General features: G+C 39.9%; 1 protein-coding gene across 6 annotated transcripts; it reads left to right on the forward strand.

The window, feature by feature from the left end:
* The first annotated feature begins 56901 nt into the window (after window positions 1-56901).
* On the forward strand, window positions 56902-116784 carry PKIA (cAMP-dependent protein kinase inhibitor alpha). Of its 6 annotated transcripts, XM_087825454.1 has the most exons (5): window positions 57469-57558; window positions 93249-93375; window positions 105260-105397; window positions 111516-111693; window positions 113317-116784. In XM_087825454.1, exons 4-5 carry the CDS (start codon window positions 111543-111545, stop codon window positions 113394-113396), a joined length of 231 nt encoding a protein of 76 aa, XP_087681580.1. In that variant the 5' UTR covers window positions 57469-57558; window positions 93249-93375; window positions 105260-105397; window positions 111516-111542; the 3' UTR covers window positions 113397-116784. The 6 variants fall into 6 exon arrangements, with proteins under 6 accessions (XP_087681583.1, XP_087681580.1, XP_087681579.1 ...); XM_087825457.1 differs by lacking the exons at window positions 57469-57558; window positions 105260-105397 and adding an exon at window positions 56902-56922; XM_087825453.1 differs by lacking the exon at window positions 105260-105397.
* Window positions 116785-144179: the final 27395 nt, after the last annotated feature.

Genomic DNA, 144179 nt, shown 5'->3' on the forward strand with positions numbered 1-144179 from the left:
CCGGCAAAGCTCTTTGGTCCTGGACTTTTGTTTGTTGGAAGATTGTTGAGCGCTGATTCAATCTCCTCACTAGTAATGTCCATTCAGATTTTCTTTTCATCATGATTCATGTTTCTAGGAATCTCTCCATTTCTTCTAGGTTGTCCAATTTGTTGGTGTATAATGGCTGATAGTTGTCTCTTATGATTCTTTGTATTTGTCATATCAGTTGTAACATCTCCTCTTTCATTTCTGATTTTTTTTTTAGTCTTTTCTCTTTTCTCCTTCTCGAGTCCAGCTAAAGGTTTGTCGGTTTTGTTTAACTTTCATAAGAGCCAGATCTTAGTTTCATTGACCTTTTCTGTTGTCTTTTTAGACTTGCCTTTATTTTGTTCACATTTACATCTTCTTCCGTCTACTAATTTGGGTTTCATTTGTTCTTTTTCTAGTTACTTGCGGTATAAAGGTAGGTTATTTATTTGAGACTTTTCTTGTTTCTTGAGGTAGGCATTTATCATTATGAACTTCCCTCTCAGGACTAATTTTGCTCATCCTGTAAATTTTGGTATGTTACATTCCCATTATCATTTGTCCCAAGGTATTTTCTCTTTTTATTTCTTTTTTGATCCATTGGTTGTTCATTAGTATGTTGTTTAGTCTCCACAGATTTGTGGAGTTTCCAGTTTTCTTCATGTAATTAATTTCATACCACTGTGTTTGGAAAAGATGCTTGATAGAATCTCAATCCTCTTAAATTTATTGAGATTCGCTTTGTGGACTAACATATCATCTACCTTGGAAAATTTTCCATGTGCACCTGAGAAGAATGTGAATTCTGTTGCTTTTGGAATGAATATTCTGTAAATATATACATCTGACCTTATGTGTCATTTAAGTCCAATGTTTCCTTGTTGATTTTCTCTCTGTATAATCTATTCATTGATGTAAATGGGTATTAAAGTTTCCTGCTGGTTATTCTAATTCTTGTCTATTTCTACTTTTGGGTTTGTTAATATTTGCTCTATATATTTAAGTGCTTCAATTTTGGGTGCATAAATATCTATAAACATGTTGGATTGACCCTTTTATCATTATGTAATGCCCTTCTTTGTCTCTGATTACAGTCTGTTTTACAGTCTATTTCGTCTGATGTAAGTACAAGATACTCCAGCTTTCTTTTGGTTTTCATTTGCATGAGGTAAATTTTTCCATCCCTTCACTTTGTCTTTGATTCTTTACAGGTGAAATTAGTCTGTCATAGGCAGAACATAGATGGGTCTTGTTTTTGTAACACAACCAGCCATTCGATGTCTTCTGATTGGGGAATTTAGTCCATTTACATTTAGAGGAATTATTGATAAGTATAGTAGCCTTATTGCCATTTTGTTCATTGTTTTCTGGCTGTTTTTGTAGTTCCTTTCTGTTTCTTCTTCTCTTGCTCTCTTCTTTTGTGGTTTGACGACTTTCTTTAGTGACATGCTTCAACTCCTTTCTCTTTATCTTTTTATGTATTTACTATAAGCTTTTGCTTTGTGATTGCCATGAAACTTACATAATTCATGAGGATTACATAATAATCAGTTAATTTTGAAAGTACATTTATTGCAAGTAGCTATGAATCATAAAAATCTTGGCACGATAGATAAATACATAGTTTAACATTATCTAAATGCCCCCTATCTTGTTAGTGCAAGTGTAGCTATTGGAACGGATATGATGCATGGAACACATTCTATAAATATTTAGGCTCTGAGAGACAAACTGTGTAACTTAGAAGAGCAGAGCCCAATCCAGATGAAGAATTCTGGCTCTAAATACACTGAAGAAGATGTAGAAGTAAGCATGGCTTTTATTGCATTATACATTTACTATTAGACACTATGTATCTACAAGGCCACAGGTGTTCACCTCCCACTATCCTGTTGCTAGAGGGTTTATCTTTTGGGGGTTTTCAGTTTCTACAATAATATTATTTAAAAGATGAACCAATTTCACTTTTAGTAATTTGAAAGAATTTTAATGTGGACAATCTGAATAATTTTTTCTGAAATTATATATTTTATGACAAATCTATTTTTGCAGTTTTAGAGTCTGATAAATGACAATCTAAACAGTTATTACTCATTGCAAAATGGTCAAAGACAAGGTCTAGTTTTATCAAGATGAACCCTTCCTTATTTTTAATAATTCTCCCATTAAAAACACAAACATAATCATGTCAATTCCAGAGGCAGAACATATACACAGAGAAATCCATTTAAAACAGTGTTCCTGCTGAAAAAACACAGGAAGACAAGAAAAAAGTCTCTACTGGAAGGAAAAGACAAATAGCAAAAATAATGAGCTTTAAAGTTAGAGACACACAGCTATTTACTGAAAGATAACTACTTATATACAGCATTGATGGAATATAATTCAGAATAAAACACTGATGAAAAGCCGTAACTATGGTAATTGTTGGTTTTAGTAATGATAAAAAAGTTTTATTTTTTAAGTTACAAAAAAATGGGATATCTATTTACTGATATAAATGGCATGTGCTTCAATGGCTTTTTTGTTGTTATAAGTGTAATTAAATTAATGTGGTCATAAAATCAGACCAAATGCAAACTGAAATGCACTAGGTTAAATGTGAGGTATGTTGGCAAGCCACTTGCATTGAGTGACAGTGGCTTTTTCATGTCATCGTATCCATGGCCTAGGTTGATTCTGCCTTTTCTCTCTCAGCTCCATACTTACACACTTTAATACATTCCAGGACGCATGAGGTCATGGGTCATGTGTATAACATCACCACCATCATCAATATTACTTTTCTTCTGCCGCTTCTAAACAAATGTGAGTATAAACCCCCTGAGGGCAGAAATGGGGACTATTCTATGTATGTCCACTGTTCCATGTCCACTGCCTAATACAGTGCCTGGTACAAGGAAGGTGAGGAATAAAGGTCTGTTGGGTGAACACAAAAATATGTGAATACTCTTGAAGTTGGTAATGTCTATTCCTTTCCAGTACTTATAATACTGTTTCAATAAAGTAATAAAAACAGAGACTCGAAAGGTCCTTAATAAATATTTATTCTAATCTTCCACTCAAATGAAAATTTCCATGACAACAGCAACAGCGACCCAGTTGTCAGGACCATGCTGAGTGCTATGCATACAGTGGAACTTTTAACACCAATACTGAAGTCTATAGGATTTCTTTCTTTTTACAAATGGAAAATGAGGCTTATAAATTCCAAGACACATGTGAATGGCCCACAGCAAGCAAGTGGTAAAGCCAAGATTCTGACTTGAAAAAGTTCATTTCTCAAGTCAAATTACATTTGGCTAAGAGTAACAGAAACCTTCCTAACGATAGTGGCTTGAACCCCAGGCTGGCATGGCAGGTGTGCTCTACAAAGTTTTTAGGAACCCAGGCTCCATCCAGGTCACTGCTTGAACATACCTGGGCTGTGGCTTTCATCCTCCCTGCTCTTCCAGGGAGCATGAAGGAAGAATAATCTAAGAAGACTAGCAAGAAATCCATGAAAATCATATCTTAAGAAAGGTCTGTGAGCTGACAGATTTGCTGACTTCTCATTGACCAGAAGGTGCAACCGAGTGAAATGCTTAGTCTATCTTAATTCTAGCCTGTGTTTTTCCCATGGCCTTCACGCTAATGGCTCCTGCTTCAGATATACTAGTAAACTAGAGGAATTCTGCTCAAGGCTTGAGCAGTCCCTTGTCAGAGGGCACCTTTCCCAAGAAGGTGGGGAAATATGCACAAAGTAATGAATGTTTCTCAAAGACTTATAGGAGTCTCCAGAACCAGACTCAGATCAGCATGGTCAACAGACTCACCAGGAAAAAAGGGATTTAGAAATTTTAAACTCTGCCTTGCATCTCTTTTGATGCCTAGCTGTCTAGCTAGCTACTCCCACACCCACCTCTTGCCTCTTGCCCCATCCCTTCCCTTGACAATAACAGATGCCTGAATTCTGTCTCTTAAGATAGATTTGCAGGCCTCATAAGGTACCCCGTCTTCCTCTTGAACTTGGTCTTCTCGATCAGGAAGCCTTCCCTTACTCCAAATTCTGACGTATTTAATAGAATGGGAACCTTGAACCTGTAAAAGACATCGTCACTTTTCATGGGCCAAATTGTGTCCCTCAAAATTCCTGTGTTGAAGTTCTAATCCTCCGCACCTCGGAATATAACTTTATTTAGAAACAGGGCCCTTGAAGATGTAATTAGTTAAGATGATGACACACTGGAGTAGCCTGGGTCCCCAATTCAATACGGCTGAGGTCCTTACGAATGTCGCGCCAAGAGATGGGGGCAGACACTGGGAGAAGAGGGCCAGGTGAAGGTTGGAATTAAGAAGCCACAAGTCGCCCAGCCAGCATGGCTCAGTGGCTGAGCAATGACCTAGGATCCAGGTGATCCCGGTTTGATTCCGGTGGGGGCACATGCCCGGGTTGCGGGCTCGATCCCCAGTGGGGGGCGTGCAGAAGGCAGCCGATCAATGACTCTCTCTCATCATTGATGTTTCTATTTCTCTTTCTCTCTCCCTTCCTCTCTCTGAAATCAATAAAGATATATTTAAAAAAGAAGCCATAAGCCAAGGAACTCCCAGATGCTAGCAAAGAGGCCTGGAACAGATGTTTTTTCTGGCACTTTCAGGGAAGCATGGCCCACCTGATACTTTCATCTTGGACCTTTAGCCACTACAACTGTGAGACAATAAAGTTCTGTTGTTCAAGTCACTCAGTTTGTAGTATTTCCTTCCTTAAGGCAACTCCAGCAAACCAGTACAGGAAGGTGGTCTGGCAAGTTAGCTTTTTGGCTCTATGTCTAGCCAAAATTTTGAAAAAGAGGGAAAATGATTATTGCAGGACCCAGGCAGTGTCTGCCAAAGTATGCTACCCTCTGAGAGGTGGTCTCAGTACTCAGTATTTTGTTGAATTTGTCACTATTAATTGTGGAAGGTATATGAGCACTGAGAGGGACAAAAGTTTTGTCACCATAAAATATGGTTTTTGGTCTATTGATTTTAAGCTGGTTATTAAGAAACAGAAGACCTTCTCCCCCATTACCTGCCTAGAGGAATTCAGGTAGAAAAACCTGCTTAAAGGAAGGATCACCTCGCATCACAACATGAACTGAATGGCAGATGGGGAGAAATCCAGCAGAGCCTGTTGGTTGAACTTCCTTCTGAGTCCCACTGTTTCTGGGTGGCTCAGCCAAAATTTGTTTATCACATGGTCATCCTTTCTTGCCTACCTGTAAGTTACCTGCTTCCTTTTGAAATCCCAGACCCCTGCGCCCTTCCTTTGTCCAAAATGGCATATAAGCCTTAACTTCCCAATGCACACATCTTTGGGCTTCATATTCTTGTGGCACCCCGGTATCTACAGCTGTAATAAAATTTGGACTTTTTCTCCTGTTAACCCATCTCATGCAAATTTAATTATTAGCTCAACTAGAAGAATTTAGAAGGCTGGGGGAAAGTTATTTTGACCCTCACAGTACATTATATTTTGAACCACCTACAAAGAAACAAATGCAATTATGATATGTCACCTACTATAATGTGCATTATTATTTCAGAGATGTTAAATGTAAAAAAGAGAAATGGGCATCTTAGAGTCAATGATATAGAGCAAATGGTCTATAGACTGGAATTATAACAGTAAGCACAGAAAACAAATAGTTGACATGGGCTATAACAATATTTTATACTCTAGCTTATGTAAACAAAATGTCTTTCTACATGATTCAAAAAAGTATACATGTCATAATCAGATACAGGGATATAAAAATGTCAATATGGAGACATATATACACACACATATATAAAAAGAAGCCTCTTCTTCAATTAACTTTGTTCAAGATGCTTTTATCATATTAGTGGAATATAGTATGAGTGGCATCATATATTCCCTTTAAATCAAAGCAATATCTGATATCAGTTATGCTATTCTAGAAAAGAAGGATAATTTGGGGGGTGGTTTCATGAAAGAAATTTAATGCCCCTTTCCCTACCAAATAAAGTAATAATAATGGATTCTTTAATTGGGAATAATAAGAAGATGATCTAATAAATGAGATTATAAAAGCTGTGAAATCATCAAGTGCAGGAACAACTAATTTCCTTGTTAAAGTTTTTTTTGTTTTCATTTTCTTTTTCTCTCTGAAGCTCAGTCCCATTTACCTGAATTACCCTTCTCGTTATGTATTGGCTAAACTTCTTTAGAAGCACCTGGGATTTTTCTCTTTAGTCCCAAAGGAAAGTGTTAATTGCATGTTGCCATGACAAGTGGAATTATTAAGACACATATTACTAAGTAATTCTACAACCTTCTAATTTTGGAGGGTCTTATCAAGAAAGTCACTTTCTTTAGACATACCTGAGATCTAAAAAAATGCAAAGCACTCATTTCGCAATTAGAAAAAAACAGCATGAGGACCAGTCACCTTACTCATCCTGGGCCAGAGAAAAGAAGTCAAGATCTCCCACTGTGCAAGCTTTGATCATTTCACATTTATGAACCCATAACAGAGCTTAAGTCACAAGTGACCTGGGAAGCAGCAGCAGTTATTAATATTAATAATTATTATAGTATTTAGAGTGTTTCCCCATAGTATTCCAGAACCTAATAAAAACAATTTGAAATTCAATTACCTCAATAAGTAGCTAGAACATTAGTAAAGACACGAGCTAATAAAAAGAAGAAATTGTTTAGAGTCCAAAGAGTGCATTTATGAGGCAAAGAGCAAGGACACTGGCTTTAAGCAAAGCAGCCTCTGCAAGGCCTTGCGAGGGTGGTAGAGTCACGTAGTGACAGTGATTTCAGTAAGGGGAGTGGGGGGGGAACCGTCAAAATGCACTTAGCGACAGAAGTGATAAGTAGCTCATTCTGATCATTTAAATGTTTGTAAAGCAAGGAAGAAGACAGCACCAAAACTAGAACACTGGAAGCACCCGGCAATTTAAGTGCTCTAGGCAGCAAGAGATTCATTTTCAGCAGAAATTCATTTTATGAGAAGAAATTTTAAATCATGAAATTATTATCAACATTTTCATCCACAGACATTAGGGAATCAAGGAAAGTAAAAAAGGTATTCTCTCCTCCAATTTTTAATAAGTAAATTCAATTTTAAAAATACGTAACAAGGAGAGGGGAGGGAAGGGGTCGGGATGAGAAGGGAGGGCCGAAGGGGAGAGAAAGGTCTCAGAGCAGAACACCCCCACCCATCAATATCCTAAAAGCCAGTAAATTGACAGAAGTGAGAATCGGTGGCTAAAGAAACAAGACGAACAGAGAAGAGCACAGTCCTGGAAGCAAAAGTGGGCGAGGAGTCTGAAGGACAGAGTGTAGCCATTTCAAATACAGCGACAGTGACTTTTACTGTACAAACTGAAGTGCGCCCAGGCCTGCACTGGATAGAGAGGCCACTGGTGGCTCGGTAAGGACGGCTGGGGACATGCAAGAGGAAGGGGTGAGAAGAGAGAAAGCAGGGCAAGCAGTGTGGTCTTTCTTTTCTTTCGAGGAATTTGATTTTGAAGGAACGTATAAAGGCAGGCAGGACCTTGGGAAGGGAGTCTGGTCATAAGGGTTGCTGCAGAGGAGACTCTGGGTTGGACATGCGTTTATTTTAAGGGCCTTCATTCATTCCTCACACAGCTGTTTCAATACCTTACCCTCTCCTTATGCTCTTATCCCTTCCCCCTCAGAGGCAGCAAGAAGCTCATCCACATCATGCAGCAGGTAGGAACCACAGGCAAGAACTTTCTCAGCTTCTCATTGTAACCTCCCTCCCCCATCTCACCTGCACAGATGCCTTACCTCCTGCCTTGCTATCACAGTGGAAGGGGTAAACCTTCCCCCCCCAGAAACAAAAAATAAACAAGGGAGACTACATCAAACTAAAAAGCTTCTGCACAACAAGAGAAACTGTCAACAAAGTGAACAGACAACCTATGGACTGGGGAAAAAATATAAACCATATATATATCTGATAAAGGGTTAACATCCAACATATATAAAGAACTCATACAACTGGATAGCAAATAAAATAAAGTAACGCAATTAAAAATGGGCAAAGGACCTGACATTTCTCCGAAGAAGATATACAAAAGGATAAAAGTACATGAAAAGATGCTCAACATCACTAGTCATCAGGGAAATATAAATTAAACAACAATGAAATATCATCTCATTCCTGTAAGAAAGACCATCAACAAAAATATGAGAACAAATGATGGTGAGAATGCGGAGAAAAGGGAACCCTTGTGAACTCTTGGTAAGACTGTAAATTAATGCAGCCACTATGAAAAAAAGTATGAAGGATTCTCAAAAAATTAAAAATAGAACTATATATGATCCAACAATTCCACTTCTGGGGCTATAGCCAAAGGAAACAAAAACACTAACTTGAAAAGTTACCTACACTCCCACGTTCATAGCAGCATTATCTATAATAGCCAAGACATGAAAACAACTTAAGTATCCATCAGTAGATGAATGGTTAAAGAAGTTGGGTAATGGAATATTATCCAGCCATAAAAAAGCAAGAAAATTCTATCATTTGTGGCAACATGGATGGACCGTAGAAACATTATGCTAAGTAAAATAAGTCAGACAGAAAAGTACAAGTATTATATGACCTCACATATATGTGGAATTTAAAAAACAAAAACTCAAACTCATAGAAAAAGAGACCAGAACTGTTTTTACCAGAGGTGCAGGGCCTGTGTGGTTGGCCAGAGTTGGGGGGAAGAACAATAAAGGAAGGTCAAAGACATAAACTTCCAGTTATAGGAAAAATAAGTGACAGGGATGCAATGCACAATAGGATGACCAGAGCTAACACTGCTGTGTAATAAGTTGTCAAGAGAGTAGCATCTCTGTGCTGCATTTACTTAATTTATCTTATTATTAATTTATACGTAGTAATATGTGATCATTAATTTATAATCTATCTTTCAGTTTATGACTTATCTTTTCTGATAAATCTAATTTTTAACCTATCAAATAAGGTTCTTGATTTAAATGATTCCATTTTTCTGTTCTAGGAATGCAGAGAAGAAAAGTATCCTGTGCTCCTATACATTTTCAGGCCACATGGTGTGAGTCACTTCCAAGAATCTCAGATGGGCTTGTCTGCTACCTTTCAGCTGTCCCTTAGCATTAGCCCAGAAGGGGACCTTATGTGGAGATAGCAGAGCATGGCATTCAATCAGCCAGGATGTCTGCGTCGCTGCACTGAAGGCAGTTACCAGGTCAGCTGGTTCGTGGCTGACTTTAAGGGAGTAAAAGGAACAATTGTTGTCAGGGTTGCACTTGCTACAGCACAGCCCAGTCTAACACAAATTATTAGTCTCCCTACGAATACGAGTTTCCAATTTATTCTTTTTCAACTGTTTGATTTTTTTATTTCTTATTCTTTGGTTACTTTTGTGAATATGCATTTGACCCTTTGTTGCTCTATATTCTATAAGCAATAATTTCAATACCTGGTGTCCTTGGGGTTTAAATGTGTTTGGTGTTGTTTTCTACCTACTGTATCTGCATTTTTTTTAGTTGTTTATATTTGATTGAATTTAGTCTATGGAAGAGTATGAGGGACCTGGGTTAAGGATGATGCTTTCCAGAGAGGAGTTTTATAGCTACTGCTGCAGACAAGCCATCTCAACAAGATGAGACCACTGTGATTTAACCTCTCAGCTTCCAGAGTCCCTGCCCACCCAGGTGATACAAAGGAGAAGCCAAGGCTGAGGGTGCCAATGGCACACATCCAAGGATCCACTTCATTACCCCATCTGTCGCTGTGGCTGAAACAAACAGAGTTTCGCATCTGTTTCCATACCTGGCCAGCAGATTTTTCCATCCTGCGCTTTCACTGAGTGTATATCTTTTTGGAGAAGCAAGATTTTATAAAAATTCTCCTGATTTCCCCCACTTCCATAGGCCCAAGGCCTAATATCCTGATAGCCATTATTCCCCCAAATTCCAGGTTGGGGCATCATCAGGTCTTCTCTCCTTGAACCTCAAGAAATGCTCCAAATTTCATATTGACTTGCAACTGTGACTTCACTTTCAAAACTTCTGTGTTGTTAGGAAAAGAGGCAGAATTTGAAGATGTCCTTTACTCTCTTGAGAACTCAGCTCTGAATTTAAAAATATGTTTATTTTGGCTTGATTGACACCTACGTGTTCTTCAGAGGAAAATCTTGAAGGAAACAAATCTATCAATGTTTTTACTCGTAGCTGTATTCCCACCATTCAGTACTGTGTGAACACAAGGACATTTACTTAATAAATGTTACAGGACTGTTCATATTTTAAAAAACCAGCAACACGAAAATAAGACAGAATAAATATTTTTAAACTTCTAAATACTTTAAACATAAGGAGAATAATATAAAAGAAAGTTAAAAATAAACATCGCCTAGCCAGAGTGGCTCAGCAGTTGAGCACTGACCTAGGATCCAGGAGATTGCGGTTCGATTCCCGGTCAGGGCACATGCCCAGGTTTCGGGCTCGATCCCCAGTAAGGGTCGTGCATGAGGCAGCCGATCAACGACTCAGCATTGATGTTTCTATCTCTCTCTTCCTCTCCCTTACTCTCTGAAATCAATAAAAATAAATTTTAAATAAATAAATAATAAATATCAAGTTCTGACCACCCAGTTATTATAAATCTAGACATTCCTCTAAATGTGTTTCAACCTTCTTCCAGAGTTATACAAAGTTATCAAAATAAGTAACTTCGAACAGTAGAGAATTTATCTATGCATTCTTTCAATTATCATACATTGATTCAAAATTAAATATTATAAACAACACTTAGCACTGGAGATTTAAATCACTTATGTTTTAAGTCAATACTGGAACTATGCCTTTCAAAATAAAATTTACTATGACTGTGTTATTGATAATTTAATCTTGTTTCAAAAACATCTATTGAGCACCTAGGGAAGATCTAGCAGTGAAAATAAAGAGGAAGAAAATGCTCTAATCATGAGAAATCATCCTTCTTACTTACTAAAACTGTATATCTTAAAAAAATGGACTCACTGGCGTATGTTATCCCTTGCCTTTCACCTCTATTTATATTATTAATCCTTGACAAAAAGATCAATATATTGTGAATTCATTTCTATACACTCAATATCAGTAAGATAAAATATAATTATGAAAGTACTATTACATAAAGAAGTACCAGATAGAACTATTATAGATACTTAGAGATGAGCTATGCGTCTCTCATTTCCTGTACTTTGCTGCACAAGTAGATATAATACTATTTCTTCCATTATGAACTGAAATATTCTTAAATTTGTTGAAGAATTTCAATAAAGCCAATGAATAGAATTATTAATCCCCTTGGATAGTAGTGGGAAATGCACTGTAATTGGTAGGCTTCGTATCAGAGTTCTTGGCATTTCTCCAACTGCATTAGCAATTGGTCATCTTAATTACATGGTCCATTAGCTGAAATCTGCATCCCAAAGCCACCATGCACAATTCTTGCCAACTCTGATCCATTCATTGTAAGGTCAAAGTTTCCTTGCTCATTGCAAAATGAAACTAGATATATTAAGTTAAAGTATTTCGAGCTCATTAAATATGCAACCTCAAATTAGTCACCATATCACATACAGAAGATAACTGCAATTCTAGAGACAATGCCTTTAATACTCTCAGCTTTTCGCGATGTAAGGTAGTTCTGCAAAAGATCTGCACACTCAAAATATTTTTAGGAGAGCATAACAATCACTGAACTTCTATTTTCTGTGCCTTATAGATATAATTACCTACAGTGTTGACAAAGATGCCACAGTCTAACTGAATATAATCATTACTGTGTTTCAAAATAAAAGGTAGATTTGGAGCCATCCTTATCACTGCCAGCAAGTACTTAATCCAGAAGTATCCAAGGACCCTTAATGGAAGCTACTTTGCAAGGTTTCTTTCAGCACAGCCCCTGTTCTAATATGCTCAGATAACTGAGTAATAATGAATGGATCTATTCCACATTTATTCCTTCACTCAGTCAGATATTAACATTTTTGGAGCATATACTGTGCACTCCATGATGGTGTATCAAGGTAAATAAAAGATACTCCCTGTCCGGAAGATACTTGTTACTCAGCCCACTCTATGTAAATTTCTCAAAAGCGTACAAATTTATCATGTCATTTTCTATCACAGAGGCCTCATTTCTCCATTTTTTCAAAAGATATAATGAAAATCTTATTCAGGTTCCTTGTTAACATCCAAAGACTATGCTGTATGTTTCTTTAATCTCATCTATCTAATTTACCAAAATATTGAGGCTAACCTAGAATACAGTATGTGATGAATTCAGACAAGCATTGTTCTAAATCTTAATACCCTTGCAAATGACCTATATAATAAGCCACCCCAGGATTTTGCCCAGCACTGAAGCCATGCTTATTGATATATACGTCGCAGCCTCCAGCTTCCCCTCAATGAAAATGGGGACAGCAGGTGCCTGTCTCTTCTCTTCCTATATTTATTTTTAGTTCCTCAGAGATCACCGAGAAAATTTCAAGTGCGTATGCAAGTCCTTATTGTAGGTGAGCTTCAATTGTTTAGTCTCTTATCAGAAGAGCTGCTAAGTAGTCTCTTAATAGTTTCATATTTCTTATTCTAAACTTCCTCACCTAAAGGCTATCCCCTTTGGCATGAAAAACAAATGGAAATGTTTGAGTATATCTACTTTCTTCAACTCCACACTGCGTCTCTGGTTTCACTGCATAGCCATGCCTTGAACAAAATAACAAAAACAAAATAAAAAGCCTTTTGGTGTCTACACATTTGTTGTTCTACACATTTTTTGTTGTCTATACATTTTTCTTATTGCAGTTCTCACGGTGCATCTTACATTGTTCTGTAAGTTACATCCCAATGCCACTCTAATGTGCATCCTCAGGTCAATGTCATCCAGTCCATCTTTCTACCAATCTTTTTAAAACTATGTCTTAGTAAATTGCTCTCTGTGCAGCTATATCTATCTCTATATATTATCTTCTCCATTTTCGTTTTCATTTGGATCACTTGCAATTGTAGAGTCTGAAATTCTTTTTGGGAGGCTCCCAGCCTTCTTAACTCACCGTCCCTTTTAGTGGGTCAAACAGTGGGATCAAATCTGTTAGGGTAGAAGCTTAGAAATGACATGTCTTAAGTCAAATCATCTTATGCGACTCTGGCTGTCTGGAAACAAGAATGAAGCACTTTCCTGGAAGGAACTGTGTAGACAAGATGAGCTTCTGTGGTGTTCAGTCTAGTTTCTAATCCTATTAGTCCCAGGGGAGAGAGATAAAAGGACCATTAAAGTGATACAGACACGTCCTGGCCTTGCGATTGCACCCCGATCTCTGACAATGGCCACCTCCTTGTGGTCAGCAAAGAGGCTGCTAGTGCTAGATAATTTCAGCAAAGGTGATGCTTGGTGGTGGCAAAGATGAAAGAAACAAAACTGTACTTGGAGCATTTATTAAACTGAAGCCACCGTATCACACAGTGTAATTAAAATAATCTAGGCAGAATTGGAACAACCGTCTACCATCCCAGAAGCCAAGAGACAAGTCAGAGTTGGGAGAGGTGATCATTTTAAAGACATTGCCAAAGAGCAATGGGGTGATGATGGTGATGGTGGTGGTGGTGGTGGTGGTGGTGGTGGTGGTGGTGGTGGTGGTAGTGGTGTGGTGATGGTAGTGGTGGTGGTGTGATGGTGATGATGATCTAGTACCATGATCATATCACCAGGCTTGTTGTCTGGGAACTCGCTTTGAAGAACTTGAACCTTCCTTTTATAATACTTCAAGCACATGTCTGATTATAACCAGCATTTCCATTCACTAACAACTGGGAAATTTAAGATGATACAAGCCTTCTTATAAGGCTTCCAATATTCTCATATTAAAAATAATTTCCCCTGTTTTAAAAAGTCAGATTGACACTAGGTCCCATCACTGTCCTTACTTTCTCACTGTTTAGACATGAATAGAAATTTCAGCAACTATCTGAAGAGATGAAGTTTCAGGAAAAGAAAAAACATTATTTGATGTTCATTTGAACTCTGCTATGTTCTAAGCACCCATGTTTTGTGTTTTTGTATATGTTAACATATTTAATCTTTTAATATCTCAAATTTTACATTTTGAGTACACTGCCTCTCCCGGAGTCTGAATGGTGAACCAGAGCCCTGGGCTTCCTCCACTGCACCGCCGGGCCTTGTCCCTGGCTCTGGCCTGTTAGGCGACAATGGTTTCTCCTCTTCATCTGGCTACACTAGTGTTTTGCCCCAGTGACAAAACCCCTACTTTCTCCCCTGTTATTTTCACCTATATTCCTTTCTAGCATTCCTTTCTAACGCTAAGGCAGCTGCACCCTACAGAAGTTTCTGTTCTTGCCGCTACAACCAGGACTCAGCCCTTCCCCTCAGTCCCCACCACTCCAAGTCTCTACTAGATTCCTCTGAGGAATGAGTATTTTATTAAGTATTCATTAAAAAATTACTAGAAGGGCTTTCCATAACTCAGGGCATAAAAATTTACTTCAAAATCCTTCCAAGTTAGGCCCACAGCATCCAGCTCCCCTCTCTTTCAGTTCCCCCCTGAATCTTATCTCTCCTTCCCCCCCATGCTGTACTCTCACATTGGCCCATTTGTGTCTTTCTCTCTTTCAAACGTGGATTAATTTATCTCTCCTAGTATATCATATCCCACAATCAATATTTATACTGTCTTCAAGTTGACGAAAAGGTAGCAAATAGAAGATCCTCCCTTTGTTATGTGACTACACCCTCCTAACAAAGTGAGTATGAAATGATTATATCACACTTTTTCTACTGTATATTTAACAGTTTTGAAATGCCTTCTATGTGCATGACTCCAAGTGAAGTTTATCAAGACAGAAAGAATCACTATCCTAAGAATTGCTCTCTACCCATAAAAGGAACTTACAGGTAAATATATAATCGGGTGAACAGGATGTAGGAAGATATACTATATTCAGGTGATACAAAAGGGTAATTAGGAGTTAAAAGATGGGAGATGAGAGAAGTCAAGTAAGACGCCAACCAACTACAGAGCTGAATGTTTGGTCAGTTATCTTGCCCCATTTCTAGGTCGGAATCATCCTTGAAGTCTTAAGGTCAGAGAACAAGCCGAATGGAAGGAGACAATGCTGAGTTTTCTTACATTATCAACCCAATGCTGATTCCTATACAGTGCTCCTTGTGTTCACCAGAGTGCTCAACACAATCTACGCTTTGCTACCCTCTCCCCAGGCCCCATTTGTAACTATGTCATCCTTTCTACTTTCTCCATTTCAATCCTGTTATCATGCCATTCTCAATGTTTTCCATAAGAATATTTTTTAAAAATCTCCCCTCTGGACATTGAAGTTTTATGTTGAAGAGGTCTTAATAAAATGAATAATCTCTTGATAGATATATAAGATGAAATTAGTTCATCCTCAGGAAAAGATCCCATCTTGCAACATTTTAAGCCATGGCCCCAAAAAACTAATTCTGTTCCTCAACACAGTATTTGCAGCGAGTCATCTTTCCCCATACTCTCCCTTCTTTTCTTAAACCCATGTGTTACGTAAAAGAACAGATAAGAATGCCTCCTATATTTCCAATTTTTTAATTTTTTTCTTTAGGTAGCAGATATGACATAGATGTTACTCTCTATTATCTGCTGATCCCCATTCAACAAACGTCTGGAGATACTGAATGTAAAAGAGAACCTCGACGAGGCTGAGTCAAGTGAAAAAGACCATACGGGGAATGGTGCCTGCAGGCTGCTGTAAAACCTCCGAGAACAGGCGTCTACTCCGTCTACTCCTCAGCTTCCTGGGGAGAGGAGCAGGCACCGGGAGGCCCTTTGCGAGCACATGACACTCAAGATGCCAATATTCCTTCGTATACAAGAACTCGGCCACTCTAACTTATCCCCCCAAATATTCCTTCAACAAGTTCTGTTTGATGCTGCCTCTTGCCTCCTTAATATCACTTAAAAATGTCTAAGTTTTCCTGTCCCTCTGCCACTATATTAGTTCCACTCCTGCCTTTCTCTGGAATACTCAACTAGCCACCTCAATGTCCTTCCTGGTTGCACAATCATTCCCCTCAAATCTTGTATTTACTCTTTTTACCTTGTTAAAATTCAAGACTTACCTAAAACTCATCCACGGTTGCCAAATGTTCTCTAGGTCAAGTATAAACCCTTCAACATGCCGTGACTTGTTCCTTTGAAGCCACACAGTACAGTAGTTAAGAAAACATATCCCGGAGCCTAGGTTTGAATTCTGTCATCTAATAGCTGAGGGCTTGAGGCAAGTACTTAATTTTTCTAAGCCACGGGCTTCTCATTTTTAAAATGGGGACATCTCTTCATATGATTATGATAAAGACTAAATGAGATAAGTTCTCCAATGTTCCTAGAATACTATCCAGCATATAGTAGTACATAAATATCAGCTGTAACTATTATCTCTCTAACTTCATCTTTCCTGGTATTTCCCACTCAACGCATGTGAATGGCAAACCTCTCTGCTCTTCCTCTAAGTCACCACATTGTCCTATCTTTGTATCTTTCACAGGCTTCTTCCTCTGCTCACATCTCCTTCCCATGCTTTCTCCAAACTTCCTAACACCAACTTATCTTTCAGGTCGAACTGTGGATGTCGTTTTCTGCCTCAGATTTCCCAGGGCTACAGTGGGTGGCTTTCTTATTGGTTTCCATCTGTCCCTTGCACAATTTATCCTCAAAGGAATCACTCTATTCTCCTTCATTGGATTAAAAATTCCTTAAGGGCTTATTCCTCATTGTCTCCCCAATACCCACCACCGCGACTGGCTTACATACGCATAGCATTAGCTTTTAGGAACAAATAATCTAATTTTCAATTGCATATACAATTTGATTTGATCTGACCAGGAGCTATATCGTTATTATGAGCTCTAGGAAAGCCAGACTTTATGAGCTGTGCCCTTCTGAAATATGTATTTCTTTATGTTCAGGTCTGTAGCTCATTCCCTTTTACCTTCACTGCTCATAACTAGCAACTAGAGGAGTGTCTTCTATAGAATAAATATTCAAATATGTGCTAGTTAATGTAAAGGAAATGAAATTTCTTTTAATTACACAGTTCTAAGATTCTTTCAGTGTGAATGAAGCCTAGAAAAGTAAGTTTGAGGCCCAATTTATTTTTCTATAAATAAATGCCACTAGGTTTTTTTGTCTCTAATCCTGATGGTTTATATTATTTTTAGAGTGAACATTTTTAAAAAACTAGTAGACACAGCATTATTCAGAGAGAGATTTTGAAAGAAAGGAAATCTTGAGGATTAATGTCCTTAATATTCATTTCTGACAGCCCATGTTCAAGTTTAGGTTGTCTGGTCAACATTTGGGCCCGACTCGTAGTTTCCAAACCACGGTGTGTCGTGTTCTAAATCAATTCCCCAGGAGAGAGTTAGGGATGGCTTTTCCACAGGTTTTCTCAATTAAAGATGCATCAAGTTTTGCCCACATCACCCACATCTGCTCATAAAAAATGAGTAATGGGACGCACATGTGCGGACTGGCGATTCATTTCAGCCTCTTGCAGGTGCAAATACAAGTTTTAAGGTGCAAAGTGGAGCCACAAACGTTGTGGGCTTGTCCAGCTGAAATTCTAGCCTTTAATCACATCTAAATAACTCCTCAGGTGATGCAATCACAGGACTCTGCTCACAAAACGGGTGTAATAAATATTGTCCATTGAACTGGTGCATATTAACAGATGAGGCTGCGTTATTTAGGGAAAATGAAATCCAGCTCATTTTCACCAGTCTGGTACTTGCTAAAGCATCCCTTTCATATATTAACCCCCAATTCACCTTGAGCATGTTTCAAAGCAATTTTGACCACATAAAACAGGAAATAAAATACTTTTGTTTGTATACATAACTGATTCAGGGGTTTACGTTGACAGATAACCCAAATCTGTCGTAATTACTACATATCCTTGCAGCTGGGGTAGGCTTCTAGCAGACACACTGAGTCAACACTCGGTTACAAGAAGTAATAGAGGAGCTCACTGGTGCAGATAATCCTCAACAGCAGAAAATCCCCAAATCGTTTCTTTTCAGCTTGGATGTGCATTTAGGAGATTTTTTTTCCCCCCAGCAGACATCCATTCCTAATTTCATTATCCTTAGGTTAAGATTCTGTGAATTATACACCTTACTAATGATTAAATTGTCACATACCTTTCATTAGCCAATATATACATGAGTGTGTGTCTTGCCAGTTAAGGTCATATGGGTAACACAGCTGTTTGAGGCTGGAGAGTAGAGCTCTGTTTTCTGAGGGGACAAATGTCCCAGAGTCATCCCTTGAGGCCAGATTTTGTTGAAGTTTATGAAACACGGTAGGCTCTGCATCTTCAGATGCTCAGCTGTATCCTGATTGTGATTCTCTTGAGTCGGGGCAATACAGTTTTCCCTACTCTGACTTAAAAAAGGACCCGTTTCCTTTTTCCTTCATGAATTAGGGAAACCCAGGTTATGGAGAACAGCACATACACACACACACTTGCTTTCATTTTGACATTGTAAATACTGAATAGTATCATAATTATAAAAATATATTACTTTGTAAGCAACAGATATGGATATGAATATATCACTATCCAAGGGAGCGTAATAGAAAGGGGAATTTCCAGGGGACCTCGTTTTGACATAGGGAGGGGGGACTGGATGAAGAAGGTGAGGGGTTAGCTAAAGAGCATGCATGCATACCCCATGGACACGGACAGCTGCGTGGTGAGGGCCGAGGGAGGGGGAGGCGGGCACAGTGGAGGAAAAGGGGGCGCCTTCAATAATGTCAACACTAAAAATCTTTAACTAGAGAGAAAGAAAGATTTCCCTTTCGGAGTCAGGCTGAAGTGTATTTATCCCCTTACCAACCCCAAGGGAGAGAAAGAGGAATACTCAGTTCTGCCTCTGCATGCCCCTCCTGTTCGCACACCCCCCCTGCTCATCGAACCCTCCCCGCGTGTCCGCGCGCAGCGCAGGCCCTGCCTCTGGCGCACGCTCCCCGGCCGCCTCATCTGGCAGCAATCTTTCCTTCTGGGAACTTCCACAGACCTGTTTTCCATTCCGCTCACTTAGCGCTGATCACTTACTGACTGGGAGACAGGGAATGTTCTCGGAAATGCGGCAGCCATGGCGGAGACGTTTTATCCTTTTGTACAGAAAATACGTGGACGCTTTTAAAAGCAAAACAGGCCTGTGTGTTTTCACTGTTCTTTGTGGATCTGAGATCTAGTTTGTGAGATTGCAGACTACGTCATCATTGCCAAAAGGAAGCATGTATGCAATGCTTACAATATGCCAGATATTGTTTTGAGAGCCTTAGAAATATTAAAAGTTCTACATATACATATCAGGTTGCTAACAATGGAGATTTTACATGTGTATTTTTGTGTGTACCTTATATATGTATATGTATGTGTACATATATGTCTACATGTATCTATACGTAAACATATATACTTGGTTTGCTCCGAACTGAAGTAAAGCAATATTTATTCCAGCACTTATAAATACAGCAATAAGTTGTTAATAAGTATACATTTATTTATTATTAAATTTATGCTATTTTCTCATTTCTGTAACAGATAGAGTTGCTAGCTGCTAAACAATAAAACACACAGGCTATCTTAGTATTTTCCATCTTTGAGGAAGAAAGAGATTTTCGAAGAAAAAAATCCATATGCTTAGATTAAAACAAAATTAGAATTTCTGTCTCTGCACTTAGGGCCCTCCTTCTTTCCATCCAGCAGATGAAACATGTTGGTTTTATTTTTCTGCAGGAAAAACATGTGAACAAAAACCAAAAAATATTCAACAGTTATCTAAAAGTCCTAGATCCTAGTCTTGCTACAAGTAATGAATCTTTCTGTTCCTCAATTTCTTTACCTGAAGATGAGGGGCACCGATTTAATGATTAGTATCATTTCAGTTTCAAATTTCAGAATCCATGTATGCTGTTGTCCATCTAGAAGACAGCCTATTCAAATGAATTTTAAGAACCATGTCTATCACTTTCTCCAATCATGTAAGTTAATTTTAATGTAATCCAGGCAAAAACTTTCCATTTTCAGGAGCTGATAAAGATGAAAGTGATTAAAATAAAATTGTAGGAATCTTATATCTACACTACCCTTGTATAGGTTTAAATATTTTCTGAATTGGCATTATAAGCAGGCTGGAGATGATGGAAAGCTTTTAAAGCAGACAAGTAGACAAGGTCACTCAAGGTCCTTGCCCCTGGGCTGGGTGTATCCTTGAAAAACATTCCAGGATTATTCTGCTCTCATCTCACACTGAGTGTATTGTGTCTATGCAATCAGCCAAATACAATCACACTTGTATCTGTTATCTCATGCTTGTAGATTTCAAGGGCTTTGAATTTGAAAGATATTTGTTACGAACATGTTATGAAACAAATATTTGGCAAGAATATATCTCCATGCTTATATCAAAAGTCAGCCCACTACAAAGAAGTCTTCAAACTTCTTTTTTACATTTCTTATTAAAATAAGAGTGACCTATAAAAAAGAAACTTTTTTTTAATGTGCAAAGTTGTTCTATGAATAATCTGAAACTATAGATTATTTCCAAAAAAACAGAACACCCAGAGTAAGGGTCTAAGATAGATGAACACACTAAGACTAATGTATAAGAAAATATATATATACATGTGTATATATATATATATATATATATATATATATATATATATATATATATATGGTCGTCTGGCAAGCTGATCCCACTAAGGATTTATTTTAAAGAGAATGCTAACAATCCTCATAAATATGGTGATTTAGACGCTAAGAGCTAACCCACAAAACCTCCAAAACAAAAGTATCCAGACTACTGAGGGGCAAAGTCCATCCATTAGCTATCCAGGCACACGCCCAACAGAGAAGGAACTGTCTTTAAAAGGAAAAGCTGGTTAAGAGACCAAATCCATCCAAGACAGTGACTCAAGCCATGCTTCTCAGACTGCCCAACCTCAAAGACCTCAGGGATATTAGGAAGAGAGAAAATGGAACTTTCAAACACAAGATTTGATAGGAAAGAGGGACCAGAGAACTATTTCATCTTACACAATGTCAGCAATGCATGTTTTGTTTCCTGCGGTGAGTTTGGAAGGAGCAATACTCATTACATAAAAGCAGAGGATACTATCTGAGCAAGCAGGCTGGGGGGGGGGGGGTGTTGTTGGGGAAGCAGGAAAGTACTTCTCACCAAACTTGGTTGTAGGGAAAAGAGAGATGCTGTGATGGGAGATAGAAGATACCAGCAATCTCTGTACACAACATGGTGTGAGGGCCCCAAATCCCAAAGAGACTAGAAAGAAAAGATTGGGTGCCCTACTATAAACTATTTTCATAAAGCTTTGTACCACAGCAAAAGATTATGACAATTGAGGAAACAGAAAATATGTAAAAATCTTTATATTCCCTGGATTGAGGAAGTCAATTGCAGGTTATAAAGGCTGTGTAACCAAACATAATTTACTCATATTAAAATGTGTTTTGGGAAAAAAAAAAAAAGTGTTTTGGTTTTACATTTGGGGGGAAATCCAATATATAGCATTTTAAGTTTTTTCTTATCAAAAGCCATTTTGTCCTATTTTTATTTCCTACTATTCAAGGCCTTCCAACTGTTATCAACCGTTATTATTCGTTATTTCTAGATATACTTGCGGTTTCCCACTGGAGCTGGGCTACAAGGCTCTCTGCGGGGGAGAGGAGCATGTCGTACATTTATTTCATTCCCTCTCAACACAGAACGGACACCTAGAGCTCGGGGCTGATATACAGAGGAGCACAGCGCACACAGTAACGGCGTCTCCACCAATGAGAGAGAGACGACAAGAGCCACCATTCATCTCAAGTAAGATTTATTACAGTGTCAAATTAGATTCTAAATTTTGACTCTGTAAGAAATTAGAAAATGAGTGAGATATCACCCCACAGGACATTTTGTTATATTTTATGATGCATATTTCTTTTCACGTTAGTCTCCTTATTGGCCAACTGCTCATCCTGTGCCTTTCAAAGTTATTCAGACACGAGTTTATAGTTATGATTAGACCTGGAAAATCTTTTCTTTTCTTGTCATCAGCACCTTTTCCTTGTTGCAACAGAGAAGACGAATTGGGAGAAGGGATCATGGAAAACAATTTCAGAAAAGGTAGAAAGTGTGTAGGAGGGACCAGTAAGCACCTATACCAAAGGGGACAGACCCCAAACTGTGCCAACCCCTCCAACCTCCTTTATAGGAAAAGCCTGGCAAACTTGGCTGTCCTTTGTTCATTGTATTTATTTTTTACTGCAATTCAGTACGCAAAGGGAACTCAAAAAATAATTCCCTGCCCTTTGGTGCCATCATGAGGCCAGAATAGCAAAGTGCCATGAAAAGCAGGTCTCCAGGGTAACCCAGGGGTTTGATATTTTCTTTTCATTCAAATGTAATTATTCAGAGAATGAAAGTTTGTTTCAGAATAAAATACAATTACCTTTACTATAATTGAAACCCTCCAACCAACAAATCATAGCTCACTATCTACATAAGTAGTTTAATGAGTGGAATAACATGTACCTTAAACCTTTAAGCAACTGTGAAATTACAGTTCAGTGAATTTGGAGTCAATAAAATATCCAAGTTTTGAAGTTACGGAGCCATGACCTAAAGCTTTTAGAGTATTTTAAATTAATCCTAGCAACATATTGGCTTTATTTACTTTTTTACTCTATGGTGTCATAGGGTAGCAAGTAAGATACTATGACAAAGTCCCTCACAGGTCTAAACACATGATGTTATGATATCTCAAGAAGAGAATATGCTATTTTAGGAATGGGACGAGCGACACTAGAGAGTATGTGGCAAAGCAATGCGCTGGAAGGAACAGCTAATGAATATGTAAGGCCTTCACACCCAGATGAAATCAAAGTACACATCAGTCTCTGGTGCTTCAGTACCTGAAATCATCATCACAAAGTACATCTAAAAAAAAATTACAAAAAGGCATCTTATTAAAAGTCTCAACCAAATTTACTTTCTTCTTCTATTTGTGTTATATTTGCAATATTACCCCGAGGCTCATATTAGGTCCATTTCTAACCTTTGTTTTATAAATATACCAATGAAGGTACAAAAATGTTCATTATTCATCAATTTTCTCAGTCCATTTAATTTTTAATCTCATGGGAAGAAAATACGGCCCCTCAATGATGCCTTATGACGCCTAATTCTCATTTCTTCCCATTGGTTCTCAAAATGCTGTCTACTTCTCTGGCACTTTCTCATGGTGTAAACCAAAGAGCCCCCCAATTTCACCTGTGAAGTATGGGATGGGAAGTGCCTATGCATTGGTCCCGCCTCCGTCAGCTTTTCTTATTGACTGGAAGAGCCACGAGCAGGGGAAGACGACACTGCTGAACGGTTTCTAACTGCCCTTGTGCTCAGAGAGCTCTCTTCCCGACCTGTCCACGCGGAGCACCTGAGTGTAGCGTTTCACAGCTTCGCAACCATCACAACCAGAAACGCCGTCATCAGCTTCTGTTCTAATAAAGGTGCCTGAATGCTTTCTTGGCTTTCTTGGCTTTGAGACAGATTTTCTGAAACACTGAATTCCCATTACCAATAAAATTCTATTCAGTTATCTATTTTGTTATGGCTTGAGATCAAGAAGAAAACTGTGAATGAGGTTTTTTTTTATTGAGGTATACTTGAAACACATTATTTTAGTTTCAGGTGCACAACGACGATTAGATAATTGTACATATTGCAAAATGAGTGTCAAAATAAGTCTAGTTCCTATCTGTCCCCATATAGTTACTAAGGTTTTTTTGTGATGAAAACTTTTAAGATTTATTCTCTTTCCCTGGCCAGTGTGCTCCATGGTTAGAGCATCGGCCTGCACACCAGAGCGTCTCAGGTTCGATTCCTGGTCAAGGGCACATACTTGGGTTACAGGTTCAAGTCCCCACCCTGGTCGGGGAGAGTATGGGAGGCGACCAATCAATGTGTCTCTCTCACATCAATGTTTCTCTCTCTCTCCCTCCCCCTCCCTCTCTCCCTCCCTTCCACTCTCTCTAAAAATCAATGGAAAAATATTCTCAGGTGAGAATTAACAACAACAAAAAATATTTACTCTCTTAACAATATTCAAATATGCGATATACTACTGTTACTATAGTCCCTGTGCTGTACATGACACCCCGGGATTTATTTATTTATAACTGGAAGTTTGTGCCTTTTGACCCCCCCTTCACTCGTGTCATGCACCCTCCACCCCCACCCTCCACCTCTGGCAACCACCAATTGGTTCTCTGTATCTATGAAACCAAGCTCCATAGATTGAGGCAAATCTTATCTGTGGGAACAGTAATAATTTGTACTTTTTTTTTTTTTTTAAATATATCTTTATTGATTTCAGAGAGAGGAGAGGAGAGGGAGAGAGAGAGATAGAAACATCAATGATGACAGAGTCATTGATTGAGCCCACAACCTGGGCATGTGCCCTGACTGGGAATCGAACCCCAATCGCCTGGATCCTAGGTCGACGCTCAACCGCTGAGCCACGCCCTGCAGGGCGATAATTTGTTCTTGTTTAAAGTCAGCAGCGTGTCCCTTGGGGACCTGGCCTCCAGCAATCTTTCGGTAGAATCACAGTGCTAATCCCAATTTGGTTTTAGGCATAAACTGCCCTAATGTGGCCCCTGCAGAGATGTTCAAGATAGATGGCTATTGTCAACATTATCCCTGGGATGAAGAGTCCTTAAACCTTCCCCATTGTAATAGCATCAAAGGCCCCTTTTACTGGGGACAGTTACTGTCCTGATAACATTCTCTACAGCCCCAGTCTGAGGGAGGAAGCTTGAGAGCCATCGTCACTGGAGATGAAAAGGAAGGAGCAGTGGGACCACCTACAACCCCCTTCAGGCAGTACAAGACCATTTCTATGTCAGATGCTGTGTTAAATACCACCTCATCATAATTCTGTTCTCCTCACATGCTGAGATGGTTCCTTTCCATTCCAACATTATTATTCTCTCTTGATTTCATTTCATTATGTAGTTTTGTGGAAGAGAAAGAAATGTAGGTGAGAACAGAGTGTGCGAGCACCCGATTCACCTGGGATCAAAAAGTCCAGTGATGTACACACAAAGTATTTAATGCGTAAGATTCGTCACACAGGTCGTGGAAGGGAACGGGCAAGAAGCGCAGAGATGGGCAATAGCAGGGAGCCCGCAGGAGTCCCTCAATGGGGGGCGAGTGAGTGAGAGTCACCGGGCGGAGGGTGGGGCCACGTCATTCCTGCCCCGGAGGCGCTGAGCCAAGAAGGCCAGACGCAGGAGCGGACCCGAGGCTTCCCCTCCCTTCAACAGCAGGACAGTGGATGGGGGGCTAGATCTGAGTCAGGGTGACCGGGACGGCGCCGAGCCCTGAGTAAGCAGGGAAAAGGTGTTGTTGAGTATTTGTTGGAAGGAAAAGAGCAAAATATAAGAGGCTATAAATGCCCAGGATACACCTGCTTTAGGAAATACATGCATCTCCCTTTTGGTTTGACATTACTGTTTTAAAACAATCCATGGTGGGTCTTTCCAAATCAAAAGAACTTTTTTATTATTATTAAAAACGATACATAAATATTTGTATTTCTTTGACATGCTGCAAGTAAGACTTGTGTATAATTTAACATTAATTTCTCTTTTTAAAAGGTAAACTATTCTTTCCCTCTGCTTAAAATGGAGCTATTGTAAAAATAATTTTCAACTGAATTAGCTTTCATTTTATTCCCTGCTGCTGGAAATGAAAACACATCTCTCAGACGTGATGGAAGAATAATTCTGACAGCCCACAGCAAAGAGAGTCCATTGTCTGATAAAGCGGGGATGGTCAAGAGCAAATTCACAACTCCGAGGTATTTCATGTCATCCAAATGCCTCTTCGAGCAACATTATTCAAGAACGTTTTGTGCCACTAATAATCAGACTATAATTTTTAGGATTTTTTTAATTATCAAACTCAGCAAATTTTTACCTCAGATATATATTTCTACAGTATTATTTCTATAATCTATTAACTGTTATATTTCATTTCTATTGTCAAAATAATCACTGACTTTATTATCTTTTGATGGATTAATACTGCACAAAATGCATTATAAAATGTATATACAGACATACAAAATATAACCTAAATATAGCCAGTTCCAATTTCCTATTCTGATTTTTTTCAGGACTGTTTGCATAATACTTATAAAGTTTAAACTTAATCTAAAGATTCTGCAAATTTGGTAGTAATCTGTCAGAATATATAAATTGAAAAATAGTCAGCTGACCATCTATCTATAAATTCCTTAAATAGAAACCACAACCAAAGTGCTTGCTATTTTCACAGTAATGAGTGGAGCACTTGTTTTCTTTTCCCGTAAAAAATCCATAATCTGGATGCTCTATAATATTCATTCGCCAGTATATTGCTCTGTAAGTCATGTGTTCCCTTTCTATGCCTCAGTTGTCTCTAACCCAACCTGAGGATAATTAAGGAAGTGTGCCATGGTCTACTGTGACACCAGCCAGGGTAGTTAATAGTTAACATTTTACATTGTAAACAGGCACAGTATAATCTCTGACTTCAATATGTGGCAGCCAGGGATCTGCCTTCCTCCCGTCTTTAAGGTGCCATCCATTCCCTGTCCTGACCAGCATCCATACCCTTCCACAGAGCTTCCTCACTGTTCCCTACCTCCCCAATCTCCTTGATCTTGATCTTTATAACCTGGGTAGCAATGTAATCTTCAATAATCCGTTGGCTCCAAAAAGTGTTAGCAAATGAAGTTTAATCTTGTTAATATGGTACACAAAGCTCTTCCAAGTACAGCCCCATCAGCTTTGCCTCCCACTGCTCCCCTTTCACGTTTCTCCTGCAACATTTTCTAATTGCACACAGCCCGCAAACATGTCATATTAATTACTCTGAACATGTTTTTACTACCTGGACTACCCTTATCTGTCCTAGTTCTTTGGGATAATTTATTCTTCCACACCCGTTCAAATCACTGTTTCCCCTGGGAAGTCTTCCCTACAAAGTCCATTCATCCCCCCTTGGACCACTCGAGAGCATGATGATGACTCATTGCCATGGAAAACTTTCCAGGGAGCGGTGCAAAGGCACAGCCCATGTGTTTATCAGGTGCCTGCAAGTGACAGGTGCTCAACATGCCAATGAAGCACTATGAGATTTTACTGTAAGCTCCTAAAATGCTGTACACTTTAATTTAGAAAGATCTGACTCCTATTAAATATATTTTATAATTTTGACATATCTGATTTTTTAAATTTATAAAAATACGAAAATTATTTCATCAGAAATCTAGAAAGGAAATGGTATTTCAAATTTTCAGCCAGTTAGCACTAAATACCTAAAACAAACATAAGCAGTCACCTTTGATCCTATGGATTTTTATGCTATTTTCCTAGATAAAACTTGAAGCATGTGCCATTTTTAGAAGACTGCTAAATAGGTGAGGAAACCCTAACCAGCTTTCATGTGAGACCTGGAATTATTGGGCAGGGACATATCTAAGATGCATAATTCCCTCTAAATCAAGGCATCTTCATTACTGTGACAGATCTTCGTGGGCCCTCATGGCACCTCTCCTGTAGCAGCCAGCTTGTTCCTTCACTGGTCAGCTCTAGTTATGAAAGACATTTCTTCCTTACACACAGCCAAATTCTTCCCCGCTAGAGTCCCACAGCTGCTTTGTCACACAGTAGCCTTGTCACACAGGTCAGTAACATTCATCTGATTCCTCACAGTTCTGACGTTAGCTGCGTGCATTCGTGTTTCCAGAAGAGGATCCTTACCCCCCAATTTGGTTTCCAGGCTCCTTTTGCAGCTGATCCTTTCCTAGACTGGGGCAGTTCACACATCAGCACCGTTGTTTGTAAATAATCAGATCATAGCTTTTGAACACTTAATAGTTTGAGCCCTGGCAGCACTGCCTCCCACACCCAGAATCTCACTGAAATAAGCCACAAGGTATATAGTGAACAAATGATCATCCTCAAAACACATGATGTTAGAGCGCCATCAACATGCAAGAGACTGAGGAAATTCTGCTGGATAAAATGCCCAAGGGGCTCAAACTGAGCATCAATTTGCGATCCACTTTGCTTTGTATGTTTTTAATGAATTACAACACATCCACCACCTGGACTTCATGTAAACCTGATAAGGTTGTCACTCACAGGACCTCACTCTCCAATGACAGAGCAATACATATGACCTAAGTTAGGCCAGCCAGTGAGACTGACCCTCCCAAGAATATAAACTATAGTGAACATGTGGTCTTATATAGTGGTGACTAATAACAAGACCTGAAGAAGAAAACTATGGTAACAACCTAAATCTGATAAATGAATAAACAAAATGTGGTATATCCATAAGTGGAATAGTATTCAGCCATAAAAAGGTGTGCAATAGTGGTCTATGCTAAAACATGGATGAGCCTTTAAAACATTATCTTAAAGGAAACAAGCCAGACACAAAAGGCCACATATTGTATGATTCCATGTGCAGTAAATATACAGAAAAGGCCAATTGATGAAGAGAGAAAACAGGTTAGGGGCTGGCAGAAGCTGGTGAGGAAAGGAGGAGATATGGGGAGTAGTGCTTAAGGGTAGGGGCTCCCTTCTGGGACGCTGTTCTGAAACTAGGTAATGGTGATGGCTGCAAAACAGTGCAAATGCCACTGGGTGTATATTCTAAAATGGCTAAAATGACAAAGTTATGTTACATGTCTTTTACCACAATAGAACAATTATCAAGGAAAAACAAATAACCATTAATCCCTGGTTCTGACATGCAAAACCCCAGTTTCTGTCCTTCCTAAGACTTGGTTATTTGGCTTTCCCTTCTATTTTATGAGCTGCTTAGTAATCTTCTAATAAATACATTTCTGCCTGTGTTTTCTATAATCATATTTTTAGTTTCTAACAAAAAACTAATTCTTACATCTGTTATTAAGAGTATAGGAGATCAGTTTGGTAATATATAGTAAAATATATAGCATCCAATATAGGTATAGCTGAATATCTATTAGCAGGAGTAGGAACAAAGCAATAGGGATATAGTTATATAAGACTATATTATACTAAAGTTCAAATGAAAGAACTAGAGCTACATATATTAATCTGGATTAATCTTAAAAACCACATTGGGGAATATATAAATTTATCATTTACAAAGTTTTCTACTATCATAATCAATTAAAATCACATAGAAATATGTCAATAAATATTTCTACTCAAGGTCAAAAATGTCAAAAATTAAGAAATAAATGAGCTTCATAATTTTTTCTTCAGAGTTTACAGATAAAACAAATGTGATCAACCTGAAACAACCCCCCACCTTCTACATATCTATATACCTGTCACCTCTCCTCTTCCTTATTTTGCTATCCACTTTAAAATTCTACCTGTGCTTTTACATCTGTATTCTTTCATACAGATTTTGCTTCATCAATAACTAATTCTTAATTCTTTATATCAAAATCATTGTCTAAAAATTTCACTCCTTCTGTTCTCCCACTGTCACTAATGTGCATATTAAACTCTCTATTTTCCTTTAAAATAATTATCTTTGTGTCCATCTGCAGCTACCATCCCCCTACTCCTCTTTTCATTGAAATATTTTGATAGTACTGCATAAATCCTATATGCACCTCACTTCCCATTCATTGTGTGTGTCTCTGAAAATTTTGTTTACAGGCAAGAGCAGTGGTGAGAGCAGTCTCCTTGGCCAAATCCTGAGTTAACCTCTTAGTTACTACATGACCTTAAAAAAAGTATTTTAGCTTTGTATGCTTCAGAGTCTTTATCTATAAAATTGGGTGACATTATTATTTCTATTATCATACTGCTATTATCACAATAATTGCCAGATGTCAATGACAGTTACTGACATTCATAACTGACTTTGAACTGTTGTTTCTTAAAACCCGACTCCCACACTGTCTACCTACCTCTAAGTTATTCCTTCACTCTTCACCTCTGTAACTTTATCCATACCCTATGACAAGTATGTGCTAGATGCTGACAGAACAGCAGGGACTATTAAAAGCACATTGTCCCTGCTTCATGAAGATTGTAAGATGCTTGAGGAGACATTAATTCATTAATCATGCAAAAATGTAAAGTTAAAACTGTTTTCTCTAAATTTAGAGCATCAGTCCAGACTGTCCTTTGGAGTAACTGTCTATGAAACCCTAGATGACCTGGCTCCTGATTAATTCTCTGAGATTCTTTCCTGCTCTCAAGCATGAGGCACTCTCCTCTCTGAGCACATATACCATAGAGAACCACTAGAGGACAGTAAGACACTTGGACTAACTGTGACCTGTCTTCTCTTTCCCTTTCTCCGTAAAAATTGAGGATGAAAGAAGTCTGGTATGTTTAAGTTACATAGCTAGACTGCCAGGCCTTTATTTACATATTCTATGAAAAAGAAGTTCTCCACCAGTCTCCTCAATGTTGGCTTCCTCTAACCCTTTCCTGCTATACTGTAGTCCTGTTCTTTGTCACCCTCTTAATGAAGCCCGCAGTTATGACCACACACACACACAAAACCACTACCTATTTTCAGTATTTTTTAGATGAATATTTAGTATATAATATGTAGATGATTATATAAAACATTTATTGTTTATATTTAAGACAAGATTAACGTTGATCTACCGATTTTAGGAAAATAAATCCAGCAAGAGTGAAAATGGAGAAGCTGAAAAATAACAATATTTAATATTTACTTAGGATTTACCATGTCCTGGAAACTTTTCCACCAAGAGGAAAACCTCTGTCCTATGTCCTTTCTCTCACTGGTCAGGGTTGGCCCCATGACTCAGTACCTGTCCTGCAGCCCCTTCCCATGGCCCATGGGAAAAGCAGATCCCACTCCCTGTGCATCTCATCACAGCCAGGAAGTGGGGAGAGGGGCAAAATGTATGTCCCACAATTTTTCAGAGTATAGCCAAACATATTTCCTGTATTTTATTTTACTTTACCATTTTATTTTTTGAAGGATTTAAGAATTTTATAAAATGAAACAAAAAGGCATTGTTTAGTAAATCATGAACCTGAATGTCTCCTTTCTAGAAAGAGAGTGTCAGTGATGGGCTCCTGTGACTTCCCCCTGTACACACACACAGACACGCCAGTGAATCCTGAGAGGAGAAGCCAACCCTCTGCTGCCACTTGCAAGTTTTTATCTAGATTTGGAAGAAAAACGACCTCTTCTTTGTTTCAGCTCTCACTGTCCAGTTTTCCAGGCGGCCTTCAAAATGCCTATGGGACCTTGTGGAGAGAGGTGTCTGCAGATCTATCCCAAGCTTTGTGTATTTGTGTTGGGGGTGTGAGAAGTAGAGAGCCAAGTGGCAGCGCAGCCCCCTCAGCTACACCACATCTGTCCTGAATTCCTATTTCCAAGGAGCTTTTGCTTGTCCCTTCCCCTGCTTTTCCCCGGCCACCTGCCAAAAGAAATCCTATCATCTCCCACCTGGCTCCATGCATCTCTCTCTCCACCCCGACTGGAGCTCTGCGCGCCCACTTTCCTGCTGACAATTTGTGCAGAACTGCTACTCTCTACATTAAAAGAAATCCCGATTCCTTAGCTTAGTTTCAAACACCTGTCATCATTGTCCCCATCTTAGCTCCTACTCTCCATTTCAAAAATCCTCCACGCCAGTCAGTAAACCAGTGGACAGTTTGTTCACTGTTTTCTCTAAAACACTGGTGATTAATCCATTCATAGCATGATTCTAGAGCTCCAAGTAAGCCATCTGCACTTGCAGAATTGTAGTTAAGAAATCAGACTTTTAAAGAGTTAGGAGTAAATGGGAAAATCTGAAGAGAGCTAGGGTTCTGAGAGAAAAACCGGGCCATAAATACCTGGAGCGGAGTCATTGGTTGGTGAGTCCTGCTGGGACCATCTCTGTAGGCATCGTACTCAGTGGTTGTTTGTAAACCTGGAGAGAGCAGTCATCCTCTTCAATCTGCTCATTCTAACTGGAAAAAAAAAAAATGTTTCCTTTGAAAGTGACAAATAAAATACTAACTTGGGCCATCTGGTATCTGGACAGAATCAATTTCAAATACTAATCAAGCTCAGTTCAGCCTGGACCATTAATACAGATGGGCTTATTGCCAAAAGTTATAGTTTCAGGAATCACATAAAAATGGGACTCTCCCAGTATTACAAGTGGACCGAGTTTTGAAAATATGCTACTAAGAGTTATTCAAATAAAATACTTTAATGGTAAGCATATGGCTTCATTTTCTATTACTCTTTCATCCCTAAATAATTATATTCAATATTCATTTTGAAATTGGTATGAAGCCATGACAAAGGGGCCTAAGTATTTGGAAGCACAAAGCTGCACAATTTATCAATATTCGGTAAAACAGAAACAGCATTTATGAAGACCAGATGGTCTCCGCATATGAGATTTTAAGTAATGGATATCATTTACACATGAGGTATAAGGTGAAAATAGAGGTATAAAGGGTTCTTTAGCAGGAGAGTGATTTTCTATTCAGTCCCCTGTTCCTTACTCACAAGGTCATAAATAATCCTCAGTTGCTTTTATATAAGAATCCAACAAGAATAGATCATGAAAATTACTACAGAAGTAGAGGTGATAGAGCTGCAAGGAGTGTTAGAGATTATCTGGTCTCCCAGTTTTACAGATTATGAAATTGAGGTTGAGGAAATTTAAATGATTGAACTGCCCAATTGTGAGTATGTGGACTGGAGAGGGAGGTTTTTCATGAGCCTTGCTGCATCACGATTCCTCTTCTAATACAAAGGTACCGATTAGCATATTGTTAATATTCACTAAATAGAGTGAATTGATTAGGTAGGAGACCAAAGACATATACACGGAAAAACATATACACAGTCAACTTGGTACACAGAGTAAATAGGAACAAAAAAAAGTGAGATAGAAGAGACACAGCCATTTAACACTTAACAAGAGAGCAATCTGAGCAGCAGGAACAGGTCATGTTGTTCCTTATTGCTTAAGTCAGCAGCACTCAGGCAAAATCCTCCGAAAGCCAGACAAAGCTTTGAGAAACAAATACAATAATCTGTTTATAATTGACAGGATGGAGCTTCATATTGGCAATGATCTAAAATTTTCACACACAAACATGCTTAAATTATGTGTTTTACTCATTAGAATACCAATAATTACAAAAATCTGGAAGTTACGATATAATTCTGTTTAGGATTTGAAACATCAGAGCCAACTTGACTCTCTGAAGAATAAATTTGAGCATAATTCATCAAAAGAGTATTCACAGTCTGATTCCTAATGTAACTAACAAAGCCAAGTTACAACTAATAGGACAGCTTTGCTTTGAATTCCTAGGGAAGAAATTTAAACTTGACTGAATATGTTTAAAACCATGTATCAATTAAAGAAAATAAACTCTCATTTAAGTCATTGATATCAATATGTCATATAGATGCCAATTCACTTCCAAATCCAAAATCTAATCAAGGTAAAGCAAATTTCATTCAGAAGCTGAAGCGTTCTACCTATTGTTATGAAAGGAAAATCATAGGTGAGTAATGTGAAACAAGCAATAAATCCAAATTCAAGGACAATACACTCCCCCCTACTTCAAATAACTACATATAATATATATCATACATCTGTTTTGATTTGTAAAGTGATTATTGAAATCTTGAGAATTTACACAGTAGTGTTTAAATAAAGATCTTTATTTTAATTTATGCCAATTAAAAACACTAAAAGTAAAAAATACACAAGATACTCCTTTTTAACATATCTTTATTGATTTCAGAGAGAGGAAGGGAGAGAGAGAGAGAGACAGAAACATCAATGATGAGAGTCACTGATCGGCTGCCTCCTGCAGGCCCCCCACTGGGGATCGAGCCCACAACCCGGGCATGTGCCCTGACTGGGAATTGAACCTCGATCTCCTGGATCCTAGGTCGATGCTCAACCGCTGAGCCATGCCTGGCTGGGTGATACTCCTTTTTTAATAAAACTAAAAGACAGTGTTAACCCTCCAGCATAATCTATGAATAACTGCTGCCAAATACAGTGCAACTAATTCCAAATTGAAAAAGGATGCCAAGGACATAGGCCAACCTCTGCAGACTTCGCTCAAAGGGCAGACCTGCCTGAAATTGGAAGCCACAGGCCTGGAAGGCACTGCCTTTAATTACTTTACCTACCCCGTGAGCAGAAAGCCTGCCGAAGAGATGGGGCTCACTCACTGCTTAAGGCTGCTGTGCCGAGCTGAAAACCTCTGCGTATTACTTGTAACTCAGACATAACTTCCACAGCCCTTGGATAGACTTGAAATAGTAAGCTCTAGTCGTGTGGGCAGGCCATGAGGGGATTCCTGAAACACTTTTCCCACGACAGAGCACTTGAAAGGGGAGTGAGGGTGGGTGGTTTAAAGCGGGAAGAAGCAGGAGGAAGAGGGGGAGGGAGAGGAAGGAGGGAGGTAAGAAACTTTAAGACATACCAGCATTATGAGAAGAATGAGAAGTAGAAATCTAGAAGGATATTTTAGGGACTCAGCTTAGCAGGAGTTAATTGTCTACTGAATAAAAATAAATTCTAAATCATCCCACAAAAATTGAAAAGGACTCTTCCTGCTCACCTCCGCTGAAAAGTGAGCATGTTTCACTCAGCATGATGCTCTCAAGACCCATCCATGGTGATGCAAACGGCAGTGTCCATCTCTTCTCACGGCTGAGTAGTGTCCCATCGCATATATGTACCATGGAAATACGTGGGACGGAAAAAGGCAAGAACCAGATGACCTCATGGGATATAAAGCTGAAAACAACAAATGAACGAACAAACAAACACTCATGGACACAGAGAGCAGTGTGGTGGCTGCCAGAGGGAAAGGGGGGCCAAATGGGCAGTGACCGGAGGAGACTGGATTTTGGGTGATAAACACACAACGCAGTATACAAATGATGTGTCATAGAACTGTACACTTGAAACGTACTTTTATTAACTGATGTCACCCCAGTAAATATAATTTAAAAAAGTGAATGTGAAACTAAAAGCAGAGACGTGCCCTCTCAGGCAAAAGACAAAGACTGTGTATCTCAGTTGCCTCGGCCATAGCCAAACAGTATCACTTCTCCCCAACACCAACTTCTCTCCCCCAGAATGAGTTAAATGTAACAACAGCAAAAATGACAGGATGACTGTGGTAAAAGCAAAGTAAACAGACTCTCATAAATTTGGTTTCTTAGAACTCTGAGATATGCATGCAGTAGATTATTGGGGAGATCACCCTGAAACACTAATAACGGGACAAAATGACATAATGTGTCCTCCAAAATCCTTTTTGTTCCTTATTTTTTATTGCCTATGACTGCACTGGAAAAAGACATCAGGTCGCCTATGTAGAATTATTGACAAATATGTATAACCCAAACCCAGTAACGAGGGAAATGTTAGGCAAACATATATTGAAGGGCATTCTGCAAAACTGACCTGTACTCTATAAAAATATACGTGTCCTAACAATTAACTATGACAACAACAGCAACAAATGTTGGAAAACTATTCTAGAATGTAGAAGACTAAGCTAATATAATATCTAAATGCAAAACTCCTTGGTTAGATTTTTCAGTAGAAGAAATCATAAAAGGACACTAAGCGGAAAAACAAAAACAAACAATATATTAAATAGAAGACGGCATCAGTTTTCAGCTGCCAGAGTGCGATGTAGAAGAATATTCTTATTCCAAGAATATACATACTGAAGTATTTCGTGATAAAGGCTCATATCTTAACGTGCATTAATTTCTGGAAATGACTTTCATATGTTTCAGCAAAATAATAATTGAAAATATATATATTTTTTATAGAGAAAAAAATAGAGGTAAAACAAATGTGGCAAAATGTTAAGAATGACTGGATCTAGATGAAAAGCATGCAGTTGTCCCTTGTATTGTTCTGACAAATGCTGGATTGCTCAAAACGTTTTCAAATAAAAAATTAACGAAAGAATACTTACAACAATAAAGATAAATTTTTAAAAAGGAGAAAAACATATTGCGAAAAACAATTTTTTATTTAAAAAAAAATTCAATTGGATTTTAGAAAGGGACAAAAAACTTAAATAATAAATCTTTACTTTCTTAAAAAATTGCTTATTTTTTATAGTTAGCATTAATTTTAAGACGATTTAGAGGAAAAGCAGCAGCAGTTTTTTTTAATCACCTATATTTCTAGCACCAGAAGACAGCAGCTACCAATATTTTTATCAGCTCTGCAAAGTGTAATTAACATAATATAATCTGCACTCCTTTAAGGTAAAATATGACAAGTTTTGACCTATGGATACGGCTGTGAAATGACGACCACAGTCCAGATAAGGACCATCCATCAGCCGTAACGGTTTCCTCATGGCCCTTTGGAACATCTCCTTCCCTCCCTTTGTTGTCTCTAGAGGAGGATTTCCAGGCAAACAGCGATTTCTTTTTGTCATTATCAACTAGACTGCATCTTTTGGCATTTTCCTAGACTTTTTTGTCTCCATTCTTCCATTCACCATAATTATTTTGTGATATATCCACGTGACTTTTGTATCCATAGTTCCTTTTCATTGCCATCGGTGGTATTTCATTTTATGGGCATACCACAATGTGTGTATCCTTTCACCTGCTGATGAAGATGTGGGCTCCTTCTCAGTTTTGAGCTATTACAAGTGAAGATACATTGACAGCCATGGACATTTCAGTGGCCATATGCTTTCTTTTCTCTTGGGTAAATACCTGTGTGTGGAGTGGATGCAGCAGGTATTTAACTTGTAAGAAACTGACAAACTGTTTTCAAGGTGGCTGCACCATCTCACATTTCCCAGCGGTATATGAGCTTCAGGTGCTCCACCTTTCTGCCAACACTTCGGATGGCCACATATTTTCATTTTAGATGCTCAAAAAGTGTGTCATGGTATTTCATTGTAGTTTTAATTTGCATTTCCCAATGAATAATGATACTCAGCATCTTTCATAAGCATCTTGCCATCCATGTATCTTCTTTGGTGAAGTGTCTCCTCAATCTTTGACTATTTTCTTAATCAGGTTGTTTTTCATACTATTGAGTTTTGAGGATGGATGGATGGATGGATGGATGGATGGATGGATGGATGGATGGATGATAGATAGATAGATGATAGATAGATAGATAGATAGATAGATAGATAGATAGATAGATAGATAGATAGATAGATAGATAGAGACAGACAGAATTGAATCTCATTATTTGCAGATTCCATATTTGTAAATTCACCTACTCACTTAAATTGATTTGTAACCCCAAATTAACACTCTACATCCTTTCTCAGGCAGTTGTGGGTATGTGCAGAGGGGTTAAATATTTGAATTCCCTAGTATGCGTGTCTCCAGCTAAGGCCAAACAAGGGTTAGCTCTCATACTGGAAACAATTATCATTTTCATGGTCTGTTGAGTGTTGTGTTTTTCACATTTTGGGGCTTTTCCTTGGTAACTTGCTAATTTGAAATGACCCCTAAGGATAGTGATTTTTTGTGCGAGAAGGCTGTGATATGCCTTACAGAGCATTAGATAAGCTCCATATGGCCAAGAGTTCAATATTAATAAACAATATATACTAAATAAGGTGTCTTTAATAGAAACACACCCAAAACAAGGTTTGTATTTATCAGTCGATGAATACATGTGACTAGAGGCTCACAGGAACCTAACCCTGTATTTGTCCTAGGGGCAATGGCTCAGAATTCAATAATCCAGTGTTTACAACAATATAACATTACAAACTTTAACTACCATGAATAACAAGGCCATATAGATGATAAAGTTCCTTTTTTATAATATATAGAATTTTAAATATTTTCTTCCAGGCTGTGGCTATCTTTCTATGTTCTTAACAGTATATTTCAAAGAACAACGTGTCTTAATTTTGATGAAGTCTAATTTACATATTTTTATGGATTATGTTTTTGGTATCTTATCTAAGAAATCTTTGCCTGAGATGACTTTCTCCTGTATTTAGTTCTAGAAATTTTACAAGTTTTAGTTTTACACTTGGGTCTATGGTCCATTTGGAGTTAATTTTTGCATACAGTTCAAGGTATTCATCAAAGTTCAGTGCATATGGATATACATTTGCTGAAGCATTTTTTGGAAAAGGAGACCTTTTCTCTATAGCATTGCCTTTGAAACTTCGTCACACATCACTTGACCACATATATTCAGGTCTAGTTTTAGACCCTCTATTCTGTTCCACTAGTCTATTTGTCTGACTTGATGTTAATACTATTGTGTCTTGTTTGCTGTAACTTAATAAGTCTTAAAGTCAGGCGATATCAGCACTCCAACTTAGTTCTTTTACAAAGTTCCTTTTGCGGTTCTAGATCTTCTGCATTTCAATATGCATTTTACAATTTTATCAATTTCTAGGGATAAAAAATGCCTGCTGGGACTTCAATTGGGATTGAGTTGAATCTATAGATAAATTTGGCCAGAACTGACATTAACTATATTGTGTGGCCCAACCACTAGCATGGTACATCTCTCCATTTATTTGCTATCCTTCATTTACCTCAGCAACATTTTACAGTTTTCAGCATAAAATTCTTGAATATATTTTGTTAAACAAATCCCTAAGAATGTGCTATTTATCATGCTATTTCAAATGATGCTGCATTTTTAAACATCCAGTTACACATTGCTTATATATTGACCTATATTCTGGAACTGTGCTAAAATCACTTTTCCATTTTCAATGTAAGTCATGTCAAAGAAGGAACTGTGAACAATAGTAATATGCAGAAACACAGAATGATTACAATGCGTGCATTGTAGCACATGGCTGTGGTGTCTTGACAATACACACATTGTCAGAGAACCAGAAATGAACAGTGAGTTTCCAAAACCTTTTGTTAACAAAACATAAACAGAATGTACTTTCATATGACTGCTGAACCACTGATGGACCAAATCATGTGAAGACTGAGTGCCACAGCTTTGTTTCCAACTTGTGACAGTTCATTAATAGTTAATGAACTTAATCCACTCAATGTGTACATTCATTAGGTATTATTAAGACCTCATACCCAAATCATAATCCGTAAGGGAAGAGACCACTGAAATAACATCCACCCTCAAAAACTGATTTACTTACAGGATAAGCTGCCTTTGTCAAAGTCCAACTCTTGCAAACTTAGAAAGAGAGGAAGCTCAGGCAAGGGATAGTAAAACCTCAGAAGGTTTTAAGTAGTGCTACCGAGAAACACAAAATCAAGCAGAAAGAAGGGGTTGAAGGGGGACAGAAAGACAAAGAGACCAAAAGACACAGAGAGAATTCTATACTGACTAACTGATTTGAGGAGCCTGGAGGTAAGGGCAGGCTCAAGGTCCCAATATATTTAGCCTGATGTATTACTGGTCCCTGAGTGATAAATAAAATATTTTCCTAATTATTTCTTATCACATATTTTTCACAAGATTATCATCTGTAAGGCATGAAGGATCTATTTTCCAATCACTTCTGAGAAAGGAAAATACATAATCGCCCTAATACTCCATCCTTAATTGTGCTTTACCAGATGGAATAGCATTTGGCATGGTCTCAGCTTGGGCACTTGACAGTACAGACAATATGAGGATAAAGTTCTAGAATTTTCCTTGCAACCTGGATACAAATCAACCAACAAGTCACTTTTGTTTGTTTTTGTTAATCCTCACTGGAAGATATTTTTTCCATTGATTTTTAGAGAGAATGGAAGGGACAAAGAGAGAGAGGAGAGAGAGAGAGAAACATCAGTGTGAGGGCTGGAGATCAAATCTGCAACCCAGGGCCGTGCCCACGACCAGGAATTGAACCCAGGACCCTTTAGTGCATGGCCAATGCTCTAACCACTGGCCAGGGCAACAAATCACTTTTTAAGTTAATTAAAAATAGAAAAACCACAAGATGACAAACATCACGTGAAACTGACCAGGCCTACAGAACAATAAAATAAGATTAAATGAATAATTTCCTATATTTTAGAAACATCACTATCTCTTCATAAGTTGATATATTTCATTAGTTTCCCTTTTAAAAATATCAAGGTGTTGTGTTTTAGGTGTACTTTTAAATGGTTTACATACTTACATATTTTTTTGGAATAGAACTTTGATTCTATTCAAACTCTGAAAATTGAGGAAACAAAAAATAACAAAATAGTCAATATGGTTTTCTAGCCCTAATTCACATACTTTTTCCAAATTATAAATAGCACAAGGCTTCACTGGGTTACTTAGTAACCAGCCCAAGGAATGAAATGGAGAGGCAGTCTACAGTATTGGAATAAGCAAGACTCGGGTTAGCCAGGCCAGGCTTCAAATCTCCATTCTACTATTTCTGAGATATGTGATTACAGATGATTCACACTCATAAACTAAGTTATCTGTGAAAAAGGGGTGTCAAGACTAACTCCCCACCATCCTAATCATCATCATGACTTTTAGAGTTTTAAGGATTTACACTGATAATTCTTCCAATGCCTTTACACGTATAATCTGATTTAATTCTCAGGATAACCCTGTGATATGGATGCTATTATTATCCTAATCTTATATGTTGGGAACATGAAGTGCAAAGAGCATAAATTATTTCATAGATTTCACATAAGTATTAAACAAATATGTAAAATACCCAGTATATGCAGTAAAATCTCTAGTTCCATCCCCCTTATACACACAATAGATTGTCAAGGGAATCAAAACAAAGAGCATCTGTATAACCAAGGAAAGCACTGTCATACTTTGCTAAATCAAAATACTATCCCCAGAAATACCAATTTGTCTTTGCTTAGGTTTCATAAATGAACGTATTGCATCATACTGTTAGTTTTGAGCAAACTGATAAAACAGCAGTAAGAGAGATGTGAGTTTTTCTCCCATTTCCCACTTTAAAGTCAATCCAGCAGTTCAAGGGTGCTGTCTGCTCTAGTTCTTCCTAATGGTAACTGCCTTGAGGAACAACTGATAGCAACATGAGAATATCTCTGCTTCGTTTGAAGGCTTAAATGCTTCCATACTGATTTAAAAGCAAAACACCCTTATGATTGCCAATATTAAAAGAAGAGGTAGAAAGAGGCATTTTTATTAAATTTATTGGGGCGACACTAGTTAATAGGGTCATATAGGTTTCAAGTGTGCAATTCTATGATACATGATCTGTGTATTGCATTGTGTGCCCACCACCCAAAGTGAAATCATCTTCCGTCACCATATATTTGGCCCCCTTTACCCTTTATTACTCTCCACCCCCTTCCCTCTGATATCCACCATGCTGTTGTATGTCTATGAGTTTCAGTTTTATAACCCACATGAGTGAAATCACATGGTTCTTAGCTTTTTCTGACTGACATGTTTCGCTTAGCATAATATTCTCAAGGTGCGTCCATGTTGTCACAAATGGCAGTATTTCATTCTTTCTTATGGCTGAATAGTATTCCATTGTGTACATGTACCACACCTTCTTTACCCAGTCCTCTATCAAAGGAGACTTTGGTTGTCTCCATGTCTTGGCCACCATGAATATGCTACATTTCCTTAATATAAGAAATGGTTTTTTTCAAAACATTCTTAAATTCAAGGCAATCATTTTATGTCTAAGTGGTTGTCCACCTCAACTTCTTTCCTTCACATTCAGGATGAGTCTTGTATATTCAGATGAGCGTCTTCTTCAGTATGGTAGGTAAAATATAAGTTTCATAAACTAAATTAAAACATCTTGATCCTGGTTGCAATCAGAATCTGTAAGTCTGGGCCTTTCAAAAAATGCTCAAGTCTGGGCCTCACTCTTGCTCAATTAATTTAAAATATCTGGGGCGAAACTGTACTAAGTGCTAAAAAATTAAAATATTAAATATCTGGGAAGAGAGTCAAATGTATTTTGTAAAAACTTTGTAGTTGACTTTTATGTGTCATAATGACTTTTATATGACTATTATGATTAATGTAAAGGTTCCAGGTCAGCAGCACACACCAGCACTGACATCATGACAAAGTACTTGTTGGCTTATGCATATCCCTAAATTCTGGCTTAAATAACAGGTGAGTGATGCACATATATACTGCAAAATTATCAGCACAAGATTAGTTAACACCTTTATCCCTCACATTACTATTGTGTGTGTGGCAATAACATTTAAGATCTACTCTCTCAACACCTTTCAAGTATATAATACAGTACTGATAATGATAGTCACCATGCTATAATTAATCCCCAGAACTTATTTATCTAATAGCTGAAAGTGTGTACCCTTTGACCACCATCTCCCCATCTCCCCCACACACCTGCAGCCCCTGGCAACCACTATTATACTCTCTATTCATTTCTGATTTTAGCTTTTTTAGATTCTGCAAATAAGTGAGATCAGACAGTATTTGTCTTTCTGTCTGACTTCACATAATACTCTAAAGGTCATCCATGTTGTTGCTAAAGGCAGGATTTCCTTCTTTTTATAGCTGAAAATATCCCATTGTATATCACATTTTCTTTATCTGTTCATAGTTGGTGGATACGTAGGTAGTTTCCATGTCTTGGCGATTGTGCATAGTGCTGCAGTGAACAGCGGGCTGCAAATGTCTCTTTGAGACTGTGTTTTCATTTCCTTCAGATAAATTCCCAGAAGTGGGATTCAGGGATCACAGGGTGTGAGGCAGCCGGGTGCTAGAAAGGCCAGCTCTGGGGTCCCCGGAGAAATTGACACTCACGTCACTCTCCTCCCAAAGAGACAGCGTTTCTCTCCTCCTGGGCTTCTGGGGCTCGTGGGAGGGGTAATTGGTGTATAGTGTGAATGGACCCCTCCTCCTCAATGCGTCCCTTCTCATTTCTGTGCTTCACCCACGTGCTGTAATCCCCACATGCAACTATGGCACCTGTGAAAGTACAGTTGCGGGGCAGGGGCAACCCACAGAAATTCCAATGCCTCCAGTTGTCAGCCCACGTTTCTAATATTCCTCATCCTGGAAGCTGAGAACGAAGGTGGCGGCCAGGACCCAAGCTGCTTCCCACAGCCTAACAGGACTCGAGCACTTCCTTCTCCTGAAGTGCAAATGGTCCCCACAATCGTCAGCGTGTTTGCATCTTCTCTCCACAGCATCATTCAGCTTTCCCTGCACATTTCCTTGTTTTCCTACTGACCCATTAGAGCAACCACCAAATCTCATTTCTCCCACTTTCTGTTGGTTCCTCACTGTTTCCCCTGTTCCTTTAAATACATTCCAGACACACATTTTCTGTGTTCTCAGGATATGCAGCAACGGCTTGAATTCCAGACACCAAGACAACAGCAAACCTTCGATGGACAAAGGGAAAATCCCCAGGGTTGTGTCTTGTTTACTGAGCCCCCGCTTTGAGTTGACTCTGCAGGAGATTGTCTCTATAAATCTATCGTGCAGAATATTGAGTTTTAAGGTCACTACACACTGTGATTGACCGTGGATAAACTGAACCAGACGTGAACTTTGTTTTTCTTGCGTTTTCAATCTACTCTCTTCTATCTGCATTATATTTTTCAGAACCAGTGCCAGCTAAGCATTGCCCTCCATCCCATGTCTCATTATTTCAGAGAGACCTCACCACAGCACCACTGAGCCTTTACCCAGGGCTGTGCTACGAGACTGGGCAATATGCACGTGACTTATAAAAAATTACTGGTTGTGCCTCTGAATAAAACAAGTTAAATAAATTAGACCAATTAAATCAAGCTCACCTACAGGTTATTAGGTTATTCCCAGATTAAGGGGTTTTTTTTAATGTGTTTTTTTAATTTATCTTTATTGTTGAAAGTATTACAGATGCCCCCTTTTTCCCCCCCATTGATCCCCTCCACCCCGCACCCACCCATCCCCAGGCCTACTGCACTACTGTCTGTGTCCATGGGTTATGCATATAAGTTCCTTAGTTAAGTTTTCATTTTAAGAGTAGGTCCTTAAAAAATAGCCCAGTCACATATCTAGAAATTTAAAGGGCCCTACTGTGGTCACGAAGGATTACATCAGGTGGGGAAGGGAGGATGGTCTCTGGTACTAGGATCTGGAAACGCAGGCTAGAAACTTGCCTTATTCTTACTGATTGTAAAATTACATAAAACTACCACTATGCTGTAGATGTGAGAGGGGAACCGGGCAGTAAAACTTACACAAATCACGTCGCATGATGGTGTGGGTGAGAAACTAATTACACACAGACTCAATAGGTAAGTCTGGGGAGGACATTCCACTTCAGGACATGAAAAGCTGTGCTGGGGCCTGCTGGGCATGCCTTCATTTTTTGAACAGTGAATAATGTAAAGCATGTTCATGGAGGTGAATTGATCTTCAGTGTAGATGCACTGGCGAAGACATCAGTTGCAGTTTAGAGGACAGTGATTTTAAGGGAACAAAATTGACGTTTCTAGGGTCCTGAGCGTATTCTGTGAAACTCTGCTCCGCTGCACTTTACCACCTGTGTGCAGAGGTATGCACGCGCGTGTGTGTTTATACACATACATATTTACTCAATTTCAAAAGGTTTTAATGTGACTAGACTTTTGACATGAGCACTTGCTTTTTGCTGTTTTAAAATCAAGCTTGCCTCTTTTCCATTAAGGTTCGGCTTCTTCATTCTAACGCCTTGTTCCTTTTGGCCTCTTTCCCACCCGTCCTGTCTTTTTTTAGTTCACCCGATTCTGAGGGGGCAACAGCGTGGGTCAGCGGGTGTACGGGGCTGAAAACCCAACAAATACATGGTAATAAATGTCCCGCGCGGACGAGGCCATCGCCCCGGCCTCCGCCTCGTGGGCAGCCTCCGCCCCGTGGGCAGCCTCGGGGGCCGTGGGCAGCCTCGGGGGGCCGTGGGCAGCCTCCGCCCCGTGGGCAGCCTCGGGGGGCCATGGGCAGCCTCCGCCCCGTGGGCAGCCTCGGGGACCGTGGGCAGCCTCCGCCCCGTGGGCAGCCTCGGGGGGCCGTGGGCAGCCTCGGGGGCCGTGGGCAGCCTCGGGGACCGTGGGCAGCCTCCGCCCCGTGGGCAGCCTCGGGGGGCCGTGGGCAGCCTCCGCCCCGTGGGCAGCCTCGGGGGGCCGTGGGCAGCCTCGGGGGCCGTGGGCAGCCTCGGGGGGCCGTGGGCAGCCTCGGGGGGCCGTGGGCAGCCTCGGGGGGCCGTGGGCAGCCTCGGGGGCCGTGGGCAGCCTCGGGGGGCCGTGGACAGCCTCGGGGGCCGTGGGCAGCCTCCGCCCCGTGGGCAGCCTCGGGGGGCCGTGGGCAGCCTCGGGGGCCGTGGGCAGCCTCGGGGACCGTGGGCAGCCTCCGCCCCGTGGGCAGCCTCGGGGGGCCGTGGGCAGCCTCCGCCCCGTGGGCAGCCTCGGGGGGCCGTGGGCAGCCTCGGGGGCCGTGGGCAGCCTCGGGGGGCCGTGGGCAGCCTCGGGGGGCCGTGGGCAGCCTCGGGGGGCCGTGGGCAGCCTCGGGGGGCCGTGGACAGCCTCGGGGGCCGTGGGCAGCCTCCGCCCCGTGGGCAGCCTCGGGGGGCCGTGGGCAGCCTCGGGGGCCGTGGGCAGCCTCGGGGGGCCGTGGGCAGCCTCCGCCCCGTGGGCAGCCTCGGGGGGCCGTGGGCAGCCTCGGGGGGCCGTGGACAGCCTCGGGGGCCGTGGGCAGCCTCGGGGGGCCGTGGGCAGCCTCGGGGGCCGTGGGCAGCCTCGGGGGGCTGTGGGCAGCCTCGGGGGCCGTGGGCAGCCTCGGGGGCCGTGGCGAGAGCCGCTGCCCTGGAAGCGTCACCCCTCCCCCGGCCCCGGAGCCCAGGGTCGCTGGGCCGCAGCCAGGCCGCCCGGAGCTGAGCAGACACGCGGCCGTCACTCACCCGCCTTCCGCCCGCAAGCGGGCCCGGGAACTCAGCGGCTCGGTTCCGCTAAGGAACTGGCGACGGCCACGGCCTCGGGCCCCGTTCACGGCGTCCCGGCCAGCACGTCCTGCTCCCCCCGCTTCCTCTCCGCGAAACCCGCAATCAGTGTGGGGGGGGGGCGTGCGTGCGCGAGCGTGCGTGTGCGTGCGTGCTCATGTGTGGGTGCATGCATGTGTGTCTGCATGGGCGTACGTATGTGCGTGTGTTCGTGCATGTGCGTGCGTATGTGCGTGCATGCATGTGTGTGTGTGCACGTGTGTGCACGCGTGTGTGTTTCGTGGCCCGCGGCTCCATCTTTCGTGCATTCCCGACAGATCCGCTTCCGTAATAAAACGCTTCACCTCCGGTGTAACTGTCTCACGTGTCATCCGCAGGTGACTCCTCCGGAGCCGCTTCAGAGCCCCTTCCGCCACTGGAACGTGCACACCCCCGGCGACGAAACACTGGCTTTACTCATTTACTCGATTCACTGAGAGCCTCTTGCGTGCTCCCTGCTACAGCTGGCGCCTGGTATTCGGACATGAGCAGAGCAGCTGTATTTGCCCTGTTGCTGTGGGGCAGGTGAGGAAGTCGGGTTCTAAAATAATCTTAATAAAAATAAGGACAGGTAATAAAGAGTCTGACTCCATTTCTGATGTCTGATTGCTGACAGCCCTCAGAAGACTTAGCACTTCCTCTTTCCTTTATGCCCCACTTCTGGGCAAGCAGGGAAGAAAGCCGTGTGTGTGTGTGTGTGTGATTATAACATATGGATAAAATTATATATCCATATAAACATATATGAAAATGTCAACAAGAAAAATGGATTTCATTATTTTTTAAATGTCTTTATTGATTTCAGAGAGAGGAAGGAAGAGGGAGAGATAGAAACATCAATGATGAGAGAGTCATTGATCGGCTGCCTCCTGCACCCCCCCTACCTGGGATCGAGCCCAAAACCCGGGCATGTGCCCTGACCGGGGATTGAACAGCGATCTCCTGGATCCTAGGTTCATGCTCAACCACTGAGCCACACGGGCCAGGATGGATTTCACTTTTAGCAATCACTCAATTATTCCAGGATATCTGAGTACCTTCTATGTGCTGGCAACAAAATAGACGCAGCACAGAGGCGGCCCCTAGCCTTACATCCGTTCGCACACGTACTCCACAGGCTTCTGCTTGTGTAAATTAGAAAACTCAAGCAGTTCTTTTGGAGTGTAGCTCACTTCTTCATGAGTCATACTTTGTGCCTCACCTTTAGGGTCCTGTGGGACTTGAGTCTAGTAAAGGCCTAGAAGCAAAGAGGGCTGGGGGGGGAGGGCTCTGAGGAGCATCCCCATTGTTTTCATAGCAACTGTCTCAGGAGAGGCCATGACCGTTCCCTCTGGCAACGCAGAATGAATCCCTCTGACAGAAATGGAGAGACTCTTACTCCTCGGGTGACGGGTGACGAGCCCTCTTCCCTGACAAAGAAGACTCATCATAACTTAGGCCTCAATGGCCCAGCTTCGCAGGGTCCCCACACACATCCCCAGGGCTGCCTAAAGAATCCCTTTTTTTCCTCCATCAGTGCCCTCATTTTAGCATAGACACCCTAGGGGGCTGGGAGCTCAGCCTGACTTGTAACTCAGCCAGTCACAGGATGACATCCTGCTCTGGGTTTTCCTCGGTGTCCGTCCTGTGGTTCCAGGAGAAGGGGGCCTTGCTCAGAGCGCACAGGAAAGCTCCTAGCTCAAGCTGGGAATTCAAATGCCTGAGCTCATCCTGTTATTTTACCACTTTGTCCAGCGGCCTTAGTTATTTCTTAGTTTTCCAAAACATTCTTAGTATGAGCAAACCGTCCCAACCAGTAAAGTGCAGACGTTCAGAGCACAGAATTGAAAGTCCACACACTCAGATATTAGCAGATTATTTAATCTCTCTGAGCCTTCATTTTTGTATGTATAAAATGAGAAGAATTACAATATTGAACTCATAAGGTATATGGTAGAAAACATTTATTTTACTACTCGGCAATAAGAATTTTTTCTTTAGTTGTTAAGATGATGAAGATGATGAAGTTATCAGCTGGTGTCCTCCAAGCATGGGTGCATGAGTCACAAGATCATGTCTGTGCACATGAGCTTGCCAAGGCTAGACTGTTTGCTCCCACTTCTCTTCTGTTTAAGACAACTCAGGTCTTTCTTCTATGAAGCTTTTCTGAACTACTCCTCTGAAATGAACTTAAAATATGTTGCTTGCATGTGAATCATGTGAATCCATGCACAAACTCAGTGAAATTTATAACACTTTATTGCAATTTTTGTCTCTATATCAGATTGCAACTCTTTTGAGGATGGAACCGCGGTCTTATTCCTGCAACTAAAAACAGTGCCACGCATTGCATGTGCTCAATAGTTGTTTAAATGAAGTCATGAGTAAAAGAAGGAATGACTGTTATAAGATCCTCTTTGCTCCCTAGGAGCCAAGTCATAAATGCTTATTTAAAAGCATTAAAGTTATTTTTTTCTAGTATGTTACAGAAAATTCTTAAAGAAAGGTCAGCCTCCCTAGTGTGTACACAGTCTTAAGACTGGACTTTCTCATAACTTGTATAATTCCACAGGTAGCAGGTGAAGATTAATAAAATGGCCAGCTTTCCCTTATTTATATTTATGTAAATATTAAACTAATTTAAGAAAATCCACCTCTCCCTTCTCAGTTAACTTACAAACATTAAGTTCTCACTATTTAAACAAGGGTGAGACTACCTTTGTTTCATAAAAAAATGTCAAATTTTTAACTTCTTTGACTATCATCTTTCAGATTTAAAGTGTGACCGCTACCATAATACCAAGTTTTGTGACTAATAGAAGAGGGGTAACTATCTAGTAGCTTCAACCTCTTTTGGTCAGTCTCAACATTTCTTTAAAAATAATGCCCATTGACCACAATACCTTTGTTCTTGGGTCCTTTTTTCCTACTTAAAATGAAAAAAATTCATGCTGACAGTTCCAGAGTCACCCACGAGGGGGCAACCATGCCTCACATACATAATGAACGGCCGCTGAAGTAATAAACTAGTTACAGGGCAGGATAAAAATGGGAAGTGGAGTCAACGATGCGATTTGGCCTGTATTAGGAAGAAAGCCAGTGCTGCATAGCTCTTTAAAGACATTGTGTTTAATTTTGCTTTTTTTCCTGTTTCCAATGCAGAGGAAGTACATCTGAAAGATAGGTGCAGCAGTCAGGCAAACGTCTCTTTAGAGATAAAGCAAAGAACTTGACAACATGCTGCAAGCCCTGTTATTATTCTAATGATTTTAAAATTAAAAAGTAGTTGTGTAAAATGCATTTCTGAAAGACTTTATAAAAAATCTCTACCTCACCTCAGATGATGTCATTGACTTAAGAGTCAAGACTTGAAGGTAGGAGTTCAGGTGAAAGAAACGCAGAATTCCTGTGTAACCGGGTCAGATATAAGGGTTCCAGTGTGCTTGCTCTGAAAATACCATTGTGAGTCAGAATTTTCTCATAAATGGGGTCCAACATACTGTTAAAACCAAGTGTAGTGCTCAAGGTCTAATGCCTCAGTTCCCTGCTCACCCTGATTAAAATCCATGGTCCGTCATTAGATTCTGTGTAGGTCCCTTAACTTCTCTTTCTTACATCTCCAGCACCTCTTCCTCTCTCTAAATTCTCAGCTGCTTCTTATTTCACCGAGAACACAAGTGTAATCAGGATGGAATCTCCATGAGCTCCAAACGTCAAGTCTACCGACCTACCTGGGTGTATTTGAACCCGCCTGCTCTGCCTTTCCTCCCCCTCTGGTGGGAGAAACGTCCATCCTCTGATCTAAGGGCAAACCCTCTACTCTGCGTGGGCCTCACTGTTCTTGCCTAATCAAGCATTTCTCTTCCTTGTGTCTCTGCTTTCCTGCACTGTCAATTATTTGCTCTCTGCTAGATGCTCCTATCAGCACGCAAAGATCTTATATCTCCCATCTTAAAGGGGAAAAGTCCTTTCTTTGCTCCCATACCCCATACTAATTACTATCCCGTTGCTCTGTTCCAATTTCCTTGAGTGAAACTACTCAAAAAAGGTAGCTCTACCGAATATTTTCACTTTCTCTTCTCCCATTTCCCTATTCTGGTGCTCTCCACGGCACAGAAACTGTTTTTTCAAGGTTGTTAGTTATCTCTATGGTGCAGAATCCTTCACTGTTATCAGTTTCCATCTTAATCTACTGGAAGCACAGGGCTAATAAACACTCCCCCTTCCTTCTAACACATTTCCACTTGGCTTCTGACACAATTCTTATCTCCTTGCTCACTTCCTTTTTTTAAAAATATGTTTTTATTGATTTCAGAGAGAGGCAGGGAGAGGGAGAAAGAGACAGAAACATCAATGATGAGAGTCACTGATCAGCTGCCTCCTGCAGATCAAGCCTGCAACCCAGGCATGTGCCCTGACTGGGCATCGAACCGTAACCTTCTAGTTCATAGGTCGATACCTAACCACCGAGCCCTGCAAGCAGGGCCCTACTCACTTCTTCATATTCCCCTCGGCCAGATCCTTTGGACAATGGAGTTCCCCATGGCTCAGTCCTCCAACATCATCTATTCTCTGACTACACTTACTTCCAAAGTGACTTCATCTTGTCTAAAGACCATAAATACCATGATGATTCACAAATTTCATCTACAGCCATGACAAATCTCTCCTGAATTTCAGACTGATACATCAGTTGTCTGTGTCACATCTCCACTAAGACCTGACAGGCATTACAAGCTTAGCATGTCCAAACACAAACCCTTAATCACCTAAAGGTCTCTCTTGACCAATGCCTAAAAGGCCTTAAGCGATTTTTTCACACACCTACCTTTCTAATCTCAACTTCTAACAATTCCCCCTTTTATCATTTCACTCTGGACAAACTGTCCAGTCTCTGGAACACATAAAGTATAAGCCCACCTACCTGAATATCACTAATAAACTGGTAACTTCTTTCCCAGTGTATTCATACAATTTTCTCCCACATGCCTTTCACATTTCTGTTCAGATGTCCTTTGACCATGCTATATAAATGCCCCCTCCCTGCACTGTGACACTGCGTCTTCACAGCCTTTCCACCAGCCACCATGCTATCTTTATGGACATAGCCATCTCCTTCCACTGGAACACACGAGTCATGAGGAAGAGATTTTTTCGTTCACCCCAGTATCTCCAGTGCCAAGACTAATCAGTATCTGCTGAATGAATGATACCAACCAAACTGTTTTATTAGCCTAGATTAGATTTGAGGATTTGAGATTCCTTTTTCATTAAAAAATGAAGAATTATAAGGACGTAATTCTTTATAAAAACTATTTAATAATCTATTCATTACTACAGAAAAGTTTTCATCAAAGGGTACTTTTCTGCAGAAAAGATGTATTGGTTTTGTCAGATTCTTTAGAAGACTGAGGTTAGAAAAATATAAAGAGCATTGCCTAAGTAGGTTGTTTCACTTCATGACTTCATAATGATGATTGAAAAGTTTATCTGAGAATCACTTCCACCACACTATTGACTGTATTGTATGCCTAAACATTTCACTCAAGTGCATATACATTTCACAATGAAATGTGGAATTCCAGTTACAGAACAGTGCCTGTGGTATAGGGACCTAGTAGAATACCTCAGCTCCTTACCAAAGCAAGGCGAATGCCCAGCGAGGCCGACAGAAACATTTCCGCTCTGTAGTCACTTCCCCTTCTTTCATTGTCCGATTTCTGTATCTGCTGATACTGTTCAATACCTAATACCAATCTTTATATGAGCTCATGTTTTCTTGTATCAGTGCTTTCATATTAATGCAGAAAAGTCTTAGCCCATCTATAATTACATGAATGCAATTCTATTTCTATGACCACAGCCATGCCGTCCCTGAATTACATTTATATATGTTTTTCATGACATACTTTCTGACCTCAGTGAAAGAGTAGATGTTTGTCATAAAACTGTAAGATTTCTGTTGAGCATAATGAATGGACACAAGCTGACTAGCCACCACACACACACACACACACACACACACACACACACCACTATTATTATAGAAATTCTCCTCCGACCCTTTCTCTTAAATCAAAATTACATAAAACGATATTGACTGTCCTGTACTAAGTGCCCAACTCTTTCCTAGGGAAACAAGTTCCCGGCTTTAGGCAGACCCCTCTGGAGTGATGAGAACAGGAGACCTGGCAGTCACTGGTGACAGATGCTCAGGAAAAATCACCCTGACAACTCCTCTCCCTGATAAATCCGAGAAGCTAATCTCTGCTAAATTGTTAATGGCTGCTAATGAGATACTCAATACTTGGTTACCCCTCCAGATAGTGTATTTGCATGTCAATGAGCCTCTTCTGGAAGGACTCCCTAACCCAAAGAGTGGTTCTAATGCTGGCTGACAGCTCCAGGCACACGGGGCCTCAGGCTCTGGTTTCACGTGGTCCGTAGCTGAGACTCATGATCTCATCAGGCCATTTGATCCCTAATTCCAGGTTATCAGAAAGGAAGCACTACAGACCTCAGAGTAGGGTCCAAAGATGAGTTTTTCAAAAGGATTGTTAAAATGAAAAGTCATAGAGTAACAAATTGATCTCTTTCACCTCACGTTGGCCTCTACTGATTAAATTATCTGGCACACTGGTATGTATGGAGTTTCAAGCAGATTCAAACCCTATGTGTTGACATAAGACATTCTCATTTCTCTGTCTTTTCCTTGCTAGCTCCCCTGTGCCTTTTGTCACAAAGTGGTATCTGAAGCAGGCACTGTATCTGCTCAGAGATGCAAAGATATTAATTCCTGACATTTAACATCTTTCATTTTTGTTTTTTTCTCAGCACCATCAACACAAATTCTCTTCCATGAGTAAAAAGTCCCTCGCAAGAGTAGTTTGATGGATGAAGGAGACTAAATTATCCTGAGAAACTGACTATACCTCCAGCAAGTCTGGAAACTGTACCAGGAGGGACACTAAGGTATGTCTGGGACTGTCCCAAGCTACCACACAGAATCCTCACTGCCTCCGACTAATTGAAGAAAAAGCTAAAACATCTACTTTCACTCTTAAGGACAAACTTTTGTAATAGCCACTGTTGTTCTTATTTCGAAGATGAGACAAAGTCATTCTGGGAATGGAAGGACCCAAGCCCAGTCTGTTCAGCTACAAGAGCCCTGAGCTCAGTTACCTTTCTTCTGGTTCCCTTCACCTTCTTTCCTTCCCTCCCTTAACTTCACAGAACCTGTACCTCCAGCACCTGGTACCTAGCGAACCCTCCAACTAAGTTATAAATCACTAACCATATGGTTTAGCAAGTTCTCTCTTCCAAGGTTTTTAGAACTTTAAAAGGAGGCAGAAGCCTGCCCAGTAGGCGAGGATAACACTTCTCAAGCGTGAGCTCCCCCTACTTCAGCACCCGGCAATTTCACCTCATCTCATTATAACCTCACAAGGGCTGGGATCTAACCTTTTTACTTACCACGGATCCCTTTGGCAATCTGGGGTAGCCTCTGTAACTCTTCTTAACATAACACTTTTAAATTGATAAACTGTAACATAGAGAATTTCAAAGGAAACTAATAACCAATTTAAAAGTGCAGTTTTACAATATTTTAAGAACCAAACTTGTAATATACAAATGTATGGAATAAAATAAAATATTAAAACTCATTAAATAACAAGATGTAACACTGGCTCTATTAACTACTATACTTAAAAATAGTGATGTTGGGGGAATGGGCTAACAATTTTGATACTGCTATACACGTGCGCTTAAGTAAATGAACAGTGGATGGTGGGAGCAACATTGCTCATGTTGGAGAAGGAATTTACAGATAAGTAAGGGGAGGAAACTGAAATGACCCGTGTGTTATGGATTAGAGTTGGATAAATCAGAATGCACTTATTTAGCTCAATATAAATACAAATAGCTATATATCAAAGTATTTATAGTGTGTACACACAGGGGTATGTACATACAGGGGTTAGTATACTTAATATTTCTTTGCTCTCTCAGCTAAGAAAGCCTAAACAAATGATGTTCCATTAAAAATCAGCACACCTAGAGCCCAGATCTTGGTTTCTATTACCATTTTTCAATAAAAGGAACCAGGGAACTTTGGAGAAATGGCTGATTTTAGGACTGGGGCAGGAAACAATACAGGATAAGCAGTACAAGAGCATTTTGTAGTGCCGGAAAGTAAGAAAGTGTCCACACACACACACACACACACACATACACACACACGTCAAAGGCAGTATGTCAAAGGACCATAGGAGCCAACAGCAAGAGCTCCCAATGGCCAAAGCCGAACAATGAGAATGGATTAAAACCCAAAGTATAAAATAAATGTCCATGAGTCTATACTGACATAAGTAAGTACTTGAATAAATTAACATTTGGGGGGAGAATAGACAAATCCCAGTGCAGGATTCCAAACACTTGATGAATATACTCCGCCCTCGAGGAGGTGGATCCACTGTCCACGCCTTAGGTGTGGGCTCCGCATAGCGACTTCCTTCCAAGTAGATCCTGAGGGGCGGAGGAGCAGCTGCCCAGGGGAGAAATCGGGACACTGCTTCAGCAGGTGACCAAGGTCAGCATCAGCAGTCATAAATCCCATTGAGAGTAAATACCTTTGTTAGGATATTATGAGAATGGTGCTTTATCTCTGTGGTTGTTTTCCCAATAAGCCACAACCTCAAGTCTTATCATGAGAAAAGCGTGGGACAGAGATGACAGTAACGAGGCACGCTACAAAAGCCTTGACCAGTGCTCCTCAAGAATTCTCAAGATCATCAAAAACAAGAAAAATCTGAGGAATTATCACAGCCCAGAGAAGCCTAAGGGGGCATGACAACTGAATGTGGCGGGATGTCCTGGATGGGAACCTGGAACAGAATTAGGGACATTAGCTAAAACCCAAGAAAATCTGAATATTAAAAAAAAAGAAAAGAAAGAAAATCTGAATAAAGTACAGACTTTGGTTAACATTAATGTATCAATACTAGTTCATGAATTGTAACAAAAGTACCATATTAATATGTTAATAATCTAGGAAAAAGGGAATGGGACATCTGGGAGGTCTGTACTATCTCCTTAATTTTGTGTTAAATTCTAAAACCATTCTAAAACTATAGTTTATTAAATAAAACAAAAAAAGGTAGTGGTGGTTTGATTTGAGGATCAGAGCAATGATATTTTGAGGTATTTATAAAAACAGCAATAAAAAATTATCTGTGACTTCCACTGGTGACAAAGTCACAAGTACTCCTAAAATTATTGTGGTTTGTTGTCTGCATGTATATTTAAAGAAAACGCTAAGTTTCAGTTTCAGGTTAGTGAAACTAAAGATGTCATATTTCCACCCAGATCTCATATACCCCTTAGATATAAATTAGGAAGCCCCTGAGCTATGTTGACATTAATGGCCTAATTTTATGAGAGTGGGGCTCAGAGAGATGAATTAGGCTGTTCTACCTTTCAAAAAACATACATTCTAGGGCCCAGAATTCACGCTGAGTTTTGTTGGAACCCTGTGGGCTACACTACCCCCCAGTTTGGGGGCCGGTAAACAGAGGGATGGGAACACTTACTTCATGGAGCAAAGTGGCTTCCCCGGCCTGTGCCATGTACCGGTCAGGTCCCTGGTAACACTCACATTGTAAGGCCCGCCTGGACGGGCCAAAGGCAAAGCAGCTCAGAGAGGGAACTCCACTCAGCAGAACCCTAGAGTCAAGGCTCTGTCTGCCCTGCAGGGAGGGCCTCAGCCAAGGGAAAAACAGAGCCACCCACACCCAGGCTGTAAGGCGGCCAATCCTTGGCCTCCCCGGCAACACACACAGGCTTAGCCCCCCAACTGCTGATCTGGTCAGCAGAGGAGAGGGTGGCAGGGTGGGAGATGGGGGAGGGGAGGGGAGAGGAGGGGAAGGGGGAGGGGAGAGGAGGGGAGAGGGAGGGGAGAGGAGGGGGAGGGGAGAGGGAGGAGAGGGGAGGGGAGAGGGGAGAGGGAGGGGAGAGGGAGGGGAGTGGAGGGGGGAGGGGAGGGGAGGGGGAGGGGGAGGGGGAGGGGGAGGGAGAGGGAGGGGAGAGGGGAGAGGGGGAAGGGGAGGGGGAGGGGGAGAAGGAGGGGAGAGGAGGGGGAGAAGGAGGGGAGAGGAGGGGAGAGGGAGGGGAGAGGAGGCGGAGGGGAGAGGGAGGGGAGGGGAGGGGGGAGGGGAGAGGGAGGGGAGAGGGAGGGGAGGGGAGGGGAGAGGGGGAAGGGGAGGGGGAGGGGGAGGGGAAAGGAGGGGGAGGGGAGGGGGAGAAGGAGGGGGGAGGAGGGGGAGGAGGGGAGGGGGAGGGGGAGGGGGAGGGGGAGGGGGAAGGGGAGGGAGAGGGGGAGGGGGAGGGAGAGGGGGAGGGAGAGGGGGAGGGGAAAGGAGGGGGAGGGGAGGGGGAGTGAATAGAATGTAAGCCTGATAATAGCCGGTGGCATTTTAGAGTGGGGGGGGCTTCTATGCGGTGCGCTCATCTGGTGCCTAAGGCCAAGCCCGGCCAATCCTTCCGGAAGGAGATAAAGCCATCTGTCGCTGTGGGTTCTGCTTCTGGGTTTTCCAAACCTTACAGCTGTCAGCAGAGCAGCCCGCCCGGGGGCGGGGCGGGTGGAGGGGAAGGGGGGTGTGGAGGGGAAGGGGGGGCGTCAGAGGGAACATCTGTCCACTAAGTGCCCCACAGAACAGCAACAAATCCTGGGGCGACCCTCCCTGCTTCCCGCGCGGTTTCCTCTGGCCGCCCCGCTCCTCCGCGGCTTTGGGAGTTTCCCTTCCGTGACGTCGGCGGGAGGGCGAGAGGTCCCCGCTTTCACAATTGTGAGCACCTCGGCAGTGTGCACTGTGCGTACTAGTGTGTGTGCCCGTGCGTGTGCGCGCCGGGGGAGAGGGGAGCGTGCCCCGAGCCTTAGACAAGTGGACGCCAATTCGAGACATTCCCGACCGTTTGAACGTTTAGCTCGAACGACCACCCAGTCCCGAAATCAGCAGCCCGCGCCGAGCCCGGCAAATGAACAATGCGAGACGGCGGCGCGCGGGTGGAAGCCCGGGGGAATGGAGCTGCCCAAGCGGCCGCGGGCACGGGGGCGCGCTGCGCGGAGGGCGCCGGGCGCGGGGCGCCGCCCGGCCCTGCGCCCCCCGGCCGCCGTCGGGCCGCGCTTCCGGCGTGAAAGCATCGATAGGAAATAACCCCGAAGCCGGGCGGGGCGGCGGCGGCGGGCGGCTGCCGCCGGGCGCCCCTCCCCGCTGCCGGGAGCTCCCGCGCCCCCCTCCGCCGGCGCGGAATGTGGCGATCCGCCCGGGGCCGCGATGACTTCATGCGGGCGGGCCGCGCGGCGGAGCAGCTGCCGCAGCCGGCAGGTGGGGTGCGGGCCGCGGTGACCAGCGCGCCGGCCGGGGCTCTGCGGCCGGGCTGCGGGCGCGGGACCTGAGCCCGCCGGACCCCGAGCGGGGAAGGTAAGCAACCGGCTATTAATAGCCTGGGCCGCGCGGCGCTTCCCGCTCCGCTAATAACGGGGTTTGCGATTCCGACGTGGGGACCGGCTCTGCGGCACTGTGCATGGGAAAAGGGGCAACAGCTGGATTTGCGGTGCGGCCAGCCCGGTGCCCGAGATGGGGGGAGCGGTGTTACTGGGCAGACAAAGGGGGCCGGCGGCCTCTGTGCGCTTCACGATCGTCGCCCAGGCCGGTGCCACACTCCTTATGGACACTAACTGGAGTTGCACTTCCACCTCCGTGCCTGCAGCCTTCGCTCGGGTCTTTTCTAGCTTAGGAGCAGCAGGTCCTTGGCAGCAGCCTGGGGAAGCCATCAGAAACCTTCCTCGCCTTCTCCCTGACCCCGGCCTCTCCCTTCCCAGCTGTGAAATGGGCCCATGCAAATATCAATGCCCAGCACCCACTTCAGTAGGGGGCCTGAGGAAGTCTCACATCAGAGGAGAAACTTGTGTCATCTCCTGCAGTTCAGCTTGGTTGAGCAGCACCTGTCTGCATGTCTTCCTTTCTCTACCATCTTCTCTGTCATTGGTTCCATTGATTGGGGGGGGGGGGTGCTGTGCCCATTCACAGGCCAACCTTTGTCAGCTTACCCACCTTCTCTATTCCATGATGGGTTTTGTCAAGGACCCAGAAAGGATGATGCCCTACCCAGTTGGGTATTTTCTCTCTATATATGGTTACCTGTGTCCCTCCCCCAAATACATGTTATCAAAAATTCTGCTTTTTGCCCAAGACCATCGACATGGTTTGCAGTAACTCCCTGCACTGTAGTCACTGCACTACCAGAAAGGTTTCCAGGACGGCTGTGGGGGTGAGGGAGGAGGCCATCCCTACAGGGTTGCCCCTGTGCTCACGCATAGGTGGGAACAGAAATGTGAATGTCAGTCTCTCTGGTTATTCTTGAAGCTTTTTGTCCAGCTGGGTTGCAAGACATCTAGCTGGGTTGGGTTTGGGCAAGTCCTCCCCGGAAAGCAAGCAGTGCCTTAATCCTCGGGTTTCCCCCGTAACCTCAAAGGAGTTTCCAGAGAGGCTTCCCCACAGGCACCCAGAAAAGCCAGCAGAGCCGGCCAGTCCGAGCCTCTGGTCATCTGAGCTCAAAGCTCAAGTTAGCCGCCCACGGAGGAGCGCTGACAACTTGTCCTAGGGGCTCCCTGCAAGGCCCTGCTGCTGAGCCCAAGGGCCTGTTCCTGATGCCACCTGGGGATGCACATTTGAATAAAATGCTGTGAAATGGTGAAGATGGCTGTGGTGGGGGTTCCAGTGTGCCTCTTCACCAACTGAGAACAGTTGCCAGGAGCCAGACTGTGAGGTGTCTGTGTGCCAATATTCCATTTAAAAGGAGATATGTTATCTCTAAACTTGACATTAGAGAGACATTCTGACTCAACAGCCATGTAATTTAATTTTAGCAAATTAAAACAGGGGATCGGTGAGAAAGAGGGGCAGGGTGTATAGCTAAAAATGTACCTGTGCTTATCTTCCGTTTTGAATGTTGCTTTTAGACAAAGATACTAGTTCTAAAAAGTCAGGTTAATTCTGTCATATACCATTATTGCTTTTGCTTTTGTGATTACACATTCTTTTTATAAAATACTTTAGAAAGATCTGAGTTGGTTTCTTTGTCTCCACCTTCAGTATACAAGGCAGAGGGAGGGAAGGGGTGGGCAAATCCCACGCTGAGTGGCCCCTCCAGAGCTGTTCCCTGGGATCATGAGCACCTCAGGGCCCATTTCACTTTGGGCTTGTTGTTCCTGTTGAATGTGGTTTGGGCTTAAAATTTAAAATATTCTAGATTCTAGAATTTTGGCTCAGGCACACCAACTAGAGAGGGAACAAAGAACAACAAAACCCTTTATTCTGTCCCCTTCGTAACCTTGACATATTTAACGATATAAATAATTATTCTGAACATTAAGTGGTAGCAAATATTAATGCAATAGTTCATTTTGAAGAAGTCAGCCCAAGGTATATGAGATACAGATTAGCGCGGTTGATCTTAAGCGCAACACAAATTTCTGTAATTGTAAGAGGCATCTTTCTGGTGAAGAGAGTGCGTGAGAATATCCCACTAATGGCTGGAAAATGAAGGTGTCTATTGCTTGCTTCCTGGAGAAACTGAAATCTTTGGCAAGAGATGGGTCAAGCTTAGTGGACTGCTGCCCAAGCCCCATCTTCCCTGCCAGTGATTTCACACGTGAGATGAATCCGCTAAGTTATGGAGCGGTGACCGCAGGGATCGAAGAAGCCCTTTCAGGAAGAAAGAGAACAAATGAGAAAATTTAATTTTTCAGTTCAGTGCAACTGAGGAAGATAATTACATTTTAAGGGGTTACTGAATTTGGACTTTGTTCTATTTAAACAGTGTCTGAGGAAAGTTTCTAAATTCAGAGCCCTGGAAAGAAAACCCATGTATGATTTCACGACTGAAACTGATTTATGCCTTTATTTCCTTTCCTTTCACCGTCTCCCAGGGAAAGGAGAAATTAATTGCCTGGTGTTCAGAAATGGAGAAATGAAAATAGGCCGATGTGCACTATTAGATGCTAAATGAACTGAGGCACTTGTGTAGGTTTGACAGGATGGAACTGGAGTCGATCTGCTGCTTTCTCGCCCATGTACAAAGCATTCGGCCTGGTCGCGGTCGGTGTTACAAGGAACTTTGCACACATTTCGGAGTCCGAGCTCCCTCTTGTAACAAAGGCATTTCTGGTGCTGTGACCTCCAGAAGCTAATCTAATGGCCTTAGCTTGAGATTTTGAAAAGTGGGAAAGAAAAAAAGTAGGAATAAGGAGCCTGAAGAAGAAATGTCATTCCTATTGAACCAGCGTCCCCCCACTGGGAATGGCAGAAAAAGTACTATTTTGAAAGCTGTCAGTAGCCTCTTGATTGACAGGTTTGGTAACACTTCACCCTGTTCATTATGTCTATATTTTAAGTTCTTATTTATTTATTTATTTATTTATTTATTTATGTTTGCCGTTTGGGATTGTTTTTAAATTTATCTTTATTGTTGAAAGCATTACAGATGTCCCCTTTCCCCCCATTGACTCTCTCTACCCCACTCCCGCCCCCTCCTCATTTTATATTTTAAATACTTGTGTTTAAAAGTTATTAAAAATTCATATGTATCAGGCACTGTGATGCCTCTTTATCTATTTTCTCACTAATCCCAGTAAAGTCCCCAGGACCCGTCTAAACCAAGTGGTCGTTATTTCCAATTTGTGCCCCATGCTGCAGGGCTATATGTCTTGGTTTGCTCCTTTCGCTCACCTGCTGTGTGTTGAAGACTTGCTCACACCAGGTACCACCTCTTGCCTGAAGCCTTCCCCATACCCACCTTCCTCCCTGAATCAGATGTTTTCTCCCTTGTTTAAATTCCTGTGGCACTCTATCTTGGTCAATCCTCCTGTGTGAACATTCTGTGCTCTTCTGAAACAGCCTTGGAGAGCAGGACCGACAACTTTCTATTGCCTGCAACTCCTAGCACAGTGCCTGGCTATGTGTGTGCATAGCAGATACTCAGCAATTTGATTTTAGTGAAGAAATTGGTTATCATTTCCCAGGGTACATATCTACCTACTTTGTGCAGTGGCCAAGTTAGGCTCTGAATATAAACATAAGTCCCGGTTTAGTTGTATAAATTCCTTATAAAATAATAAATATAGGGAAAGTACATTCAAATAGTTATATTCAATAAAAGTTATTGTAAGCCTGCATGCATTAAGTGGAAACTGGCTCATACATATTAAAAAGCATGGCAAGCTTAACACACACACACAAAATCTTTAAAGCAGACACTGTCCTGCCTCCCATGTGCTTGCTTTCTGTTGGGAAAGAGTCAGCAGGGAAGGCATCTCATTTTTTGAGCTCTTCTCTAGTTCAGGACACTCTGCTCGGGACTGTCATCTATGTTATCTGATTTCTTCCTTCCACTGATGATGATAATTTTACATTGAAGACACTGAGACTCAGAGTTGTCACCTAAATGGCAGAGATTCTGTCCATGTCACCCCACTGCTCTTTGAGGTACAGTGGAGTGCAGGAAACATTATGGGAACATAAGGTCAGAACCATCAGAGGAGTTTAAAATTATTTTGTGATTAATTAATCTCTTCTTAACCGTTTGAGTCTTAACATCCTTTTGATAATTCAGTAAAGGCTGTGCTGCCCCCCCCCAAGCACATACACGAGCACATACACTGCAGGTGTGTAAACACACACACATAGAATTCCACATTAATTGCAGGTCTGTGATGACTCAGTAAACGCCTCCTTAGTGAATGGTTTGAGGACATCCGCTCCAGGCTCACTTTGACAACACCTGTGTCCTTTATTAGCCCAGGCATTTCTGGCCCTTGAAATGAAGCCCTCGGTCTATTGTCCTCCCCGCTTTGGGACCAGAAGGGGAGCTTGTGGCTAGTCGCTAGCACTGGCTCAAAGGCAGCTGACAGGCCAGGAAGCAGGCCCCGGTGAGAGCTGTGAGTCAAAGCACCTCAGCTCCGGGAAAAGGGATCCCAGAGGAGCTCTGAATGGTACACATGCCAAGTGACTTATTTAGGGCTTTCCTACCAAACCCCTTTTTCCAAAAGGGAAACAGTTCCCAGACTTAGTGACTACACTGCCACATAGCAGAAGCGCATCACCAGCAGTTGGGTGGTGCGCGCTGCTTTGAAATACAGCCAGTTTGCTCAGGGTGAACCTGTGGCTGCCTCGGCTCCTCTTTCTTTCTGCTCATGCCGTCGGCAGCAATATTCTTGCTTTGTCGAGTTAAGGAAAGAATGACAAGTTACGTCCATCCTTCCTAGGTTCTAAAACAATTGGCAACCTAGAAATGCATTACAATTCTGAGCTTATACTTGAGATTAGTAGTAGTAGGCAGCATGGTTCCAGCCGATGGTGGTATTCACAGGTGCGACAAGAGCCACATCGATCTGGAAATAGGAGAGATGGAGAGAAATCAGGTGGACAAAGTAAGCTGCTGCTTTCTCGACATTCCCCGAACTAGGAAATAACTGTACATAGAAGGTCCTAGAATGATTGCAGACTTATGGAAACTTCCAATATGCCTACTGTGAGGCATGTCTGTACTTTATTTGAAAGTATATATATATACTTTATTGTGGTAAAATATACATAACATAAATTTTACCATTTTTAAGCATGTAATTCACTGGTCTTCGCTGGTATATTTCCAAAGTTGAGCCACCATTTCCACTGTCCATTTTCAGAATGTTCTTGTTATCCCAAGTGGAAGCTCTGAGCCCAATGAACAATAACCCCTCACTCTTCTGTCTGTGCCCTTGGCCTCCGGTAAATTCTGTTCTACTTTCTGCATCTGTGAATTTGCCTATTCTAGGTACCTCATATAAGCAGAATCATACAGTAATTGTCCTTTTATGTCTGGCTTCTTTCACTTAGCATAATGTCCTCAAGGTTCATCCATGTTTTAGCATGTATCAGAATTTCATTCTTTTTTAAGACTGAATGAGATTTAGTTGTACGCATATGTGTGTGTGTGTGTGTGTGTGTGTGTGTACTGTGTATAGTAATTTATAGTTACAAAACACTTTCAGTATATTGCCTTTCTATTATATTACTGTTACCTAACATATAACACTACCATATTACCCTAGCAGATGCCTAATAATGTATACCACGAGTGTGCCATAATTTCATTCAAACAAAATCCATTGATAAGCATTTACTAAGATCCAAATTGCTTTATGATTTGAAGCTATGTGGTAACGGACATAGAGGTACATGACTTTACTTATTGGTGCTTTTAGTTTTGATAGAAAAACTCTTGACGTGGTATGGAATGATATTGTTGGGTCAGAGATCATTCACATTTGTAATTTGAATATGAACAGTGACTATAAAAATCATAAATGTCTTCAACAGTAAGTATTTTTGTATTTTTTGTAACCATTTCTATTTTAAAAATGAATGTGTGTAATAAAGGGAATTTATTTGACATGGCTTGAGCAAGAAAATATGCTCACTTTTTAAATTTTTAGTGCATGGAGGAAATATACTACACACAAGTATTGAACAATTTCAAGTCTCTCACTCATTCATTTCATCACTTCAGAAATATTACACAGTGCATCACAGATGTCAGTACAGACTTCTAGAAACAATGTGGGAAACTAGACACATCTATAGCTAGTTTTGTTTTGTTTTGTTTTATTTTTAAGCTCCAGCAATGGGTCATTTGTATAGAGCCTAACCTGAAATTTGATCTACTTTTTGGTTCAAATGTATGCACCTTCATTATGGTAAATCTTTTATTTTGCTGGCTTTCCCTTAGTGTCTCTTCAGTGTATTCTTTTTAATTTATCCTGAAACGGAATAATTAAAACCCAAATGGTGGAAGTGTCTTATATTGGCTAAACTGCACAATATTGGAATATCTGAAGTATAAACAGAATTGGCAAGACTTAAGTACCCTTCTCAGAAGAACACTGTCTGGATTGGTATTGTCCCACAGAAGGGAAACAGGAGCTTGCTGGGGATTGCATCATGTTTTACAGGAATTAGACATTAAAATGCTAACAGGGCAAGATCGCTAAAACTGAAGGGTGGTAAGGACACACCTCATATATTCACAACACTGTTGTAAACTATGCCTTTTCTTAGGTTGACTGGGATGGAGGGATCTATTAATAAACATTTCTCCCATTATTTACTCTTGTCTTTATTGCTATCTTATCAAACCCTCATTAAAAAGCAGACATAAAGCCAATAAGCATTCTGATTTTTGAACAGCAACAAGCTGCTCCCACTTAACAGCGCACTGCAGTGGCTGTGGGCCTGCAGGTAGAGACGTCGGTATTTTGATCATTGCAATAATAGCAACCACATAGCCTGCTCCATTCTTTCTGCTGTATATATACTCAACTGGGGAGTTAGTCATATCTCTCATGCCGTTTCTTACACACCTCTCCATGGTCTTTCATGCTCAGGTTCTCTGATCATTGAAATGTAGTGGAAATCAACCAGGATGTTAACACCCTCTACCCACTCACAGACATAATCTTGCCAGGACTTGCAGAAATCATGTTGAATCTGAATTGGTGGTTGAATCCTGTTGGGTAGTGGATTCACTGACAGTCATCAGTCTGACTCACCAAATCCAAATTCACATTTAAAAATTATTAAATGTTAAAGATGGTAAAGATTTAAGGATTTTAATATTTGTTATATATGGTAATATGTAAACATTTTAGAAAAGTAAAATTATATGTATGGGTTTTTAATTATTAGGTGTACTTGCAGAAGAATAATGCATTTTTTAGAAGGATTCGTTCTGAAAAGGCTACATTAGCACTTTTTTAAAAAACCGCTACCCTCAAAAATAACTTGTGAAAAGCCACCATTCATCCAAGTTCACCTCTCATCTCAAGAAGTGGGGAAACTGCTGTCACCTAACATATGCTTTCCTGCAGGGGAAGAAGCTGAAATGAAATGAGCTGACATTCTGAACTCTTGTGGCCCACCCACATCTACTAGAATTACCTAATGACCAGCACAGAATGGTTTTATAATAAATAAATATGTACCTACTAAGAATCATCATTGATAAAAGGTAGTGGAGACGTGGGGTGGTCTTATGGAAGAGAAATCTAAATCACATTTCCTACATCAGCTCCATATTAGAGAACAACCCAGGATTACAAAGAAAGGCACTTGGTATGTTTTATAAAAGTTTTGATTTTTAGGAAACTTATTGGTATCATATACTATGGTAAGCCCTCAATAAATGTAAACTGTTGTTTTAAAACAGTAACATATCAAGAGCATCAATATTTCTAAACCACAAATGGTCAGTTTGTACTTGCCTTTATTATAGGCATTTATAAAATATTTAACAACAAAATGAATCAACATCATTTAGTGTTGAAAGCTCCCCTCCAATACAGAATAATTGGTATTCTATACTAGTTCATTGTGACTATTTTCGTAGGTATGGTGGGGATAGATTGAAGATGGCTCTACCCTTTCTACTCTTTCTTGCCAAACCATGCTCTCTTCCCGCTGAGGTTTTGGTAAAGTGGGAATTAGAGGTGATGCATAAGTTGGAGATACAGGGAGTAAGCAGTTGAAGCTACTCAACCAAGCATAGTTCATGGACCCAAGTCAGGAAAACATGTTACCCTTCTTTCTTCAACTACCATGATTTGGACTTTTAGATAATTCAAAATCAAGATACTGGTTTTAATAATAAAACATTAATCAGTGGCTATCTTAGCTCATGTCCTTTTCAACCTCATTTATTCTGAAGAATACAATCATATAAAAAGCAAAATCCCAGTCGATTGAAAACTCTTGCTACCTGCCTGCAGATTTGAGATAGTAGACCTGTAACCTTATCATAGGGCTTCACGAAGTCACTATTTCACCACAAAAATTGGATAAGACACTAAAATGATCTCACACTCAACAGTCCATTGAGTAAGAGGAGAGTTGGCATCCTGAGTAAGCAGTCCATTGAGTAAGAGGCGAGTTGGTCATCATTTATGGGAAAAAAGTCAATATCCTGTTCAGGCAAAATACTTAAATGATTAAATTCTACTTAAAAAATAAAATGGAAAATGACATAAAATGGTAGTACAATATTATGAAAGCAAAGCAATTGGGTTGATCTCAAAATTTTGTAACTATACAAGCAACATTTTTTGTTCGGTGTGATGATCATTTTTTTCTTAGAGCTCTCAGGCAGCTTTTGGTCATTTTCAAGATCAATGAAGAAATTCTAAACATTAAGTTCAAACTGTGCTGATCACTAGACCTCTCCTTCCCCTTCTCTCTTTAGTTTTTCTTTATTTTTGGATGTTTTGGCCACCACTTATATCCAAATCATGTCTTTCAGGAAGTGAATTTGGGCTTTACGTCCCACCTGGTGTGAACCACCCTTACCATTTTCTGGTTCTGTGACTTAGGGAAAGTTACTTAACCTGTATGAGTTGTGTCTTGATATTCAAAACAGGAAAATCACAGCCTTGTTGTGAAGATTAAAGAAGATAATATAAAAAATAACTTAGTGTAGTATCTGGGACATAGTAAGAGCTAATAAACGCCTTCAATTTTTATTGTTTTAATTGTCACAGGCAATTTACAGCCAGAACTCATTACCAAAATGTTTATGACTGTTTTCCTATGCCTCTCTCCATGTTAGCTGGAAACTAAGTCTTGAAATGACTGAACCTCATGGGAGGAGGTCTCAGTGCGGGTAATGGCAGCGAGGGGACAGGCTGAGGCCAGCACAGGGCCAAAGTTGTCAGGCTCCGACTGGCCGTGGCTGTGGGAATTAGACTTAGCTTCTGTTTTTAACTCTGCAAGTAGCTGATTGGGAGACCTGGGAAAAGTCAGCTGGCTCTTAATTCTGCATCTTATTTTCTTTCTGAGTTGTGTTATGTGCTAATCACTCTTTTCACTGACTCATTATCAGAAATGATATTAAGGTTGTTGATTTCAGAAGCAAGTGTCATATAAAATAGGAATGCCCCCTTACTTAAAAGCAACAGGTGACTTTTTTTTTTTTAAAATAGAGTGTTGAAGTTCCTGGAGAGGCAGCATTAATTTATAGAATTGTTACCGTACACTTCCTCTAACAAAAGACTTGGAATATCCTGCTAATTATCTGCCTTATACCCAAATATACTTTTGAGTGTGTAACTACTGAAGAAGTTTCTCATTGTTAATCAATATCAAGTTGTCCAACAGGAAAATTAACCTTTAACTCTGTTGTACATCATATGCCAGGGACTCTTTTTGGTATATGTTAGCTTTCTATTTTACTGAAGCTCAAAGATTTTAGAGAGAACATGTAAGCATTATAATATTCAGGCTCTTGTTCATTACTACATGCTACTGAATCAATTTGATCACCGGCAACACCTTTAAACTGGAATAAAAAGTAGAGCCTCAGTTAATGTGAAACTTTAGTACCAGAAACACTCGCCTATAAAACTGCATTGCTAATGTACACAATGTACACATCGGCTTTAGTATGATGACAGTTTGTGTTGGTCTTGAAAAGTACATAATTTTACATTTTTCTTATATGGATTTTTTTATTGATATGGACTCTTTTGGTTTAAGGAAACAAGTGTCAAAGCTGCCTTACATCTAAAATGTAAGCCACGGTTGTTCAAAACTGAGAATTTTGTGATCAACACCTGCAGCCAAATTTGCAATAATTTATTTCATATATGTCTAACTTTGTTCTTTCAAGTAAAAAGTGCAAATCATTAGTAGGAGTAAGTTTGTTCTCAATTGTTCATCCCTGTTTCAATCCTGAATTCATCAGCTACTCACTAAGGACTTGAGGCATAGATTTGGGGCATAGTCTGATTCTAAGATGAGACGTTGCAAAGAATGAAAATACCTGTTTTAAATATACATGTACATACATGTATACACATATAAATGCATTTTCATGCTTTATGTGTATTATATATTAATGATCTTTAATCAATCATCTGTGTGATTCTATATACAAATATATACACATATATGCATGTATATATGTCTATTTCATGAACATTTTCCTTCTATTTTAAATATTTGATTATACATCATTGGATTTCATTAAAAATAAACACAAGTTCTTGGAAAAGCATTTAAAGAATCCTTGTTTTCAGAGTCTGGTTTTACAAAGAAAAGATTTTTTTCACTGCCTGTTTATTTTTCAAAAGTTAAAAAATATAGATTTAAAATTTCAAAGTGATTTTTTAATATATGAATATGCATATGTATTTACCTATTTCAGATTGCTACATATGTTATGTATGTTTTATATATGTATACATATATATTTTTTAAACTTGACCTACTGTGTTATATCTACTATCCAATTCTTCGAGAAGAGTGGTATAGCTGCCTTTCAGCTTGGAACATGCCCCTGTTTATGTGATATATTTTACCTATTCAGATCCTGGCCTTCCATCAGCTTTTCTGCTTTGAGGAGTACATTTTACAATGCATAAGAAATATTCTTCTATTTCTGTAGTTCGTGCCATAATTTTCCAGTGTCTTGTAGAATCCGAATGTGAACTGTGCTCATTTGAACAGAGCTTCAGACTAGACCTGCCCCTTTGTGAGTCGTCTCATCTGTTCCTTAGGTATTTCTCTTTCTCTTTTGGAGAAGGAGCGGGGAAAAGGGGAAGGAAACTGCAGTAAGAAGTGTCCCAGTTCTTTTTCTACACATATACTTAAAAAATGCACTCTCACAGTAAAACTAGAAACATAAGGATGGCAGTTACATAGCCCCTACTTAGGACACAGACCCAATACACTGTAATTTTTTCACGTAAGAGAACCTAACTTGGTCTGGCATTTATTTCAGACTTCCTCACCACTCCAACCCAGGTAGTGTTCTATTAACTTAATTTTTAAAAGTAGCCGCTTGTTTATTAATGACATCTCTTTTTGGTTCTGCTTCGTTTTAACTTAGTTTCCTAACACTTTTATAGAGGCTGGTAGTAACAAATGCCATGAGTTGGACTGTTGGTTTCCTTCTGCTCTATATCTGATTAGTGCTATGATTATAAATGCTTAAAGGCCAGACCTCTCTGGAAAATATAAGCACAATAAAAGCAGTGCTTTGAAAATTAATTTTGGAATACATTTCTTTTAATGTTAAAGACATATAATCTTATAGAGGTGCATATGTTTGGATGCTTTATAAATAAAAGTTAATATGATTAAGCTTGTATTAACTTATAGTACCAGAAATTCCATCTAAATCCTTCCTAAGACACACATATTTATGACATTTCTTTATTGTTTTCATTTTACTAATTTATTGAAGTAGCATATGTGTAATATTTCATGTAAACACTGCATCAACTGTGATACTAGTTTAGGAATTTTAATTTGGTATATAAATATGCTAACATCTGTTGAGACTGCTACAACGTTAGGTTCTGAATTAATTTTGGGGTATTGATTGGTGTTATGATTCTGGTGTCTAATAATTGCTATCTCAAATAAATGCATTATGAAGATAAAAATATCCCTGGCCTAGAATTTCTGCCCTATTAATCACATACTAAGATTCCTCTTGGATATCAGCAAAGTAACACAATTTAGAGCACAGCCTATGAAAAGACTTGCCAGTTGGCAGCCAACCTTTAACAATAAGACATACCTGATTCTCCACTTTTGCAAATCCATTATACCACGCAAATGCAATCTTGATAACTGACAGATGACAATCGTCATTCTCCATGATATGCTATTACAAATTATTAACAGAATATTGTGCAGCCAACAGTTCTGTAGTATTTGTTCAGATTTTTATTTGCACTCAAGTGTAATCTATATTTCTATAGTGCTTTTATATCTACCCCCTCGTTTAAGTAGAAGGAAGTTCTCTAAACCTTCTCTGTCAGCTTTCAAGTGGAGCAGTCTTTATTTCATATTTTTAATTTAAAATACTAGATAAAATTGTACAAGGCCTTTAATTAAATATAAGTATTGGAATTGTCTAGGAAACATTTGAAATGATCAAACACAAAAACAGGGATATCCCCTATAGCCTACGAATTTCTAATGTATTTATTCAGGTTATCTATGCTGAACTTTAGTTATTTACATAATACCTCACAGGTAATCTTTGCAGTTAAGTATGTTAAGATGCTTAGAGTAGGAAACAATATAGAAACGAATAATTAAATTTTCCTTCTTGTGAAGTGTTCTCAGGGAAAAGGGATGAATGTTAAATAATAAATAAAGCATATTCGCAACCTTGTTTTGAGTATCACATACATAGAAAAAACACCCAAAGAATGTTTAAAAATCAGTTCTCCCTGGTTAACTCAAGAAGCAGAAAGTCACGGTGCCCTTTATTTCCTCTTGATCTCATTCTGTATTTCCAGATCCACTGTGCAGTGTATGTATTACTGTGAGGACTGTTTAAGAAGAAATAAGCCCGCTTGGGTATGTGTTTTAACATGTAAACAGTGCTGAGCCTTGTTAAAATGTTCGATTTTTATGTAGCTCTCTGGAAGATCAAGGCTGGCCGTAAAAATGCTGAATATATTAGGGGAAAGGGAGTTTTTCTTTACCCTGGAATCACAATGATAAATGTTACCTTTAAAGCACTATTTAATCTTCAAAGCGATTGTGTATCCATGGCCTCATTGGCCCGTGCTAACTCTGAAGCCTGTAGACGAAGGCTTACCCTGGTTTTGCAGAGGGGGAAACTGAGGTTCCTGAAGTTTAGCAGTTTGCCCGCTTCAGCGGTGCAGGGCGTTATTAGCGGCAGGGCCAGAATCCAGACCTGTCTCCTGCATGGCCAACCTGGTGCTTTCCTCTGTGCCAGCCATGCTCAGCCTTTTCCATCTCATGGCACACAGAAACTAATCACTCAACTTCTGTGGCCCACCAAAACATGTTTTTTTGCCCATCTGACAAAAAAAACTGGTATAATTTGTATTCATCCACACCAGACAGCTATTGTGTTGGCTGTGGTCATTGTTTTATTTGGCAATCCAAGGGAAAAGATATCAGTGCCCTGACTCAGGAGTCAGGTCCTGCGTGTTTTAAAAAGTTGCAGGCGCCCGTTGAAAATCGCTGACCTGTGCTGCAGGCCCTGGACCGGCTGAGAGAAGCGCAGGTGGAAACAGGCCTGGCCCCGGCCCGCTCTCAGATTGGCCTTCGGGCCTCCCAGGAGCCCGAGCGAACCGGGAAAATCTATATTAATTACTTGCTTCTGCCCCAAAGAGATGGACACATTAAATAAGTTTGTAGGTTTAAAAATAAAATCTAGATGGCCTGGGTTTTGTTTGCTTGTTTTTTACTATATTCCAGTTTATGTCTATCCACTTCGCCAGAAAACCAGGCTTCTTACCTAAAGGGTTGCATTGCTTAATAAACCAACATTGACAATGCTGATGGCTTACCTGAGTTGAATAATATACCAATCTAGTGTGCATTTACTAATGCTGACAGTTATGAGATTATATCATTTTATTTACACACGGACACACACACACACACACACACACCCCTACCAAGTCTAACTTAAGCAATAAGTTTGCCCCAAAGTAGAATATTACTTAGATAATTTACAACCTAATTAGAACATCTGGCCATGTAATCAATCATTTTAAAAGTTTATAGCTAAAATTCACAGAAAATTATCTTCTATAACTGTATTGATCAATTTTAACGCAATTCTACAAAGTTTCTGTTAAGTATAACATTATTTAAACAGGTCATTTGTGAGATCTGCCTTGGTATTTTTATGCTTCTGAAATATCACCACCATAATCTGCTTTTTAAATAGTCAGGCACCTACCGAGTATTCCTTCACCTCCTACAAGGAAGCAGGAAAAAGCAAGCATTTATGTTTTTAATTTTAGTGGAAAGTTCTTGATTTAAGAATTAGTCATTGTCTGCCACTTGAATTTCAAGTATGCTGTATTTGAGGTTCTTTCTGTATGACTTTTCTGCAGTTTTCACATATATCACCATTAATTTCACCTTTCACTTGGGATTAGAAAAATAAAAAAGTTGATTTTCTACAATTTCTTAGTTCCACTTTCATTTAAAATATTCAGTGCCTTCTCAAAAAATAATATTATGGCTTTGGACTGTTTGAAAACAGATATGCCAGGAAATGGTGATTCTGGTTTTCAGTTAAAAAAGTTAAATGAGAAACCAAGGGAAAAATTACCATAGCATTTTTTTTCTCCATTTAACCAATCAGCTATTCATATCAGTGAATGCTACATTTTGAGTCAATGGATCCAAATACTAAACATTTTTTACATATTCAGAGAAGTGAAAAATAATATAAACTGTGCTTATTCTGTACTAAATGCTCGTCTAAAACCAAATGGATCCCCTCTCACAATAATCCTGAGATGTAGACACTACTGTTACCTATTTTACAGATGGGCAAATTGAGACACAGAATGACTGAGTAAATTACCTGTGGCCCCTCAGCCAGTAAGGCACAGACATAGTATTTAAAACCAGGTTGTTTGTTATTGCAACCCCTAAAACGATCACAAAAGTGTCCGGATCCCTATTATTTGTTATATGCACGTTCACTTGCTTTGTGGAAAGGAAAGGAGGGAAGGAAACAGAGAGAGGGAGGGAGGGAAGCAGGAGAGATGTCAGAATTCTGCCAGCTTGTTGACACTGATGTGCACTGGAATTTACAATGAAGTTCAATTTAAGGACTTCTAGGGATTTCAATAGAATAATTTTAAACTCCCCCAAGTGAAGTCCTTGGAAATATTATTGGATGGAGACAGCAAGTGAATTTCTATTGAATTATACTCATAATTGAAATCCTATAGCAGTCTCCTGTTTGGAACAAAAACAATCCTGGTCATTTTCACACAGATAATTCTACCATTTCTTAAAATTATCATCAGATATTTTTTCACCCTCAACACTCTCTGCTTATTTTAGTACCTACTCTTTAAAAAAAAAAAAAACCCACACATGTTAGTAAGGTTTTAAGTTAGATTTAAACCATTGGGAAATTGGAAGAAAATTTAGAGTCTCTAGCAGAGGGAAGTACACGCCCCCCCCCCCCCCCCCCCAAAACCCACCTCTGTCCATTTCCATCAGAGCTATTCTAGCAAGAATTCCAGGAGGATTATGCTGATTGGTTAGATTTAATTGAACATCCACAGAGACACATTTTACTATTACCCAGGGTCACTGTATATTTAAAGGTACACAGCAGTGGTGCCCACATTCTTTCTTGCCCATTGCCTGATGCTATCAGAGCAGATAGGGGAGTGAAGATCCTGCAAGTGTAGACCTCAGTCTCCCCTCTTTCCCACTCCATGCACCAGGGTGGGCTTTAACCCATCAGAACAGTGGGCCCTTGCATCTTTCACTGACCAGTTCCATGCAGGCGACTCAAACTCCAAATGGGGCCTGGAAAACCTTGCATGCTCCCTTGCCAACTTCTTCCTTCAGTACATTCTCAGAAAATGGTAACGTGCCCCAAATAAGCCTTTACCCCAGCTCTGAACTCGGGGTTATCAGGAAGTAATTCCAAATCTCAGATGTGTTCTGTATCTTCACAGGAAATTTGTACTTACAGTTAACATTTACTCTGGATTATTCACACGTTCTTATGCAATTAGAACTTATTTCTGTCTTCAAGGGTATAAAGTCCATAATTAAATGATTTTGCAAAAGTCAAGTGTTATCATAGAAAGTGCAAGAAAATTCTTTGGGATTTTCCTTGATGGGCATCATTACCTCTCCCTGAGATGTAATAATAGAAGTCAGTGAGTAATTCATCAACTACAATCCTATGGGAACCAAAATGAATGATATTTTTCCTTCAGTCATTGACTTTGAACAAACACAGCCAAGGCAGTTCAACTTTTCCCTGCCAAGAATTCACCAATAAACAGCAGTGAAGGTAGATGTGGGCTATTTACTGCCGCGGGGTTGGAAAAAAAAAAAATGAGTGAGCTGCATTTTGACTACCTGTCAAGCATTTTGACGTATTGGAACAGAAAGTGTTATTTAAATATGAAGAACATTTTCTGTTGAATTGCCGTTAGTCATCCCTGCAACGAAATGACCTATCAAGTCATAGAACAGCATAGAGGAGAACTGCCGTGACATAGGACTGCTTTCTGCTAAAGAGACCTTACGGTAACTAAGCATTTCAATTTGTGGTTGTTTCCAATCGTTTGTAAAACACCAAGGTAAAATCCAATGTAAAAAGCTATTTGAATTTACTTTCCAGCATAATTTCCTGGGCATTCTCTCTCATTCATATTCTCATTTATTCCCATTCATGCTCCCCCTCCCCTTTCTCACACACATACCAGGAAAACAGTGGGTCTCAAGCTTTAGTGCGAATCAGAAGACTTGTCAAAAAGATAATGGGGGTGCTTGGAAATCTGCATTTCTAACAAGTTCCTAGGAAATATTTTTGCTGCTGATACACGTTTGATGAACCACTGCTCAAGTAAAAAGGCTTTGGGGATTTGCCAAGTGGAAAGAGAGCACTGGAAAGCTGAAGCCAGCCCCCTCCGTGATCTTGCTCCCAGGGCTGCCCAAGCTATTGGAAAAATAATCACTGCTGCCCCAGGGACCCCACTGAAAGTAAATGGTCCTCTGAGCCAGTGGCTGGTCTGGGGCAGCAGAAAGAACACTCCTACCCTTCCCACTCTTAAGCCCAGTTTCCATTAATGAACCATTTAACCTCTTTGCTTCAGTCCTTCCCAGATTCAAAATAGTAATGATGATTTCTCTTCTATGTCATTAATAAAGGCACACACACAGATCCTACATAAAAACCCTTGGATTTATTTGTTACTCTGATGGAGCAAAGAAGAGCTATAAAAACTCAGCAAAATCTCTCCCTCCATGAATGTTAACCTTAACTATGTAGCTAAAAATACCCAGTAACTGTACTCTCCTGCCTGGGGGTTGGCCATCTCCCTGGCCCTTAGAGGAGGGAGCCGTGTGGGAACAAGTATTGAAGTGACTCCCTATAAAGCACTATCCACCTGCACTGCCCCCACCACCAGCTCCACTTTATCCACAATTCTTCTCACCCCTTCCGCAGCCAGCAACAATACCTCCTTGTTGTGCTTTCAAACCACAACACTGCCCCCTCCCAAGGCCCTTGCTTTTACAATTCATCTGCTGGAAATATTCTAGAAAAGTAATCCATATTCATACCAACAGAATATTATAACACAGGGCATGATAGTTGAGAGGGTTAGGGTACTCTCAAGACTGTGGTCAAATGTCACCTCATCAGTAAAGGCATGGTCATTCTATGAGAAGGAAGCGTGGCACACACAGGTGCACACTTTTACCCTTGCACACATTCCCACACACATGCTCTATCCCACCCTGATTAATTTTCCTCCATTTCTTTCCATCAGACAAACATTACAATTTGTACTGGTTTATATTCTCTCTCTTCCCAGGTAGAATGCAAGTGCCATGAGGGCAGGGTCTTGGTATTTTCATTGCTGTTTTTTCATTGCACAAGCCTGCAGTAATCATTAGCCTATAAGTGTCACTTGGTAAATATTTCTAGAATGAAAGGAGAACTCGATATATCCTTGCAGTTGGTTGTCCACTGCAAACTTTGGCACCTTATACTCTAGTCATTTCTAACTATAGGCAGCTCTTGAGAACCCCACTGCTCTTTATGCCTCTGCCTAGAATGTTCAATTCTAAAAATGTTTTGTTGTCTTTCACACTTTTCTACACTGTGGTCAAAACACAAATCAGGTGTCCTGCTCTCCGAAGTAATTCATGGAAGATTTCACTTAGCCCATTCTTTCCACCATTCTGTCTACCGTTCACTCTTTCTGGCATCAAGAGCACAAACATGGAGTACCTGGCACACGGAAACCATTTGTAAATGTTGAATAAGTGAACACTGATCCACTTAATTTTGTTCTCATCATGATAAGAAGAGAAAGGCATTCAAGTTCATTAAGGGTAGTAAGCAACAGAAATGCTGTCCCGCAGCCATGAAGAAAACTACGGCCACAGGAAGCTCTTCATGCTAATGAAAGTGGATAGTCTCTCTCAAATATGTGGGGGTAAATTATGATCAAATTCTTCAGAAACCTTGTCTCTGGGCTTTGCCTCATCTGGTATCTCTTCATGTGTGCTGAGGTAATACATTCATTTTACAGGTAATTAGTCTAGAAACTATTCCCCTGGGGAGAAAGATGCTTAGTCGGATTTTGCTTGTGTAACAAATACCACTGACTGGGTAGCTCACAGTTCTGGAGGCTGGGAAGTCCAAGATCAAGGTGCCAGCGTGGTTGCCTTCTGTTGAGGGCCCTCTCTGGGTTTCATAAGCTGGTACCTTCTCCCTGTGTCCTCACGTGGTAGAAGGTCATGGGACCTCTCTGGAGCCTCCTTTATAAGGCCATAATCTCATTTATGAGGGTTCCACCCCCAAGACTTAAGCACCTCCCAAGGGCTTCATCTGCTCATACCATCATATTGGACATCAGGATTTCAACATATGAATTTTGAGGGGACACAAACATTCAGACCATAGCAGATACTTAAGAGTCAAAGCTTGTTCTGATGTTTAGAGCCTGGAAAACAGGCAAGACTTGGAGATGTTAAGGTAGCATGTGTGGCCTAGTCTAGCGCACTTCAAAATGGTAATGACCCATCTGAGCAAAGAGATCCTGCATCCTGCTGGGCATTGTGATTGAGAGTATCTGTTAGGGCAGAAAGGTGCTAGGTCTGTTCCTTCTACATCTGTGAGTGAAATGTGCCTGATATTACAAGAGGACTTCTAAATAGGAGGAGAAATCTGATTTTTAAAATTCAGCACTTAATAATGCTATCTTTTTCCAATCCCAGTCTCTGAAGAAAACTTTGGAAATATCTTTTGTAATCTTAGAAGATGAAACCTAGCAAGCAGACCCAGGTTACTTTGGGTAAGAGCTAAAGAAAATGAATTGTGGGCTGAGCTAGAAATACCATTGTCATAGCAACCTCCAAAGATTTCATAGAAAAGGCATGGCTGGAATTTTTCATGGAGATGACTAACAAGTTCCCTTTGGAAATAGTTCTGATATAGTGAGGGATAAGACACAATAAGTCTGATAAACTGTTCTGCTAAAAAGTTGGGATAAACTAGAATAGCCTTATGATCAGAAGTGAGAATCCTTAGTCTAGGCTCTCACACTCCATGTACTGATTAGCTTTTAGCCAACCTGTCTTCACTGTGTGTCACCATTTAATAATAAAATATTAATAGTATAATTCTATAATGATAATAATGGCTATTATTAATAAAAAAGCTCAGTTCTCCTTATCAAGAGAGATTTAACATATTTTCTGATTCTTTATAAAGAGTCCTTTATGTGTTTTCGGTGTTCTCCTGTGACACTATTTATAGCCTTCTGAAAATCCAGGCCTGTGCAAATACCGAGAGCATCAATAGAAATCATTGTAACTTCTTCCTTGGAAAGGGCATATTCCAGCAGCCTCATTGCCTCATTTGTTAAGCCGAATTTTCATCCTAAGTGACAAACCAGCTCAGTGTCCGAACTTACTGCAAGGATTTCTGGGTATAACCGTTCTCTTTTAGTTCAGATCAAGAATGCCTCTGGTGTTATTTTATGAACCCAGGCTTGCTACAGTTTGCAAAGGCTGGTCCAGCCCACTGGCCATGCTGTGGTTCTCTTTATACAATGAAGTTTTCCTGAATAGCAAACAAAATGCATGGCTCTGTGTAATTAGCAACTAATGCACTAAAACTACTAATTTTCTGGTCATGCAAAAAATATGAGTGGTTTCTTGACTTCACTTGGAAAATCTTTCTCTTCGATGGCATTCTCTGGTGGTCACAACTTTGTTATCTTGCACCAATAAGCAGCTTAGATAGAAGGCCACATGGCTAAGAAGGAAGAGACTATCAGTAATTGAGTTTAATGGAATTCTCCTTAAATGGAATTACTGACAGTCTCTGATATCTAATTAGGATATTTTTTTCAGTTTGAGGTTAATTTATGCGAATCTGAGTTTATCACAAATAGCAATATACCCAAAGTATCACATTTCTCACACCACATACTGACTTTTGACTCTAGTTTCCCATGTAACACTAATACACACACACACACATACACACATGCAGAGTCACATCATCTGTGACATCGAGAAGAATCATGAAATAAGCCAAAATTAATAAGGTTTGGGCCAAGTTTGAGACCCATGCACTTCAGGGTATATGAGTAGGACTGGAGCCTGACTGTCCTTACAGATAATACCTGTTCACTCAGCTCTCAAACCAATTAAGTATATTTACCTTAAGTGTCTTGGTTCTTCTAACCTGTGTAGTATATGTTTTCTGAAGACACAGGTGAAACTAACCTTTTTAACCATCTACTGAGGATAGTGGTCATGTTATAAATCAAGTGGAAGTATTGAATTCTATTTCCATTTTTAAGCATTTGACCACAAAATTCATCCTCAGATTCTTAAGGAATGCAGACATTTTGATAGTGTGGGACGGAGATCTGTCCACTCACTCATTCAACACTTTCTGAGCCGGTGCTGTGTATAAAAGACTGTACTCGTGGGTTAAAAAATGTTTGAGGAGCTTGCTGTCTACTTGGTCATGCATCTAATCATCACTCCCACTGAAGTACTGAATCAGAAAAAGTATATATAGTTCAACCAATATTTGTTAAAATTTTCACACAAATAGCCATAGGGAGCACAGAAGGGAAGAATTTTTCCATTGAAAAATACAGGGTTGGGCAAAAGTAAGTTTACAGTTGTTTGCATGGAAAATAATACAATAATGAATAAATAATAATACAAGAATAAACTCTGTGTTTTGTGTTCCCACAACTGTAAACCTAGTTTTACCCCACCCTGTGTATGGCTTCTCTATAACAAATGAATATGTATCTTTGTCATCTATGTTTCAATTGAGGAAAAAATTAATCTAACAAAATCATTCTGTAAAACCTCACTGCTTCCAAAACTCATTGCTAATTTGAGGCTTTCTAAATTGAAAGACATAAGATGAGTAATTAATAACCTTGAAATGCAGGAGAGTGACTAAGGTAAACTAGTCAGGGTGTTGTTGGCACTAACTTGATTTATATAACCCTGCCCTAGTCAGTGTTTTAAAAATCAAGCAGACAGCCCGGCCGGGCGTGGCTCAGCGGTTGAGCACTGACCTAGGATCCAGGAGATCGCATTTCAGTTCCCAGTCAGGGCACCTACCTGGGTTGTGGGTTCAATCCCCGGTCAGGGCATGTATGGGAGGCAACCAACTGATGTTTCTCTCATACATGCCCCTCTCCCCCCCTCTCTCAAATTAGTAAAGCATATCCTTGAGTGAGGATTAAAAATTTTTTCTACCTTTAAATATTAGTAAAACTCCTGATAAAATTTTCCAGATTAATCTGAATGGATTTAAAATGTGATGAAAGCATGGGAGTCATCTAAGTTTCATTTCTTCAACTTACTAAACAACATATTTTGTTTACTTTACTTAACTTCAGAATTTTCATTCCTATAATTTGAACCAAGAGAAATACCTTAATTGATCTATTTCTTTTTTAAATTCTAAGACTAAACTGTTATTATTTTTCATAAAATTATTAGTAAGTGCCTTCATAATTATCTCACATGAATACTGAGATAAATAGCTATGGTAAAAAGCTGACATTTCTCAACTATTTCAGCAAAAAAGTATTATTTCCAAAGGCATATCTCGACTTTAAAAGAATTAAACAACACAGAAATAATGTTTAATGCTCTCTCTCAAAAGATAAGAACTTACCATCAGAAACATAATTTATTAATAACCTCATTATGGAATTGAGATGCTCTCTTCATCAGAAAACAAGCAGGGCACATGTGACTAATTTTCCTTTCTTTGTCCATATTTCTATTGCATTTTTTATCATAGTTTCATAATGTAACTGCATTTAAAGTATGCTCTTAAGCAATTTTCAATAAAGAAACTCACCATAAAGACCCAGTCTGAGCTTGCTGGATGATATGAAGTCAATAAAACCTGCAGCTCTTTGGAATCTAGTGTGTTGCAGGAGTTTTTGCACACTTAGCTCTTCACCTGATTAGTTTGGAGTATGGACAAATTACTTGGGACCTGGGTTAAGTGGGCTTGTGAAGAAATTTTGATATATCCGCCCACTTCATATGGAGCTAATAGCTATGTGTTTGCCAAGTGTTCTGTGGGAAGAAACATTAAGAGCAAAGAAAGCTGGATTTCCTTAGGAGAGCTAAGCTATTATGTGCATGTAAAGACTGGGTAATTACCAGGGAGAAAGAGGCCTGCCAACAAAAGCCAAATATATGCAGTTCTCTTCTTTTGCTGAAAATCTGTCCGAGTTTCATGTTAAATTACATATTAAAAGAATATTGCATTTTTCCAATAATGATACTATTATGATGCAGGGGATATGTTCCTGACCAAAGACTCTACATCTACAATATATGATAAAAGCAAAGGTGTAATTATAAAATATCATATTCAACTCATTGAGGTAGTCAAGTATATTCTAAACCTCACAATGGACAAATATATGCACTGTGAGTTGGTTGTATGGGTGTGCAGTGTATTTGAGAAAGGCACATATCTTTATATTAAAATCACATCTCTACTATATCTTAAATTACAACTATATAAAATTAACACACTAACTTTAATTACCACTTATTTTCACCAATATATGTCTGTTCCCCAAGAAAAATGATGCATGAATATGGATGTTTGTGTGAGTTAGATGACTGGCATCTTTTTAAAAACTGTCCAAGGAAGTTTGAAGTAATGAATTTCCATATTGCACAAGGAGGTAATCAAAATCATTTTCCCATATTTCTTTAAAATGAGGTGCCATATGTTGTATGATATGTCCTTATGTTAGTAAAACTTTTTTTTGGAAAGAGAAAAAGCCAGTACAGCAAATGTATACATTAGAAGAAAAATTCTGGTTTTATACATTTTGTAATGAAAAAAGGTATCAAAATGAAGTAAATACTTTGATTTACCTTAGAATTAAATTTGAATTTAAGCTTAATTTCTAAAGGAATCTTTAGATAGTGTTATTATGCCGTCTTCCTTGAAGATAATTTATAATTTATTATAATGTTTTAGAAACTTCCATCCATTTTTAGAATCCAAGATTTTGGCTGAAACCATCGATTACCTGAAATCTGCTCTTAATCTAGACCGTTCCCGAGGCCAGCGCCTGCGCTCGTGGAGCCCGGAGCTTCATGGGGGTGCAGCAGGGAAGCTCCGGCTGAGCAATTTGCAGACAGTGACTATGACGAGGGCTCCCAAGTTCCCTCGTGATTCTGAACCCCTGAAGTCGCTGAAATGCCAGAAAAATGAGCCTAAGCAAGTCAGTTACTAGGAAGAGTGAATACTTTAGCCTACTCACAGTCTCTTTGAGGGAAAGGCACATTTCGTGCAGAAGTATAAAGAAATTTTTTTTGAAGAATAATTCTAGTTACAATTACGAGATCCTGAATGAACTCTGAGGTTTCATTTATTGCTGGTGAAAGTGTTCAGAGCCATTGAAAAAATATCCCTCTAGACATTGACACGATGGGCCTATTTTAACCAGCAGTTTCAAAGGTTGGCCAAATGCTAGGCGTCAATGAGTAAAATATTGGGCTAAAATCAGTTTCCCCACCTCGTAGGAAACCTGGATGCATCCTGTTAAAGGGCAGAATTAGACAGGCAAGGGAAGCTTTATTCAAGATTATTGCAACAGGGGAGAGAGACTGGACTCCAATCTGCCATTATGGATTCTAACATTTTTTAAAAAATATGTTTTTATTGATTTCAGAGAGAGGCAGGGAGAGGGAGAGAGAGAAACATCAATGAGTAGAGAAAATCATTGATTGGCTGCCTCCTGCACACCCCTCACAAGGGATCGAGCCCACAACCTGGGCATGTGCCCTGACCATGATCTCTTGGATCACAGGTCGATGCCCAAGTGCTGAGCCACACCCGCTGGACTACATGGGCCAGTACTTACTAGTTACTGACCATTATTCAGGGTTAGTAAATTAATTTTCTAATATTTCACAATTTACTCCTTTCTTTTAACAAAAGTGGGATTTTATTTTTCTTATCAGGTGTTCTGTGCTTTGCTAAGTGAAGGAAGAAGCACTAATTCTAAGCAAGTCAGCTTCTTGCTTTGCCTGATGATTCTGATGACGATAGAGGCTTTCTCTAGGGAACAGCAGCTCTTATCAAAAGAAAGCTGACTGTAACATACCCACAAAGAGAGGTGTGCCAAGGCATAGTGAGCAAGCTATTTTAATTTTTCGAAGTTCAAGACAGTTATTATACTTGGTGTGAATGTTGCCTTCATCCTAAATCATTTTTCCTGTGGGATTTACGGCACTAATAATACTAAATTTATGAAGAAAGTGTAGTAGGTTGCACATATCTTACACAGGTGACATTTAAATTTGACCGCTTAGATTGTTATTATTTCATAAACCAGGAGCAAATAGCTCTCATCACAAGCAGAAGCAGCTGATAGGAACAATAGGTCTTCCACTTTTTGCTATTTTATTGTTTGTGAGCCTAATTACTCTAGTTGGTCAATTAATGGCAATACATGACAAAAGTTTCCTGACTACTCATTAATTAACTCTCAGGTCACTAGTTTTATTCCTGTGAAAGCTTCCACTAATCCTGTCTTATGCTATGCGTCCTACTTTCCTCCACAACCTTCCTCATACTCAGAAAACCCATTTCACTAACTTAAGAGTCAAATGAGACTCAGAGAATCACAGAGAAGGCAGAGAAGAATGAATGTAATGCCAATTCATCAGAAGTTTTGAGAGCATTAAAACAGAAGAGAGGGAAATCATCAGTTAGTTTTTGGACAGTTATAATATATGAATAGGAGCCTAAAGGGCGCCAGAGATAATTTCCCAGGAATTTAATATATTTACACACACCCAGTGTGTTCCCATGGGTAATAAGCAACTGGCAGTAAAGGAGAATCGATAGTTACATTTCTGGACAAATCAGGTTACCATAATGAACTAATAATGCACAGTTTACCTCAATATTTCTTAGGCTTGCTCCGTTTACTCTGCCAGAAGTCATATGAGATTATCTGAGTGAAAGTAGTACAATGTCGCCAGCACTGTGGGACATGAAACAATGAGATCTCAGGGCAGGGAAGGAGGTGAGCAAAAAGAGAAGGGAAAGGGGAATGAAAGGGTGCAGAGATGGGTTGCGTGGCTGTCAGGTGCCAGGAGAGTTTATTTGTTCTCTCTCTCAGTCTTCACAGTGTTCTGTCAAATGGTATTAACATACCAGTTTTAGAGACAAGCAACCGAGGCCCTTCAACTACAGGATGCACTTCATTATCTGCCAGGGTTTCAAGCCCGTGATGGGGACAGTCCTGTCTGAACTTTCAATCCCAGGCAATTCAAGACCTGGTGGAGACACCACCATAGAAACACAGTTTTTACTCAAATTTTGACCACGTTAAAATGTTGCCTCTGCTTCTCTTCAGGGGAATAGTCTGTTTTAAGAAGAACTACAACTCTTTCCCTGTAACAATTCTTCTGAGTTGTTCGTGCCATCTAAAGGCTTTGATTGGATTTTATATTTGCAAAGCCCTGGAATTACATGCAAAATACTGTGAACAATTTATTTATTTTTAGCTGTCATCAGATCCTCAAACTCAATCACATTATCTAATATTGTATCTTAAATGAGGCAATGAATGCCTCTTCAACATCTAAACACTATTATAATTATTTCTCATTCTTACAGTGTCCCTGTAATATCTATTATGTCCAATTAACAGTAAGGGAACTGAGGCAAAGAGAAGTCCAAGTAAATGACAGGGATGGAATTCAAATCCCGGTTGGTTTTCGGTCTTGAGCTCCACTGATTTATACCCTGCACAGCCTCTCACTGAGGATAATCAGCGCATCTTCATTTATTTCCCTTACCCCAGTTGGGGACAAAGAACAGAGGTGCGTGATAGAAATGGAAAACCCTAAAGCAATACCTGAACTAGTACAGATTAGTTTTAACATAAATGATATAATAGTAAAGCTAGTCAGCAGCTATTGAATATTCATGTTGCACTGGGAGCTGAGTCAGAAGCACTCCACAGGCAGTCTTAAAGCTCACCCATACGCTCCCTACCCTAGGGTCACTGGGCGAAGGTGATCGAAATAACATGACCAGGCCCTAGCAGTGACCCTGGGCAAGTTTCCTGGGCTGACGGTTGACTTGTAACCGGGGCACTAGGGAGAGGAGGGATGGGCGCTGGGGAGACCGAGAGCTCTTCTCGCGGGGGGCGCCCTCCTGAAAGCATGTTCCGCTTGCAGCAGAGCCCTGCCCGGTGACCCTAACACTGGGGTGCCAAGGAAAACTGACTAGAGGCTGCCTGCCATTTGTAACAAAACCCCTGGTATCTATTCACACCCTTGTGTTTGAATGTGACTATTTTTTGGACTGTGGAAACGGCTGGCCCAGGTTTAGGGAGGTGGCGCTCATGGAGCGGTTATCCCACGTCCATGGATACTTTTCCCCCTTTTTGTGTGTGTTTTATGCTCTGGAGAAACAAACAGCAACACCAAAAATGTATTTCCTTTTATCGCTAGTTATTATTAATCTAGTCAAGAAAACCTAACTTGATATAGTTATGCCAAAATCTAAATAAAATCTTAACTCATTTCATTAGTTCTTCCTGTAAAACTGCTCACTCCTACCACAGATTTTATCACGTGGAGATTTTGGTAGCATTCTGGTATCAATGTGATAGCCTCAATCACCTCTGTTCTCTATTTAAATAAGAATCAGTCACACAGATCTTTCTGCGGGAGCATTATAATTAATCCTCACAGATCGTCTGTAATTCCGTGTGCTCTACTTTCGCGCACGTCTGGCATCATTTTGCCTTTCACCACCCATGTGCTGTGCTTGCAAACCTGTTGCTGAAATAAATGGCTGGTACACAAATCGCTTCCTGATCGCACACGGGCACCGCTGGCTCTGCGTTTTAAGTTATTAGCCCTTTAAGAGTCTGGGGACCTGCAGGCAAAACTGCTTCTTCCCTTTGGCACTTTCAGAAGAGGATATTTATAAATATGCATTACTGATAAAAGAAAACAACTTTATCTTTCTAAATCGATGTGACACTTTCTTTTAAATTAATCATAAGATGTAAATTAGACTGACTCTGGCTGCCTTTTTCCCCACCACAGCAAGTTTGAATAGCATTCTGTATAAAAAGGAAAGGTTTTCCCTATTGACATGTTAAGCCATTGCTGTCTTCTTATTTGAAAGTTAATTTTGATTATTATGTATTTTATATCTCACTGAAATCTGACAGAGCCAACAAAGCTCTCCCTGTGTGTCATGACGGATCTCACATTGAAATATCTTTTTTATTTTTAAATACGTTTTTGTTGACTTCAGAGAGAGGGAGAGGAAAAGAGAGGGAGACAGGGATAGAAACATCAATGATGAGAGAGTCATTAGTCGGCTGCCTCCTGCACGCCCCCTACTGGGGATGGAGCCTGCAACCTCTGCATGTGCCCTGACCGGGAATTGAACCAGTGACCTCTGAGTGCATGGGACAGTGCTCAACTGGGCCACGCCAGGCAAGGCTCATGTTGAAATATCTTAAACATACAAACAAAAATGACAAGTGATAAATATAATATTGACACTTGATTCATCAAGAATATGTTGCAAATGCAAGTGTACAGTGAAAGGCCAAGAATAATGTTTAACTGAATATTTCCTTCATATTTAGACCATTGGCTAAGAAATAGCGTGAAGGACATGAGAACAGTTTTCATCCATTTCACGGAAGCAGAGTATTTACAGATCACTTGACATTTACTAGGCATGTTCTTACAGCCTGGAAGGGCATAGCATTTACATGTGCCATTCAGTTTAACCACATCCTTGTGCAATAGTGTTATCCCTGTTTGCAGGTAGGAAACATGTTCAGAAAGATTAAGAATGTTACCCAATTCTGGTAAGCAGCAAAACCTAAAGGGATCTAATTCTGGAGCAAAGCTCTTTCTGCCACATCAGTGTGGGTCTTTCTCTCTTTGAGAATTGATTGACTCTCTGAGCCTTCTTCTAGAATAATGCTTAAAAAACACACAACATGAGGGCTGATACATCAGTCCAAGTCTCACTAAATGACTGCTGTGATTGGACTAGCTTCTGCTGGTAGATCTTTGTGAAATTGCTTTCCTCTGAGATAGCGTGCTTTCCTAAATTATACAAATCATAAAACTGTTTTGCTTCAAGTCTAAAGAAAAATGAAAGCTTATTTCACTACGCTTAGATGCCAATGTTGTCCTATATGTACTTGACACCCGCCAGGGTTCAAGCTAAGATGTGGCCACAAACTGTTCGTTATACTGTGACTTCTTTTGGATATTGTGGAGTAGACATAATTGAATAATTATAAAGAAAAAAAGATACACTGCTTCTTGGTCCTCAACATGATGCTGGCAGCCTACTCACTGCCCTACGTTAATTCTTTCTCATTTCTGCTGCCCCTTAGTGCAGACATGTTCTGTGGCCCTGGTTCACAATCTTCTCTACCCCAAGAGTATCTTACATGAACCCAGGCCTTCTCAAGCAGATGGCTTGTGCCAGGCAGTCTTTGGATCAGTTTTACATATATTTACATACTTTTGAACTTCACAAGAAGGGTCCTTGCAGGCAGTGGACATAATGGTTGAGAGAGTTGGTGCTGATGTCAGCTCTCCTGAGTCCAAATACTGTCTACACCCCTGACTAGCGGCATAACCTTGGAGAAATCACCTAAGCCCCTTAAAAGCATCAAATTTCTCATCTAGAAACTGGGATAATAAATGTACCAGCAGATAGGGTTAGTGTGTAAATTAATGTATTGCATGTTAAACATTAGCACAGTGCCTGACTCTTATTGGTAATAGCTGCTTATTATTAATTATTCACTTTGCATTCCCAGTCTCAGCTCAGTTCCTAACACTTAGTAGTTTTTCAGCAAATATTTACAGGATTGGACTAGCTCTGAAATTTAAGCAATGCGTCAATAGCAATTCAGTCACCCCTCCATCACTTGTCCCACAGAAAGGATTAGGCAGAAGAACCCACCTATTATATGCTCTTTTCTTACTCTAACCCTTCCTTCCAGCCCCCAGTAATAAAATAATACTCCTGAATCTCAACAGGTTTGAGAATTTTTCAAATCAATAATTTAAAAATAGTTTGGTTTCCCTAATCTAATATGTCCCAGGACCCCAGGGTCACCAAGCATATATTAATGCTGTCTACTTGAGACTAATGATGATAATTAGTGAACCAACTATTTATGAGCTCGTTGGGCTTTTTAAAATTTATTATCTGCACTTCATAGAGGCACAGCTATTTTGTTTTTATAGGAGATTCAACTTTCAAGATTATCTTTAAAAAGCACAGATCAGATCATATCCTTGGCCTGCTTCTAGCCTTTTTTATTTAATCCTGGCCTGTGCTTCTAGCCGTTAGAGGCAATCAGTCTAGATTGCAGATACTCAGCTATAAACCCCTAACAAGGCTCACAGGCGCCAAGGGCTCCGGCCACTTCCTACTTCTTTCACGGACCTTCATCCAAACTTCATCCTTTTCTGGGCTCGTGAGCCTTTCTCCAGCCTCCAGTTGCAACAGGCTTAGATTGTTGCCGTCTCACAGATTTGCACTTGCTGATTCTTCGACCTCGTTCATCCAATTTTCCTCTGATCAAAAAGACCTCAGTTAAAATACCATCAGTATTATCTTGACCAAAGAGACCCGCCTCCTCAGTGCCTCTCTGCACTGTGATCCAGTTGCATGTCAGTCACTCTGTGAAATCTGTTTACATGTTTACTGTCCCCCCTCCTCCAATACAAAATGTTCCATTGCTTTGTTACCTTACAGGGCATTAATTAAATTTTGCTCACTTAAGGCCGATGGGTAAGATGTTTCTTAACTTGCCTACTCTAAAGTTCCAGCATTAACTCAGCCAGGGGCATCACCAGTTACCGATCATGTGACCTTGGGGAAATGATACTTACCCTCTCAGTGCCTCAGTTTCCTCTTCTGCACTATGGGAATAATAATAAGGCTTATCTCACAGGCTTATGAGAATAAACTCATATATGTGAAACAGTGTCCTACAACAGTGTCTGGCGCGTGGTAAGCCTTATGGAGGTATTGACTGCTGCGATAGTATTGTTACTATGAGGCCGAAATGTTGAGAATAATCCTTCATGTAGTTGCATAAGCCACTGATGATAAATGACACTAACTGAATGTTTAGAAATCAGATTAAAGAAAGGGAGCCAGGAAAATATAGTCTGGTAGAAGATTCTGAGGGTGTAAAAGCATAGAAGCATAAAAACAAATCATTTTTTTCTTTGCTTTTTGCTTTCTTTTTAAAGAAGAGCCTAGAACCATGGTGACAAAAACTATCTATTGGATGCACTGATGTGGAGATTGCTGGTGACCTTCATCAGGAAAATTTCAGGGCAGTGGGCAAGGAAGTTGGGGTGAGAGAAGGCCAATGGAAGTAACTTACAGAACAAATGGGACCTGAAATGGAAACAATATATGAAGATAATTTTGAAAAGCTCAGCCGTGAAGTGGATAAAGGGGGAAACGGGGGGGCGTCTGTAATACTCTCAACAATAAAAAAAAAAGAAAATACGTAGGAGTAAGGGAGGGCTTCATGCTGTGCGTATACTTTTTAAGTAGGTGTTACCAGACTAGAATAAGCTTGAATTTTGATGGGAATAATTCATAAGGAATAGATGGGTTGTAGAGAATGCAGTGCTGTGAAGGACTTGAGAAGATGAGAGAAAATGAAACACTCTGTAGTGCGAAGGGCCTTTTACCTTGAAATCCTGTGATAAAGGGAATGCAATGATCAGTGCGGATGCTAATGAGTTAATGGATCCGACAGTGGGCTGTTTACCGACTTCTCTATTCTTAATATGAGGCAACTCATCAGCTGAGAGGTAGGAAGTAGAGAGGGGAATTTGAGGAGAGTGGGGAGGCTTTTTAAAAAAAGAGAATTAGAAGGCACTTAATGGTAAGTCAGAACAATATTTCCAGCCTAGAAAACTCATTTAAAGTTGGTAATTATTAATTTATTAGAATATCAATTTGCCCTGACACATGATTTTCCTCCAGCTACCTGGATATAAGTTACAAAAAGGCAGAAAAGAATGAGAGATGACGAATGAGAGAAAATACCATTAGTACTGTACTGTATATACAATATGCATGATGTTCCACCTCAATACTATATATATAAAAATTCAAAGAAATGGAACAAAGGTTTCAGTTCAATTGAGCAAAATCAAAAATTATATGTAATAGTATACGTTGGGAAAGTTCTTTGCAGTATACTTTGGTTTGATCTTTTGAAAAGTAATTTGGAAATCTCTGGTAAGATAAAAATGTTCATAGGCTTTTACACATTAATCCTAATTCTAGAAATTTACTCCAATAAATAATTTATATTTAGAAAATTATTATGTAAATAAAGGTGTTCATTGGCATGCCATTTCTAAACAAAATTGGAACCACCTTTAATAGTCAACAATACAAAAATGTTTTAGTAAAGTAAACTGTATCCAGTTAATATACACCCGCTGTTCTATTATAATTACAAGACTGTATAGCAAGAGAGTAATTCCGAGCAGAGAAGGAAGAAAGCTGACTTTGAAGACTGTTTACCTTCTGACAACCACTGTGTAAACATGTGGATACTTACTAAAAATTAAACCCAAATAAAATGTCAAAGCTCTGTGACAGTAATGGGAATTTTCTATTTGTTTCAAAATATTCTTTAGCATATTTTACTTTATAATTTTGCTTTTGAAGAGGATTAGTGGAGTTTTTTCAACCCCTTTTCTTAAGACTTTTTGATTATTACATTGTTATGTTTCATACTTTCAAATAAAGTCAGTGATCCCATCATCAGAGAGGATGAGACTTGACAGCTCATACTTCCAAGTTAAATATACGTAGGCCATATGCACTTGTAAGTTCTTCAGAAATATCATTTCAATCTGGGATCCAGGAGATCGAGGTTCAATTCCCAGCCAGGGGTGTGCAGGAGGCAGGCGATCGGTGACTCTCTCATCACTGATGTTTCTGTCTCCTCTCTCTCTCCCTCTCCCTTCCTCTCTCTGAAATCAATAAAGATAGATTTTTTAAAAAATCATTTCAAGACATTTTTCCTTTTGCTTAGCCTTTCCTAGGATGGAGATTAAGCAAACTACTAAAGTTGCTAGCCAGTCTCTTCCACTTTTCTTATTTTTATCCATTTAATGTGCCCTTCACAGTAATGAGAACAAATGAATCTGCAGATGCACCTGCCAATTTCTTCTGTCCCCCGTTACCCACAGTCTGAAATCGTGCTGGCATGAATGCTCCCAGCATTTTCAGAGCTCTTCAGTTATTGAATTCATCGTTGGTCCTCTATAATAACTAACTATCTTATGTAAATTTACAATTTGGGCTCAACTTCTGGAGGCCTTTTGCTTTCTTAGTTCCAGAGCAAGAGATCCTTAGTTCAGCCACATGATCAACAATTATTTGTGTAGTTTGGAGTTCCAAAATTATGGATTAATGGGTACCTGGCAATACTTGCCATTTCTCAGAAGTTCTATATTAAACTAATATTCATTCTCTCTCTCTCTCTCTCTCTCTCTCTCTCTCTCTCTCTCTCTCTCACACACACACACACACACACACACACACACACACAGTGATTAAGAGCACAGAGTCTGGCATTATGAAGTCTAAATTGCTAATTCCAGTTCTGCCATTTCTGGACCATTCCACTTTAGGCAAGTCACCTATTATCTCTGAGCCTTGCAATTTTCACCTGCAAAGGGGAGATTCCAATTCTATCAGACAGCCTATAATCACTAATGATTATAGAGGTCTTTTTTACAGTCAGGTATAAAGCCCACACTCAACATGTGGCTAGTATTTTTATTACTTTATGATGCTTTTAGGCCTTGGGTTTCCCCGAGTCTGGGAGTCCCCATAATGAAATGCAATTTCCAGTAAATTGAGTAACTCCTGTTACCAGGAAAGATTTTCACTGAGTCCATTCCTTCCAGATTCGTCCTCTGCCTTTTCTCTTTTCCTTATGTAATTGTTCGATAAAGATTCATTTAACAAATAATGAATAAGCGTACCGATGAATGACTTAATGCTACTTTTTGAGAAGGTAGAACAAACATGAGTCAGTGGAACAGATAAGTAAAGGATCCAAGATAAAAAAAAAAAAGGCCAACTGCCGTGTGTGCCCAGAGCCAGCCTAGGAAGAATTGCTGTTTAAAGAAACACAAAGAGAAGTGTGTTATATACCTTATTTTAATTATTTTTAAAAGTTAAACACAAAAATTCCATATTTGGCACCAATAAAGAATAATGAAGGATTAGAGCTGTATTGTAGACATTAAATAACACGCCTAAATCTATGGAACATTTCTGAGTTGGCCAGAGAAAAGTAAGATGGCAGTGAGCTTTGAGCAGTGGAGACAGAGAGGGACTGGCCTTCTGGACTTTCTGTTGGGCCTCCAAGTGAAGTGCGTGGTTATCCAGCTACACAGCTGCCTGTCATACGGCTGTTAGGCCACTGCTGGGTCTGATTTCCCCTGCGAAGGTCCGATTTTGCCGTGGGAGGGAATTGTGAAAGTAATGCACATGCCAGTGTCATTGGCAATCACAAGTGTCAACTCCAATTTAAACTGATGAACTTAATGAAATGATAGTATTATTTCCTTGTGAGGGTTTGGGAAAAGGTGGGTAGGGAACGTATAAAAGTGAAGCCTTGATAGGGCAGAATAACAATATATCATTTTGATAACATAAAAAGCATTAACTAAAGTTGTCATAGCATCTTGCATTAGTCTTTCCCTGTCCTTTAGACACTGCCTACAATCAATGTTTATAATAATCTCCGCGCTCTGAAGTGCAATCACGCCCGAGGTACACATTAGTCATATAAAAGATTAAACACTGAACGTAAATTCAGCACTTAAAGACAGTTTGCTCTGACTTATACGGTGGGTTCTTCCAAAAGGCTGATACCAAGAATTATTGCTTACTGAACTGAGGTTACAAATTCTTTTAGAGTTACTTCGTCTTTTCTTCAACATCAATATCAATATAGGTAAAGAATAGTTACATATTCACTAAGAAATACAGGCGCATAATCCCGAACAATTTATGGCCCCCTAACAATCCAGTGCTCCTTACAGAAGCCACCCCTGGTACAAGGACCAAGACAGAGCGCACAATGTGTCACTCCTCCTAGATCCTAATATGTTTAAACAGGTGGAAAGAGCATAATCTGGAAGAGAAAAATAAGGTATATGAGAATGGCCAATGGAGAAAAGGAAGGAGAGAGACGGCCACTTGTCTTCAATGAATGATGGTGTGGAATTTATGGGCAGATGGTCTGGAACAGGTGTGAGAATAATCTGAGGAGGCTGCCTGCTCCCTTAGTTACTCAGAAAACTGTGATGATTATTTTGGAAGCACAACCATAGACTTTATTGCTTCACTCACTGTAGCCTTTCCCTTTACCCTCATATCTATCTTTCTGAATCACTGACTGATCGGCAGTCAGCAGATTTATCCCCCCCCCCCCCCCCCGCGCCATCACACAAAGGCCCACTGCCCACACTCACGTCTGCGTGTGACAGTGCTTGAAAAGACAAATGCACAGTGCACGTACACAATGAAATGTCCTTCTTCACCTTCTCTATGTTTATTTTTATGATTAAGTTTAGTCAAATTAATAGTTTCCTGAAAATCTAGGCAAAAACTGAAGAAAGGAAGTACATTTTTAAAAAAGACTTAGAAGATTTGCCCTTTCTTTGCCCTCACTCTGTGTCTTAATGAACAAAGGGTAACTGGGCATTTTCTGAAGTCTTTGCTCGGCTGGAAGACCCCAGTGCCACCTGGACTCTTGTCATGTGTTCCCCTTGTGAGTATTCAGACTTATAAACTGTGAATTGCCCTTAAGTTATTATTATTTAGAAGACGTGCTCTTGAACGTTTACTTAAAGCTTTAAAAATTGAGATCTATATGTATAATTCATTTCCCGTTCTCCTTCTGTCTCCATTTCAGTTCCTGAGTTTCTGGGAAGGCCTGGTGTCCCCAACGGAGCTATTTCTAGTAGAAGTTTGAAGATCTGATCCAAGAAAAAAAAATCGAGCATAGCCAATGAATTAAGGACAAGAAGGTTTCCACACAGGTAGGAACAGTTAATTTCATAGATTCCACCACTGTAAATAAAGTGTGCTGAGGGCTGGACAAGACATGTCCACTTGGAAAAGATTGGATATATAACCTACCCTACAAGGAAGCTGCTCACAATTCCCTTGGAGGTGTGGTGTTTATCAGAGAATGCCTTAGAGGAAAAGGGTTACAATAACAGCATGAGGTTTTTTTCCATTTTTAGCTCATTGTTGCCAACCAAGCACACTTAGTGCTCTTGGTGCCTGTGGTTTAATCCCAGGAGTTTAGGTATGTGGAGAGCAGATTAACCCTTTTGGTGTTTTCTCCTAAGACAAGTCATTTTCATTGGTGTCCCCATGATTTAGCTGCTTATCAGAATTAAGGGCCATGATGGCCTCAAGGCTTCTAAGTGAGGAGCAGCCCAGTCAAGGGTGCTAGGAATTGGCTTGGTTCTTGGGGGGGCACATCGAGTCCTAGTGTCGGCACAGAAGGGAGCAGAACTGGGCTTGGGAAATCTCTTTGATTTGCCTATTAACGTCAAAACCACACTAACAATTTTATCTTCATTAGCAATTTGACATAAAAACTTAGGGCAAAGGGAACAATGAAGATGTCCCATCATATGGCGAGAAAATAAAAAGATGCCAGTGACATCAAAATCAGGGCTATCCACCTCATTCGCAGTTATATCCTTGGCCCCTAGTGGGGACTCAGTGTGAAGACACACGCTGGGCGACTGATGGATGACTAAGCAAACAGGTTAATATGGTAACAGGCATTCGGCCTTTTTCCTTCGTTTGCTTCTGCACTCTGAGGCCCCAGCGCTGTGACTGACACGTGCAACGTAAGCAGTAAAATTTGTTGAAAGAATAGATGAGTCCCCGTGATTCTAAGGGTGATAAAACCAACACGGAATCCATGTTTGCCGAGGCCCATGGCATGGCGGCCTGGACCTCAGACTACTGATACATGACAGAATTTATCGAGTTTTGGCCATTTACCACCACTCATCCCATTGCAGTTAGGCATAGTGCCTGCACTAGACATACTATCAAATGACTTGAATGCAGACAGAAAATCCACAATAAGCTCCTGTGCCGTCTTACTTGCAAAACACAATTTTTGGAGCATTTTTATGATGACAAAGTTAAGGGCAATTTCAAAATCACTAGCTGCTAAAATTATTTATGTTTTTCCATAGGTGGTAGGACAGCCATAGTGCTGCAGCTATCTCTCTGTGAGCTACTGTTACTATCTTCCGTATGCCCAAGAGGAACAAAATCCACTTTAGTAAAGAAAGGAATGTAAAATCCAGCGCACTGCAGCTTTCACAAAACCAGTTCTCTAGCTCGCTCGCTCTCTCATTTTCTATCAGAGGTTTTGGGTTTTTCCTAATGATGATTTTTGTTTTCTTCTGTTTTTTACTCTAGCAAATGTTTATGAATTTGGTGAAGTCCTCTGTATTAAAATAAAATCAGTAAGAGTCATAGGAATGAAAATAAGCTCACAGAGAAATTTATAAATTTCTCCCTGAATTGAAATTCGAGTAAACTGGCATGAAATTCAGAAGGGAAAAACAACTCCAAGGAATACGTAGGAGATCAAATCAGTTGCATGTTGGTTCTATAAGTGGCCTGTGATCAAACAGCAGGGTGGAGACTGACTATACGTATGTCCAGACAGACCTACAACCTTTAAAGAGGGTTCCATGCCAGGCAATCCAATAAGTAAATTAAAATAATTCCTGTTTTCAACGGTTTGTTAAATCAACACTTAGAAAAGTGAAAAACGTATATTTAACTCCAAGAGACCAGGGCAGTTGTTAGTTAAAGCAAATGTCTTGTCTTCGGGGCCCACACCTGGTTATAAATAGCAGTCAGGCTAGAGCAGCCCTGGGCACTGAACGGACTTCCCATATACAGCTTTTCTTCTCTAAAGGCTTTAAGAATGTTATCTTTTGTGAAAACTTGACCTTTATAAAGGGCATGAAAACACTAAGGTCAGCGACTCTCAGGCCCTGAAAAGATTTGAAATGTTTTCCTTCGTCTGGGAGCCCCCATTTTGGAGGCAGGAAAACTGAAGCCCAACCGAAGTGAAATATTTAGTGCCACATCGAGTGGCAAACCAGTAATAACGGTGCCCGCACCGCTGGCTTCGAGCCGCCCTGAGCGTGGCACATAGTAGGATGCAGCGACTGCTTCTCCCGGTGCACAGGCCACGTCCCCACGACCCCTCGCCCCCCGCGCTTCTCTATGAGGCAAGATAACCTGATTTGCAGGCTTCAGCCATAATTAAATTTTTAAAATTTTGCTTTTTGTAACTCATTCTGAAATGCTGTCTCTGTGTTAACAGTGTGTAGAGCTTGTTCCTTCCATCTCGAAATGCCTCTGCCTGCATTTATGATTTTTCCTGTTGACCTAGTGTATACCAGGGGGCACAGAAATACCTTCTAGTAGAGGAGAGAGGGTTGGGGACAACGAGGTGGGGTAAAGGGGACATAAAGGGAGATAGGGAGACGGAAGGGAACAGAAATTTGTTTGTTTGAAAACAATTAATAGCAAGTTAGGTAATGTTTGGCTGTACCTGATACAATTAGGCTTCCTGAACTTAAATTTCAGGTTAACTTCTTTTGTTTGCATCGCCACAGACTAGGAAGTAAACAAAGCAACAAGATTTTTGTGTTCCCATTTAGTATCGATATCCTCAAGACTTCTTCAAGACTATTTTTAAAATTTATTTTATTGTTGAGAGTATTACAGATGTCCCCCGTTCCCCTCCGGTTGTCCCCCTCTGTCCATCTTCCCCTCACCCCAGGCCTTCACCTGCCTATTGTCTGTGTCCATGGGCTCGTCATATACGCTTATAAGTTATTTGGTTAATCTTGTCCCACCCTCCTAAGACTATTTTTAATAAATAAAAAACACTTGTCTTTGCCCAGCCAACGTGGCTCAGTGATTGAGCACCGATCTATGAACCAGGAGGTCACAGTTGGATTCCTGGTCAGGGCACATGCCCGGTTTTGGGCTTGATCCCCAGTGGGGGGCTTGCAGGAAGCAGCCAATCAATGACTCTCTCTCATCATTGATGTTTCTTTCTCTCTCTCTCCTTCCCCTCTCTCTGAAATCAATAAAAACATATTTTTTTAAAAAAAGGCTTTCCTTTACATTATTTTCCCTCCTTGCTTTCACTCTAACAATTGGATAAATAGCATTTAAACTCAATAGTTATGGTAAACTCTGTCCCACCATTTTTAAGCACCAAGAATTGTGGGTGTATATGTGCATGTGTATATATATGCATATACACACACATTTGCTATCAACTAGTGTGCTTCCTTTGCAATCAATTAAATAAAATTCAAAAAATTAGTATTATAATCTAAACAAAAGTAAGTTATAGTGGGACCAGCCACTGTTGCAAGTCGCCCTAGGTGATTTACACATGCAGCAGGGCTGAAGGGCTCTCTTCAGGTGAAGCACTCAGATGGATGCACAGCTAAGCACGGCTCTAATTTCATATCTGAAACCTGTTTTATTTCGTTCTTTGGCAAGTGCCTGTCCTGTATGTTTATAGTCTTTGTTTTGCTATAACAATGTCAAAAGCTGGCATGCATTGATGAAGTGATATGCAAAGTGGAAGCCTAGAAAATAGAAGTGCATGAGGTCTTCTGATTAGCATTCAGGTTTGGTTGAGACAAATATGGGAATTAGATAAAGACATTAATAATTCATAGTGCTGAATTCTAGTCATGTTCATACAAGAGAAATCATAGTTGGTAGCACAAGGTAATGAATTCAAGAGTTCTTATTTGTTAAATATTTACTCCGTACCCTGCAATGTGCATAGAACCCTTTTCTGAAATTTGGAGCACAAACTAAAAAAATAGAAAATCTTCATACTCAAGTGTTTTTCACTGCAGTCAATGAAAAGTTTTTATTTGCAGATATTTTAATTTCTGAGTTCATTTTAACTTCTTAATCAGATAAGATGTTTTTTATTTGTTAAAACCAGTGTTCAGCACTTTAGTTTCTTGAATGCTAATAAAATATAGTCATAATGACACTTTCCAGTACTGATAATAGAGTTGTTAGTAGAGATGATCTATGATTTTGAAAATCTACAAAATGCCATGATGTTTTTCAGGTACTTTGTCTTCTGGACCAAAATGTACTTCTTAATCCCTCACTTTACAAAATTTTAAAAATTTTATTAATATAGTGATTTTACCACATCTTTTAATTCATATTTTAAGATACTTAGTGCAGTGGATTATCTCATTTTTAAGCTATTTGTTAATATATTCATTGTATATTATGCAAAAAATTAATATATATTTCTTAATGGCTAGATTAATACTTACTTCATTACTTAAATTTGTTTAATTCATACTGCTGTTCTTCAGTATCCCTTCCTCTCTAGAGCCTCTCCTACTGACCAAAAGCTTGCAAAGTCAGAAAATCCCATTCAAAGTGAATGCATGGAAAATGTTTTAAATAACATATAGTGATGGTAGAGAAGACCATTAAACTTTATGCTGAAGATCATCACATTAAAAAAGAGATTAATGAACAATTCCAACATTCAGACATATAATAAGGATGAAAGCCATTAATGATAATACTGAGCAAGGACATTTTCAGTAAAGGGAGATATTAAATACTGTATAGGAAACTAGTATCTGCAAAGCAGATAAATTGGCAATGATTATACATATATTTAAAATATGTTCAAACATAGTCATAGCAACTGTTTTTCTTTCTGGCTGCAAAGAGGCATATGGGAGTGTTTAAGGACTATTGCTTTTGGAATAGATATTTAGACACTATGCAGAAATTACTTGATTGCAGAAGAGCAGATGTTAGCATGTGTGGGAATGTGTGTGTTTAATTAATGCATTTTCACTCATTTAAAAAGGAAAAGGCAGCCATATTTACTTGAAACGTGGCATTGTGATGGTAAAGTGCCATTCTGAGACATTTGCTGCTGTTACTATACCTCTGGCAATCCCCTAAGAGTACCATCCTGTCATTCGCCCAAGTTAGAAATCTGGAAGCAATCCAAGGAGTCTCATCGGAAGGCCCTCTGCCTTCAGGCTCCACGCTCAGTAAGTCACGAATTCCTGGCTCTCCCACGCCTCTCCCACGCCTCTCCCACGCCTCTCCCACGCCTCTCCCACGCCTCTCCCACGCCTCTCCCACGCCTCTCCCACGCCTCTCCCACGGCACTCCCCAGCCCACACCTGCTCTCCCTCTCTCTGGGCTGCAGCCCCACACTGACATCACTTCTATTCCTTGTGAGCAGGGCCATCTTTAAACCTTCCTCAGTCCCAGGCAATGGCCCTTTTGGTAGCTTCACACTACATCTTCTTAAATGTATTAAAAGTACCCAAATCAAAGATTCAATATACTTTCTAGATAATTATATGAGAGCTGAGTGATACTGAAGTTGATGAGATATTCTAATATTAGTGATAAAATATTAGATAGTCATAGACCGTGTGGCTCAGTTGGTTGAGCATTGTCTTATGCACAGAAAGGTCACTGGTTCGATTCCGGGTCAGGGCACATGTCCCGGTTATGGGTTCAACAGGAGGCAACCAATCGATGTATGTCTCTCACATTGATCTTTCTCTCTCTCTCCCTCTCCTTTCCTCTCTCTAAAATCAATAAAAACATATTTTTAAAAATATTAATAAAACAGGTCTTTATCTCAGTTTTACAGATTTTTTTCACACTGTAGAATTATTTTCTCAGGTATCAAATAATTTTGTAACTCCCTCTCAAAAATGTGCTTTTCCTGTCATGAGGCAGCCCGGACAGTCAGGTGTCTGAGATGAAGGCCATCACCTAGATGTGGGAGCTGGAATGCAAAGTGTTTATGGAACAAGTATAGAAATCAAGGGAGAGCTGGTGCTGTCAATTAATATTATGTGTATCAGATCGTAGTATTGAAAAGCCAGATTCTGTCGGGATGTCAATAAAATATCACCTTACAAAGTAATGTCTCAAAAACACAAAATAAAGTTTAGTATGCTATAAAACAAATATTGAAAAGTGGCAACTGGTTTAATAAGTGGTTATATCAGTGCCTGGTTTTATGACTTAATGTTTCTAAATCTTCGTTATTTCATCTTTAAGAATGAGATGAGAATATCTGTCTGATAGAGTTGTTGAGAAATTGAAATTATTGTATATAACTGACATAAACTTCTTAGTGTCTTATCTGGCAAATATGTGATATTTTTGTTACTATTATTGATAATGCACTAGCAAGCAAAAGCTGCTTCATGATTCTTATGGTCATTGTTACAACTTGGAACAGGCCCCTCCTCTCCCCCCAAAAATACTATTCGGCTTGATGTGACTTTTCATTGTAATTTTAAAGACGGAAATGTCCATACTGAGTTATTTTGAGATGAAATGTGTCAATGTTCAAACATCCTTTTAAAAGCTAAATATTTATTTGACACAGAAAAAAGTCTTAGTTTAATGAAAACGTATATATATATTTTAACTGTATCTTTCCTCCTTGGGCTCATACAGAGCCAGAAAAGGAGAATATAAGACACGGAATTGGAAAGTACTGTGTTATATAACAAAGAACAGCTCCAGCCCCAGGCTCCTAATGCTTCTGTGATTCTTGATGTGAATAACCCCAGGTTCCCCGTCTGACATCAGCACTACCACTGACTGTGTAAGACACGGTCCAGCCGATTAACCTCTCTCTGCTTTAGTTTCTTCATCTGTAATGTACAAGTCATATCACTTGTCACTTGCCAGCCCTCGGTACTTCTTCAGCTAATTGACTGTCTCAGCAGGGATGCTGCAAAGAGTAGCCAATACATGATTTATAAACCCTTTGCAATAATAAATAAGTGATGTAAAAAGCCATAACAAGAGGACAGAACAAATCATTCCATGCAGTAATTTGCTACTTTAGTCATATATTTTGTAAAAAACTTAAAAAGAGGTAGCCCTTAATAAAGTGAAAATAGGAATAAATTACCTGGAATTCTAGAGTGCTTTAGGTTGGTCTTATTTTTTTAAATCATCTGTTAAAATTAAGAATATACAGATGAAAATGTGTATTAGTGGAAATGATTATAGTTCATCTCCTTCTATTAAAAGTCTTATGAGACAGGAAAATGGAACTGAGTAAGTATAAGGAAACCTACTTTCTCAGCCTTTTACTATTGACAATGGTATAACCTTGACAAATGTACTCATCAATAAGGATTTTTAGTAAGATATAAAAACAGATCTATGAAAAACTTTTTGTAGATGTAAGAACAGCACACAAAATCCTGTCCAAGCACTGTGAGGGCCTCAAAAATGCAGGAGCCAGATTTCAAGAAAAACATAATGTATCCCTATTAAAGTAACATGAAAATAATTCTTGCATGGTGGCAAATCAAATAAACGCTGTGCTAAAGTTATTATTATTATTATTATTAGGATAAATCGGAGAAGAATAGGTTTAGATAAGTGAGCAATTAGCCTGCAATTGCAACAGTCAAGAAAGATGACGAAGGTGATGACCAGAAAAGTCATGGAAATGAAGACTAAGCAAGGGTCGCACGCGGGGGGCTAGCGGGAGGGGTAGTGAAGGCCAGCCTGACTTCCACACAGGCGCCCAGAAACGGGGCGCCCTGCCTGCAGGGAGGCCTGCGAACAGTGCGGGGGGTGGGGGCACGAAATTCACTCTGAACTTACTCAGTGGGAGTGTCCAGGGACATCGACGGGGGAATAGCCAATAGGCAGTAAAAATTATCAAACTGTCAGCCCCAAATGTATAGACTTGGTAGTCACATATATACAAGTGGCACTTAAGGATATTGGGGTAAATGTGATCGCCAAACAGACCATAAAGAACAGAAAACAGAATAGAGAGTCTTTAAGAGGGAAGTGGAGAAATATGAGATTATGGGGGAACCCAAAGTACAGTATCTGCGGCAGCCAAGGGAGAAAAATATTTAAAGGAGAGAGGAGTAACAATGTGAAATGCTGTGTGCAATCGATATAGACGATTCATGTGATAGGCCTATTGAATTTTGTGATTAATGTGTAATAGTCTTTCCTCTCTTCGGGAAAACAATAACAGTAAATTGATAGCAATGAAAGTCAAATGGCAAAGGCATTAAAAGTAAAGCAACGTAGAGGAAGCAGAAGACAATCCGCATCCACCTCTATTCCTGTAAGTCTGGCAGTAAAAGAAAATAAAACAGGTGAGTGTATTAAAGAACCTACAGAGTTAAAAGGAGGAATTCTTTCACAGCAGGGAAATGGAAGCACTTTTATAGGCATTGGGGGAGCACCAGGCAGAACTGAAGACCAGTAACGGGCGAGAAGATGGAATCGAGCACTATCAGGCGTCACCGTTGGGCAAAAGGATCTTCAATAAAGAGGGGGGCAACTTTTGATGTGATGAGAGAGGAATTGAGGCCATTTATGTAGGATGACCTTGATCTCCTCCATAGTCAGTAGGCAAGATTTTCTGCAAAGAGTAAGTGAAATATAAATAAAACTGAACAAGGTGCAGGGATTGGGACGTACAGACTGGCAGCTGCAGAACAGCCGCAGGGACACACAGCGCAGCAGAGGGAATTCAGCCCCTCACATCGTAATAACTGTGCACGGTGCCAGGTGGGTGCTTAAAATACCGGGGGGGGGGGGCTCTGTAAAGTACATGGTTATCTAACCACTGTGCTGTTCATCTGAAACTGATACAGAAGAGCGAAAGCATGCTGTAGTGGAAAACACTTTTAAAAGACTGCAGCAGCACAGAACATAGAGATGTGCTGTTAGCTGCGGGAAGAGGTCGGCTGGAAACGAGCAAAGGGATTTGTGAGGAGCCTTCGGGCCGCCCGTTGTTGCCTAAGCAGACAGCGAAGAGACTTCCTCGAGGGGGACAGCCTGCGCCTCTGGCTTCGCAAAATTTATAGGCTTTGGTTTCTCATTCTAAAGGTTTGATTTGCTAAGCGTTCCGGAAAGGAAAAACAGGATTTGAATCTTGGCTAATGAAAGTTTCTGAGAAGTTAAGTAATGATAGAATTAACTAGGTAATGAGTTTACAGAACAATGTGAAAATGTGCCCGTGTCAAAAAAGGATGTGTGTGTGTGTGTGTGTGTGTAAGTGCCACAATTATCACACCAGAAACAAACTGATGAGTAGGAAGAAAACTGAGAGGAATCATTAGTATCAAATATTGGAACTTCTGTGAATGAGAACTTTTATTGCACAGTGACAATCAGGGAAGAGGTGAAGACCGTCCCCCAACTAAGGAGATGGGATATTCTCTCTAAAAGTATTTGTCAAAAACTTATTGTGAAAACCATTAAAAGACAGTCTATTTTTTCTCATATTGGGTATGTTTTATTCGAGCAATATTTTGTGATTAAAAACGGGCAATGCTTTGGGACTAGAATGAAAAAAACACAATTTGGCTTGACCTAGTCTAGTTCATAGATGTTGGCATATCTCTGTGATACAACTCAGTATGGGACATCACCTTTTTTAAGTGTGGTTTTGATAGGACAGGACCCAAACTCCTCTGAAGGGCAATACGGGCCCGTTATACCAGGTGGTGCTGGAGAGCGTGGTCTGGTGCAGGAACGGCGACTATGCCTTAGCAGGGGAGACTGCTGTGGACATTTCCAAAGGAACTCGCTGTGGTTGATTTTTTTCTCTGCTGCCATTCGCTCTGAAGTGTGGCTAGATGACACCAATTCAAGGGAAAAGGGAACTGAAGTAGCATCAAGTCCCAGAACCCTGCCCTGGTCATGAGGCTTAGTTTGAAGCCTTCTGATTTGTGAAATTAAGAAGCTGTTTTTGGAAATAAGCTACTAGATTGTTTTGTTATTTTTTTCTTTTATTTTTTAATCGGCACCTGGGGATATGTTTATTGATTTTAGAGAAAGAGGAAGGGAGGGATGGAGGGAAGGAGGGGGGGGAAGAGAGAGAAACCTCAATCGGTTGCCTCCCCTCCTCTCCCAACCGGGGATCAAACCCACAACCTAGGTTTGTGCCCTGAGAGAGAACTGAACCTGCAACCTTTTTAGTGTCTGGGATGATGCTCCAACCAACTGTGCCACCCAGCTGTGGCCAGATTGTTTTTAAGATTGAATCATACAAGTAATATCCTTATACAGCAAAAGAAAATAGAAAAAGATAATACTTAGCATGTAACTAGATCAGCTGATACTTCCAGAATATTCTAGGAATTCACATAACTTCTTTACAAAAGGGTTTCCTTCTCTAATCTACAGTGCTCATCAGATAGCTTCCTCTTATTGTGGGCATGGATGGTTCTCAAACTTTGGTCGCCAGATTCCTGCATGGAATCAGTCCTTCCCTGAGATACTTTCAATAGGTTCCCAAGTTCAAAATAATTTTTATAACAATCCTAATGCCATCTGCCTTGTTTGCTTGTCTGGCATTTGCACCACTGGTACCAAAGCATGTGGGCAAATGCTGGCACCTCAGCACTGGTCAAGTCAGTGGCACCAAACTCTACTCGCAACCCTGGTACTCTCCTCCTGGTATTAACTTCACACTCACAGTTCATACTTTTTAAGTGCAAGATCCACCTAAGAATAAATAATCATTCTGTCAAATCTTGACCTGTAAGTATGGCCCTTTTTAATATTCTGTGTGATGAGGCACTTGTGCCAGGTGCCACAGGGCACGGCTGTCTCAGGAAAGCGCTGGGACTGGCTCACTGAGGCAGAACGAGCACCCTTTTCCCTGCATCACCATTTTTACTTAAAAAAACAAATGACAGGCAAACTATGGTTTCTCAAATTTGGGTATTTGGCAGATTTTCTTGAAAATGAACAAAGTGACTTTGTCACTTCGAGGGATGCAAAATCCAACTGTATCTGCTACGGGTGATAAAATTTGAGCTTTCAGACAGAAATTACGATTTTGGAAAACTTATTATCTGTTCCCGGGAACTTGTCAGTTTCCCAATTCTGAAGGACTTTTTTGATGAGATAGGTGGCTACACTAACAAATGTAATATTGTATAATGAAATATGATAGAATTTGGAAATTTTATATAACCAGGGAAACCAATATTTACCACATGACCAATGCCTGACATTTTTAAAAATCTGCAAATAGGCAAAAGTTCCATTTAAAGTGTTGGTGTACAATAGATTTTAATAAAACAATCTGGAAAGCATAATAAGGTTTTAGATTCCACATGCAAAGTTTTTAAAAATCCACAATTATCCCAAAAGGCTATTACAATTCTCCTCACTTTTCCAACTAAAAAATCTGTGTGAGGCCAGATTTTCTTCACATACGTCAACTAAAACAACAGATTGAGACAGACTAATCGCAGAAGCAGATATGAGAAGCCAGATGTCTTTTATTAAGCCAGACATTTGCAAATTTAAGCCAGAGAATTGCAAAATTTAAAACAATGTCATTCTTGTAGCATTTTATTTTTGCTTTGGAAAATATATTTTGTTTCATTAAAAACATTTATGGAAACATTTAATGGTTCATTATATTTTTAAGTAATTAATATTTAATTTATTTCTATTTAGTTTTGGCAGATATAACCACAAAAACAGAAGCTCCCTGGAGTTAATAATTTTTGAGGATGTAATGAAAATCTGAGACCAAAACACTTCAGAAAAACGAATATAGACCAAGCTCTAAGCACATAGTGATTTACTCAAGGGCTTTTAATACTTCCCACAATTTCATAAAGTAACGATTAAGAAGTTAAATAACTGCTTTTGTGATAATGTGATGGGAAGAATTCTCCTCTTTTAAACTTAAGTTACATCATTCATATTAGAAAGAAAGAAGTCTCCAGTGCACACTGATGGCATTCTCTCCATTCTTTCTTCCAAGTCGGTGCCTCTCATTTCATGTGTCCCCATTTACAGGAGTAAAATTAGCATGTCATCCGGTCACCATTTGGCTCATGACTCAATGTCACTATAAAAATCATCTTAGCTTCGTGGGCCCAGCTTCTTCCAGGCTACGTCTATGTAGAACGCTTCGATTCCTGTAATATAGGAGACGTAAGTACATGCTTTTCCCAGCCTCCAGCAATCTAGCTAAATCTGTAAATTCTACTAGAGTGGAATCTTCGGGTTTATTTTCTCGAATAACTTGTGTATACGATACTTAATAAGGTAAAGGGCATAAACAACGAAAAGACCAGCACGAAGCATGAATCTCAGGGTAGAAAGCCATTACACAAAGGAGGAATATTTAGAATAGCAGGGTGCCGCTCCTCTTGTGAAAGAGAGAGAAAGGCAGGCTCTTTTCAGAAGGGGGAAGGAAAGAGCAAGCTTCTTTCTTAGTCATGGGTTTGACTAGATTTTTGGATATCAATACTTAGAGCTTTATGCTTTACATTTTAATCTACCTTGAAATAACACAGTACTTAATAAAGTATCCTTCCCCTCTCTAATCAGACTTTGAACATTAGTACAATCAGCTCTTTTGCAAAACTGGATACAAAAAAAATGGCATGTTATCTTGTTTATATCTAATACTCCCATTTTGTCACGTCTAGAAAATTCTAATTATAGCAACATAAACGAGGAAACTCTAGCGAAGACGCAAAGCCCACTTTTGGTAAAGTGTCCGGGTTTTATTTCAATTTGTTTATTCTTATCAAGCCAGGCTGTGTGCTAATTACTTCGCTATTAAGCCTCTACCAGTTGCTGACATTAGGATTTTTATGACTTTTGTCATTTTTTGGTGACTGTCAGGAAACGTCATTTGGCAACAATTTCCCCAGAATTTCTAAGCAAAACTCCAGGTCATTAAACAGTGGTGTATTTGGTGTAATTGAAGAGCTGTGTCTATATATTTAACTGGAAAAAAAAAAAACATAGCTGCCATGCATGTAAAAGAACTATTTTTTTAACACATAAATGGAATTCACTAAAAAAACTATAATCATGGAGAGAGAAAAAATATAGAGTTCGCAGCATCTATGTATTTTATTTAAAAATGTAATTGTGTTCTTCCTTTATTCTCATGTTTCTACACATGCTATTTGTCAGTTATTGTTCTTTTTACTGAAAAATCAGTCTACTGCCTGGGGGAAGAAAGTGCAATAAAAATTAAATACTACTCCTACAATAATGAATATTATTATTATGATCATTATAATAGCTACCATCATTGAATGCCCGGTACTTAGTTTCTATGTTCCCTTAAAGGTTTAAAATTAAAGTCTAGCAAATATATTTCCTAAGTGCCTAAGGGAAGGGATGTCTACAGGAATTAGCTCTTCTCCCAGTCGCAGTTATTACCTTTCACTCTATCCAGTTGAGTGGTTGAAGTTAAAGCAGCAAAAGTGGATTCCTTCTGGATAGCAATGATCCTTGTAAGGGCTTTTCCTATCTTTCACAAGAAACAAATATAACTGTCAACAAATGAAAACCAACATGACCTGGGTAAGTGATCAGGCATAGATATCAAGTGAGAGAAATGAGTAAAAAGATGCCCCAACGTAATGTATCCACGAGGCCCGTTCTATTGGTGTGTGGTGCCGTTGTCTTGTTTCGCTTTACTGAATCTGCAATGCTTATGCAAAACCCAGTGGAGATGCCTAGCCTTCAGTTTCCCTGATGTGTGAGAAGCCACCCCTTTGCATTAACATTAGTGAGGAACGGCAAGCCTTGGGATTAGATGAGTTACTCAAGTCAGGAAAGAAAGGAAGGTCAAGGATTGCCCCTTAATTCCCACGAAATGTGCCCTATTTCAACAGGTGACTGTGGGAAGAGAGATCTGTGTAGAATACAAATAGGATGGAACCAGGGTAGTAAAATACAGTGGAAGCTAAGAAAGTGCCAGCTAGTATTTTTATCAGCACCTCCTGACCATGTGCCAAACATTGTGTTAGCCTCTTAATTTTTTTATGTTGAAAATGTAATTTTAATAGATAATTCATCTTACTAGGAGCACAATAAAATTTATGAGATTAAAAGTAGGGGAAATTCAGATGGGCTACAAGATCCATTACCTTGCAACTGCATGACAAGGGCTCCAGCCTGTAGGTTAACGTTTACATACTTAGGACTGGCTACACTGATGACTTCAAAATAACAATAGCCAGGAACTAGGTATGGAGGGGGGTGGGAAAGAACAGTTTTGTGCGGGGGAGGGACTCTGTCAATGCAGAAAAAAATTACTGAATATCAAATTAAAGAATAAAAAGAGCTCCCACAGCAAATACATTAGTTTTTTGTATAACTAATGTTAATACAGGGATGAAAGTAAGAATTAGTAATTGAGGATTTGGTGCTCTTGAATGAAGCCTTTCTGATGACACTTTTGCAAGCTGGTGGCTTGAGATCTGCTCATCGGGTCTATATGGAAGACTCCTAAATGTCTCAGAAGACCCCAAATGATTATCACATTGGTGTTTCCTAGTAACACCCATCAGTGGTCACATGAAGTTTTCAGACAAGAATTAAGGTAAAAAGGGTCATAACCCAAATGCCTGTCAGGTGTGACACAACCTGGGAAAGTCCTACACAGTGTCAGTCACACTGCTGCTTTGCTGGGACGCTCATGTACGTGCCACAGTGTTAGCCTCTTTAGATCCATAATCCAAGTAAATCCTCATAGCCACCTTGACTACTAAGTCTATTCATCACTATTTATAGATGAAGAACTGAGTACAGAGAGATTAGACACAGCATACCGAGTTAATAGAAAGTCTAGATTCAAATACAGAGGTCTGATCCCATAATAAACGGGCCTCGATAACTTGCTGCATGTCCTAGGGGGAGTTGCAGCTAGGATGCAGCTGGCACCTCATGCACTGCAGAGAGCTCAGAGAGGATGGGCACTCTCAAGAAACGTTAACATGAAGCTGTTAATTAGCGTTAATGAAGATCATGGCAGTGATCTATAAGAAAGTAGTCTCCATAAAGCATACTATCAAAGCCAATGAAATACAAAAATTCTAAAGGTTTGTTCAAAAAAAGTGAAAATAAAAATAGCTGAACCCTTCTGAGAAGTTTAAGGAAGGAAAAAGATTAGTCAGTGCAGAGGAGTGGGGGTGGAGGAAAGGGTATTTGTGTGAATGGTTGGTTCAGTTTTTTAAAGAGGACTTGAACATGCTTATAAACTCAAGGGAGAAATCCAGAGGAGACAAAGGAATCAAATTATGGGAGGGGAAAAAATGGAGGGAGCAAGGTCCTACGTGAGGTGGTAGGAAGTAGAATCGGCAGCATGCCTCCGAAAGAAAAGTGAGTTCCTCTAGGAAACACTGGTGATCACAGGGAAATTTGCTGGAGAGAGGAAGAGATTTAAGAGAACTTGCAACAGTTGTCCTGTGTCTTCTCAGAAAAGGAAGACCCAAGTCATCTCTTAGGGCAGGTAGTGTCTGGTTGTGCGGACAGAAAAGGGCTTGGAATCCTCCCCATGAGAAAAGCATACGGAAGAGTCAACTAGAGGTGAACAAAGGAATTTCCCAACATCTCGGAGCGTATACTAATAATAGTGTCACGAATTTCTAGTTGAGCCAATTGGCACAATTTTGTGCCTTTTTCTGGTAACACTAGCCACCCGGTAATAAGATCAGAGGAAGGGAGCCGTGCTGTTTTCCCAGGTGAGGTGAAGGAAGGTCGACATCACAGTAGATCATGGGGACTTTTTTTTATAATCCTCACCTGAGGATATGTTTTTATTACTTTGTAGAGAGCGAGCAAGGGAGGAGAGAGAGAAACATCAATGTAAGAGAGAAACATCAATAGGTTGCCTCCCAAATGTACCCCAACAGGGGAGCGAACCCACCGCCTTTTGGTGTACCGGAGGACATTCCAACAACTGAGCCTCCTAGCCAAGGCCAGAGGGACTTCTTGATGCTAATTAGAAGCTACATGAAAGGGTGGGCAACTGATCCAGCCTGGACCTAGAGGAAACAAAAATAAAAAGGGTTAAAAGAATTAAAGATGTCCTGGCTGGTTTGGCTCAGTGGTTAGAGCATCAGCCTGTGGACTTGGTCCCCGGTTTGATTCCAGCCAAGGGCACGTACCTCGGTTGCAGGCTCAGCCCCAGCTGGGGCGAGTGCAGGAGGCAACCAATTGATGTGTCTCTCACATTGATGTTTCTCTCCCCTCCCCCCTTCCACTCTCTCTGAAAAGCAATGGAAAAAAAATCCTCAGGTAAGGATTAAAGAAAAAAAAGAAAGATGTGACCTGATTCATGACCTCACTTATATGTGGAATTTAATGAACACAAACTAATGAATAAAGTAGAACCAGAGGCATGGAAACATGGAAAAGATTGAGGACTCTCAGAGGGAAGGGGGGGGGGGAGATTAACCAAAGAACTTGTATGCATGTATGGGTAACCCATGGACACAGACAATGGTGCAGTGAAGGCCTGGGGAGGGGCAGGAACCGGGTGGTGGGGGGCAAGGGGAAAAAAGGGGGGACATCTGTAATACACTCAATAAAGATATTTTTAGAGAGAGTAAGAGGAAAATGAAAAGAATAAGTAGTTACAGCCAGAGAAGGGAATTTCCAAGTTCAAGATTTTAGAAGTGAGACAGTTTGACTGATCATTGCTTTTACGCCTTCCGGTGAAGGGTAACTAACGATCATGCCATCCAGCTGTCCCACTTCACTCATTAGACAATGAAGGGCCAGGAGGTCGAGTGATTTTCCAACAGTCACTCCGTGATCCGGTGGCACAACCAGGGCTAAACCCGGGATCTTCTGAGGAGCACTGTGAAACTTTAAATAAAATTATAACCACCATTATTAAGTCACATTCCCACAAAAAAGAATGGTGAGTCGAGGGAATGGAAACCGATGTCCTCCATAACACAGTCTCAGTGAAGCATGTAGTATACACATACTTCCTATTTCGAAATTTGTATTAGACTGTTCCTCCCTCTTTCCCGCTTCAGCTTCCTCTTCAAGAAGAGAATGTAAAAATCTTTCTGCAGCAGGTTGAATTAGCAGCTCCCTCCTTGTGCACTGGGGGAAGAACAGCCTCAGGGGCGAGCTGCCAACCTCAATTGCGGTTATTGTTTCGGCATCAGGTTATTTCAGAGTGACAGGGTGCGTGTCCATGACGTACGGGGTCTACTATTTTAGCTTCCTCCATACATCTAATGTTTTGTAAAGATTCCTTTCTCTTGATTAACGCTCTGACTTTTTAATCTTATAGTAAAATGTAGCTGGCACGTTTAGGAATGAGAGAAATTGTGCAGTCTTAAAGCTGTTTAAAGAAGTTAACCCAATAGATCATTTTTTCATCTTAGTATCCATCCCTGTTTTGACCTCCAAGGAAGGACATACATTTAAACATAGAAAAAGAAATTAAAGATTTGCATTTGGTGTACTTTAATACACATGTCTCATATTTTACTTTGAAAATATTTTTCTTTATTATGTCTTTAATGAAGGCTTTGTATCACTAGGCTTGTTCAGGAAAGTCTACTTTGACTCCTTTTGTAAATCTGAGATTTTATTTCAAAGCTTCAGTCAAGAAAGATTGTTATTCCTGTCAAGCAATGGCTTCTGAAAAGGGCCACGCGGGAGCTGTCCTCCTTCACTGGGGGCAGCATTTGATCCCTGACATTGTTTAGAATTGCTGGTGGGTGCTGATGATGAAAAGAAAACTGGATTTCAGTTTCATTATTGTTCTTAGACTTTCTGCAGACGAGGCACTTGCTTACTTCTTACCTCTAGTATGGACCACTTCCACCTACCTCCTCACCTTGGTATGCAACTGAACTCAAGTTCGCCTCTCTGGAGTTGAAGGCCGACTAAAATGCAATTAGAGAATTTTATGACCTCAACCAGGTGGCCACTGCCTATGGCATGCATGCCAAATCTGGCCCTAGGTCTACTTTTGTAAACACAGTTCATATTATATTTGTTTAGCATATTATCTTCGACTGCTTTTGCACGACAGCCACAGAGTTGAGTAGCTGGGACAGAGACCATATGTTCCTCAAAGCCTAAAGTATTTTCTATCAGGCCCTTTACAAAAACATTCCCTGACCCTTGATCAAGAATCAAAGCATCGCTTGCTTTGAGGACATGTAAGCAAGATAATTATTTCACATTCATATTTAATGGCCATAATTTAACAAGGGTCTTGGTGAAATGTTTACCACTGACCAACATATTTACCTGCTAATTTCTGTTTTTTCAGTCCCTGCTATGTGGATATTTGTTAGCAATGACTGATGTGGAAACTACATATGCAGATTTTATTGCTTCGGGAAGAACAGGTAGAAGAAATGCAATACATGATATCCTGGTTTCCTCTGCAAGTGGCAACAGCAATGAATTAGCCTTGAAATTAGCAGGTCTTGATATCAACAAGACAGGTGAGTTGTTTGACACATATTTCTCTATGAACATAGAACGATTTCAGCATTTCACTAAGTAGGATTAAGGCATGGAAGACCATCTTCAATAGTAGCCTATGGAGTGATAAATAGTCTAATGCAGGATAAAAGTCAGGGACTGAGCTCTTACTCCCACTCCATTTCCAATGACTTCTCTTTACAGGGTTTCCCACTCAAATGCTCTGCAATGATGACAACTGTATGACAAAATGTCACTAGCTGAGAATTGGGAGGGACTTCCTTGGTAATTCCTGAGTGTTTCAGCTTCATTTTAGTTTATACTTAATATTGCTGTCCCATGTTTACCTTGACTTGTTAACAATCATCTATTGAGCCAGCTTGTAGCATTATGCTAAACCCTGAGAACTGTCCCCGGAAAGTCCCTATAAAAGTCACCTAGGAAGTCCCAAGCTCCCCAGGACTCAAATTCCTCATCTTGTATTTATGCAGCAATTTCATCTTTAAATATTCCACTCTCACTCCTTCCCTAATCTGACTTCATTTCTTTGGTTACCGAGAGCTTCTCCTATTTGCCAAGTTCTTGTTGCTTGTGAATCTACACATCCTAGGTACAGGACATCAGCCCATCATGGGAGCCTAGTCATTGCTTCAACAATGAAAGTAGTGTATGAGAATGATATATAATGCCTGGTCCCCTTGGGACCCTTTTAGTACAGAATTTTTTTAATGTAGAACAACTATTTTAATTTCCCTAAAGTATGTTATATGGTGAGATGTTTTGCGTGTACTTGTTAAAAGTAAAGGAGAAATCACTTTCAACATCTCCATTTAAAGAATGGGTCAGCCCACTTCCCTCTAACCATTTGAATTATGGTAACAAACTCTTAACACTTATAATTTACATGATTGCAACATCCTCAAATATTTTGTTCACTAAGCCATATTGGTTGCTTAGTAATGAACTGACACATGCAAATATATGAATCTTTGAATCAAGGATTGCCTACAGCTTGGCCTCAGATAAAATGACCTATATGGAGAGAAAGTATAGTTCAATTTCAGTGTTTGTGTGTCACTAGCTGGAATTGCTGCAGAGGGTGCAGTTATGAGGGTGGTTTTATTGGAATTCTGTGTGTGCTAAGGGCAGGCCAGAGTTATTATTACTGTGTGACAAGGGACTGACCAGCTGGCATAATGTCCTTTCATCTTCCACTGTTGCTTTTAATATAAACTAATTAAACCTCTGAGAAATCAGCTGGGGTTATCAAATGCTATAAATAATGTAAAATGCATTGTTTAAAAAATTCCTAAAATAAAGTCATGATAAAAAGGGAAACTTGTTGCTCTCCACTTGTGATTTCTGCCACCCGTAGACCTTTTAAACATGAGTGCCAGAGCCTGGGCGTGAGATTTCCCAATTATTTATCAGAAGCACACATGCTAACTACTGGGAAAGTCCACTTATTTTTCCAGCCTCACTGTCCCAAGGTCACAGAACCAGAATTAGCTAACCCACTTAAGCTATTTTCTTGATGTTAATTAACAAGACAGGACACTTTATGAGGACTTCAGACTTCTGGCCTACTCCTAAATCGCAACATGCCCGGTTTTGACTTTGCCGTGTGCTCTCCGCTCTTACAGGAGGTGAAGATGATGCACCGCGGAGCTCGACAGAACAGAGCGGGGCAGCTGAAGGCGAAGCAGCCAAACCCGAAAGCTAACGCCCCGCGTTGATCTTCCTCAGCCCGGCCATGTCTCACGTCTCCGGGCCTGGCTGGAATACATTTGTGCCCACGAGGGACAAGGGGAGAAAGGAAATGGCTGTGCTGCACGGCAGGAACCTGCTCGCTGTCATGTTAGACATGGGAGCAGAGGCTCTGGCTGCAGACACACTTTTCTCCACCACTGTCCTTAGCAATGGCTGAAGTCGCGTGGCTTGTGTCTGGACGTCATTTTGTATGGATCCTTGCACTTGACCACATGACTAGATGCTTGTAGAGGGTAGCAGCGACCTTCGTGATGATTGTCCCTGTAGCATCTGGCCCCTCAGTGTCAGAGGATTTAATTGTGTCCAATTGCAAAGGGTTGGCTGATCCCCAGAGTTTAAGTATCTCTGGCCCAAGTATTCACCCAGTAAGAGAACCATCCAGAAAGCAGTTTTTAGCATCATGTGTCCGTGTGTCCCCACTGTGTGACTTACACTGTTTTGTATTGTACAATATAGATGCTCGGCACTGCCCCCTTCTTTGACTGCTCATGAAAAACAAAAATAATGTACATTACTGTGAATTTTTATACCACTCATTTTTAAAAGGGCTGTCTTCTTTCTTCTCCGTAGTGTGGTGGTGTACACAGGATAGAACACATTTTTAAAACTTAATCTTTCCCCTTAATTCACTGCTAATGAATTAAGACTAACAGATTCATCAAGACTCCTTTGCTTTTATGATGCCAGAATTTGGAAATATCCATTAATGTGAATATTACCTGAATTCAGTTTGTTCAGTGTCTGCACAGACCAGAATTCAATCTTCAAACTTGGTTTTATCTCCAAGTGGAGAGCTTTGCCCAGCCAATATTTTTATCTTAAATATGAGGATTTGGGAGAATTAGGAAGGTGGGGAAGAGAAGACAGGATAATACGAACAACTGGAAATGTTTTGTTCTTTGGAATCAAATTTCTCAGTGCTGTATGCTACTATTTAAATTAGGAAAACAGCTGATTTCCAGGGTGATGAAAAAGTGGAGAAAATGGTCTTGCAACCAATTGGTATTGCAACCAGGTATTGCAACCAGGTGAACACCAATCACAAACGTAAAGCCCTCGTGTTGTTTCTCTTGTCCTTTCTTTTTCAGCCCTATCAGCTCCAGATGTTATTATGCACTTTTTAATGTTTGTAAACTTTTACTAATAATTAGTGTGAACTGCATTCTGATAAAATCACCATCATCATCATTAGAAGCTAACAAAATCCTCATTCATGCTGTTGATGGCCTCAGCTGTGTTTTGGCATCTTGGTTCTTACTTGGAAAGTTTCTGTGAGCTGTGTTGTCCCTCTGGGTCAGTATTATGAAGTCATTTGTCAGTGGTAATAAATAAGGACCCAGTCATTGCCACTGCCTCATGAGGAAGACCCTTTACGATAAAGAGCCCACTTAACTGGCCTTGAGGTCTTAGCACAGTCCCCTGTGGAGCAGGCTAAGGAGTATTTCAACAGGTAACTATATGGAAAAACCAGGAACTCAGCCCTCCTCTGAATGTGCAAATGGGATGAAAGGTAAGTCTGCCCTCACCCCCCTCCCTTTACAGTACGCTTCAAAGGAGAGGGGTAAGGGCATGGGTATTGTTTGGTCCTCAGTCATAGGTTCCTGGAAAAATGTTAATGTGTGAATCTCTCAGAAAAGAGAAAAGAAAAATTAAGTTTTAGAGTACTTCCTACTATCTAAACCATTAGGGTCCAAAATGTTCACTTAAACAAATCTACCTATGAGTGGACTTACAAGTGGGAAAAGATTCCTGAGGCCCTTTTAGACAATCATTGGTAGTCCATTTAAAACACCCAACCCATAAAATCCCCTTTTCGATACCCTCCTCTACTGTCCTCATAGCTTTCTTGTGACTCTAGGTTAAGTGCTTTTCACCCTCAAGGTGTGGGATTCCACACTGATTCCGTGTGGTTTTGTAAAGTTTAGGAGTAGTGCTGAGTATACGTGGAGGGTTGCTATTCCCATGTGATACACTATGATTAATGCATGTGGTGTCCTGCCTGTCTTTGAATATATACTAGTGCTAAACTGCGAAGTCATATGCAGCTTTTGAATTATTTTGACCTCGTACTGCTACTTTGTCTGCCGTATTCAAACCCAAGGCATTCCCAAGATGAAAGATAAAAATCCACTTTCCAAAACATCTTTACAAATGTTGCTCAGCAAAAGTTCACAGTACCTTCCAGATCTTATTGTCATATGTTTTACTTGCAAGTCAATAATATTCAAGGAATTGAATTTTTAAGGAGAGAAGGAAAGTGTGGAAAACAAAGGCACTGGTTTGATAATACACAGCGAATGCCCATTAATTAACCAACATGCTAATCACTTCCCAGAGCATATCTGCCCGTTTAATCCTCAAACAATTCAATTAAAGAAGTAGTGTTATCCCATTTCACAGATTAGCAAATTAAGGCACAACAAAATATAACTTTTCAAAGCCGAAGAGGCTAATAAATGATGAAATTAAGATTTGAACCTCTGTCTCGAAGGAGCTTTCTACTGCACAGGCCATAAAACCAAAACACAGCATGTATCTCTGGATGGGAATATTTAGATGGGCAGGTTTAGCCTCCACATTTTGGAGAAGGAAACTGAGTCCCAGAAAGAAAAACTGTCTTCCTCAAGGTGACCTATGTGCATGATGGCACACATGTGTCTAAATCGTGGAAAGTGTACTTTTTAAAGAAAGATATTCACTTAGCATTTATTTTTTTGTGTTATACTTCCAAAAAGTTATTTTTGTGGCATGCAGTCTATAAAGTTAGCATGGTTCAGGTATTTTTTTATGTCCCATGCTACCCATTTTGTTTAACCAGAAATATGACAATTGCAGTTTTTCAACTCATTTGCAACAAGTGTGAACTTATCAAATTTACCTTTTATTGATTATAAGCCTCCTATGCCAGCATTTTGTTACCATAAATTCATTGAAATGTTTTTACCAATAGATAACATGCACCTTTCAATTTGGGGGCAACACCCCCCGAGCTGCGCACGGCAGTGCCCTATCCTCGAGTCTTCCCCAGACCCAGTGGAAACACAGCATTTTAGAGGCTGAGGGATCCTGCTGCTTCTCTTCAGAGAGGCAGAAAGGGTAAAGAAATGTCACTGCCTGCAGGTAGCAATGCTTTGTGATGCCGATAGAAATAGGGAGAAAACGTGGAGTTATCAAGTGGAAACAGGAAAGGATCTGTGATTTATGGTATCTTGACAGGCGCTAAATTGTTCTTCAATTAAAAGTGGCAGTCTCTGAAGTCATTTGTGAGCTGTATGACTTTTGTATTTAGCAATGTTGCATGCTCACATAATTGATATTAAAAGTAATACATTTTTCTGAAATGTGCAGTCTATGAAGAGTATTTATTGAATACACGCCATGTAGTTGGTGCTGGAGAAAGTGCTGTGGGTGAGGAAGGAGAAATGCAAAGCCTCAGCCACCCTGTGGTGGACATGCCCACCCTTCCAGCCTCACCTTTTCCCGGCCTTTACTCCACTTATTTCCACCTCCATTCACCAAGGGAGCCCGCTTCCTGGACTTTATCATCTACTCGAGCCAACTCTTAAATCAGAAGCTCCAACATCACTCCTGTGGTTCTTACTTGCTCATCTGTGGGGCAGTGATTTAATATCAGAACAAAGACAGGTGTTTACCAGAATCTCCTGAGAGTTTTTACATCCCCTGCTCCACCAGCTCACACATAGATCTAGTCACTCACACTCTCTTCCCTTGAAAGCACTCCTGTACGGCTTTGGTCTCTCCCTCCTACCCTCACTCTCAGCAACTTGAGAACCAGAGATCCAGAAGAAGTGCAAATTTTTCCAGATGCACCTGCCACGTTTACTCCACCGAAAAGCTTTAAAATGAGTCACTAGCACAACACAGTGCTCACAGACACCCAGGGTCCTACTACATTAGGAATCACATCTTGGCATAGAGGAGCAGAGAGAATTCTACTTTTGTTTCATGGCACTATTTTTCCCACATGCAGGCCGTAAAGACCGAGCAGAGGCTGAAGTGGGGCTGCGGAGAAGGCACGCCTCTCCCGGCACGCAGCCAGGGTCCCGGGAGGTCTCGAGCCTAAGGGGCAGAGCGCGCCACGCAGATCTCTCAGCTCATCTTGCTGCAGTCACAGGACAACACACTTACACGGGGGTGTGGGGCAAACTGAAGCCAGTGCAGCAGGTTTGCGTCACTTCCAGTGGCTCTTTTGTATTTTTTGCATCTGTCTGGTCCAGGACAGGGGGATTTGGGATCGTGGCCAGCTCTCCTTGTTAAGTCAAAATGAACAAAACGATCCAACTACAACCACGTAACACGGAAGCCTCCCACTTCCTGTCTAAGATGTATTCCTTCATCTGAGGTCTTAAAATCATGTTTTCTTTCTGACCTTAACAAGAGGTCAGTTATCCTTTCTTTACTCCTCACTGACTTTGCCCCTTTCCGCGAATATACTCAATTTCTCAAATTCCCCTCTTTCCTTCACCACTTACATATCTCAGAATGGTAACCTATGCTTTCTATCTTCATGCTTTTCTTCATTTCTTATCTCTTTCCATTTTGACTTCCAATTAAATTTTCTCATTACAAACGACATCCTCGGAAGCTCCCGGACTCACAGTAATCGTCACTGATGCCTTGGCCAATGTGGAAATGAAAGGTGGTGATGGTCCAGAGGACTCAAGCTTCACCTAAAACCAAACTGAATGATTTTATCATTTTAACTGATATCAGTGTGACAGGCTACAGCTGAATAATAAAGGCTTCTTAAGGAAGGAGTCTACATATCCCATGGAAAACTCGATTTTCTCCAAGTTCCCATCTTCCATCAAATGCAGATGTGGCCTTTCTCTTTGACCGCTCTCCCCCCATGTTAGGTGGCTGTCCTCAGATCCTGCAGTGCTCATTTCTTCCTGGGGGTGGCTGCTACGCACACGTTCTCTAACCTGGACCCCGAGCATCTAGAGATGGGCACAGCTCTCTCAGGATGTTTTTGAGTTATGTGTTCTATTAAATTCCAGGATAACTGCCGGTGATACATCACTAGTTCCTCTCAACAGCAGCCATATAGAAGCAAAGACACTTAATTTCTTTGACCCCAGTCCCACTCTAGCTCTGAGTGAGACCTAATCAAACATACTGATCCCAATGGCCAAGTATAATGGATCGTTTTTATGTGTTTTATTAGCCTGTCCTATGGCACATAGTCCTGTTCACCATGGGATCTTTTTGGAGATGCTTCACTTGCCTTTCTATTTTCCCCCAGATGGTTTTTGTTGCTGTTCCTTTCTCTCTGCCAATTTCCCACTAACTACCCCCACTAACTACAGTGGTTCCCTGGGTGCCATCCTTATTCCTGTTCTGCAGCCCCCCTCTTCCACTCCCCCATCCATCACCACACTTACACCATTAACCCTGTATCTTCACCTCCAACCCACAGCTCACTCCTGATCGCCTGACCTATCGCAGAAATCAACACGGACTTCCCCAAATTATCTCAGAATTAAATATTCAAACACTAAATCCAGTACTCGACACATTCTTCACATGTTGTGGATCTCACTGAATGGTAGCACTGCTTTCCCAGCAAACTTAAACCAAAATTCTCAGTTTCCTTAACTTTCCTTCCTCCACGTTTTGTTTCAGTCCATCAATTCTAATTCTTAGCTACTTCTTAAAACGGCCCACTTCTTTTTGTCTGCACTTCAACCTTTTAAATCGTCACTTAGCTAATACGATGCAATGGCCTGCTCACAAGGACCATTAGTTCCTCTCATCCTGCCCCATATGGCCCACTTTGTATCCATCTTGCAACCAGATGTGTCTTTCTAATGCATAAGTGATGATTTCACTCCCTTGATGATTTAAAAAAAACCTTCAATATGTCCAGACAAAACTTTTTGCTATGAGTGCCACATTTTGTTTTTATGTAACTTTTTGCTCTGTTAGCTATTTTCCTGTTCCTACGATCTTCTTCATGCTTGTTGGCAAATTCTCATTGATCCTTTTAGACTATGCTCCGTTTTAGCTTTTTCTTTAGAGCTTTTCTGAATTGTATCCCCACTCCCAAGCCCCACCCTAAGAAATCAGCTGTTCTGTGCTCCTTGCTCCCCTAGCACGTGATCTTCAGCCATATTTCACTAGATCACAGCAATTTGTTCATATGTATGTCTCTCCAACTAGAATATAAGCTCTTTGTATCTTCATTATCTATTAATACTCAATAAATACTTGTAAATGAATGCTTGCCCTCCTGAAGCTCACAATAGAGCTGAGAGACAGAAATTACACACAAATTAATAGCCTAAAGAAGTGGGAGTTCTGCTAGAATATGATGAACTTCAAAATGGCTGGAATCCACAGGAAAAAGGGGGAAATAATATATAAAGGGACTAAGAAAAATATTTTTCTGTAATCAAAGATACCAACCTGAAGTTTCTTTCCTGAATATTATATCTTTAGGAAAACACAGAAAAATAGTGGCCATGGAAATATCACAGAACTAAAGAAGCACTGTGTACATTTCGACTCTAAAACTAAGAAATAAGGACGGCCAAGGTCATGGTGGAGGTTCTCCTAATACAACCCATGCCTGCACTTGGGCTGTGGTGATTCACTTCACACATTTTCGCTTGAGGAGGACAGTGTGGCTATTACTACTATCCTGTGGGATTTTTAAGTTTCCTTTCATCCCACATGTTCTTTGGAATCCATAAAATAATACATATCCATGAATTTTAAGGGCAAAAAGTTATGTAAAAATAGTCATAGCTAGGGAGTAACAACTAAAACAGAACCTGCCTTTCCAGATGGTCCTTAAAAAAACCCTTGGACACAGACAATAGTGTGGGGAAGGCCTGGGGCAGGGAGTGGGTGCAGGGTGGAAGGGGTCAATGGGGAAAAAAGGGGACATCTGTAATACTTTCAACAATAAAAATTTAAAAAACAAAACAAAACAAATCTAGTAAATCATCAAGTTTATTTAGAAAATATTTAATGAGCGTTTAGTAAGTTTAAGTCTCCATATTAGATGCAATAGTGAAATAAATAAGGCCACAAAATCCTTGACCAATAGAAATTGAAATATGATAGTGACCATAGTTTTTTCTATCAGCATTCCCAGCATTTCCCCCATACATCCCTCTTCATAAGGAATTTTTCTTCAATTCCAGTGTCTACTGAGAATTTACTTTTACTCCGCTGATTCCCAGCCTTTGTAACACAAAACTGGGACAACATCTAGACACAGGTCGGAATGATAAGAGGAAAAGACATTTTTCATGAAGAATCAGTGTCAGAGTTGTTCTTTGTTAGGGATAAATCAGGTAATGGTTGAAGCAGACAATATTCCCCCCCCCAAGCAAACCTGTTTAAGTAAAATTTACACAAAGGGCTAAAAAATAAGAGGGTTAGGCTGAGAAAAGCAATGAAACTGAGGTTTCTAAAAGAAAGTTTGGGAGGGTTGACAAGTAAGATTTCAATGAAAAAAATACTCAAAGAAAATTGGGAAAGAGAGAAAATAGTATTTTTATAGATTGTGAACTAGACCTTTTTAAAATATCCTTATAGAGATATGTACAAATATTGGGAATACAATTCAATTCTTCCTAGTTTTTAGATGAGACTTTTGAATGTGGCTTCATTCAAAGACAGGGCCACATGAGACCCTAAGGCTTAGAGTACACTGATTTAATAGCAATGGTAAGACAAGCGGATACATGGACACACACACACACAGGATAAATGTCTGAAAGTGACGAGCAGATGATGAATGTGGAGCACGGCAAGCACACCCTGGGAGAGGAACATCGCTCAGCAAGGAAGATCAGGGTGGGTCGACTGGAATGACTTTTTGAAATGTCTATCTCGTCGAGGAAACAGAGGTTAGACATTCAGCATGGGAAAAAAATCGCATAAGCTATGGTACACAGGTAGGAAAACATGGGGTCACGTATTTCTCAAGTAACCCAAGTTGGCTAGATCACAGTATACGGGCGGGCATGAAGTCCAAGGAGAGAGACTGGGGCAGGTGGAGGAGTGGAAACCTGAGCCCCCGAGGAGGACCTGGGAGCCTCGGAGCTCACGGAGGTCACTGAGGACTCAGGGCTGTGCCCAGCGGGCAGACCAGCTCCAGATCCCGCACAGGGAAGGGGACAGGCGTCCGTGAAGTCCGGGGCACAAAGACCCTAAGACACAAGCGGTCCCAGCCCGGGGCCTAACAGAGCAATGAAAGAATTCTGAAAGTGAGAAGTTTCTGGAGATAGGCTAAGGGCTCCGAGATGAAAGGAGACACAGGGCTTTTGTCAAGGTTAAGATTCCAGCAGCTGAAAAGCCCAGCGTCAGAGGGACCGTAAGCAGCGGGGGCCTGCGATGCACACAGCACGGGCGGGCGGACAGGACCCTGCCTGTCAAAGCAGCTGCCGCTGTCCTTTACCCAAGCTTGCTACTCATGCCGGGAACACTCCCGCTTTAAAGGCACCATATGTTCCTGCTGACATGCGGTGCATGTATAAAAAGTATATATTTTCTCATACAACTCCATAGGAAGGAGGTCAAAGACTCCTTGACCTTTTCTCAGGGTAAGAATAACTCTCAGGTTCTGAACATGATTTGGATGCTTGATTATATTACCTCCATATCTCACAATTCCTCTGAATTGAGTATACTTATCCCCTTATAGTGTCCACCCTATGGCTCAGAGAGCTCAAGTGTTGTCCAACGCCATGCAGTTTTCATGTTGCAAAGCCAGCACTGAAACTACCTTCTCAGATGACAGTTCCCATGCTCTTTCAACAACACCAGAGCTGTCCAATAGAGCCATAGCACAAGCCAAACATGTCACTTTATGTTTTCTAGTAGCCACATTGAAATAAGAAAGCAGTGAAATAACTCAGTGTAGATATAAAATATCACCACTGAATATATAACCAATATAAAGAAACATTTAGGGGTAAATTCTTCAAAATGCAGTGTTCATTTTCTACATGCTTCATAATTCACATAATTCAGACTAGCTACACCTCAAGTTGTCTGGCTACCCCATTGCACAGAGTTACCAAGTATTAAGCAGAGAAGTGACTCACTTTTGAGGAATGAGGGTACAGAGTGTGCATGTGGGGGTACAATTCTTTGATTTTCAACTCCGTTTGCCTGTCAGAATCACCTGGAAAACTTTTCAAATATACTCTTAAGAACTGAGCCCCATCTCTACAGATTTTGATTTTATTATAGAATGAGGTCCAGGCATCCATATTTTTTAAACTTTGTTGAAGTGAAATATTAAAAAGTGCATATAAGGGTGCAGTTTCATGGGTTTTCATAAAATGAATATGCCTGGGTCACCAACATCCAGATGTAGAATCAGGATATCCCAACCCCTGGGAGCCCCCACCAGGTTCTCTTCCAGACACCATCCCCTGCCAAGGGCTGACTGGTGAGGTGGTGAATCCTGGTCTGTTCTTATAGAGCAGGCCCTGGAGGTCAGCCCAGAACAGACACCTAATACGTTAATGTCCATTGCAGGTTGCTCTTCTGCAGAGTTCTGTTCTCGAGTTTCTTAGGTCAACTTAAGTTCCCAGAAATCATGAACACATGCCAATCCATCCATCTTCCAGCAGCTCTCTACCCATGAAAACACAGGTCCTTCAAACCCTGTATCACCTGGTCCATACAGGTATGACGTCCATTCAGCCCTGGACCTCCAAGCTGGCTCCATCTCAGTTCAGCCCTTCTTGGCTGCATGACCCTAGGAATTAGATCTTCTCTCTCCTTCCCTCAACTATCTACCTATTTTCCCACCTGAGTTTTACCTTCCTCAGTATCAGCAGATCAAATAAGTAGCAAACATGCAAACCAGTAACAGAGTCCAATTTCCTGCTGAGCAGGCTTTAATATAAATCCCAGGCTTACAGTTTTTTCCTTGGTACTTAGTTCCCCAACCTTCTGTTTCAGCCCTTTCCATAACCACACTGATCCCCTGATCCTATAAATTCAATTCTTTGGAAACAGCATTTGTTCTTCCGGTTGGTCATTTACCTTCCTTGGACTTGAGTGATTTAAAATATTCTAAGAAAATTCAAATTGATGTCTTCAACAGATGCCCCATCATTGATTTTCAGGGGCAGGGGAATCATCAGTTAAGATATGTCTTAACTCTGGCCAACCTAACCAACAGAAAAGTGAACCAAATCCTTGGGTCTCATGCTCCAATGAGTCCTGATGAATCAAGAACTTCTCCGTATATAGACTACCCAGCAATAATCTGCCTGCCATTTGTGGAATTACAATCACTTCACAGGGCTCTCCCCCTGCTCCCAGAACAACGTCCTGCTGTACTTTCAGCCCATACAAGAATATCTGAATGAGTCTGACTCATTTGCGGTTGGAAGAAGGGAAACATGGCCGTCTGCTCCCTCCCTTCACGGCTCAGTGTGACGTTATCCTAGCACAGCCATCTCCCCCTTACCTACATCCCATTCGGCCCCCGTGCCTCGTTCCTTGTTCCCCACTTGAGCTTCTTCACTTCCACTGGGTCTCCACATCCCTCCCCTCCTACTATGTATCGCTACTTCCCTCCATTCGGTCACTTTGTGTGTGTTTTTTAACCCTCAAGGATACCCACTCAATCGCTTTTCACTCTCTACCCCCCAACTCCTTGTTTCTCCCTCAATCCTTCAGCCTAGGATTTTCACTCTGCTTAGCTACAACCTAACTTTATATAGGAGGAAACAAAGGAAAGGAGCAGCAGACCTAAGCTTCTAAGATCAGTCTAAAGTTGGCACAAAGGATACAAATAACCCCTGAATATTGGTAAGGAAGAGGGGGTCTAAGGGACAGTGAAGGGGAAGAATGCATACACAACACTGGTGGCAAGAGTAATTTCACTTCGATCACCACAGACTTCCACTACGTCATGTATCAACTATGGGAGAGAGGGCAGAGTGCCACCAACAGTCACCACCACCAGAAGGCAGAACTTTTATAAGCTCCCAAATATCAGAGAGGAACCTTGATTTTCCATCTGTTTATTTACTAAAACTCTAAATGACTGATAATTTTAGGAAACACTTGGAAAACATATTTAGGAGAGACTGATTTTACTAGCAAGGGCTCAGAACCCAGACACCTTACTAACTAAATGTATGATTTTGCTAAATTAACCACTCTGGGTTTCAGTTTCTGATCTGTACGAGGGAATGACAGCATCTTTTAGGAATGTTGAATAATATAGGTAAGAGATTATTAAAAAGTTAAGATTAGCAGAGCCAGTGTGGCTCAGCGGTCGAGTGTCAACCTAGGATCCAGGAGATCGAGTTTTAATTCCCAGTCAGGGCACATACCCGGGTTGTGGGCCTGATCCCCAGTGAGGGGTGTGCAGGAGGCAGTCAATCAATGACTCTCATCATTGATGTTTCTCTCTCTCTCTTCATCTCCCTTCCTCTCTCTGAAATCAATAAAGATATATTAAAAAAAAAAAAAAAAAAGGTTGAGATTAGTTAATACATGTAAAGCACTGAGAACAGTGCCCAATACTAGGCATAAATACTGGCTAGTGACATTATTGTGGTTGCTGTGATGTTATAGATGTGTAGTTACAGTCTTAGAGAACACAGTGGCATGGCTCCTACCCCTTAATTAGTAGTGCCTCCCAGAGGCACAGAGGTTTTTATCTGTTCACTTGTGAACAAATATGAATGAGTTCCTTCTACATGCCAGATACTTTTAGGATGCTAACTATACGATAGTTTAACCATAGAGATGATCTCTGAACGTGTGAAGCTCACAAACTAGTAAAACCTGGTTTAGTTGGAGCCTAGCAAATGATATACTTAGATACTTAGAGCATTTCCTTCAGTCTATTGTACAAAAGCAAAATTTTGAGGAGTGAAATGAGGAAGAGAGAGAAAGAGAAACTACTTCAGGACTTCCTTAGAGTAAATTCAAGTTCATCTCTAACTTTTTATGACAACAGTTACCTTTGCACATTCAGAATGCCAGTAGATAGTAGAGGGGGACTAAGTTCTCACAATGAATAAATAGGAAGCCTTCGGGATTGGCCCTGAAAGGATAGAGAGGATCATGAGACAGGCTTAATCATTTGACATTGATTTCCTGTCATTTCTTCCTGGCACCTCTGAGGGCTGTTTCTTTTTAGTCTTCTGATTCAAGTGCATGCAAAATCTTACTCTTTTGTTCCCGAGTGAAACTGAGACCAGGCAAAGAGTTTGGTAAACATCAAAGTGATCAAAAGGAGGCAAAACAGAGAGAACAGATTGCTTGGATGACTGAAGGTTTCTCATTTTTAATCTACTCAACATCAGTTCAGGAGCTCCAGGCCTACCCATTATTCACCAGATCCTCTAAATGGAGAAGAGACGCTATCCAGAAAAGTCTCCCTTTTCATCTATAGATGCTTCCTCCTCTCCCAGTTTCTAGACATATAGTATTAATTACATGAGTAATATAACACGCATTATTCATACATAATAAAGAAGTGTTTTCTTATTGATATATATTTAAAAATGGCTCTCAAGTCCTCGTAATCTCAACCAGCATATACAGGGTTACAATACTTATCAGCCTATTTCCTTAACCAGAAAAGTTGACTTTAAAATTATAACAATTTTAAAATAAAAAGAATTTTCCCCTTAATACCAAGCAAATTCGATATAATAGATGTTCTGGTCAATAAGATATTTACTATAGTTTTCCTTGAATAAATATTTCTGTGCTAAATAAGGCTCATTTCTCAATCAATAGGAAAGCCAAATCATTTAACAATTAAACCAGACTTTCAAGTGAAAAATAGAAATATATCTTCATATTTTTCTATATTTTCTAGCCTGCATTTCTGTAAATATTGATAAATAATAAGTGATATCTGCCTCCTGGTGGCCATATGCAGTTCTAAAAAAAAAAAAAAAAAAGAATACCCTTGTGTCTCTTACAGCTCAACAAAGATTTTGTCTTAGAATTTTGTTTAGAAAGCTGCTCACTCTAAAAAGCAATGATAGGTCAGCTTGGTACCAGGAAGAAGTCAGAGTGGCTGCCAACATGAGTGCCTTCCAAGGACTCTGTGGGACACGACACTTCCCCCTTCCACTCAATTGGTCTGTAAGCCATAAAATATATGCACATCATCTCCAAAGAGTCCTCATGAAAACCAGTTTAATAAAACTAAAATGTTTGCCTGGCAATTCTATTTATTACAAATATCTTCCCTTAAGCCCAAAGTCCTAAGGTACAATACAATTTGCCTTTACTACCTTTAGCCAAATGCAATGTTCTTCATATATATTTTCCTGATGTTAGGTCCCTGTGTTAGTCAGATATGGCCAAAGAAATAGATGCTTCTGTTTGGTTAAGTGGCTTTACTTAGCAATGGAATACAACCTTGGGGGAGTACTCAACATTGACACGAATAAAGCATTGCTTACTAAAGCTGTACATTAGAAAGGCAGGAACTTTGTCAAGGTCATCATTGACTGAGGCAATTTTTAAAACTACGATTAATCAAAATCTGAGTGAGTTTTTGGAGCATTGCCTCAGTAGAAATATGTTGTCTGCCATGTCACCAGTAAGTATTTAACTTAAATACGTGTAAGTTTTATGGTACAGAATAATTTTTAAATTAGAAGGAACATGTTTCAATAGACAATCTTAGCAGCTAAGATTAATTTGTAAAAAATCTAACTTTGAAATTTTTAGATGAATCAACTCAAGACTAAGTGTTTAAATCACTTTTGATTGCAGCATTGGATGTACTTGGAAAAGTGATACAGAAAATAATTGATTTGTTTCCACATATCTCACCATATTCTTTTCATTGCAGCTGATCTGAGGGAAAAGGGTTCAATGGCTATTATTTTAACGTAAGTAATAAACATAATAGACGAGACACCTGAACCCAAATCAATGAACACACCTGTATGCCAATTTTTTTGTTAAACTGTATCAGAATTTTTTACTATTGTTTTGAGAACATAAAAGGGTTGTGTTATACAAGAATGCCATCTTAAACAATTGTAGAACCAGTGAGTTCATGAGAAGAAATAATGTATTTGTCTACCAAGGACAAGCACTCATTTACTCATCATAGCTCACTAATAAACTTTAAAAATAGAAATTTTTAAACATATAGAAAATTTTTAAAATAGTACAGTGAACTCCTGTGTAGTCATTATCCAACTTCAACATTATCAGTTCTTAGGGAATCTTGTGTCACCTACATGTCCACAATCACCAACCCAACTGGATTATTTTGTGAGAAAGGCCCAGGCATCACATCATTTTACCTTTAAATATTTCAGTGTGTCTCTTTAAAAAATAAAGGCTGTTTTACACATTATCACAACAAAAGAAAAAGAATGTCCTATTATCAAGTATTTAGTCATGGTTTCAGTTTTTGATAGTTTCACAAATATCCCTACAGTTAGTTGGTTTGAATCAGGGTTCATAATATGCCAATACACTGTAAGTATACACTTCAAGTATTACCTGAAGCTCTTTTTGAATAGACTTTATTATTTAGCAGAGTCTTATATGTAGAGATTAATTGATCAGATAATACAGAGAGTTCACATATACAGTTCTCTCAGTTTCCCGTTACCAACATCTTACGCTATTCCTAGTACATTTGTTAGAATTTGTTTTTGAATATTACATCTCTCTCACTTCCCTATAAAAAAAAAATCCCAGGTGGACTTGGTTTATTATTTTTAAATATGATTCTTTTTAATATATTTTTAGAATTTTTTAGATATATATATGATTGGTCTGTTGCAAAATCTTACTTTTCTGCCAAGTGCAACTAGGATTTCATTGAATTTTACAAAACCCACATTTACCCATGAATCAGCCTGAACAAGTTATCTGAGAGATGGTTGGCACTCCTTCAGTCAGATCAAGAGCATATCTCAACAGAGAAGTAAAAAATCTTGCTCCCTGATGTTGAGAAAGAGTCCAATGTCCAGACTTTGGTAACAAGAGGCCTAGTTTTGGGGGGGAAAAATCCCATTTCAAACTGTAAAGAATACTGGTGTTTCACATTTCATAAAACATAAATAAGAATGAATTATGATTCAACATCCAATAAAGGCCTCCTTAAAAATATGGCTTATAGGAGAGACAGCTTCATGGCCTCACTAAAATAACCCTATTTACTTAAAAGCTTTGGCTGTGTGTGAAATTAAATATTCAAAACACAACACAAAATGCTTTCCCAGAGTTAGAACTGGATTTGAACTCTCAGTATTGAGAAAAAAATCATATAAAAAATTACCCGTAAGCCCTGGCCGGTGGGATGATTGGTTGGGCATTGTCCTGTGCACTAAGTTTGTGGGTTCAGTCTCCAGTCGGGGCATGTATAGGATGAACCAATTGATGTTTCTCTCTCCCTCCCTCTTTCTCATTTCCTTTCTCTCTCTCTCTCTCTTGCTTCCTTTCTCTCTAAAATCAATAAATATTTCCTCCAGTGAGGATAAGAAAGAAAAAAAAATCAAGCACAATAAAAATGTTTCTGCATTTAGGCAACATCCCTTATACACAGTCCTATAGAATAAACTCCTACTAAAGTTAATGTGTGGTTAAAAAAAAAAAAAAATGCATTTTCTCCAGACATTAATAGTATTTGTTCCCTGGAAAATCCAGCCTGAGAGAGAAGTCGGACACATACAGGGTGGGGCGAAAGTAGGTTTACAGTTGTTTGTATGGAAAATACAATAGCTAATAAATAATAATACAAGAGCAAATGCTGTGTTTCACATACAACTGTAAACCTACCTTTGCCCCACCCTGTATGATATAAACAAAACAAAACCACAACGGAAACAAACCAGCAAGACATCTAGAACCAAATAGATTTGTGGAACTCAGGCGACCACTCTGACCACCAACAGCCCTCCGGCTCCAACACTGAAATGGCTTCTCCCCTAACAAAATTCTAGAGTATGCGGTTCTCCTTAGTGACTGCCACTGGCCCTAACTCCTTAACGGTCAATTTTTGCTTCCATTTTCCACTGAGCGGCACTTGCGCTCATGGTAGCCGAGAGAAATAGAAGCGTGGGCACTTGAAGAGCAAACCACAGCCACAGACTTGGCAAGGTCCAAATTTGTGATGCACTAGTGAAACACACGAAGAATTATAATAGAAGATTCATGTTATAATTTTAATAGGAGATGGTATTTCTTGACCTACATCCTGTAAGTTTAATACAAGGAATAGCACTGTCTCATCTACCACTTCTGCAAAGTTGAAGAAATATAGCAGCTAACAAACCACCATTTCTCACCTACCACACTGTACCCATGTCACCCCGAGAGCCACAGAGCCGGAAAGTCTCACATTTCTAAATACGATTATATACCTTCTGCTAACACAAACGGACGCTGTGCCACTGCTGTACCACTGAAATAGTTTCTTCTAAGTGCCAAGGTCAACTCTTGCTGACTCCGACAAAATGGTCTGAATTTTCAAGTATTGCACATGTCAGCATTCCAGTCAAGAAAAGAACAGAAGGGACTTGTTTCCGTTCGCCCAAAAAAATCCACAGGCTTGAGCAGACTTGTCTGGTGTTCCTAACAAACCACAAGTGGTGCTGGGCTGCTGAGAACCAAAATACTCCCTGCTATTCTTAACAGGATGCAAATTTGCCTCCTGGCAGTCCTGCAGTTGTCTTTGTCTGTTAAGCAAGATACCACACAGTCCCTTTGTGTCCGGGTTTGCCTATTATGTGGGGCTATTTGCTTTGGGGATAGAAAGCAGTTTAAAGAATAACAGATTCTTTTCTAATTTTGGTTTAGAATGACCACGTTTATTTCATAAAAAATAACAAAAAAACTTATGATTGAGAATAGGAGAGTGTTTAGTAGTGAAGTTGCTGTTACAAATCCACAGGGAATGCTCTTCCTAGGAAATAAACACTTAGCTACAATTACCTCCAAAGATTTACTATCCTGAGGACAAAGGAAAAAATAATATTAACGGTCTGAATGGTTATTTTAATCCCAAATGTGGCTAAATGTACCCAGTCACATGCCTCTGAAATTGTCAGAATATTTTGCAAGTTTTGTGGGCTATAAAATTTGACTAATAGAGAGCCATCCACTGGGGGGTTGCTAAACAAATTATGGGGTATGACCTCTTGCCTAGCCCGCACCTAATATTATGTAGATAAAATTAGGCTAATATGAAATATTAAGGACAACTTTAAGAAAGTATGTTACAAAGGAAAGAAAATAAGTATATCAACACATTGCGTACCGCATAGAAATCTCTAAGACATACGCCAGGGACCGCATGTTTTTGGGCTAACTGCACGTTATTTAAATCATAACTACAGATCATAATGCACTTTAGGTGTTGTTTTTCAATAATTATAACATTTTTATTTACAAAAACAATTAAGCAATTAAAGTTCCTAGTACTTCTTTAACGTGCGGTACTATGTAAAACATTTTCCTCTATGAAGAGGGGCCAAACAAAATTTACATAAGCATCTAGATTTGCTCCTTTTTCCATGGGTGGCACAAACTCTGCAGGCTCTTGTAGGAAATTTTTTCTTTCCACTCACTGGAATACACATAGATTCATGCTGCTTCATATCACCTGACCACCTTTTGGGTGGATCTTTACGAGGTGCTCTCCTTGCACCCCCAGGGGAAGGGCTGGACAGATTTGTCTCTGGTTCCGGAGAGCGTTCATTACTGTCATCCGTTATCCAGTCTCTCACCACCGACAGCAGAAACTGTTTATACTTCATTTTTGCTTGTGGACTGAGGACGTTGTATACTCTAAATGAATTGAAAAGTCCACAGTTTATAAGGTACAGCACTACTTTTTTTGTCCATTTCATCGTTTTCCTTAGAATGGAACAACAAGAAAGGAATTGATCCGCACAGTCAACGCCTTTCATGTGGGCATTGTATTCCTTGATGCAGGTAGGTTTTACAATATTCTCTCCCATTTTTCTATTTTTTTTTTTCCTGTTGTTGAGACAGAAGTGTCATGGATCGTTGATATCATTCGGACAACCCGCTTGTCTTTCCATGCTAGGAGAAGAATATCACCTTTTCTGGAAAATATTATGTCACCTTTCTTCATTCTTGATGTTTTCATTTTCAAATTTGGCAGTAAACCTCTACTCTCCCTAATAGTCCCAAAGACTCTAGTTTTGTTCTGTAGCAGCAATTCAGCAGTAGATGTAGCATTGTAATAATTATCCTGGTAAATATGGTGCCATATGCTAAGATAGGGTCCAAGGACTGAAAGAACAGTTTCTTGCGATTTCTTTCCTTCAGCAGTGTATATCTCCATATTGCAGATATAGCTGGTGTCACTCTCTCACACCATCCGAACAAGTAAACTGTATTTTGTTATTTTTGCTGGGTTGGATGTGCGAAATTTTAAACGTCCTCTCCATGGAATCATTCCCTCGTCCAAAGCCAACTGTTGCTTTGGTTTGTATACTGTTCGAAATTTATGCAGGAAATAATCCAGCACAGGTTGGATCTTGAAAAGTCTCCCCGAGCGACTGTCCATTTTGGCGTTATCATTGAAATGCCAGAATGTCCATATTTGCTCAGATCTATGGTGACTCATTGTCTGTGGAAATATAGGGGTACATATCAAAGGATCTGTTGACCAATAGTCTTCCAAGCTATCTTTTCTTGTTTGACCCATCAGAATAATTAGGCCACGGAATTTCTTGATGTGCTTCTGTGTAACCGAAGACCACTTTAGTGTTCTAGATGGTGTTTTGTGTTTCATTGCGGTTTGATCGTGATAGTTGGACAGCTCTTTGCACAACATCTCCAACAATTCATCACCAAAAAAGAGATTGGTCACAGAGGGTACAGAGTCACACTGAGACGGAAACGTAGCGACTCCAGCATGACCTTCAAACATTTGTAAGCGTGGTGGTGTGCCAATTTCAGACCAACAATTATCAGTAGCTTTGGCAGTGTCAGAATCACTTGAAAGCACTGCCATCTTGAGCTTCCTTACAGGTCTAAAAATTTCACTGTCAGAATCAGTAGAATCGTCTCTGGAATTGTCAAAACAGTCATCCGCATCTTCGATCTCACTAGGAATATAAGTTATCGTTAAATACTTCCGGAAGTGTATCAGTTTTGTTGGTTTCCTTCCCTTTTCTGAGAGAGGGCATTTCCAAAAGCGCCAGGAACTTGAAGACGAAGACTATTCGAATGACCAAAATACAATGTAACTGCAATGCTTTATGGGTACATGCAATTATATAGTTTTTCGTAGATTGACCTGCACGGTTTCCACCAATAAGATCGCTTCATTCGATGTGGACAAGACAGTGTGTTGACATCTATGGTCCATAACAGATGGCGCGTGAAAAATGAGAAAACTCGTGAGCAGTCCTTAAAAGTCAGGAAGAAGGAAGGGGAGAGGCCAACTCTACACCTGGTTTTCATAGCAGCCTTGAGTGTTGAATCTAGAAAAAGTCTAAGATATAGAAAAAATTAGCTCTTCTTTCCAAAGCTATCCACAATGAATGGCCCACTGAACATTCAAGTTCAGTTCATTTTGTTAGAAATATCCTTGTGCATGCTCCACAGAAAGGAAGAAAAAAGCTACCCCCACTCCGAGTATAAGAGAGGCATAAGCATCAGGTATATATTTGGTAGCAACTGTTCTAGTTGTTTCCTCAACTCAATCCCTCCACCTGTCTATACAGAAGGCTCGGGTCTTTAACAAGGGATCCTCAGAGGTCACTTAACCATGCTATGAAAGCAATAATTTTGGCAATAGGGCACTAACATGATATCCAGTATATGTATTTCTTATTCATAAACAATTCATGCTTTGTAGTATATCTTGCTGTGACAATCTAAAGCATATTAGGAAAAACACGCCACCAAAACCTTCATCTCTTCCTCCACTTCTCCAGGTCAGCACTAAGTGCTTTGTGCACTTGTGCATCTCTGCATCCTCCCAACTGCAAGTTCCTCTGAGCGCAGCAACTATACGTCTAATTGTCTTCTTTCTGCTGGAAAAAAACTCCTAACATAGGCTTGTCATATAAATATGTACACATGTATATGTGTACATAGATACATATGTATGACCTTTTAAATATTTACTAACCTAATTTTATTCAGTAAGACTGTATGAGTAGCCCCCTTTTAAAGAGCTAATAGGGTTCAAAAATAAAACTGAAACATACTCACAGACACAGAGAACAGACTGACGGTAGTCAAAGGGGAGGGAGGTTTGAGGCCTGGGTGAAAGAGGTGAAGGGGATGAGAAGTACAAGCTGGTAGTTACAAAATAGTCACGGGGATGTAAAGTCCAGCATAGGGAATGGAGTCTAGACTATTGGAGTAGCTATGTATGTATGGTGCCAGGTGCCTACTGGAACACTTTGTAAAGTATATGATTGCCTAACCACTATGCTGTACACCTGAAACAAATACGAAATAATGAATGCAAACTATAATTGAAAAATAAAACTTAATAGGGTTCAGTTGTTTCAACTTCTATTGCTTTCAGCTTTATACATGTGTTTTTGACCATAACGTATGAGCTGAAGTAAGAAAATTTCTACTCATATTGACGTCCTCTCTTGCCTCTGGCGAATGTGTGACATCATGCTTGTTCTTGAGCCCTGATAGAGGAAGGATGAGCCTTTTTGGGGGTGCAAACAAGAGTGCATTTGTCAATCTGAACATATTTATCTCTGGCGGCAGTGTGTGAAAGAGTTGTGGTCAACATGGAAAGCGGCTGTATTCTAAGAACAGTGATTTCAGTCAGAAGAGTCCGAGAGAAGACAGTCCTCTGTGTATGTTATGACATTAAAAACAGTAAATGTAATGTGAACAGAAAATGATTATGGTTCATGTTTTCCTGCATATTCGGATTAAGCCATGGATTTGTCACAGGATCGATGAAGCACTGAAACTTTGGGAGACGCTGGAAGACAATGTTCATACACAGATTGCATGACAGATGTCGCGGCACCAGAAGGAATGATGTAAAGACTTAAAATTGTATTTGAAAACACACTGGCAAGAAACTCATTTTTTAAAGACAGTTCCCAAAAAGTCATGGCACTGTACTAAGACCTGGCTTTTTATTGTACTGGGAGTTATGATATTAACCAAGAATGATACACGTGACAATAGAAATACGATGATGATGATTCGGTACCATGAACAAGAAGATATGGGGTCTGGATACTACAAGAACATTCACGTGCACTGGCTGCACATTAAACAAATAAAGGCCTCTTCCCTATCTCATTCTAACTCTAGATCAATAAATTCTATTTAAAAATACGAAGACAAAAGCCTCTGCTCATTACATTGGTCCGTAAATTTTATGTATTTTTTAATCATTTGTTAATATAGATCTCACTTTTGACCAAGATGGAGCAACAGGGTCCACATTTACCTAAACATCTTGCACATAATGACAAAAAAATGTAGCTATTTTTATCCAAAGATATTATGAATAGAGCAAAATATTTTAAAACAAGCAATTGAATACAATTTGGCATTATCGTCCTAATAATCTGTATGTTACACTGTGTGACCTCTTGCCTGTCAGCTGTTAGCAACTCAGCCCTTGCCTCTGGTTTATTTCTGTTGCTTAGCCTTTTCAGTCTCGAACCCTGCCAGATCCACTCAAGTTTTCTGATATGACTTAAAGTCCCTGAAACTATCCCCTGAGTCTTGCTCATGGAATGTCTGATTGAACAGGTAGAAAAAGCTCTGAATCTGTCATATCAAACCAAAAGATGCTGCCTCCTGGTTTTCCTCCTTGTGTTAGGAGAAAGGGATTATGGAAACATACATAGGACTTTCATTTTTTAGATTTTAAAACAGTAACTTTGACTACTCATATAGAAAAACCACCTTCCTTTCCCACTATGAATCCTGCTGTTCATTTAGGGTATTTCCTAGTAATTCACACTGACCACTTAGAAACTTGAATTGTCCCTAACGACAATCTCACATACAGCATCAGCTAGGTATGTTTTCTGAATCAAACAGTCTTGTTATAAAGCCAAGTTTATGTCAAGTGGGACTTTTAAATACATAATCAAAGCCCTTCACAGGTTCAAAATTATATTTTCAAAATAATTTTACCACAAGAGAAAAAGAGTAGATTGAAGTTGATAGTGGTCTCTAGCCCTGAAGAATGGTACTAATCACTGAGAGAACTTGGGGAAGCTCTGGAGGGAGACTTTGGGGGACTTCAATGCATTTAATTTTACTGTTTAGGATCATGACAAGATATTCAAGACAAAATGTCCTGCAGGTCATCAGAAATGATAATATGCAGTGCTCCGTGACCTCAACAACTATGTTGGCACTGTGATTCCTCTTCACATAACACTAAGAACTAGACATGTGTAAAGTTTAAAGATTACATGTCTTTTTGTTAATCCACAGTAGAGGATCTTTTTTCTATTGATTTTTAGAGAGTGGAAGGCAGGGGAAGAGAGAGAGGGACGTTGATATGAGAAAGACAGTGACTGGTTACCTCCTGCACATGCCCGACCAGGGTGGGGATTGAACCTATGGCCGGAGTACCTGCCCATATACAGAATGGAACCTGAGAGCTGTAGGTGTGCAGGCTGACGCTCTAACCACTGAGCTACACTGACCAGGGCAAGATTACATGTCTTAAACACCGCTGAACCACCAGCGGATTTCTATACCAAATATTAAGTATAGAAATACACTTCTGAGATCTATGTTCTTGTTAACGCCAGGCTCCAGTTTTCTTGCTCTAAAACAAACAGTAACAGATAGCATAATGCTCTAACTATAGCATCTAAATCACTTTCCTACTTCCTCCTTTTATTATGAATATTGGCAAAAGTTACACACTATTTCTACCTCCCAGTCCTCACATCTGCAATCCTCTACTCTTCCTTCATACTCTTTTTTAATGAAATCTCAATTTCACAGAAAGTTCTCAGATTTTGAAACAAGAGTATTTTGAGACCTTGGAAATAAAATAATAGCAGAACCCAAGTTGTTCACTGTGTACATACCTTTCATAATTCCTTCTGTACATAAGCTAAAAAATACTTGTTATAAATGAAGATCAAAAAATTTGAATGAACCTCTTTGCTTTTAAAAAAAACTAAGTTCATACTAATATAGATAGAAATACATTCAGGAAAAAATACTATGTTTTGAGCACTTAAGTAGGAAGTACTAGACCTTTATTATATCTGCTTCTCACTAGAGATCTACCTTTCTCCTTCACAGATGAGAACACAGACATAGACAGATATAGTAGTTATTTGCCTCAAATCATATAAGTAAGTAGCCAAAAGACTCAAAAATCAAACTTTTAACTACAAAATGTAAGTGCTTACCAGGAACTATAGTGACAGATAAATTAAGCACTGCATCTTAGAAGATGTGATAGTAACGGTAATTATAATAAGCATAAACATGTTCCAACCTATTTTTATTCATTTTCAAAACCTAAAAATTTATTTTAGTCATGTTTTATATCTTGATTAGAAACACATGAAATGAAAAATGTATGAAATTCAAATTTAATACATCTGTAAAATTACACTAAAAGTTATTTATTCATAAGACGACAGCATGCAAAATCAGATCTGGTGAATAATGACACTGTCAAGTCTGATTATATTATTAAATATAAACAGATAACTTCTAAAAATATTGATTATTAAGTCAAATAAGCATCTTCTAATAATTATAAGTTTATGACAAGATTATGCCATTTCCATGAGCAGCCGTTAAGTATCTTCCAAAAAGAAAATGTGTTACTTTTTGAGAACCTCTTACCTTCTCATTCTCTATTGCTACAATGACTTACTGACATCTTAGAATATGATTCAGCTTTAAGGCAATAAAAAAGCCCTGATAACTGTATCCATTTCACATGTACATAATTTACATACATGTTTACATCTACATGTAACTACACATATATTTTCTTTTTGTGGTTCCCATTCTAGTGCAGCTTCTCCTTGTTAATTCCTAACAAAAAACCATTAGGGGGCGACCAAGCAGCATTTCTTTTCCTTGTCTGGCTCTAGTTACTAATATTTAGATAATATGAACATTGTCTAAATGTTCTATTATAACTTAATTTTTGCTATTCTTGATGATTTGCCAAGTTAATAGAAATGTTTGAACAAAACTGAATCCAATACAAATTAGTCACAAAAAGTTTAAGTGATTAAGCACTTACAAGTCTCTTAAAATCTGAATGAAGGTCAAATGTGAGCTATGAATTGTTTATTGAAGTATAACTGATTTTTTATTCCCTCAGGTTATGTATTACATACATAAACCATAAGTTTGAAAATAAGTAATCTGAAACAATGGGTTTTAGGAGTATTTCTTAGCATCTAAAAAATTATGTTAACATAAAGAAAATAAACTACAATAAATGGCAAGTGTATTTTGAGAAAAATAATCGGTTGGCATACAGATAAATTGTTGTATTCTATTTTTCCTGGAGTTTATCTTGAGAAACATTAAAATATACATCAATAATCACTATTAGAAAAATTATAATTGTCCTATTTTAAAGGAAGTGTTTTAATAGTTTTAACTTTCAAAGGTCTGAAGTTTAATAAGAAATTTAAAAAGTACAAATTAAACTTATCTATTGACATTTCTGAAACAATATACAACTATGTAATACAGAAGTATTTCATTTACAAAAATGGAATGGTTATTTAAATCAATGACAACAGAAAGTAGTTAAAAAAGGTAGCTGTCAATCCTCCCAGCCTTGGACCATGAAGCAGGCTCTGATAAATAAACAAGTCAATACCATTCCCTTTTCCAGACAGAATGTACCTCTGGAGTCAAAATACTGAGCTTTGGAATCGGGTTCTGTCATTTGCTAGTTGTGTGACCTTGAGCAATCCTCTCTAAGCCACAGCTGGGAGAGGAAGGGAATTAGCTGATACACTGTGTGACGCATTAAGCACAGCTCCCACTCAATACATGTAGAATTATCATCACATGGGGAGCTCTCCATCTTGACGAATGGGTTGGACAAGATGCGTCACTTCACAGTGCTCTCACCATGGTCTGGTCTCCCAGACAGTGCTACCTACAGCCCCTTCCTCGCTCAGCTTTCAAATTCTGTCTCACAGGTGCCTCAAAATATCCCACTTAAAGGATTTTAGATGTTCTATTCAACAAAAGCTTTTGGAATCCAAAAACAGAATTGTAGTGATTATAAATCCATGCTCAGGGCCCTGCATTAGGCTGGATTCAGTAAGACGCTGAAATAAAGTATAAAATCATGGTCGCTATCTTAAGATGAAAGTGAGCTAGCACAGTTGATGGGGATGGAGGGGGCGGCTAGGGGAGGAGAGGTGAGGAAATTAAATTTCTGTTGGAATCCACCCAGTTTGTGGCCATCTTTTACAGCAGCCACAGGGAATTAATACAGAAGGACTTTCTTTCAAATCATCAGGGACACCAATAAAGAATACATAAATGATTACAGCTAGAAAACGGAGAGACTCGTGTAAGAACTGTGTGTACCGAGTAATGCAAAATTTTGCAGTTGGGTAGAGGTGCCCTAATTGAAGTGTCAGTGACAGGTTTCCAAAGTGTTTCCAGATTCTCTTTGGTTTTGTTTTTATGTCCACTGTGCTACAGAAAAGATGGAACTGTGACTTAAGTTTCACAATTGAAGGGGTTGGTTTCTCACAAGTCCATCACATTGCTGACAAGTCCATTTGCCCTGGACCCCTCCTCCTTCAAATGCACATGATTCCTGATAAACCTTTCATGTGATGCTTATCACTACTGTACACTGAAAATACAGTGGACTGTTCTGAGTTTTTGATTAATTTCAAGAAAAAACAGAAATGGGCATTTACACGAATCTAATAATAGTGAATTATCATGTGCCAGGCACTTTGTTAGGTAAGTCCATGTATTATTGGACTTAATCTTCACAACCACCTTTCAAAGAGCTACTGTTACCTCCACTTACAGATGCAGAAACTGAACCAATGAAGTTGCCAGAAGTCACTGGAGACAGGATTATGATTCTAACAGGGATCTGCCCTAGTCCAGATGTGTAGCATTTGATTAAATAGCTTTTTAAAGTAGATAATCGGTTCTACTGGAACTGTTGGCTTAGAGTCAAAGTATGACTAGTAATACTTGAGATTGGCTTTATACTGACTGATGTAGCAGTAAGTCAGGCAATGAGTAGGTGAGCCTGTAACAAAATGCTTTTGGTTGGAGCAAGTCCTTCCCAGTGCTATCCCTTCCATAAATGGCTACAGAACACTAGAAGAATTAAAAAATGTTAATGTTTTCAGATGGAAAGGGTTCTAGAGTTAGTATAAAATCCAGTGTTATAAAAGAAGAAACTAAAGGCAGAGATGTCTGTTGATTCACTCAAGGATTACACAGATAGTGACAGAACTTGGACTAGAATGACTGGAATTCAAAAGAAAATGGGTTGCTAATGCTGAACCTCTTGGAAAACATTTTTTTAAATCAAGAACCAAACTACTATGGAACAGACTTTGCCTTTATAAAGAAATGTTTACCAAAATTAAAAATATTTGAATCACAGTGGAAAAAACATGCACTCAGAGACCCCAAATGCAACAGCGAGAAAGAAAAAAATGTTATCAAGTAGATGTTATTCACATGGTTTTGTTTCCCCTTCAGGTCTATAACCATTGAGAAAATGAATCCTTAGTTCCAACACTGTCAAATAGTCAATTAGGTCTGTTGTACTGCTCAGAGAAACAGGTCCATTTTAGACCTAATCTCTGCCTGCTTCCTAGTTACTGCTATTCTAATTAAGGTAGTAAATAAAGAAGGCACAAACTGGCATTCTGGTTAATTTTTTAAAATTTACATGCAGTCAAATTGTGTGTGTGTAGTTCTTTGGGTTTTCACTCATGTATAGATTCTTGTAACCAGTAAAACAATCAGGACACAGAACATTTCCGTCACCACAAAATACTCCCTTGTGCCAGCCCTTTGTAGTCAGTCATTCACGCTCCCCCTCACACCCTTACTCCCTTGCAACCACTAATCCATTCTCCGTCCCTGTAGGCTTGCCTCTTCAGTCCCATAAATGAAATGAATGTAACATTGAGACTAGCTTCTTTCACTCAGTATGCCGCCTTTGAGATTCATTCATGCTGCTGAGTGGATCAGTGCTTGGTATTTATATTGCTGAGTAGTATCCCATTGTATTGCTGTATCAACACTACCTTTGCAATGTTGAAGTTTTATTTCCAGTTTTTGGAAATGAAAAGATCTGCTATAAAATTCACATGTAGGGTTTTGTATGAACAAATATTTTCACTTATCTAGGATAAACACTTAGGAGCGGAATCGCTAGGTCAAGTGGTTAAATCTGTATCTTTATGAGAGACTGCCAAACTGATGTTTTTGGAGTGCATGTAGCATTTTGCCTGCACAACAACAAAATATGAGACTTCCAGCAGCTCTGTACCCATGCCACCCTTGGTATTATCTGTTCTTGTTTCAGTCATTAAAAAAAAAAAAAAGGTACAATGCTGTGTAGTGTTATCGCACCGTGGTTTCTTTTGCATTTGCCCCATGGGCTATTCAGAAGTGTATTGTTTAATTTCCAACTATGGGGGGATTTTCAATGTATCTTTACTTCTCATTTAATCTCATTATGGTAAGAGATACATATATCTTGATATATTTTTTTGATTTCCTAACATCTTGGTGAATGCTCCACCTGCCTTGAAAAGAATCTATTTCTCCTGTTTAGTGGAGTGTACAAATGTCAACTAGTTCCAGCTGAGTGATTCAACTGATCGATTTAACATTTTATGACTGTTTTGTCTACTTGTTCTATTAACAGGAGGAGAAAGCTGAAATCTCCAACTCCAATTTTGAATTTCTCCTTCCTTTTTACCATGAAGTCTCTGTTGCATATATTCACCAGTGACACTGTATGGGAAAAAGCAGACTCTTATACATAAATGTGGATGGCCTGTTCTGATAAAACTTTATTTACAAAAACCGGCAGGTGGTCCATGCACTGCAGTTTGCCATCCCCTCCTCCAGAGACCAAAGGTCTAACCACTCTTCTGCACTACATCTTTTCCCCACAAGTCACCTTTTTCCAACCTAGCCCTATGAACTTGACCTCTTTCCTTTACAACAAATAACTGGAATCAGTTATAACTGCTTATTATGTTATTAGAAATAAGTGTACTTTCTAAAGTTAAGATGAATGTTTTTAAATTTGAGATTTGTTTTTTTTTGTTGTTTTCACTGTTTATTTTTATTACATCAGCTCCTATATACTGAACGAGGTGAATTTTCAACCAAACACCTCTGCAGAAAAAAAAAACAGCCAGAAAATATTCTTCAGAAATGGTGCTGATCCAACTACTACTAAAATTTCTGGCACTGCTTAACATCAGTGCAAAGTTAGAGCGGAAGCCGGTGTCCAGCAAGCAGCCAAACAGGACTGCTGTCTTGAGAAGATGAGGAATGATAAAGGGAATTGAGGGACTGGGAAATAGTCAAGACAATTTGGAGAAAGAGAAACAAAAGGGAATTCAAAATGTGTATGTTTTAGTTTACACTATACAAAAATAGTTAAAACACATTCTGGGTAAACATGTTACATTAAGAAATAGTACTAGTAAGAAATTGCCACTCAAAGAAAAATGCAAAAGTATTTTCAACATGAAAACACAAGACAGTGGAACTGGAAACTTTTGGAAAAAACATTACACAGCTCCTTTAGCTCTGTGAGGAGGGGCATCTGTAACTGACATTTCAGCAGGTAATAACTTTGTTTTCCCTAAATTCATCTAAATTACCTAGCATCATCCCAAGCAGGCACTTTAAACTATTTAACTAAAGTAAGTATTAATCCAGTTATGACTATGTTTTTAAGAACTAATGTGAATATATCCTTAAAAAGAAAATTTTTCTTTTCTGACGGAATTTGCAGCTACCAGTTGTATGCTGTTCAGTTTATCAAAGCAGAATTTATGCTACCCAATATTAACACAGAAGTTATTCAATAGAGGTTCAGTTTTATAGTAACATAGGTTTTTAAAAGTCATTAATACATTAAAAAAATTGTATTTTTTATATATATGACAATTTTTATGCCTACGAAAAACTGCATGTGTATACATTGTTTAGAAAAAATCAGCTGGAAGAAAAAATCGTCACTGGAATACCAATGAGATGAACTTTTGCAACTTAGCATGCCTCGTGAGGTTTCTTTATATACTAGGACAAAATTGTGCAAAGGTCTCAATAACCTATAGAAGTTAGGTTTTAAATTTCTATGCAGTGTGACTCAGTTAAAATAGAGCCTAGAATTCCCAAACTGGGAATATTCGTTCCAATTGTATTACCTGCTTTTCTGTGGGACATAGGCAGTGTGATCCTATTGTTTTCCGTCATTTGGTTACACTGACTTAGGAACGTTGGTCATATCAAACATGACATTTAAAAATGACTACTCTAATTAAAATTAACTTTTAAATGTTTATAGGAGTATTTGCTGTTAAGTGATCTGAAATTTGGAATATTTTTATCATGAACTTTACTGCTCCTAATTATTGTAAGGAAATAAAAATAGTTATGGGGACTATTTAAAAAAGTGAATTGAGCATTTCTTTCCCTTGAGAAAAATACCATGAAATCTTATTTGACTCAATTCTTGCTTTAGTTTTTCTAAATCCTATTATTTTCATAATAGGTTGCTCACATATAATTTTATCAATCTATAGATTTTTAGTGTTACAGGATTTCTAAAATACATTAAACTTGACCATATTAGTCTGTCTTCAGTGTTTACCATCTTACTTGGAAAACATGATATTAGATTTCATTCAGTTTTATACCCACATCCCTACAAGTCCAGGTAAATTGTCCTGGACAGATGGCACTGCTGTTTAAGAGTGAACTGTTGGGCTGAGACCTGAAAAGTCCTGCAAATCACTTGAATATTTTGTAAGTTCTACCTGGAAATACATCCAAAACAAGAGAAAGGAGATACTTTTTCATTTTTAAAAATCGGATGAAGTGGTTTAATTTAAAATAGAAATGTCCAATGATTAAACAAATGCTATTGATCTATGATATGACTGATATCTGTTTTTAAAATATTTCACCTGTGTAGCAAATACTATGGAGTTTCCTCAAAAAAAATTTAAAATGGAACTGCCATTTGACTCAGTGATCCCAATTCTAGGCATATATCCTAAGAATCCTGAAACACCAATCAGAAAGAATACATGCGCCCCAATGTTCATAGCAGCACTATTTACAATAGCTTAGATCTGGAAACAGCCCAAATGCTCATCAGTAGATGAGGGGATAAAAAAAATCTGCAGTACATTTACACAATGGAGTACTATGCAGCTGTAAAAAAGACGGATCTCTTACCCTCTGAGACAGCAGGGAGGGACCTGGAGAGTATTATGCTAAGTGAAGTAAGCCAGTCAAAGAAAGACAAGTATCACATGATCTTACTCATATGTGGAGTCTAGTGAACAAAATAAACTAGTGAATAAAACAGATTCAGAGACATAGAAACATGGAACAGACTGACGAATCTCAGAGGGGAAAGGGAAACATTAGCCAAATAACTTACATGCATATATGTATAACCCATGGACACAGACAATACTGTAGTGGGGGGTAGGGGGCAGGCGCAGGGTGGAGGGGGTCAATGGAAGGAAAAAGGGGAACACCTGTAATAATT

Source organism: Miniopterus natalensis, chromosome 16, assembly GCF_054644295.1.
Source record: "Miniopterus natalensis isolate mMinNat1 chromosome 16, mMinNat1.hap1, whole genome shotgun sequence".
NCBI lineage: Eukaryota > Metazoa > Chordata > Mammalia > Chiroptera > Miniopteridae > Miniopterus > Miniopterus natalensis.

Coding starts and splice junctions, on each gene's coding strand:
- PKIA (XM_087825457.1), top strand. CDS start 111,543: ATGACTGATGTGGAAACTACATATGCAGATTTTATTGCTTCGGGAAGA. Junction 111,694..113,316: donor TCTTGATATCAACAAGACAG/GTGAGTTGTTTG, acceptor CCGCTCTTACAG/GAGGTGAAGATGATGCACCG.